The sequence below is a fragment of the Camponotus vicinus genome, unplaced genomic scaffold, assembly GCF_025532165.1.
Source record: "Camponotus vicinus isolate PSW18456_S1 unplaced genomic scaffold, iyCamVici1.0 SCAF_2, whole genome shotgun sequence".
Lineage (NCBI taxonomy): Eukaryota > Metazoa > Arthropoda > Insecta > Hymenoptera > Formicidae > Camponotus > Camponotus vicinus.
In genome coordinates, this window is record NW_028141956.1 from 22,618,697 (window position 1) to 22,743,601 (window position 124,905).

The window sequence follows — 124,905 nt, forward strand, 5'->3', positions numbered from 1 at the left end:
ATACACAGAGAGATATATTAGATATACTTTTATAATCGTAAAATTTTATAAAATTTTGAGCATGTTTTATAACAAAATCACTTAGATTCATCCTCGCGTTTAATTTAATCGATCCCTCTCACCATCCCTACTCCTGAATCGCTAGGTTCCGTCCCAGTAACAAAGAAGTTCCTTTATTAAAAGGGGACCATCGAGCGGACATTACGGACCGAAAATAGTGTAAGATTGACCCTTCTGGTGGTCGATCTATCTTCGGCTTCGGTCCTCTCGCAGGTTCGCTCGACCCGAAACATCTGTCCCTAAGGCACCTGCCTTCAGGAAATAAGTGTTACGTTCTTCCTACGGCCCATCCTTCCTCGGGCGTGGACGTAACAGTTATATTGATCTTATATTGATTCTTATATTCTTTTTATATTATTTTAAATTAAACAATTACTAGTAAAAAAATACCTTTCATTATATATTCTTTATAAGAATTTACAATTATTTTTCAAACTCACAATAAGGTATCATAAATAATATTTTAAAGTTTAATTTAAACAAACATAAAAAAGGCATTATTTGCAGATAGTCTAAAAGTCTTGTAAAAGTCGCAATTAGTTAGAAATTAGTTTGTTGCGAAAGAACTTAATAATATGTGCAATTTTATATAATTATTTGACTGTTTCATAAATGCAGAACTGAGTATTGTATGTCATTGCAATTTCTTGAAAAATATTCAATTAAATAAAAAAAGGAAACGGAGTTGTACAGAGAATCAAAAGACCTTTAAAATGTATATACCACTTGACCTCTATTGCCATTCAAGATTTTTGAAGAGGTAGCAACCCCGACAAAAGAGGTGAAAAAATTTCGTTGCATTTAATCTACTTAAATGCCCTTCTTTAAAACAAAATTGACATCTTTTGGCATTTTTCGCACAAAATAGTTAATTATGAAATAAACGGGTGGAAAGTTTTAAAATTAACACCCTGTATATGTATATATATATATATATATATATGTATATATATATATACAGGGTGATTCTAAATAACTTTATGCTTTTGCAAAAACATAATCTTGACCGAATTCTAAGACAATTTTTCCTTTGGCAAAATTTCGTCCGAAGCTTAGTTTTTGAATTATTAAAGGAAGTAGTTAACGTATGACGGGTCGAATACAAGAGGCAGGCAAGGGTGACGCGATTCACCGTCAGACGCGGGTGCTTACGCGGGGCGCCTGCTGCGATCAGCTGGTCGCTATACACATACAGACACACATGCGAACACATACATTCTCTCTCTGTCTGTCTGTCTGTCTGTCTGTCTCTCTCTCTCTCTCTCTCTCTCTCTCTCTCTCTCTCTCTCTCTCTCTCTCTCTCTCTCTCCCCTCTCTCGCTCATTCGCCCACTCACTGTTATTTTTTTTTTTTTTTTACGAGAGAGGGGAAAATGCATTTTATGCATACCCACCGGTCGATCCAGTGAGTTATGTGGGACTCGAGTACCAAGTCGAATTACCAACTCGGTACTCCCTACCCACTAAAAACCCCTCTCTTTTCACGAATTTCCTTTGACACACTGTCCCTCTGACTTCCCGAGATCTGTTTTCACATAACGTCAAAAAATAGTTATTATTACCTTGTTCGATGACTTTTGATGTATTGCTGTAATTGCTTGAAGGAGAAATGAATTTTCCGATAGATCGTACGTTCTCAAATTTAACGTAGATATCACGTTGCAAAAGACAAGAAATCCACACTAAATTATTAACTAAAAGTTTTTCTCCTTTAATGAACTGTATTCTTTTATAAACATTAACGTAATCACATTTATTTACTCACTCGATGAGACGAGAAATTTACTAATGACTCTCACTAATCACTATTAATCACTGTCGAATAATAACTGTTGGCGATTAAAAATCACTCGATGAAAGAAACACGCGCGGACACGTTACTACACGACGCGACGACGCGACAATGCGACGATAATTACTCGGCGACTGCAAGCAGTTTTTTGTCATGGTAGGGTGCGATAGGTTAAGGTACTACTGGCGCAATCGAACGCGATCATGTGTTCGATTGAAGAATGCGGTAAACATAATAAACATTAAACATATTAATATTATTATTATCATGAATGTGTGTGATATCCATACATCGTATGATATCTATTTAAAAATTAATTAGATTAAATAAGTGTTTTAAAAATATTTATTACTTTTACTATTATCATACAAAATATTAATATTAAATATTTATTTAAGATAATAGTAAAAGTAATAAATATTTTAAAAACACTTATTTAATCTAATTAATTTTTAAATAGATATCATACGATGTATGGATATCACACACATTCATGATAATAATAATATTAATATGTTAATTGTTTATTATGTTTACTGCATTCTTCAATCGAACACATGATCGCGTCCGATTGCGCCAGTAGTACCTTAACCTACCGCAACCTACCATGACAAAAAACTGCTTGCAGTCGCCGAGTAATTATCGTCGCATTGTCGCGTCGTCGCGTCGTGTAGTAACGTGTCCGCGCGTGTTTCTTTCATCGAGTGATTTTTAATCGCCAACAGTTATTATTCGACAGTGATTAATAGTGATTAGTGAGAGTCATTAGTAAATTTCTCGTCTCATCGAGTGAGTAAATAAATGTGATTACGTTAATGTTTATAAAAGAATACAGTTCATGAAAGAAGAAAAACTTTCAGTTAATAATTTAGTGTGGATATCTTGTCTTTTGCAACGTGATATCTACGTTAAATTTGAGAACGTACGATCTATCGGAAAATTCATTTCTCCTTCAAGCAATTACAGCAATACATCAAAAGTCATCGAACAAGGTAATAATAACTATTTTTTGACGTCATGTGAAAACAGATCTCGGGAAGTCAGAGGGACAGTGTGTCAAAGGAAATTCGTGAAAAGAGAGGGGTTTTTAGTGGGTAGGGAGTACCGAGTTGGTAATTCGACTTGGTACTCGAGTCCCACATAACTCACTGGATCGACCGGTGGGTATGCATAAAATGCATTTTCCCCTCTCTCGTAAAAAAAAAAAAAAAAACAGTGAGTGGGCGAATGAGCGAGAGAGGGGGGGGGAGAGAGAGAGAGAGAGAGAGAGAGACAGACAGACAGACAGACAGAGAGAGAATGTATGTGTTCGCATGTGTGTCTGTATGTGTATAGCGACCAGCTGATCGCAGCAGGCGCCCCGCGTAAGCACCCGCGTCTGACGGTGAATCGCGTCACCCTTGCCTGCCTCTTGTATTCGACCCGTCATACGTTAACTACTTCCTTTAATAATTCAAAAACTAAGCTTCGGATGAAATTTTGCCAAAGGAAAAATCGTCTTAGAATTCGGTCAAGATTATGTTTTTGCAAAAGCATAAAGTTATTTAGAATCACCCTGTATATATATATATATATATATATATATATATATGTATATATGTGTTTATATACAGGGTGTCCCATTTTAAAAAACGCACTTCGATAATTCTTCAACGAAGCATTTTCAGCAAAAATGTTTCAGATAAAAGTATGGTTTCAAGGGGGATAAGATGGTGTTATTTATTTGACCTTGAATAGTTACTTGAAGGTCACGTAAAGGTCACCTTCAATTTTTTAAATGGTACTGCCTACTTTTTATTGCATATTCTTGTAGCTCATCTCGAGAGCTTTCCGAAACACTATAATTAAGTTAGTTTTCATTAAGTACTTTCCGAGTTATGAGGCTTGAAATCATTTCTTAATTTTACATAAACCGTAAAACATCTTGTAAAATATTCATTTTTCGATTATCTTATCTTAATTTGCAATTAACAATTACATATTTTTTCTTAAAAATAACTATGTGTTTCCTTTACACCAATTGATTCCTCTCATTATTTTCTACATAAAAGTATTAAGGTACGATAATCGAAAAATGAATATTTTACAATATATTTTACGGTTTATGTAAAATTAAGAAATGATTTTAAGCCTCATAACTCGAAAAGTACTGAATGAAAACTAACTTAATTATAGTGTTTTGGAATGCTTTCGAGATGAGCCGCAAGAATGTGCAATAAAAAGTAGGCAGTTCCGTATAAAAAATTGAAGGTGACCTTCACGTGACCTTCAAACGACTTTTCAAGGTCAAACCAATGACACCATCTTATGGCCCCCTTAAAGCAATACAACTTTTATCTGAAATATTTCTTTCTAAAATGCATAGTTTATGAAATATTCGACCGTTTCCAGGCTTTTGGTACACCCTGTCAAAAGTTGAAAATATCATCATTTGATAGAGCGTACCCGATTTACTTAAAAATTGTTCGCGACTTTTGATGAAAGCCATTTATTTTCATTTTAAAAGGGGTGTACGGGTACCCTGTATATACAGGATGTCCCATTTAAGTTGATAATGCAAAATATCTCAAAAACGAAGCGTTGAAGAAAGAAATGTTTTAAACAAAAGTTAATTGACTTTAAGGGGCCCATAAGATGGTGTCATTGGTTTGACCTTGAAAAGTCGTTTGAAGGTCACGTGAAGATCACCTTCAATTTCTTAAATAGAACCTATTTTTTATTACTTATTCTTGTAGCTTATCTCGAGAGCTTTCCAAAACACTATAATAAAGTATTTCTTCATTGAGTACTTTTTGAATTATAAGGCTTGAAGTCATTTCTTAATTTTACATAAACCGTAAAATATCTTGTAAAATATTCATTTTTCGATTATTTTACCTTAATACTTTTGTGTACAAAATAATGAGAGGAATCAATTGGTGTAAAGAAAACACATAGTTGTTTCGAAGAAAAAATATGTAATTTGCAATTAACAATTGAATATTTTTTCTTAAAAATAACTATGTGTTTTCTTTACACCAATTGATTCCTCTCATTATTTTGTACATAAAAGTATTAAGGTAAGATAATCGAAAAATGAATATTTTACTAGATATTATATGGTTTATGTAAATTAAGAAATTATTTCAAGCCTCATAACTCGAAAAGTACTCAATGAAGAAATACTTTATAGTGTTCTGGAAAGCTCTCGAGATTAGCTACAAGAATAAGTAATAAAAAATAGGGGGTTCTATTTAAAAAATTGAAGGTGACCTTCACATGACCTTCAAACGACTTTTCAAGGTCAAACCAATGACACCATCTTATGGCCTCCTTAAAGTCAATTAACTTTTGTTTAAAACATTTCTTTCTTCAATGCGTTGTTTTTGAGATATTTCGCATTATCGACTTAAATGGGACACCCTGTATATATGTATATATATGTGTGTGTGTGTGTGTGTATATAAATAATTCCTAATATCTAAAAAACTTTTGATTAATTACAAGCACTTTTACTATAGATAGAGATATAATGCAATTAATAGCGACAATTATGGACATAATATCATGTAATAATAATAATAATAATAATAATAATAATAATAATAATAATAATAATAATAATAATAATAACAATAATAATATCTTACGGCAAGAATATTGCCTAATAATAATAATAATAATGCTTAATAACGATTATTATATAGCAACATTAACCATAATAACCACAATGGCATCCATGAAACTATCAAACATGACTAACATATAATGGAATCAATACTTATCGTATGATAAAATGGTATAGTTAAAGCGCTCTAATGACACACATTATAAACTTTTTTCTTTCTTATTTCCATAATATAAAAAAATAATATAAAATAATATAAAATAAGAAATAATATAAATAATATAAAAAAACTTATATTAAATGCGTTGTTAAACTATAAATAAATAAAATATCAATAATATTATATGTAACTATCGAATATCTGAGTTTAAACAACGTAAATTCGCATAAATAAGAACACTATAATATAAATATAGAAAAAACATAATCGAAATATTTTAGATCTAACCTCAATATTTATCACATCGTTTTTAATTATCATTTAACTTACGAAGAATTTAAGAGCAAAATTTGCATGAAATATGCATCATTGTAATCATTGACTTTACAATATAAGTGTAAAATTTTAGTCTGAATCTCTCATATTTAACTTTTATATACTTATATGCTTATATACTTATACAATTATATGTTTATCAATTAACTTTTATATACTTATACGTTTATATACTTATATATTATTATTATATATTATGTTTATCAATGTAAGAAAAAATAGTCAATTATGAAATAAACGAGTGGAAAGTTTTAAATTGAACACTCTGTATACATACATATACGCATATCGATCTATCATCTATTATTGATTTTTTCATGTCAAGTGATATTGATTTTTACTGCATAGCTGATATTATTTTGTTTTTTATATACAAGTTTATTATGTACAGTAGGCGCCAATAATGCCTTAACGTATGAAATTGGTCGCATTCGGGACTAATAATAGAGAGTTTTTGCAATACCGTCTTCAGATACGGTGAACGTTAAAGTCGTGACTTAATAATACCGTATTTTGCCTTTGCGTGCTCTAACCAAAAAGAGTTTTTGCGTAACGGACGCTATATACAACGAAAGGATATTCAAATGAAGGTATAAAAATGGAGGATTTGTTAGACATTACTGTTTTCGATTTTAAACATTTGGGACACTTACTTTTTTAAATTTGCACGGTTTGTTTTTATCCAATTTTTTAAAAGATGCTCGACATGATCTCGGACGGCACGCAAACTGTAATCTTTTTGTGTTGCTATTTTTACACGGTCTGCAACTATTTTCCACTTTTCCTTGTCTTCGTACGGATTTTGAGATATAACCTCTCTTAAGAGTACGAGATCATCCCCACTCGTGAAGCGTAATCGTTCCGGTTTCGTTGTGGTGGCCATAACGTAGACGCTAATCGTGAACTTTATTCGCTCAGAAATAACGTCACACGTTATCTGGATAACGTTACGGTGAACGATACGCATGCGCAGTTTCGTCTTTCGACCCAATAGCGTGACGTTAGCGTTCACCATATTTGAAAGACGGTATTGCAAAAACTCTCTAATAACTAGGCACATCACATCAAGCTATTCATGAATCATGACTGTTAATTTCGAAAAGAAACCGACAACGTTATTTTGGAATTGTGTCCACACACATCTGTTTAACAGTTTTAAATGCAAGTTATAATAGATTGTAGGCATAATTTCAAAACAAATATTATCGGTTCCTTTTCTAACTAACAGTCATGATGCATGAATAGCTTGATGAGATGCGTTTAGTTATTACTAGCCCTAAATGTGACCAATTTCATATGTTAAGGCATTATTGGCGCCTACTGTACATCATAATTATAATGATTAATTAATATTAACAAATTATAAATAATACAGAAAACATTTAATTCTTTTCTAAATAAAAATAATTGTTTAATTGTTACATTTTTATATAAAATTATAAAACCTAATGTTTTTACTTAATTGAAAAATAAGTAATAATACATTTTTAATAAGTAATAATACATTTTGATAAATAAGTAATAATACATTTTTTTTTAATCAAAGAAATATTTGTAAAAATTAATCTATTATTATTATAAAGTAAAATAAAGTCAGCTATGCATTAAAAATCAATATCATGTGATATGAAAAAATCAATAACAAATGGCTATGTATCAGAAATTTCTATGCAGCGCCTCACGGTGTAAAACAAATTATAAGACGTCAAAAGTGACGTTTTGACTGCCTAAATGGTACACTGACAATTTTTGTGTGCTATTTCATTATTATTTATTTTATACTAGTGCTGTGATGTGTAACGTGTTTATGAAACCCATAAAATGTTTCGAAAACTACGTTTAGCAAGAAATATATTGTGTAAAGAAACATTTTCCACTCTCTTCAACAGTTGTCAAACCATGTGTTTTCTCGCTTTCTTTGATACTCATTTTAAGGCTATTTATTAACTATCAAAGGAAAAACTTAATTTTCGGAATATTTTACAAGTGTACTAAAGCGATCTGTAGTATTATTTTTCAAAATATTTTTTTATTTTAAAATGGCATGCAAGAATTCTCAACGTGTTATTTCTCGCTTCTGACGTCACGATTTCAATATGGCTGCGGTGACTACTCAGGAGCCTTAACCGAATTAGCAGATTTCCAGAAAAGAATTTCCAGAAAAAAATTCAAATGCACTTTTTTTATATTCAATTGGAATGTCATCATTTACATATATATCATTTCCTTTACTTTTTTATAATAGGATGTTTCTTTTTCTTCTTTGGCTGTTACTAGTTCCTGGTATATCAAATGAATTCTGAAAATCAAGAGAATCTTCTTCGTCTATTTCAAATTTTTCCTCATACATTGTTGCAGCATATTTTCTATTTTTTCTTTTACTTCTATTTCTTCATTTGTAACAGAAGTTTGTGGCAAATTAAAATAGCGGTAGTAAACAACAGCATTATTATGTTTCTTCTAGATTGAACTACATTTTGTTTTAAAAATTATAAGTAGTAAAATAGGTATATCAAAAATATAATTAGTAATTATGTTTAAGGAATGGTAAACTTTATTTCATGCTTATTGTATTTATATTATATTATTTATGGCACAAATAAATATTTTTTTAAGTAATAAGCATATATTACATTTTTTACTTTTTTTTGAAATTTTCGTTCTTCTAGGAAGCCTTGAATGAAAAAGAATGAAAATTTTACGTAATATATAAATGACGTTTGTGTTTTTTCCACAATAGTTATAAGTAATATCAAAAAATTTTTTCAATTCTAAAAAAATAAAAATTTATGTCATAATTGTGATTATACAAAAGTATAAAGTAAAAGCGTAAGAGGAATATAAACAGGCATTTAAAAGACATATTTTAAATACGAATAAATATTTACAAGAACACACGCACCGATTAATAGTACATCATTAAACGATGTTACGTATGGCAAGCTAACGTTCGCAAAGCAACAACCTTTTATACTGTTGCTACAACAGGTTGCTTCAAATATATGTATATTTGATTTTTATATCTTGATGTATGATATTTAATATACTGCTCAACAAAATTATCACATAGGTAATTTTACGTTAAAATTTCGCATAAATTCAAATAAGCACAACTGCGTCAAAAATTATCGTATTTGAAAAATTCTATTTCACTTTCAAGCTGGAAGTCTGCACTTTAAGAAGCATTTGTGAAATTTTGAATATAATCCTCCCCCCGCTTTTCCAAAAGTAAGGACCTGTTCCGTTTTTAAAAATTTGCATAGTTTGACACGTTCTGCGGGATGCAGTAAATTTCTATCGCAAATCTTATCATAATCACAATAAAATAAGGACTTTTTCCTACAAATAAAAAAAGAGTTCTGTGCGATTTTTTTCGCGGAATTATGGCGTATCAAAGTTACCCTTATTTTTTTTGGAGGCTTGCCACGGCTCTTATTTAGGGTCCATGTGCCACTGTTATTTGGTACAGTGGATATTACAACATATTAAAATATTAGTGTATTGTAAAGCTGTGTTTTTATTCGATCTCTATGCATAATATTAATCAACATATTCAAATATTTGAAATAGCAATAACAGTCTTTAACAGTTAATAACAGTTTTTAACAAAGATAGCCTTTAACAGTTAATAACAGTTTTTAACAAAGAACAGTCTTTAAGGGGATGCTGTACTCGACTGTATTACCGACAAAATTACCATTTTCGTACTTCTGGTCTTTCGTCGCATTAATTTGACAGAATTGAAAATATTTATGTAGGATTGCAGTACATACATAAATAATCCTAGCAAACTTCGATTTTATATGAAAAACGAGAAATAATTATGAAATTACAGTTTTCCTTATCCATTTTTATCTTAATATGGCGTCTCGAATTGTAGACGAACTGTCAACTCGTCATAATATGTACTTCATATAAAAGCTATATAATTTGTATGAACGTAAAAACAAGTTTGCTTGGGTCGAATTATACGAAAAAACATTGTTGAACCTTCGAAATCAAAATTAGAAGTTTAATATAAAAGTATAGTATGTAGAACGATTCGTGTGTATGTATGCGTGAGTGTAGGTAAAGTGGAGTGAAAAATAGCAACAAATTAGTTCCAGGATATTACGATAGAAGATGTTCCATCTCCATCTCCATCTCCATCTCCATCTCCATCTCCATCTCTCTCTCTCTCTCTCTCTCTCTCTCTCTCTCTCTCTCTCTCTCTCTCTCTCTCCTTCCTCATCATCTTCTCTCTCTCTTTCCCTTCCATCCTTCCTTCCTCTCTCTCTCTCTCTCTCTATTTGTATAAGTTATATTGAACAATAAACAACTAGATTATTTGTTCACAACAATCGACATAAATCACATACATAGATCTTGTATATACGTATGCACATATAATTGAACGTAGTTCTAAATTTGAGAAATGAGTATATTTTAATTGCATAAACATGAAAGAATAATTATAATAATAATAATAATTATACAATTTTTATTTTTGTTCGAAATATTTTAATTATTATTAATAATAATTTTGAGTGTTTTTATATTCAGGAGTGTTTTTATATTTAGGAGATATGGAGACAAGGGATAGGGAGAAAAGAATATGTTTTGTCTATCTTTACAATTATTTATACAAAATATATTTATTCATATATTCATGTTTCAATATTTAGTACAAACATATCAGTATTATATTATATAATCATTACTTATATAATAAAATATTTTGCAGTCTTTTAATTTTCTTTAAAAATTATCTTTATTATAAAAAAATAAACATTTTATATATGGCTAGTGTTTAATGTACGGTGTGTTATTCTGTAAAGGTACAGTAAAAATTATATTTAAATCATACAGATAACGAAGAAGTGACAAACATAAAAATTAAAATTAAAAAAAAAATAAAAAATGAAACAAAAATAAAAATTCGCACGTTCTCATCTCTTATGTGCTAATAAGCTTTTGGATATCTTGCATTTCTATAACATAGATATAGAAATGGCGCAGATGGTATGACATTGTGATCTATGCAAATTACAAATCACAAAGCAGCCACAAATAGTAGATATTTAAGATATAAATACACGTAAAGAAATCAGATAAATGTTTTGTTATTCTATTACAAATTCTTTGAATATTGCAATCCAATAGCGAAGACTGACATTTCGATTCTTGTAAAATATAATCACATAGAGATTATATTTTACAAGAATCGAAATGTCAGTCTTCGCTATTGGATTGCAATATTCAAAGAATTTGTAATAGAATAACAAAACATTTATCTGATTTCTTTACGTGTATTTATATCTTAAATATCTACTATTTGTGGCTGCTTTTTGATTTGTAATTTGCATAGATCACAATGTCATACCATCTGCGCCAGTGAACAACTTTTTTCTACGTTTCTTCCTTGCAATTGCCGTCTACAACGCTCCATCCGAACAATATACAATGCTTGTTGCACAGATTGTAGGTTTCTTTCTGATTCTCTTCTCCCTTGAATAACTCAACAAAAAGGTTTTTCGATAATAAATTTAGAAATATGCAAAAAAATGCAGACATGTGAAAGTTCGTAAAAAATCTGTTGAAATAGATTTCGTTTGTCGTTTTCGTTAGTTAATAGAATAGTTGATAGAATTATATATCTCGATATTATGAAACAATCGCGCATTTTAAATATGTGTTTAAAGAACAGCAAAATGTCAGAAAGATTATTTCTAAGAAAATTATACTTTAAAATCGAAGAGGACCTACATTTTTCTATGTGTTTCACCTTGTGCATACTTGAAATTGTTATTGTGATTTATTTCATATTTATATTCGTCAAAACGACCTACGTGCTAAGTAAATTCAAACCAGCCGAAATTGTAAATTTTAGAAGAAAATGCAACTGAAAAATAATTATTTTTTTTATCGAAATATGTTAGCAATAAAAGTTTATCGCTAAAAAAAATAAAATTTTCTTCATTTTATATATCATTGAAAATGCAAACTCGCCGCAAAAAATCAATTTAAAAAATGAGGTCGATACATATGCGCGTAAGGTGAAAATATTACATTCGGAGTTCCGTAAGGCGGTGGTTGTGGGTGAGTCGGTGCTGCGTAAGGCGGTGGTTGTGGGTGAGCCGGTGGTGCGTATGTAAACGGCGCTGCATAAGTCGATGGTGCGTAAGTCGGTACATAAAACGATGTTGGTACTGGCGATGATACAAAAGGTGGCACATAAACAGGTGGTGCAGGTATCGGTGGAATACGTGTCGCGTATTTCATTTTTCGTCTTTGAAATTCTTCTCTTTTTATTTTTTTCCTTTCTTTGGCGACTTCCCGACGCACGACTTGATTAATTCTCTGAAATACATGAAATAAGACAATAAGAAAATACATGAAATAAGACAATAAGAAAATACGTTTTTATAGTCTTAAAACATAAAGTGTCTTATCGTAATATATCAAATTAATAATTAAAAATAAATACGAATTGAAAGAATAAATGAAAAATGTTACGATTATAATAGGTTTTCAGATTACAAGCAATAAGAGATAAATGTTATTATTATAAATATATTCTAATTATATTTTTAAATATTTACAACTGAGAGACCATACCTATCAATATTTTAATAAAATTTTGGACATCTCTAATATAATATACTTTTTTCACAAATTTTAAAAAATCCAAGTATTATTTATATCTGCATTATAGACATATTAACATAGACTGCTCATAAGGTAGCGAAGAGTATCCTCCTGAGAGAAAAGGATAGCATGAATTAACTTGTGTATCTGTCTTTTTCTGACACATGCGTGATGCAATTTTAAGTTATTGACTTTTAACTTGAAATTGCATCACGCGTGTACCAGAAAAAGATAGAAACACAAATAAATTCATGCTATCCTTTTCTCTCAGGAGGACACTCTTCGCTACCTTATGAGCAGTCTATGTTAATATGTCTATGATCTGCATACAGTAAAAAGAAAAGTATGCAATAATTAAATATGCAGTTACTTACTTTTATATTTGTATGCACATTTTCTTTTATATTTTCATACGTCGTCGCCGTCGTCGCCCCTGGTGACATCGGCTCTGTCATGGTAGCTCTTTGCATTGTTGCCGTCGTATTGTCGCCATCGTATTTAGTTGATGGTGTCTTAGACTCCGTTGACTTTTGCGTTGTAGCCCTTTGCATCATCGCCGTTGCTGTACACTTTGTTGGCACCGTCGTGGATGTTGATTTGCGACGATTCACCTCAGATTTCGCTTCCCGCCCTTTTGATAGCAGCGGAGAGAGAACATTTTTCACTCTCTCTATTGATTCACTTCTTCCTTAAATAAATATACATTAATTAATATTTACGTATATGTGTCTATCGAACAGATTTATTTTATAAAATAGTCTTTAATTACTATGTCTTATTACTATTACTGTACCTAACCAACAAATATTATTACAATTTACATGGTTATTTATATAGTTTCTAATAATACTATTGTAATATCACATCTAATAAATTTCTACTAATAAAAAGTACCTACTAATAAAAGTAGTACTACTAATAAAAAGTAATATTTTATGTATATACGAGCGCAGTACTTACGTGTGTTCATCGTGCGACGGATGGAATATTACTGCACTCAGTACACTGCGATTATCTTCAAGACACGTTTCGCACTTGTTGCCAGTGATACCAGAATGGATACGTTGGCAACAACAAATTATTTCACATAGAGTATAGCTCGACGTTCCTCGATGCCTCTCGACCCTCGACTGTTCCACAGGAACGCCGAGCTATACTCTATGCGAAATAATTTGCTGTTGCCAGCGTATCCATTCTGGCATCACTGCTTGTTGCGTGGACACTCGCTTATCGCGTGCACGATCCGACGTTGCCAAGTGTAACATATATGTGTCGTATAACGAAGCCAACGAACAACATTGTATAATTAAACAATTCAGTAATTGTATAATTTTATTCGTAAGTATTGCTAATTTGATTTGTGATATTACGAAATATTATAATTATGTACAGGGCGTTTAATTTTAATCGCCCCAAACATATTTCGAAAAATTTATTATTTTAAATTTATTATTTATTTTATTCTCTTACAGCAATAAATACGAAATGAAAGAAGACTTAAAAAACAAATATCCTTCCCGCCTCCGACTTTCTCGAAAGAAAGGATGGGCAAGAAGGTATGTTTTGCATAATCATATAAGCTTGTAGACAGAATAGTAATGGTTGCAGCACTTTTATTATTAAATTTAGATACAAGTTAGTAATCATATATCGTATATCGATATATGATTACTAACTTGTACCTAAATTTAATAATAAAAGTGCTGCAACCATTACTATTCTGTCTATATATACAGGGTGTTTCATTTTAATCCGACCAGTCGAATATCTCGAAAACCAAGCCCGGGAGAGAAAAATATTTCAGACAAAAGTTATTTGGTTTCGAGGGGGCAACAACAACTATGTGTTTTCTTTACACCAATTGATTCCTCTCATTATTTTGTACGTAAAAGTATTAAGGTAAGATAATCGAAAAATGAATATTTTACTAGATATTTTACGGTTTATGTAGAATTAAGAAATTATTTCAAGCCTCATAACTCAAAAAGTACTTAACGAAAAGGTACTTAATTATAGTGTTTTGGAAAGCTCTCGATGTCAGCTACAAGAATGTGCAAAAATATATAGGGTATTCCATTTAAGAAATTTAAGGTGACCTTTATGTGACCTTCAAATGACTGTTCAAGGTCAAATCATTGTCACCATCTTATGGCCCCCTCGAAACCAAACAACTTTTGTCTGAAATATTTTTCTCTCCCGGGCTTGGTTTTCGAGATATTCGACTGGCGGATTAAAATGAAACACCCTGTATATACAGGGTGAGCCATTTTAATTAACGCACGCAATTATTTCGGAAACAAAGCATTTTAGAGAAAAATGTTTCAGACAAAAGTTTTATGGTTTCGAGGGGGCCATAAGATGGTATCATTGGTTTGACCTTGAAGAGTTATTTGAAGGTCACATGAAGGTCACCTTCAATTTCTTAAATGGAACCTACCATTTGTCATTGCATATTCTTGTAGCTTATCTCGAGAGCTTTCCAAAACACTATAATTAAGTACCTTTTCGTTAAGTACTATTTGAGTTATGAGGCTTGAAATAATTTCTTAATTTTACATAAACCGTAAAATATCTTGCAAAATATTCATTTTTCGATTATCTTACCTTAATACTTTTACGTACAAAATAATGAGAGGAATCAATTGGTGTAAAGAAAACACATAGTTGTTTTGAAGAAAAAATATGGAATTGTTAATTGCAAATTACATATTTTTTCTTCAAAACAACTATGTGTTTTCTTTACACCAATTGATTCCTCTCATTATTTTGTACGTAAAAGTATTAAGGTAAGATAATCGAAAAATGAATATTTTACAAGATATTTTACGGTTTCTGTAAAATTAAGAAATTATTTCAAGCCTCATAACTCAAAAAGTACTTAACGAAAAGGTACTTAATTATAGTGTTTTGGAAAGCTCTCGAGATGAGCTACAAGAATGTGCAATGATAAATAGTAGGTTCCATTTAAGAAATTGAAGCTGACCTACATGTGACCTTCAAATAACTCTTCAAGGTCAAACGAATAATACCATCTTATGGCCCCCTCGAAACCAAACAACTTTTGTCTGAAACATTTTTCTCTCCCGGGCTTGGTTTTCGAGATATTCGACTGGATGCATTAAAATGGGCCACCCTGTATATATATATATATATATATATATATATATATATATATATATATATTTGTGAAATAAATATTTTATTACATTTGATTAATATCTCTTAGACACTTTGTAAACGTCTACTTCATCTTGTACATTATATCATAGATTTGCATTTGCAAAATATGCAATAAATAGGAACTAAATATTCAACAATGTTTAATTTTAGAAATATGTGTATATAACACTATATATCTAATATTATATACTTTTCTAATTTTTATCTGTGTGTAATATAAATGAAAATAAATTGTTTATTATAATGCAATTAGGTAAATATAAAATTGCTTTTTTCTATTTTATACCATAATGAATGAAATTATTAAAATGTATTTTTATAATAGTATTCAATATATACATATAAATACATATATTGATTATTATTGTAAATGTACACGTATTCATAATTTTTTCACACACATTATGGTATAAAATACAAAACAGAGATAATTATATATTCAACATCTAATATGTATTATAAATAATAAACAATTTATTTGCATTTATTAGACACAGATAAAAATAAGAAAAGTATAAGATATTAGATATATAGTGTTATATACACATATTTCTCAGAAACATTGTAACATATTTAGTTCCTATTTATTGCATATTTTGCATATGCAAAACCATGATATAATGAAGCCATGTACAAGATGAAGTAGACGTATGCAAAGTGTCTAAGAGATATCAAATATGATAAAATATTTATTTTACAAATATATATATATATATATATATATATATATATATATATAATATATATATATTACTATACATTTATAATTGAAGAAAAAATTTAACTAAAGAAGAATATGCTTTTCTTAATTTTAGTCGTATATGATAAATACAAAATTAATTATTAAATTAATATAATACGGTTACACAAATTGAATATAGTTATGTTTATTTTACACTTTACATCATAATTACACAAACAATGAATACATGTTCCAACAATATTCAATATATGTATTTATATATGTATATTATAAGTATTATTTTATTCATTATAATATAAAATACAAAATAAAAATAATTATATATTCAATATGTATGTATTTAAATATTACAATTAATTTGTATTTATTATATACAGATAAATATAAGTCAAGTGTATAACATTAGATGTTTATTATATACAAATATTTTTCAAATTTAATTTACACACATTTTATATATGCCTATTCGTTCTCTACATTATATTCAGCCTTGCGGCGAAATTTTGGTCGAGAAAAAAAGTCGTTTTTTTATAACCATTTGAAACGACACATGTACAAAGATCACGCGGTGTGTATTATTATTACCACACAACAAATGTATTTCAGCGAGCGAGCGAAAGAGAATAATAGAAGCGAGCGAGACAGTAATAGGAGCGAGCGAGAGGAGCATAGCAGTTGGAAGAGAAAACTCGAGGATCGAACCTTTCCTTGCACGCTGCTATTCCCTTCTCGCTCGCTCCTATTACTGTCTCGCTCGCTCCTATTACTATCTCGCTCGCTCCTATTACTGTCTCCCTCGCTCCTATTGCTGTCTCGCTCGCTCCTATTGCTATCTCGCTCACTCTCATGCCGACTGCGTCGGTAACATTTTTTTTAATTCTTTCAAGGCGGCGCTCAAAATCGCGCATGAGTTCGCCGATGATTCCAGCATCCCCTTAACAGTTAATAACAGTTTTTAACAAAGATAGACGCACAAGAAAGTATGTAATATACGTGTTACAATGAATATAATTTAACCACTAAAATTATAAACAATCATGTATTATATATAAATAAGTAACTTTTACTAATGTGCAACATATATATATTTTAGCTTATTATTCACTCACATTTCTGACATATAGTATATTATAAATTTTAAGAAATTGTGACAAAAAGTTAAAAATTGAATTAAAATTAAAAATACTTATTTAAATTTTTGCCTTTCTTATATATATAAAACTCAATAAATTAATTTCGTGGTGTCCAATTGTAGCATTTTGGAAAGTCATGTGGTACAGGTGGGAGATCAGATGAAGCACCAACATGTAAGACGACATTCATTCCAGTTGCAGTGTGCCATAAAAAATGACAATGAAGAAGCCACCAGCCTGAAAGATAAATATTATTCCTATTTCAATTATTTATTGAAAATGCAAAAATATAAAATTTAGAATTAAAGATGGTTTAATTTAAATTTAAAGCGATTTTTATACTTATTTTTTATGTATTATTCGTGAAAATTATAATTTCAAAGTTGTAATTTTTTATGTTTTATAATATAATATACCCTCTTCATAAAATCATATAAAATATTAAATAATAAAATATATAATTATTATACTAAATATTAATATAAAATATAATTGTAAAAAAATTATTTTAACCTGGATTATCTGCCTTGAAGCGTAAAATGACAAAACCAGTATTTGGTACAATTACAGTATCTTTAGGAGCACAATTTTTATAATAACCATTTTGTAAACGAGTCATATGAGCATTCATTTCTCTCATTACATCCTTATTTGTTATATCACTCTTATTAAGTGCATTAATAAATTGACCAGCATACATTACACAGAAACTATAACCATGTAAATGAAATGGATGATTCAAATCCTGTAAAGGCCCTGTAATAGATTTTTACAATTAATAAAGATAACAATTCATATACAGGGTGACCCATTTTAACTTAGGCAGCAAAATAACTCGAAAAATAAGCAAGATAGAGAAAAATGTTTTAGACAAAAGTTGTATGGTTTCGAAGGGGCCATAAGATGGTATCATTGGTTTGACCTTGAAGAGTCATTTGAAGGTCACGTGAAGGTCACTTCAATTTTTTTAAATGGAACATCCTATATATTTTTGTACATTCTTGTAGCTCATCTCGAGAGCTTTCCAAAACACTATAATTAAGTACATTTTCGTTAAGTACTTTTTGAGTTATGAGGCTTGAAATAATTTCTTAATTTTACATAAACCGTAAAATATCTTGTAAAATATTCATTTTTCGATTACCTTACCTTAATAGTTTTATGTACAAAATAATGAGAGGAATCAATTGGTGTAAAGAAAACACATAGTTGTTTCGAAGAAAAAATATGTAATTTGCAATTAACAATTCCATATTTTTTCTTAAAAACAACTATGTGTTTTCTTTACACCAATTGATTCCTCTCATTATTTTGTACATAAAAGTATTAAGGTAAGATAATCGAAAAATGAATATTTTACAAGATATTTTACGGTTTATGTAAAATTAAGAAATTATTTCAAGCATCATAACTCAAAAAGTACTTAACGGAAAGGTACTTAATTATAGTGTTTTGGAAAGCTCTCGAGATGAGCTACAAGAATGTACAAAAATATATAGGGTATTCCATTTAAAAAAATTGAAGTGACCTTCACGTGACCTTCAAATGACTCTTCAAGGTCAAACCAATGATACCATCTTATGGCCCCCTCGAAACCATACAACTTTTGTCTAAAACATTTTTCTCTATCTTGCTTATTTTTCGAGTTATTTGGCTGCCTAAGTTAAAATGGGTCACCCTGTATACACTCGTCAACAAAATTATCGCATAGGTAATTTCATGTCAAATTTTCGCATAACTTCAAATAAGTATAACTCCGCCAAAAATGGTCGTATTTGAAAAATTTTTTTTTATTCTCAAGCTTAGAGCCTCTATTTTAAAAATCATTTGTCAGATTTAGAATTTATCCCCTCCCCCTCTCGTCGTCTTTTTAAAAGTAACGACGTGTTTCGTCTCCAAAAAATTGCAGAATTTGACGCATTCCACGGAGTGGAACAAATTTTTTTCGCAAATTGTATGATAATCATCATAAAATATGGACTTTTATGTGTGAATTGAAAAGAAAATGAAGTTTGTACGATTTTTTTTCGCGGAGTTACGACACATCAAAGTTACCTATACATTTTTGTTCATTTACCACCAACACTAGCATTACGAGGAAGTTACTGGTCGGATTTGGCGCATCGTGTGTGTGTTTTGGAAGACGGGAATATGGAAATGTTCACATTTAAAAATGTATATTGCCGCCTCGTCTTCGAATAATCTCTTGCAGACGCTCATGCATATTGTTCAAGGATCTAATTATTGCCTGAGGAATTTCATTCCATGTTTGATTTAGCGCTGTGATCACTTCCACATTCCCGTCTTCCAACACACACACACACACACACACACACAGAGAGAGAGAGAGAGAGATGCATACACACACACGATGCGCCAAATCCGACCAATAACCTCCTCGTGGTGCGCATCAGGTAATGCTAGTGTTGGTGGTAAATGAACAAAAATGTATAGGTAACTTTGATGTATCGTAACTCCGCGAAAAAAATCGTACAAACTTTATTTTTTCTTTCAATTCACATATAAAAGTCCATATTTTACGATGATTATCATAAAATTTGCGAAAAAAATTTATTCCACCCCGTGGAATGCGTCAAATTATGTAATTTTTTGGAGACGAAACACCTTACTTTTAAGGAGACGACAAGAGGGGGAGAGGATAAATTCTAAATCTGACAAATGATTTTTAAAATAGAGGTTTTAAGCTTAAGAATAAAAAAAAATTTGTTCAAATACGACCATTTTGGACGGAGTTATAACTTATTTAAAGTTATGCGAAAATTTGACATGAAATTACCTTTGCGATAATTTTGTTGACGAGTGTATCATATCACATACAGGGTGAGCCATTTTAATTAACGCACGCAATTATTTCGGAAACAAAGCATTTTAGAGAAAAATGTTTCAGACAAAAGTTTTATGGTTTCGAGGGGGCTATAAGATGGAATCATTGGTTTGACACTGAAGAGTCATTTGAAGGTCACGTGAAGGTCACTTCAATTTTTTTAAATGGAACACCCTATATATTTTTGCACACTCTTGTAGCTTATCTCGAGAGCTTTCCAAAACACTATAATTAAGTACCTTTTCGTTAAGTACTTTTTGAGTTATGAGGCTTGAAATAATTTCTTAATTTTACATAAACCGTAAAATATCTTGTAAAATATTCATTTTTCGATTATCTTACCTTAATACTTTTACGTACAAAATAATGAGAGGAATCAATTGGTCTAAAGAAAACACATAGTTGTTTTGAAGAAAAAATATGTAATTTGCAATTAACAATTCCATATTTTTTCTTAAAAACAACTATGTGTTTTCTTTACACCAATTGATTTCTCCCATTATTTTGTACGTAAAAGTATTAAGGTAAGATAATCGAAAAATGAATATTTTACAAGATATTTTACGGTTTATGTAAAATTAAGAAATTATTTCAAGCCTCATAACTCAAAAAGTACTTAACGAAAAGGTACTTAATTATAGTGTTTTGGAAAGCTATCGAGATAAGCTACAAGAGTGTGCAAAAATATATAGGGTGTTCCATTTAAAAAAATTGAAGTGACCTTCACGTGACCTTCAAATGACTCTTCAGTGTCAAACCAATGATACCATCTTATGGCCCCCTCGAAACCATAAAACTTTTGTATGAAACATTTTTCTCTAAAATGCTTTGTTTCCGAAATAATTGCGTGCGTTAATTAAAATGGCTCACCCTGTATATTGTAATATTTTAATAATTAAGGTATTTAATTAATATTAGATAACTTTTTTGAATAATATTAATTAGTGCGTCTTTCATACATATCTTATACAATATAAATATCAGTAACAATACAGACTTACTACATGTTAACAAAAAGAATTTTTTGATATTAATATTCTTTTAAATTTATTTTATAATTACATTTATGAAAAGAAATTTTATTACATATATTTTTCTAAATATTTATTTTCATATATTTTTATAAAGTTAGCATTATATGTGTACAATAAGCTATATTTTTATAAAGCTTTAAACATTAATATTAATACATTTACCAAGTTTTAAATTTGGACTCTTTCTTTAGTAATTATAGCATTTTTTATTTACATATATTCTTTTGAAGTGCCATTTTTGTAAAGAACTGTTATGGTTAAAGAGATTCTACGTTTGTTTGAATTTTAAACATACTGAATTACTTTTATAGTATCAATATTTTTTGAGACCATTAATTTATATTTATTTTAATGCAATTTTGTAAAGAATTGCTTTTTTAATTCTGAACAGGTTTTATTTTTGTAAAGGAATTTAATTTTGATTATAAAGAAAAAGGAATACTTGACGTTTTCCTTTTTATATTTTTGATATCTTTTTACAAACACACTTTTATCGTAGATCATCACATCCACAGTTGCTTGAAGCGGGATGTTATAAACATGAGTGCAAATACATGGTTCTGTGCATGTAGATGGTACGAAAGAATCACCACACATAAATTGATATCCATCATTCTGTGAAATAAGAGGTGCTGGTGGATTTTGATATGAAATATTGTTGTCCAAACTAATTAAATGAGTTCTGGTTGGCGCAACTAAAATGTTAAAAAATTTTTATTATAGGAAATAGAATGAGATTAAATTTAAAAAGTATTAAATATTTCATATTTTAAATATCTTATATTCAATTTAAAATATCCCTAGTAGTACACTTTATTGGAGCAATATTGGCTAACAATATATATCCAATATTTCCAATGTTGGTCCAATATTGCAAAGTAGACGCGATTTCATTTTGAGCCAGTATTGAATTATAATATTGGACGAATATATTATTTTCATCTTTAACCAAGATTGGCTAATTATACATACCCAAATATTTTTACATTGGATCAGTTTCTAATATATGACGGAATTCGCCATAAAAAAAAAATTAACCGTCTGTGGTTAATTTATGGAGCTCTGGAGCTCCTCGCAAAAGCTAGAGGAGGTGCGGCTATAATAGTCCGCACTCTTTGACTGATAAGTCGTGATTCGTGAGACCTGTGCCGCGGCCTTATACTGCTTTAGATGGAGTCCCACTCTCGGGTTGTGTTTTCCTTTTCGCCACCTAGTGACGACACGCGAAGCTCACATATAATGTGTGAACGTGCAATATTGGCACACATTTACATTTACTTCATAACTAATATTGGTATTATAATGGATGCAACCATATTGGCAACACATTTATATTTATTTAGTAGCCAATATTGGTCATCATGAGCACTGCAATATTGGCAGAACACTTGCATTTTGTTAACAACCAATATTAATTTTACATTGGAAATATTGGCCAAGACATTTCCAATATAACCAATATTGAGCCAAGTATACCAATATTTTGCCAATGTTTGTGCTACTAGGGATTAAATATCTCATATTTAATATTTAAAATATTAAATATCTTTACTCCATATAAATAATAGCAGTACTAAAAGCATTCTTATAATTAATAAATGATAGTTTATTGAAGATTTTCATATTAGGCTCTTTTTAGAAAAATATCAATATTTCATAGAAATAATAATAAAAAAAATATTAGTATTGTAAACTTAAAGATTGTAAACTTAATTCAAAAAAACACTATAATCCTTTTTAACAATTCTTACCAAAAAAAGGTTTATATTCTTCATTTTTGGAGTTAAATAATAACCGTTCTCTATTACCTTCACTGTAGTTAAAAAAATCAAAAGACAGTACAAGTATATAATCTGGTTTACGTGTTAATGATATTATATTTTCGTCAGCAGAATAGATTTTGTTTAACTCATATACACAAAGACCATTTCCACATTCTGTAGAATTAGGTGGATTAAACTGAAATGTTTACAAAACTAAGTTAATAATTTTTTATAAACATAATACATGTAATGTGATTATATAAAATAATTAATACATAATTATATACAGGGTATTCATTTTAAAACTTTCCATCCATTTATTTCACGATTGATTATTTTTTGTGAAAAATGCCAAAAGACATCAATTTTGTTTTCAACGGGGACATTTAAGTACATTAAATGCAACAAAATTTTTTCATCCTCTTTGTCATAGCTAACCCTTCAAAAATCTTAAATGGCAATAGGGGTCAAGTGATATAACACTTTAAAGGTCTTTTGATTCTCTATACAACTCTTCTTTTTTTATTTAAGTGGATATTTTTCGAGAAATTACACTTAGAAGTTTTAGATGTCAGAAATGTTTTACATAAAAAGATACAATTTGGAGTAGAATTTATTTATTTGTTATTTATTATAACAAATGTCAAAATGCTACCTCGACAAAGGGGATGAAAAAAATTTAGTTACATTTAATATACATACTTAAATTCGTAGCCCCTTCAAATACAAAATTGACACCTTTTGGCATTTTTCACAAAAAATAGTCAATCATGAAATAAACGGGAGAAGAAAGTTTTAAAATGAACACCCTGTATAAAAAAAGATAATTATATATATATATATATATATATATATATATATATACAGGGTGATTCATATAAAGTGACCGATGTGAATATTAGCTAAAGTTGAAGAGCTATGAAAAAATTTTTAGACCAAAAGATGTTTGACACAGAGGGGGACATCGTATGGCACAAACGATATTTTTATAGATGAAGGCATTAAGGAGATTTCAAGATCAACTTAATTTTTTTAAATGGAATCCCCTATTTTTTATTACATATTCTTGGAGCTCATCTCGAGAGCTTTCCAAAACACTATAATTAAGTTAGTTTCCATTAAGTACTTTCCAAGTTATGAGGCTTGAAATCATTTCTTAATTTTACATAAACCGTAAAATATCTTGTAAAATATTCATTTTTCGATTATTTTACCTTTATACTTTTATGTACAAAATAATGAGAGGAATCAATTGGTCTAAAGAAAACACATAGTTATTTTTAAGAAAAAATAAGTAATTGTTAATTGCAAATTACATTTTTTCTTTGGAACAACTATGTGTTTTCTTTACACCAATTGATTTCTCTCATTATTTTGTACATAAAAGTATTAAGGTAAAATAATCGAAAAATGAATATTTTATTAGATATTTTATGGTTTATATAAAATTAAGAAATGATTTCAAGCCTCATAACTTGGAAAGTACTTAATGGAAACTAACTTAATTATAGTGTTTTGGAAAGCTCTCGAGATGAGCTCCAAGAATATGTAATAAAAAATAGGGGGTTCCATTTAAAAAAATTAAGTTGATCTTGAAATCTCCTTAATGCCTTCATCTATAAAAATATCGTTTGTACCGTACGATGTCCCCCTCTGTGTCAAATATCTTTTGGTATAAAAATTTTTTCATAGCTCTTCAATTTTAGCTAATATTCACATCGGTCACTTTATATAAATCACCCTGTATATATATATATATATATATATACAAGGTGCGCAAAAAATGCTGGACCGGTAAAATATCTTGAAAACGAGACAGAAAAAATGTTTCATAGAAAAGTTTGTTGGGTTTCAACAAATGCATCAAATAACAAAACTTATTTGACCTTGAGCATAACTATGGAGGAGCTCTCAAGAGCTACTTTAAAATTTTTAATGAAAACCTCCAATTTTTATTGAATATTCTTTTAACTTATTTCGAAAGCTTTCTAAAACACTATAATAAAGTATTTTTTCATTGAGTACTTTTTGAGGTAAATATTTACCTTTACATAGCCAGCCCAAATGACTTGACTTTGACATATGTTGTCAAGGTCACTGCCCTGAGTAACATCCAAAAGGTTTCAGATGTCGCTCGTTGTTTATTAAAAAGTTATAAACAAAAAATGTTTCACGAATTTCACGTAATCTTTAAACATATTGTGAACTTAATGGAATTTTTTTTGACATATATGCGGTTATTTAATTATTTATTTTTCATTTTTAATAAGAAATATTTAATAAATTATTTAGAGGTGATATGGAGTGGATCTCATTTTGTGTGGACAGTTGCAAACCTATGTGGAAGCGTACAATAATAGACCTCGCTTCGCACTGACTCAAGGGTGGTGTGGGGTAGATCTCGCTTTACGTGAAAAGTTGCAAACCTATGTAGAACTGTACAACAATAGACCTTGTTTCGCACTGATTCAGCGGTGGTGTGAAGTGGACCTCGCTTCACGTGGAAAGTTGCAAACCTATGTGAAATCAAATCTATGTGGAACTGTACAATAGAGATCTATTATTGTATGATTTCACATAGGTTTGCAACTTTCCACATGAAGCGAGGTCCACCCCACACCACCCCTGAGTCAGTGCGAAACGAGGTCTATTGTTGTACAGTTCTACATAGGTTTGCAACTTTCCACATGAAGCAAGGTCCACCTCACACCACCCTTGAGTCAGTGCGAAGCGAGGTCTATTATTGTACGCTTCCACATAGGTTTGCAACTTTCGACACAATGGCTGCGTTCAGCAGGAAAAGCTGCTTTGCAACTGTGTAAAATTCGTGAATCTGATTGGTGTATGCTCTTAGATTCAGTCAAAAGTAAGAGTATACACCAATCAGGCTCACGAAGTTTACAACAGTTGCAAAGCAGCTTTTCCTGCTGAACACAGCCAATATGAAATCCTTAATTATAATCGATATATATGTAAAGGTCAAAGAAATTGAAATGTTCTTCAATATGTTTATTCCTTTATAACTTTCAATATAAAAGTTTTATTATTGTACATGGTGTCCAAAATTTCTGTAAAATTTATAAAACTTCTTTTGTTTATAACTTTTTAATAAACAACGAGCAACGCCTAAAACCTTTTGGATGTTACTCAGGGCAGTGACCTTGTCAATATATGTCAAGTCATTTGGGGCTGGCTGTGTAAAGGTAAATATTTACCCTTTTTGAGTTATAAGGCTTGAAATAATTTCTTAATTTTACATAAATCATAAAATATCTAGTAAAATATTCATTTTTCGATTATCTTACTTTAATACTTTTATGCACAAAATAATGAGAAAAATCAATTGGTATAAAGAAAACATAATTGTTTCTAAGAAAAAATATATAATTTGTAACCTTTGTTAATTGTAAATTACATATTTTTTCTTAGTAACAATTATTCCACTTCTTCTCCACTCACTGCTTCGCCGCACGCTTAGTATAAGGTTACAGTGGGACGACTCGCGCGCGGTCCTACTCATGCAGATTGACCAATCTTCTTTAATATCTCGAAATTTTATGTGGTGCTTTTCTAAATGGTATGTGACTTTTTAGTTCGATTTAACGAGATCTACTTATGTTTTTTTTTGGCGGCAGATTGCACGCCCTGTATATATACTCAGATAGCCAAATCTGTTAGAATAGATTTTCGTCAAATGCCCATTATAAATTTTAAAGGTAGAAAGATTACAGTTTGTATAAAGGAACTGATATATTCGATTATGTTGTCAGCATGTCAGTAGAAATACAACAAAATCTGTCCACATAATTGGACAAAAGATTGTCAACAGAACCCGAGCAGAACTTGTTGATATAACTGACGGCAGATTGATGGCAGAAATTTAACAGGATCTGTGCGGCGCAATTTGATAGCAAATTGATAACAAAAATTGAGCAAGATCTGCGCACACAATCTCTGATAGCAGATTGACGGCAGAAACGGAACAGAGTTTGCATGATTCGATAGTTCCTTAGCTTACCGCTATGTGAGCTGCACTTTCTCGTAATCTAATTTCTGTCAGAAATATACAGGGTGTCAGGGCTATCTATTGCCAAACAAAAGCTCTTGTAGCTTACCTCGAGAGCTTTTCAAAACACTATAATAAAGTATTTGGTAAAGGTTGATATTAGGGGACTCACCTCCGATGAGCTTCACCTTGACATATGTTATCAAGGTCACTATCCTGAGTAACATGCAAAAGATTTTAGCCATCGCTCGTTGTTTATTAAAAAGTTATAAACAAAAAAAGTTTTACGAACTTCACATAATTTTCGGACACCATGTACACGCACCGGCAGGAATGGTGTCGCGATATGTATGTGGACGGTCGATGTCATACGCACACACGTGAAGCGCGCACGTACGCGAGCCAAGAATTTATTCATTAAATTTTATCTTTTTATATAATTTAATTATTTAATTTAATAGAAATGAATGCCGATCTTTAGTGCACGCGGTTAAGCCGCATTTCTTAAAGAAAGGAAAGAAAAGTACGTATATCGATACTAGAGCGCAAGAGACACGTATAGAAATAGCGCGGTGTCCCGCGCGGTATATAGCTGTCTCGCTCGCACTCTCTCTTTCGAGCGTCGAGCGAGAGAGATGGCTATCGGACACCTCTAACTCGGTATCACGTCTTATAGTGTTTTCTCTCTCGCTCTTATGTCGTGCGCGAAGGACGCAACATCGGAATGCCCCCCACTACTCTACCCCACTTTCTCTCTCGCTGCCCAGCCCGCGTACATGCGCGCTTCGCTTGTGTAAGTGTGACGTCAGTGAGCGTCACACAAGCATACCGGGACACCATTCCTGCCAGTGCGTGTACAATAACAGATCTCTTGTCGTGTTAAAAGTTATAAACTAATAAAGGTTATTGTTGTACGGTTTCACATAGATTTGTAACTTTCTATGCAAAGTGAAATGTATCCCGCATCACAAACACGGGTTGGGTTAGGTTATATCTTCTGAAAGTGGAGCTCCCCGCAGGGGGGCCGAACATACTGTACCTACGCATGTACTTCTTAAGATGAAGCAAAATTTACTCTTAACCCCTTCACAGTCCAGCGAAAAGAAACTTTCCGTGCCAAAAGTGTGTTGAAGAAAAAAGTTTTTAAAATTGCATGAATACGTCAGTATAAATATTATTGAGGTCGCCGAATCCGAATCTGAAACCAGAATTACAAAATTCAAAATGGTGAATCCAATATGGCGGATCAAAATTCAAAATAATTTTGGATTTCAATAAAAATATGTATCATTTTTGAGGTTGCAAAATCCAAACCTAATATCAGATTTCTCAAATTGAAAATAGCAAATCCAATATGGCGGACCAGAGTTCGAACTCACTCAACTTTCAAATAGTTGACATACATAAAGGTTGTATATTTCTCTCTTCAATTATTTTTAAATCCCGCTCTCTGCCGAACCCAGAGTCACGAATCGAGGACGTGGCGGTTATTGACTCCGTTAAATTTGCAATTTTTAATTTGGAAAATCTGATATTAGATTCGAATTCGGCGACCCCAAAAACGATAAGAAACCTATTTTTATTCAAACCCAAAATTATTTTGAATTTTGATCCGCCATTTTGAAGTTCTAAATTCTGATTTCAGATTCGAATTCAGCGACCTCAGAAACCTTAAAATACTCAAGGACAATCAAATCGTGACAGTAATAACATGTTTCTTTCAAAATGCCCCTATAGGGGCCATGAAGCAAAAGTGGCACAAATTTTTTTGGCCCCTATAGGGGTCCCTGACAGTGAAGGGATTAATGGAGGTCAAGATTATGTGAATTTTGCTTCATCTTGGAAAGTACATGCGTGGACAGTATGTTCCGCCCCCCTGCGGGGGCTCCACTTTCAGAAGATATAACCTAACCCAACCCGTGTTTGTGATGCGGGATACACTTCACTTTGCATAGAAAGTTACAAATGTAACATTTTTCGCACACAAATAGTTTAATAACTCATCATATTTTGTTGTTAAAGCGAGAAACTCGTAGAACTTCATATTAACTGTACAACAATCTGTCTTGTACTAACTCACCTTTTCTTAAATATTTTCAGTCATAAGAAACATAGCAGCCTATCATTGTTCTACTATCTGATTTCAATATAAGAAAGTTAAAATATGTAACTTTCAATGTAACAAAAGGTATGTTATTGTACATTTCTATTATAATCAATGTACAAGCACCGGCAGAAAAGGTATCCCGGTATGTATGTGTGGACGGTCGACGTCATACGCACACACGCGAAGCGCGCACGTACGCGAGCCAAGAATTTATTCATTAAATTTGATCTTTATATAATTTAATTATTATTTAATTTAATAGAAATGAATGCCGACCTTTAGTGCACGCGGTTAAACCGCAGTGATTCCTTTCATTATTTTATACATAAAAGTATTAAGGTAAGATAATTGAAAAATGAATATTTTATTAGATATTTTATGATTTATATAAATATTAAGAAATTATTTCAAGCCTCATAACTCGAAAAGCACTTGATGAAAAAATATTTTATTATAGTATTTTGAAAAGCTCTCGAGGTAAGCTACAAGGGCTTTTTTTGGCAACAGATAGCCCTGACACCCTGTATATAAAGTGGCGAATATTAATAAAAGATCAAAAGTATAGCAATTATCATTTTAATTTCTATCACTTTAATTTCTGATACCTGATACAAGCAGATGAAATTCAGAATATTAAACTGATTGGAATCAATATGATAAATGGGAAATTATTCATGTACTGCCTATTTGAGGCATAAAGCAAGAATTTAAGAGTGAGTCCCGATTGCGCACATTTCCGACCGGACACAGACCCGATCGGACACAGTCCCGATCGGACACAGACCCGATCGGACACAGTCCCGATCGGACACAGACCCGATCGGACACAGTCCCGATCGGACACAAACCTATGTGAAATCGTACAATAATAGACCTCGTTTCGCACTGAAAGCACAGGGCGGTGTGAATTGAACTCATTTCGCGTGTAAAGTTGCAAACCCATGTGGAACCGTACAATAATAGACTTTGTTTCGCATTAAAAGCACAGGGCGAAAGCATGTGTACGATCGGATCTGTGTCCGATCGGGACTGTGTCCGATCGGGTCTGTGTCCGATCGGGTTTGTGTCCGATCGGGTCCGTGTCCGATCGAGAAATGTCATCGTGTCCGATCGGGAATGTGCGCAATTGGGACGATCCCGAATTTAATTCTAAATAAATTACATCTCAAGTTTTACAAGTTACATTTACTTTTATCATTTACCTTATTATTATTAAATTAATTAAATTGAATTAGTCCTTTGCTATATGAGATATAACTACGATATAACATATATTACATTAACATATATTACGATATAACATATGACATATGTATATGTCATTTTAGAAAAAAATTGTAATTAACTTGCCGATAATATTCTTATTTAGCACCTGTAATAATCAATTTTGTTGCATTTATATAACATTAATAAAAGTAAACACAAGTCTTGTTCAGTTTCTGCTGTCAATTTGCCATCAGGTTGCATGCGCAGATTCTGCTCTGTTTCTGCTGGTAATCTGACATCAAATTGCATTGCGCAAATTCTGCTCGGTTTCTGCCGACAGTTTGTTGACAGGTTATGTTTTACAGACTTTGTCGCCAAAACGAAAGCTTAATGCAGATATAGATGGCTACGGTTCTGGTGTGGGATTCTGATCGAATTTGCTGCCAATCTGCTGCCAACCTGCTAACATTTTGCTTACTATATATATATATATATATATATATATATATATATATATGTAAAGAGAATATACTCTCTTTAAATTAGCGCGCCTAGTATGCTCTGCACGCGCTTCTATGACACCTGTTAGATGTCTCGTCGAGTATAGAAGTAATCGACAGCGAGGTAGAGAGAAGGATAGGGAGATATAGACAGATAGAAGAATTATAAGAAAGGGCACGTGCTAGGATAAGTTATATGAAGATAATTAATTGTTACAAACAGTATAGTAGATTAAAGCAGGGTTGTGAAAGAGAGACGAATAATTGACCTTAATTGTCGTTTCTCTTATTTACAGGTAACTTGTAAATTTTGTACTTATAGTGTAAATAGTAATATCAGTTATAATATAAATCTCTTATTTACAGAGAAACTAATTTGGTTTATTTATTCCGACGATCATAACTTCTGATATAAAGAAACATTAGATATATATATATACAGGGTGTCCCCGACCACCCCTTTTAAAATGAAAATAAATGGCTTTTATCAAAAATCGCGAGCAATTTTTAAGTAAATCGGGTACGCTCTATCAAATGATGATATTTTCAAGTTGAATTTTTTTAGGGGAACATGGTACTTTTTATTACAGATTCGAATTATACGTAAAAAAATAAGAAACTTTTGTATCAAACGTTTTTTCTAAAAGTGCCTCTGTCAATCTTAAAATTGGCCTTGAAAGAAACTGTGATGAAATAATGAACTTCAAATGTTCCTGTGGCGCAACTAATGACAAGGATGTATGTGTGCTTGAATGTACGGTACCTTATGAACGTTCGCACACACGTTTCTGAGTGAGTGAGGTGTATGTTCAAACAAAATATTCGAAGTGAGCACCGTTCGCTGCGATGCAAGCATCACGGGTGGCGACATTTCGCGAATGACATAAAGTCCTAGCAGGAAAAGCAGTCGATAACTAATAAGTACATTAACATGCTTATCAACTTTCCTAACACTCCTATTACTTGAGTCAATCGAGAAATGGATGTAGCCATTTATCTCCGCTGACTATTCCAATTCCAGTTCGCAATCGACAGAACGCTTCCTTGTTCAGGCCTTTCGTCAAGATGTCTGCCAATTGTTCTTTGGTTTGGACGTAACTGACTGTGACGGTACCATCTTCGATTTTCTCGCGAATAAAATGGAAACGCACTCCGATGTGCTTTGACCTTTTGTGGAATTCGGGGTTTTGAGCTAACTTTATTGCACCCTGATTGTCAACTTTCAGCTCAACACTGTCGGTTTTGTCTCCCATTGCATCCAGGAGTCTCTTTAACCAGATAGCTTCTTTGGCACCTTCAGCTGCTGCCACGTATTCAGCTTCCGTAGTACTCAGAAATACGATCCGTTAACGTTGCGACATTCATGATACAGCTGCGCCTGATTTTATGAATACAAATCCACTCGTGGATTTTCAAGTGTCTATACAACGAGTGAGTCTCTATTGCGCACATTCCCGATCGGACACAGTCCCGATCGGACACAGATCCGATCGGACAGTCTCGATCGGACATACATAGTCCCGATCGGACACAGTCCCGATCGGACACAGTCTCGATCGGACACAGACCCGATCGGACACAGTCTCGATCGGACACAGTCCCAATCGGACACAAACCCATGTGGAGCTGTACAATAATAGACTTTGTTTCGCATTAAAAGCACAGGGCGAAAGCATGTGTCCGATCGGGTCTGTGTCCGATCGGAAAATGTCGTCGTGTCCGATCGGGAATGTGCGCAATTGGGACGATCCCTATACAACCAGCATAGTCCGAATCTGCGTAATCTTGTAGTCGATCACTGCCAGCTCTATATAGTAGACCATGGTTTATTGTTCCTCTAATATATCGTAAGATTTTCTTCACGGCTAGCCAATGTTCCTTATTAGGTTTGTCTAGGAATCGACTTACATTGGCAACTCCGAATGTGATGTCTGGCCGGTTTACTGCTGCGAACATTAGGGATCCTACAGCCTGTCGATACGATACTGTATACACCTCTTCCTCTTCGTCCTTACTGCTTAGTCCTATGCAGCTTCAACTGGAACAGTGTTTTTTTTACAATTGTTCATGCCGAATTTTTCAAAAATCTTCCTGAGATATCCGCATTGATTCACGAAGATTTCCTTAGTATCTCGCTTCCTTGAGATTTCCAGGTCAACGTAGTAATCTGTTTTTCCGATAGTTATCTTGAAATCCTTCTGCAGATTTTCTAAGACAATCTCAACTGCACTCTTAGACTTTACAACTAGCAGCCCATCATCAACATATAATGACAACAGAACCTTTTCACCATTAACTTCTCCTCTATAGATGCATTGATCAGCTTGATTTGGCGTGAAATTATACTTGTACAGAAACTGGTTAAACTTTCTGTTACCTTGTCGAGAAGATTGCTTCAATCCGTACAAAGATTTCAATAGTCTGCAGTATTTGCCTTGTCCTGTATCACAGCCTTCAGGTAATTCCATGAAAATTTCCTCATCCAGTTCCCCGTATAGGAATGCAGTCATTATGTCAAACTGGCCTAGCTCATAATCTTTGGAGGCAGCCAACGCTAGCAATGCCCGAATCGATTCGTATCGTGCAACGGGAGCAAAGGTCTCGCGATAATCGATTCCTTTTTGTTGTAGGAAGCCTTTAGCGACTTTAGCGAACCTAGCCTTGTATTTATTTGGATTTCCGTCTTTGTCTCTCTTAATTTTAAACATCCATTTGGCCTTGCTCGCCTTCCGAGTAGGTGGTAGTTCGCACACTTCCAGGTGTTGTTTTCAGCCAAGGCATTCAGTTCTTCTTTCATGGCGATTTGCCATTTTTTGGCATTCTCTCCAGACATTGACTCTATGTATGTAGCTGGTTCTTCCAGTTCGCAACACAATGCCATGTGTTCTTCAGCCTTCACAGATTGACATTGGTATCTGTTAGGCGGTCACAGAGATGATCGATCTCGTAGATTCGGTGTAGGCTGCGACGAAGGTTCTTTATCCAGGGACTCATCATCTTCAGTCGAGAATCCCTCACTCCCTTCCGAGTTGTCTTCGACGATTAAAGGCCATAGTTGCTTTTTGCCATTACCGATAATATTTGATGCTCCTTCGTTAAACTACACGTTCCTTGAGACAGTGACTTTTTCGGATGCAAAAGTTCGAAGATGATCAAGTTTTGGCTAATTCCTCGACCATTCCTCGAATGGTGTCTTATCTTCTTCTTCCAGAAGTGTCTGGTTGAGTGTATAAACAGCGCAATCCACGACACATGGCCATAATCGTTTCGGGAGTCCTAAAGTATGTAGACTTACCCTCGCCGCTTCCACAATCGTCCGATTGTCACGCTCGCTTCTTCCATTCTGTTCTATAGAATATCTTGCAGTGAGTTAAGCTTTGATCTCGTTTTCCCGCATTTACAGGGTGAGTCTAAACAAATATTTGTCTTTAAAATATCGAATTCTTGAATAAACTCTAAGACGATTTTTCTTTTGCAAAATTTTACCCGAAGCTTAGTTTTTAAACTGTAAAGGAAAAAAGTTAACTAATTACGAAACGAGTACAAGAGGTAGGCAGGGACGACGCGATTCACCGTCCGATATAGGCGATTACGTGGGGCGCTCGCCGCGATCAGCTGATTGCTATACGTGATGAGTGTAGCAATCTGTCTGTGTGTGTGTGTGTGAGAGAGAGAGAGAGAGAATGTGCACGCGTATACACACAGGCACGTTAATTCTCTCTCTCTCTCTCTCTCTCTCTCTCTCTCTCTCCCTCATTCTTACTCACTCACTTATTATTTATTCTTATCTTGTAGAGATTCTTCATACTGCTGATAAATAATTGTTACACGTTAATAACAACGAGATCGCGCGCGTTACAATGTTAACGCGTTTCTTTCTTTAAATTCGTTTTCGTAATTAATTTATATCAAGTGTGGGATTAGTAATTGAGTGCGTTAATTATTTATAAATTCGTTAGTAAATTTTATCGATCGTGAGTGATTAAATGCGTGAGTAAATTCGTAACGATAGAAGAAAAGAAAAAACTTCGCTTTTGTCTAACACGGTGTATCAGGGTGCATGTGTTTGTATTAGGGAAACGTTTCATTGTTACCAACGTGTAACAATTATTTATCAGCAGGATGAAGAATCTCTACAAGGTAAGAATAAATAATAAGTGAGTGAGTGAGAATGAGGGAGAGAGAAAGAGAGAAAAAGAATTAACGTGCATGTGTGTATACGCGTGCATATTCTGTCTCTTTCACACACACACACACACACACACACACACACACAGATTGCTACTCATCGCGTATAGCAATCAGCTGATCGCGGCGAGCGCCCCACGTAATCGCCTATATCGAACGGTGAATCGCGCCGTCCCTGCCTACCTCTCGTACTCGTTCCGTAATTAGTTAACTATTTTCCCTTATAGTTTAAAAACTAAGCTTCGAGAAAAATTTTGCAACAGGAAAAATCGTCTTAGAATTCACTCAAGAATTCGATATTTTAAAGACAAATGTTTGTTTAGAATCACCCTATATATCGAAAACTGCTCGTTGACATATTGCTCTATCAGAACGCAAGTACTTTAACAAGCCTACCAAATTTCGCTTTTACAATAATCACGATCTGTTTGAATTTTTGTAAGACTTCATTTTTTCGATATATAAAATGTACGAATCTGTACCCGGTTGCTTCGTCTTTAAACAGAATGTACCAATTGGCTCCTCCGATAGATTTCTCATGCGGTCCACTGACGTCTGAGTATATGAGTTCACCGAGTAGATAGCTGTCTGTCCTTTAGTCTTTTGAAAGAAGCTCTCATTAGTTTCCCGTACATGCATGTTTTACAGAATAGCTTCGATTCAGCTGGTATTTTCATGAGAGTAGGCCCTTTTCCATTATCCTTTTCATTTTCTTAAGTGAGATGTGATTCAGCCTCTGATGGGCTAACATTAGTTCCTCGCTCGCCTCTTTGCCTTTTGCAGATGTTTCACAAGCATATGCCGAATACTCAGGCTTCACAACCCGTGCATTGAGTTGATACAAGCTTCTCTTCTGTCGGATAGCTTCACCGATGACCTACATCCGTTTCAGCCGAGTGTCATTCAATTTCCTTTCGTGAATGTTTCACAGCTTTGGCTGCAACTCCGCTGCTGAACAGTGATCTAAGCAATTCCGGCACCCACAAGACATTAGTAAGTTGTTTTTCCGTTCTCTTACCTTTGAACAGCAACTCTAGTCGGATCGTGCCGCGTCCTTTGACTGTCGCCAAGCTCCCATTGGCTACTTTAATCTTTGCACTGTACGGTTCCATTGTTTCGAACCAATCTTGACGAGACGTCATGTGATGTGTTGCTCCACAGTCGATAATCCGTAGTACTCGACAGTAAAGCCTCCGCGCCGATTTTCACTGACCAGGCAGATGCTTCAGGTTCGCTTTTTGCTAGCTGATTTTGCTTTTCTTGTGGTTTTGTTTGGCTTGTCCTTTCCCCTTTTTAGCCTTTGGGCAGTCACGTTTGAAGTGTTCTGTACTGCCGCAACTGCATTTTCCTCGGTTTTCACGAACCGGTCGGTCTTTCTTCTTTTAAGCAGGACGCGTCTTGCCCGCCGAAAATGCCTCAATCTTCTCTCGCTGAGTATGAATTACTTCTTCTTCGGTTAATCTAGCTGTCAGATTTACCAATGTCCTGTCAGCTTCCTTTTGCATCTTTCATGCTGACACAAATGCACTGAATCGTTTAGGAAGAGTAGAAATGATTCTGCTAAGCAGCCTCGCTCTGCTTCTCCTTCACTGCTTCCAGTCTCGCCGCAAAATTCTTTCTTTCGCTACATATTGTGGCATACTATCTCCTTCTTGGTAAATATAAGTAAAGGATTCATAAAGTATCCCTGACTTATATGCGCTGGATGTTTGCTCGTTGATTGAATGCAACGTTGCCCACATTTCTGATGGTTTTGTGCAGGTTATTACATGATCTAGTTGATCATCGGCGATTGTACTCGAGAGGATTGCCATGGCTTTGTTTCTTTTTGACGACCATTCAATCCATTCTTTCTTCGTACGATCATCCGGCTCGCTAATATCTCGCCGACATGCTCGAATACATCTTTGGCCTTTAGCAATGCAGTGACTTGGAATTTCCACCGCTGCCAGTTGCTGCCATAGAATTTCGTGATCTGACCATGATCGATATCCATGTCGATTTTTGTTTGTTTGTTTATTTGCGCCTTATTTTTAACCAAGCCGTTAATTCTAAGTAAGTCTCGTATCCGCACTCACAGTTTCACATACCAGCCACCGTACGACTTAACCTTGTCGTTCTCATAGGCTGAATAACGACTGATTTTTTTCTGCTTCTTTCGATTAATTAACTTTCCTCACGCAATAGAAGTGAGCTGGGCCCATAGCCTGTGGCGAGTAACCGCCACCAAAGGACAGCAGACTAAAAAAGTGTGTGAAATTAATACGAAATTTATTAAAGCAGATAATCATGTACAAAAAGAATGCGTGTATTATAAGAGTAAAAGAAACGGGCGGTGACACTTCGCGAATGATGTAAAGTCTTAGCAGGAAAAACAGTCGATAACTAATAAGTACATTAACATACTTATGTCGACTTTCCTAACACAATATATTACTCATATTATTTTAATCAGAAAATCAAATTGGTGTGATTGTTATTACATCGTCACATACGTATATATTTGTATACAGGGTGTTCCTAAAAGGTCTCGTCAAACTTTAACCATAGATGCTACGTATCAAAACAAAGCAAAATGTCCATATAAACATGGGTCCGGAAATGCCCCCCTTCTGAGATAACACAGAGTAAAGACACGTATCTTCATAGTCCTATTTGGCTAAATCACTAAATCCTCTGGACCTTTTATTTGGGGGTACCTCAAGAGTCTTGTTTATGCTACACCAGTTCCTGATCGACAGACTCTGCGCGATCGTATTGTTGATGGGTGTAACACAATTCGGGGTACTCCCGGAATTCTCGAACATGTTCGACAATATCTATGGTGCGATGCTGTGGAGCGTGCATTGCTACTCATGGTGGCCACTTTGAACATCTTATCTGATGCAAATCATTACTACAGTGATTGAGCCAAATAGGCCTATGAAGATACGTGACTTCACCCTGTGTTATCTCAGAAGGGGGGCATTTCTGGACCCATGTTTATATGGACATTTTGCTTTGTTTTGATACGTAGCATCTATGGTTAAAGTTTGACGAGACCTTTTAGGAACACCCTGTATAGTAACATTAATCCTGATGTGACAGTAAAACTTCGATTGCTCGAGAAATTTTTCCAAAATCAAAAAAGAGTATATTATTATATTATTATATTATTATATTATTATATTATTATGTTATATTATTATATCATTATACTAATATATTATTATATTATTTTGAAAATGTCTCGATATCAACTATAAGAATATATAAAAAATATAGATGTCCATATATTTAAAATTTTTATGTTAATTTTTATTTCACTTTAATATAATATTACCTAAGATTAAACTAAAAATACTCACTAAGACATCTTTTAATACCTACAAACAACTTTTATTTAAAACATTTTTATTAATATGTTTTCGAAATATTCACAGATTCCGATATATTTTCCGCACTCTATATATAAATGTACTAGATAAGGATGCGAATCTATATAAATACGCGGTAAAAATAAGATTAATTTTAGCTTTATGTTATTGTATAATTTATCTTTATTTATCTTTATTTTTTATAGTAGTATGAGTGAAAGATCAATAAGTTGAGCAGTATGAATGAAAGATCAATAAGTATGAGCCATTATTTTATACATGACAGATAATTATCACGAAATAGAAAATTTATATTTTTTTCAGATTTTAAAACATTAAAATTTTCTAAACGTTTTTTTGGAATGAAAAAAAGATCAGATATTTTTAAGATTTTTATTTCTTCTCATTTAATTTACGTGAAATATTAGAATTTTAGATTTGTAAAATTCTTTATGTACTCACAATATTTTTAGATACACCAAAAGAATATCCTGGTTGCGATGATAACGACGATTTAGAACTGTCTTTATAAGCAAGGATTGCTAATTGATATATTCTATTTTCTTCACATTCTCCAAGTCCTCGTACGTGTATCCAATATTGAGCCAAAGTTTGGTTCGCATTTAAAATAAAATCAATACGTTCACCTATACATAATTATAAATAATGTTATGTAACACAAATTTGTACTACATATTATATTAAACTTAGATAGATCTTTGGCAGCAATGAAGCATAGTCTGCTATTTTAAATAATTTCTGTTACAGAAATGCGACAGAAAACGAGCAATTTATGCGTCATAGTATGCTATATAAAATGAAAAAATTAAGCAGAAGTTCATTAAATTAATAGAATTTGAAGATCACATGTTGCCACAATATGTCAACAGAAACTAAATTAAAACTAAACATAACATAACATGATGCTACAGCAGCAAAATGCAGCAGAAATCAAGCATATACTGTTTTTTTAAAAAGACACTACTGTTTTTTTTAACAGAAGAAACACAACATGAAATACAGTATGATTTCACTTGTCATGAAACAATGGTAAAAACACAGGGACTTATCTTGTCTTTTCATTTGATTGGCAAGGAGCGAGTGAGTCCCGCTCATACTGCCATAATTAGGTATAGAGTAGAGTATGTTTTAGAGTAGAGTATGTGTGTATTCTTCCGGCAAGGGAAGAATAATCGGGCGACCGTATCAAGACTCGGTCCTGGAATCCGTGGCTTAGTAGGCAAGCGCTTTGCCATTCAAGTCACTTGCCGCCCCAAAAACACAGCGATATAATAAAATATACCGAGTTATAGTTCTTGCATTTACCCTTCTATTTAAGTTTTTGTTACAAATAAATATGGAGAATATAAAATATGCTTAACAGGATTAAAAATTTGCTGTATTTATTTCCATCGGTTTAATTTTCAATATAATTTCAACAAACGATTCAGAATATTAAACTAATTGTGAAAATTTAATTATTTTATTAATTATTTAACTATGGCGCAATTATATTTATATATATATATTATATAAAACATAGCTATACGATATACATAATATATTACATTACGTACTATTTATGGCTGAAAAATTACAAATATTTAGCAGTAACATTTAAGTAACATTTACCTATTTACACATATCCGTGTCAGTGCCGCATTCGTTCAGTTCCGTAATTTTCCGTCAGTATCAGTGATGATAAATATCGTCCCTTTGTTTTTAGATGAACGTGTTTACACATATCCGACGCAGTATCGTATTCGAATCGTTCAGTTTCAGTTCAGTATCCGCATAGTGATATTGTATTTATTGCAAACGATATTTTTACTTTTTCACGGATACATTACGACGGTCAGTAAATTTATTTATAGAGTATTTGACGCCAAGCAGATCACTTGGATCAAATCGTAGATTTAAATGAAAGTGAAATATTATATTGTGTAATTTTACGATAAAATTTTACAGTAAAATTATGCTTAATATAATATTTTATTTGCATCCAAATCCACATCTTGACTTAAAAAAAGTGATTTGCTTGACATGGAAAAATCTTTATAAGCTTATACCTATATTCACATAGACATTTCTAGGCTTGTAAAAATGAATGACGAACTACTCATTGAATTACTGCATCAATATCCCGTGCTATACGATTTATCACATCCTAAATATATGGACACTTCGGTAATTGTGCATAAAAGGAGCCTCCTCTCCGATTTGCTTTATTTTTATATATATGTTATAGGGGAGATCTTCCCGAGTAATTTCGTATATATATATATATATATATATATATATATATATATATATATATATAAGGGTCGGACTCAAATAGTTTTGGAGATATAGGCTGAAAAAAGATAAAAATAATAAATTCAAAAATAATTTTAATAGAATATATGTATTTGTAAACTTTGCTTTGTCTTGCAAAGTACATGTGGGGACACCGCATGTTCCGCCCCCCCTACGGGGGGGCTCCACTTTCGGAAGTTATAACCTAACCCAACCCGTGTCTGAAGTGTGGAATATATCTGGCTTCGCATAGAAAGTTACAAACTTATATAAACCATATGAACCATGTAAAGCGAAATGTCATATATTAAGGTATTTCCTACACTTCAGACACAGATTGGGTTAGGTTATCAGAAAGTGGAGCCCCCCCGTAGGGGGGGCGGAACATGCGGTATCCCCGCATGTACTTTGCAAGAAAAAGCAAAGTTTACAAATACATATAGGGTGTTTCAGACCACCCATACCACTCATTTAAAAACTAGAAAAGTGGTTATTTCAAAAAATTTAAAAACATTTTCTTTATAAATCGAGTGCGCTCTATCAAATGGTGATATTTTCAACTTCTGGTTCGGGCCGGAAATAGGAGATTCAGACCGGAAGTGTATTTTTTTAAATGGAACCCCCTATTTTTTATTACATATTCTTGTAGCTCACCTCGAGAGCTTTCCAAAACACTATAATTAAGTTAGTTTTCATTAAATACTTTCCGAGAAAACACATAGTTATTTTTAAGAAAAAAATATGTAATTGTTAATTGTAAATTACATTTTTTTTTTTCGAAACAACTATATGTTTTCTTTACACCAATTGATTCCTCTCATTATTTTATACGTAAAAGTATTAGATAAGATAATCGAAAAATTAATATTTTACAAGATATTTTACGGTTTATGTAAAATTAAGAAATGATTTCAAGCCTTATAACTCGAAAAGCACTTCATGAAAAAACATTTGATTAAAGTGTTTTGGAAAGCTCTCGAGATGAGCTATAAGAATATGTAATAAAAAATAGGGAGTTCCATTTAAAAAAATGCACTTCCGATATGAATCGCCTATTTCCGGCCGGAACCAGAAGTTGAAAATATCACCATTCAATAGAGCGCACCCGATTTACAAAGAAAATGTTTTTACTTTTTTGAAATAACCATCTCTAGTTTTTAAATGGGTGGTACGGGTGGTCTGAAACACCCTGTATATTCTATTAAATATATTTCCTTAAACATATATGACATGGTAAAATTATAATATCTACATTTATTTGCGACTTTCCACGCGAATTTTTGTATTTATTATTTTTATCCTTTTTCAGCCTATATCTCCAAAACTATTTGAGTCCGACCCTTATATATATATACGAAATTACTCGGGAAGATCTCCCCTATAACATATTTAAAAATAAAGCAAATCGGAGAGGAGGCTCCTTTTATGCACAATTACCATTAATATTTTTTATTTCAGATATATTACTTATCAGAATAAATACAACATACTAGAGTATTATAAATATTTCAAAACATATTTTACTCTTAAACTGTATGTTGCCTAATCATTGCCAATTCATCGTCTGTAAACTGAGCCATCTTGAAAATCACTGAGTTCAAACTGATCAAACTATACGAATATATGTGAATAATCATCACTGATACATTACGGATGTTACTGACATGACACTGATACGGCAGACACATCACGGATATATGTAAATAGACCTTTATGTAATAATATCTATAGCATTTAATTTATATTAATAATAAGTCATACTACACTTATATATTTTTATTGTTACAATGTAATAACACAGCATGCTTAATTTTTATATTCTCGTTGTTCTACGGCAAGGCTTGCTCGATATTTGCTGCAAAATCGTAACAACAGACAATATTAGATTTTGGTGAATATCTAGAAGAACCGCAATACTTCACCAATGACCTTGATCTTGACATATTGTTAAAGTCATCACCCTGAGTAATCTCCAAAAAGTTTTAGTTGGCGATCATTGTTTATTAAAAAGTTATTAACAATTAAATTGTATAGTAAAAACATGCGAACTTGGTTAGAGGAGTGCGAGCGGTGTGCACGTGTGAGTGATTTGGCGAGGCGTTTAGAACTAAATAAGAGAGAGGCGAGTGTTATTGAGGAGCGAGGAGCGGTGAGGTGTAGGAATTGGGAGTAGGGAAGCGATAGAGGTAAAGGTTTTCTAAAAAGATAATTGGAAGTAAAATAGCAGTTAAAGTAAGAATAAAGTGTAAATTTAAGAGGTTAGGAAAGAGAACAGCGGAATACAGCTAGGGAATTTGGTGAGCAGGGGTTGGAGGCGGAGGGACAGGTAGCGACGCGTGACGGGATAGATAAGAGGGAGAAGAAGGGCTGGTATTAGTAGGTAACTAAGGGAAGAAAGTCTCTAGGCAGGAACATGGATAGGGACTGCGAGAATGAGAGTGGTAGCGCTGAGTCATGCGGAATGAAGAAGAAAGGTATAATAGATGAGATGATGGACAGAACAGGAGAGGATATGATAGATATAATAGCGGAGGAAAAAAAGGGATCGGAATCAGCATCCATGGACAAGGAGGGAAAGAAAAGAGGAAGAAAGAAGAGGATAGAGGAAATAAAGAGAAGAGAAAGAGCAAACTCAGCGAGTATTTTAGAATATATGACAGGAAGTTTTGCGGAAAGTGATGTTAACATAAGTAAAAGAAGGAGAGAAGAGTGGGAAAAAGAGATGGAGACAGCATTTAAGAAAACTAACAGACTAGAGAGAACACCACCAAATGAAAAGAGGTTGGTGGAGGAGGAGAAAAAAGAAGAGGGGACGGGCAGAATAGAAGAGGAAGAGAAGAAAAACGAAGGAACAGGCGATTTAATTGCAATATTAAAAGAAATAAAAGTAGAAATGTCAGGGATGAGGAAAGAAATGAAAGAAATGAAAACGAAAATAGATTTCCTTGAAAACAGATGAGAATTGAGAGAAAAAGGATTGGAGGAGAGAATGGATAAAATCGAAAAGAAGGTCAAAGAGATAGGAATGCAGAAAAAAGAAGAAAAAGAAGAAAGTAAAAAAGCCGTGGAAGAGGTGGTAATATGGATGATGGAAACATGGAGGAAGAAAGAAAAAATAGCAGAGCAGCAAGAAAAAAAGACAGCTGAGGAGACGAAAAATGAGGTAAAAAAGCTGAAAAGAATAATAGAAGATAAAGAAAGAAAGGATAGAAAGAACAACATAGTGATCAGAGGATTGAGGAACGAGAAAGAAGAGGAAAAAAAGGTAGGGAAAGAGTTTTTGGAGAAAGAGTTCGGAGCTGGAAGTAAAATCAAATACATCAAAACAGAAGGAAAAGAAAAAAGGGAGGTGATAATTGTAGAAATGGAGGACTGGCAGACAAAAGAAAAGATAATGAAAGAGAAGAGTAAACTAAGAGGTAGAAATATTTACATAGATCACGATATGACGAAGGAGGAAAGAGAGGTGCAGAGAAAACTGAGAGAGAGAGCAGGAAGAGAGAGGGAAGAAGGCAAAAAAGTTAAAGTAGGATACAGGAAGATCATCGTCGAAGGGAAAGTCTATATATGGAATGAAGAAAAAGAAGAGCTAAGAGAGAAAGAAAATTTTGGGAAAGTAGTCAGGATGGAGAGTTAGAGAATGGGAGTAAGGAAACGACTGGAGGAAGGAGTAGGAAAGAAATGGACGCGGAAATTGGAAAGACTGGAAAAGTTGGAAAGAAAATTTTAGTATGAAATATTGCAGGTGCAAGAAGACAAGATATAGGTACATGGAAATTTATAAAAGATTTCGATTTTGTTAGCTTATGCGAGACATGGGTGATGGAGAGCGAATGGAGGAGAATGAAAAATATAATGCCGGTGTCGCATGAGTGGGAATGCATTTTTGCAAAGAAAGAGAAGAGGAAGGGAAGAGCAAAAGGGGGATTTATTTTAGGGAAAAGGAAATAATGGGGGGAGAAAGGGAGTAGGATAGGTCAGATAAAGGAAGAAGGTATAATTGTGTCCAGAATAAAGGAGGGAAGAGATAGAGGGGACGTAGTAATAATATCAATATATAACTCAGGAAATTGGAAAGCGATAGAAAACATAATTAAAGAGATATTTGAAATTAATAGAGAAGACAATATAATAGTAGGAGGAAATTTTAACATAAGGATTGGAGAGGAGGGGGGATGGGACGAACAGACTGGGGAATGCAATAGAAAAAGTAAAGATAAAGTAACAGGATCAAGAGCAGGGAAATTGATTGATCTAATTAGTGAGGTAGGAGGTAGAATACTAAATGGAGCAAGTGAAGGCGATAGGGAAGGAGAATATACGTATGTAGGAGCAAGAGGAAGTTCGGTTATAGATTACATATTTGTAAATGAAGTAGGATATAACATTGTAAACAGTTTTAAAGTAGGTGAAAGAGTAGAGTCGGACCACATGCCACTGATAGCGGAGTTAAGAATAGGAAACCCGAATGGAGAAGAAAGAAGAGGAAAAGATGAATTAATAATGAAAATAAGATGGGATGAGGAGGCGAAACAAAGGTTTAAAGATAAGATAGAGGAAAGTTTAAGGCTGGAGGAAGAGAGACCAGAGGAAAGGACAATTGAAAAAAAATGGGAGAAAATAAGAGAAACGATTAAAGATGCCCTGGTGAAAGAAAAAAGAAGAAAAAGAAGAAGAAAAGTAGGATATAAAGAGTGGTGGGACAGAGGATGCACAAAAGAAAAAAGAAAGTTAGTGAGAACATATAAGAAATGGAGGAGAGGAAAGGCGAGCAGAGAGGAGTATATGGAAGAGAAAAAGAGAGTAAACTTATATATGGAGGAAAAAAGTAAAAAGAAAAAAGAAGAGGAAGAGCAGGAACTGAGAAATTTGAAAGGCGAGACAGAGGTATGGAGGTATATAAATAAGAGAAGAGGAAGGAAAGAAGGAGTGGAAAACAATATAAGTAAAAAAGAATGGAAGAGATATTTTATGAAGCTACTAGAGGGTATGGAGGAAGAGGAATGTGATGAGAAGAAAAAAAAGGAAAGACACGGAAAAGGAGAAGAAAGAAGTAAAGAAAAAGCGGCGGAGGAAAACAGGGCATTAGAGAGAGAGGAAATAGGTAGAGCGGTGAAAAATATGAAAAAGAAGAAAGCAGCGGGAATAGACGAAATACCAATGGAAGCATGGATGTTTGGAGGAGAAGCAGTGTTAAAGAGTTTACTGGATCTAATGAACCAAATGTGGAAGGAGGAAAATATACCAGAGGAGTGGAGAATTAGCGTGGTTGTCCCGATATATAAGAAAGGAGATCAGGAAAAAGCGGAAAACTATAGAGGTATATCTTTGCTATGCACGGGATATAAGATATATGCAGAGATACTGAGAGAAAGGTTAGAGGAGGAAATAGTAAGGAAGAAATTATTACCAGAAAGTCAAGGAGGATTCAGGAAAGGCAGAGGAACAATGGATAACATTTTTATCCTAAACCATGTGGTACAAAGAGAGAAGTGCAAAGGGGGAAAGGTATATGCATTGTTTGTGGATCTGAAGGCGGCTTTCGACAATGTGGATAGAAACAAACTATGGAGGATATTAAAGGACAAAGGAATAGAAGAACAATTAATAAGTAGAATAAGGAGCCTATATAAAGAAACGAGAGTAGCGATAAGAACAAAAGAAGGGACAACAGATAGTTTTATAACGAAAAAAGGCGTAAGACAGGGATGCGTGTTAAGTCCGACTCTATTTAATTTGTACATAGCGGAGGTAGATAAATATTTCGAGAGGAAAGGAATAGGAGGTATAAAATTAGGGAAGGAAAGGATATGGTCGCTGGCGTATGCCGATGATATGGTTTTATTTACGAAAAATAGAGAGGCATTATTAGGTATGATGGAGGCATTTAAAAGTTTTTGTAAAGATAGAGAGCTAATATTAAATACGGAAAAGACAAAACTGTTGATATTTAATAAAAAAGGAAAAGATAGAAAAGAAAAATGGAAGTGGGAAAGAAGGGAGATCGAGGAGGTGAAATGCTTTAAATATCTAGGATTTGTATTTAATAGAAACGGCGACTACGCGGAGCATATATAAGAGAACTAAAGCGAAAAGGTAGGATAGCATTGAGTAGTGTGTGGAGTTTGGGGGAGAGAATTTGTAGAGATGATTTTAGCAGGAGATGGAAATTGTTCAAGTACTTGGTACAGAGCATAATAACATATGGAGTAGAGATATGAGGATGGGAAGAAAAAAAGTAATTGGAAAAGATTTTGATAGATTACATAAGATGGATATTTAATCTGGATTTCTGCACGCCAAGATATATAGTGAGAAGAGAACTAAGTATAGAGAAGCTAAAAATAAGATGGGGAATAAGAGCAAGAAGATATGAAGAAAAAATAAAAGGAATGGAAGAAGAAAGATGGGTAAAGATCTGCTGGGAAGAGAAGAAAAATGGTAACTGGAAGGATAAATACAGTGAAGAAAGAGAGAGATATTACAATAGAAACGGATGGGGGGTGTTGGCAATTGATACACTAACAGAGGAGAATGGAAGTTTTGAGGAAGAATTGATGGATAGAGAACGGAAAGTGGAATGGCAAATGGAAGAAGGAAGAATTAGGGAAGCAAAATACAACAAAAGATACAAGAAGTTGAAAGAAGATGGAGAAATATTTAAGGAAAAAGTTTCTAGAAAGGACCAAGTGCGGAACAGGAGTGAGAGCATTAGCGAGGGTAAGATGCGGAAACATGGAGGAAGATAATAAATATTGGATAGAAGAAAAGGAAAGAGGGTGCCTATTCTGCGGAAAGGGTAGGGACAGAATAGAACATTTTGTAAAGGGTTGTAGAGTAGCAAAAGAATGGTTTAGAAATTTGGGTCAGAGCGAAGAGGAAAGGATAAGGAAACTATGGAGTGATGAATTGGATAATGAGAAAGATGAAATTCTGAGGAAATTTTGGAGAGAGAGAAGGGAGAGACTGAAGGAGAGGAAAGGGGTGGGTTAATAGAAAGCGAACATTGTTAAATTAGGTAGGAGGGAAAAGGCGGGAATCGATTTAGTTAAGGGAGAGAAAAGAGACAGGAGGGGCGGAGGAATGAATGTGGAGAGTGAAAAGTGCGGTTAAGTAATAACTGTAAACCAAGTCCACTTCCTGACTGTAAAAGTTGAAGTTAATAAAATTATATATATATATATGGTATAGTAAAAACATGCATTAAATGCGAAGAATATCGCGTACATACATCAGATACAGGTTAGTCCTTTTGTGCATGGGCTTCGTTTCTTTCTCGCCCACGCATTTACTCAAAGAAAAATGCATCATCTTTTAAATAAACGCGTGGGCGGGGGAGAGGCGAAGAGTAGTATGATAAAGGGTATGTTTCAACACATATTTTTTTTCTATCAAAATCAACTCAAAAAACATAAATATCACCCTAAAAAACCATAAAAATTCAGGTAACACAAATTAAAAAAAAAAAAACAAATCAGCCAATGCAACTTTTTATTTCCCTAACAATTTAAGAAAATCTCATTATTAATGAAAAAATCTTGACAAAGCGTCAGCTAAAGCAGACTTGTCTGCGACTAAAAACATAAACAAAAAAATGTCAACAAAAATCATAAAATAATATTAAAATCACTCAAAAACTTCTTTGGACTTAGCCTTTCAGGCGCCAAAATTAATAATAATCCTTCAAGCAGGTCACTGGCACAGTATTAATTTACTTGTAAACCTGCTTAAAGTTTTTTATCTTTATTTTTATGAAAGTCAATTATCACACACACATTTTTTAAGTTTAGATCAAGCCTCTCTCCTTCAAAAGTAAGTTTTAATTTATCAAATAGACCTATGTTATTTCTAAACTGAAAGTACATTACGTTTGCAGGTTTTATATAAGCAGGTAATTTATTTGTAACAAATCTAAATATTGGTCCTTTCACAAAATTTGAGTATACACACATGTCAAGAACTTGAAGCGCACTGAATACAGTTTCTTTATCTGGCTCTATAACAACATATTGTAGAATACCAAGCACCTTTCGGTTTAGTCTTTCGGACGTAAATATTTTATTACCAGGATGGGTTATTATTAATTTTACAGGACTATACACTCTTGTTTCATTATTATTCTTCTCAAATTTAAATTTGTTTATATCAAAAGCTAGTGGTAAATTCTTTCTTTCTTCTTCTATAAGATTTGTTAAGTCTCGAATAGCAAATACATTCAGGCTTATTTCATTACCTAGAATAATTTTACCCGGTTCTTTTTTAATAAAAGAAAATGTTTCAATTTCAGAGTTTAACACTCCTGATTCTATTGTATCAAATATTTCTTTCAATAATTTATCGTTTTTATCAAACTCAATGTTAATACCGTATGCATCGTCCAATTCCACTTCATCAATTTTATATTTAGGTACCCAGTTGTTTCTTTCTGTTTCTAGAATATTTTTTACTTTATATATGACATTCTTTTGAATATCTTCAGTTGAATTAATTTATTGTATACTTTGATTCAGAGGACACAAATAAAAATATAATTTCAGTTGTGCTTCGTCATCATCTCCAAAAATATACAGGGTGATTCTGAATAACTTTATGTTTTTGCAAAAACATAATCTTGACCGAATTCTAAGACGATTTTTCCTTTGGCAAAATTTCGTCCGAAGCTTAGTTTTTGAATTATTAAAGGAAGTAGTTAACGTATGACGGGTCGAATACAAGAAGCAGGCAAGGGTGACGCGATTCACCGTCAGACGCGGGTGCTTACGCGGGGCGCCTGCTGCGATCAGCTGGTCGCTATACACATACATACACACATGCGAACACATACATTCTCTCTCTGTCTGTCTGTCTGTCTGTCTCTCTCTTTCTCTCTCTCTCTCTCCCCCCCTCTCTCGCTCATTCGCTCACTCACCTGTTTTTTTTTTTTTTTTTTTTTTTTTTACGAGGGGAAAATGCATTTTATGCATACTCACCGGTCGGTCCGGTGAGTTATGTGGGACTCGAGTACCAAGTCGAATTACCAACTCGGTACTCCCTACCCACTAAAAACCCCTCTCTTTTCACGAATTTCCTTTGACACACTGTCCCTCTGACTTCCCGAGATCTGTTTTCACATAACGTCAAAAAATAGTTATTATTACCTTGTTCGATGACTTTTGATGTATTGCTGTAATTGCTTGAAGGAGAAATGAATTTTCCGATAGATCGTACGTTCTCAAATTTAACGTAGATATCACGTTGCAAAAGACAAGATATCCACACTAAATTATTAACTGAAAGTTTTTCTTCTTTCATGAACTGTATTCTTTTATAAACTTTAACGTAATCACATTTATTTACTCACTCGATGAGACGAGAAATTTACTAATGACTCTATCACTAATCACTATTAATCACTGTCGAATAATAACTGTTGGCGATTAAAAATCACTCGATGAAAGAAACACGCGCGGACACGTTACTACACGACGCGACGACGCGACAATGCGACGGTAATTATTCGGCGACTGCAAGCAGTTTTTGTCATGGTAGGTTGCGGTAGGTTAATGTACTACTGGCGCTATCGAACGCGATCATGTGTTCGATTGAAGAATGCGGTAAACATAATAAACATTTAACATATTAATATTATTATTATCATGAATGTGTGTGATATCCATACATCATATGATATCTATTTAAAAATTAATTAGATTAAATAAGTGTTTTTAAAATATTTATTACTTTTACTATTATCTTAAATAAATATTTAATATTAATATTTTATATGATAATAGTAAAAGTAATAAATATTTTAAAAACACTTATTTAATCTAATTAATTTTTAAATAGATATACGATGTATGGATATCACACACATTCATGATAATAATAATATTAATATGTTAAATGTTTATTATGTTTACCGCATTCTTCAATCGAACACATGATTGCGTTCGATTGCGCCAGTAGTACCTTAACCTACCGCAACCTACCATGACAAAAAACTGCTTGCAGTCGCCGAGTAATTATCGTCGCATTGTCGCGTCGTCGCGTCGTGTAGTAACGTGTCTGCGCGTGTTTCTTTCATCGAGTGATTTTTAATCGCCAACAGTTATTATTCGACAGTGATTAATAGTGATTAGTGATAGAGTCATTAGTAAATTTCTCGTCTCATCGAGTGAGTAAATAAATGTGATTACGTTAAAGTTTATAAAAGAATACAGTTCATGAAAGAAGAAAAACTTTCAGTTAATAATTTAGTGTGGATATCTTGTCTTTTGCAACGTGATATCTACGTTAAATTTGAGAACGTACGATCTATCGGAAAATTCATTTCTCCTTCAAGCAATTACAGCAATACATCAAAAGTCATCGAACAAGGTAATAATAACTATTTTTTGACGTTATGTGAAAACAGATCTCGGGAAGTCAGAGGGACAGTGTGTCAAAGGAAATTCGTGAAAAGAGAGGGGTTTTTAGTGGGTAGGGAGTACCGAGTTGGTAATTCGACTTGGTACTCGAGTCCCACATAACTCACTGGATCGACCGGTGGGTATGCATAAAATGCATTTTCCCATCTCGTAAAAAAAAAAAAAAAAAAAAAAAAAACAGGTGAGTGAGCGAATGAGCGAGAGAGGGGGGGAGAGAGAGAGAGAAAGAGAGAGACAGACAGACAGACAGACAGAGAGAGAATGTATGTGTTCGCATGTGTGTATGTATGTGTATAGCGACCAGCTGATCGCAGCAGGCGCCCCGCGTAAGCACCCGCGTCTGACGGTGAATCGCGTCACCCTTGCCTGCTTCTTGTATTCGACCCGTCATACGTTAACTACTTCCTTTAATAATTCAAAAACTAAGCTTCGGACGAAATTTTGCCAAAGGAAAAATCGTCTTAGAATTCGGTCAAGATTATGTTTTTGCAAAAGCATAAAGTTATTTAGAATCACCCTGTATACAGGGTGTTCGATTCATGAGGGACCAAACGAAAAGTGATGATAGATTGGGTCAAACTAAGAAGAAAAGTCCTTTACCATTTTGCAAAATTCGCAATAATTATTAAGTAATAAGCAAAAATGTCACATGAAGGTTTAATTTTTTAAATGGAACCCCCTATTTTTTATTATGTATTCTTATAGCTTATCTCGAGAGCTTTCCAAAACACTATAATAAAATATTTCTTCATTGAGTACTTTTCGAGTTATGAGGCTTGAAATAATTTCTTAATTTTACATAAACCATAAAATATCTAGTAAAATATTCATTTTTCGATTATCTTACCTTAATACTTTTATATGCAAAATAATGAGAGGAATCAATTGGTGTAAAAAAAACATAGTTGTTTTTAAGAAAAAATATGTAATTGTTAATTGCAAATTACATATTTTTTCTTTGAAACAAATATGTGTTTTCTTTACACCAATTGATTCCTCTCATTATTTTGTACATAAAAGTATTAAGGTAAGATAATCGAAAAATGAATATTTTACAAGATATTTTACGGTTTATGTAAAATTAAGAAATGATTTCAAGCCTCATAACTCGGAAAGTACTTAATGAAAACCAACTTAATTATAATGTTTTGGGAAGCTCTCGAGATGAGCTACAAGAGTATGCAAAAGCATATAGGGTGTCCCATTTAAAAAGTTGGAGGTGACCTTCACGTAACCTTCAGGTGACTCTTCAAGGTCAAACTAATGGCACCATCATATGTCCCCCTTGAAACCATACAACTTTTGTGTGAAACATTTTTGTCTTAAACTTATGGATTTTGAGATATTTCAGTGCGTAGATTAAAATAGCCTACCCTGTATACACAGGGTGTCCCATTTTAACTTTCACACTTGAATATTTCGAAACCATGCCGGTTTCGGTGAAAATGTTTTAAACAAAAGTTGTATGGTTTTAAGGGGGCCATAAGACGGTGTCATTGGTTTTACCTTGAAAAATCGTTTGAAGGTCATGTGAAGGTCACTTCAATTTTTTAAACGGAATCCCCTATTTTTTATTACTTATTCTTGTGCCTTATCTCGAGAGCTTTCCAAAACACTATAATAAAGTATTTCTTCATTGAGTACTTTTCGAGTTATGAGGCTTGAAATAATTTCTTAATTTTACATAAACCATAAAATATCTAGTAAAATATTCATTTTTCGATTATCTTACCTTAATACTTTTATGTACAAAATAATGAGAGTAATCAATTGGTGTAAGGAAGACATACAGTTGTTTTTAAGAAAAAATATGGAATTGTTAAAAATTAATTACATATTTTTTCTTAAAAACAAGTATATTTTTTCCTTAGACTAATTGATTCCTTTCATTATTTTGTACATAAAAGTATTAAGGTAAGGTAATCGAAAAATGAATATTTTACTAGATATCAGGTGACGCGGTAGCGTCGTGACGCCATGTACATAAAAAACAGGATCCGAACATTGAGAGTCACTGCTCTCAACGCGGCGCTACCAGGTGCCTTATCCGGAATTTCACGTCATATAAACTTTCGATTAAGATATGTCAGAAACTAAGGTCCATATTCTGAATCCTCTTTTATTGATAAAAGTGCCTTTAAAAGTGGCTTATAAGCCTTCTGATTGGCTGTAAGCCACTTTTAGAGGCACTTTTATCGATAAAAGAGGATTCAGAATATGGACCTAAGACCGTAATCAAAAATCTAACGACACTTTTATTATGTAATGTGAATATAAACTTTCGATTGCGACCAGTTTGAATAAAATCGGTACAGTCAATCCCGAGAAATGATGATCGTATATCAAAATTGTGACATTTTACGTTATCCCGGATTTTCAGTCTCACGTACGTATGCTCCCACGCACCAAGCAAAGCGAGTTTATCCCTCAAGCGGCGTTCACACCGCTGCGTATACGATTATTGCTTCGATATGTACAATGCTTTAAGAGACAAAATCATATGCGTGCATACGTGTGATATGTATATGTATGTGTGTACGTACGTGTGAGAGATTAATTTATCGTACAGTAACAATTTTCAAAACTATCCCTTCGAGGTGGAATTTAATATCTTAGAAACGGAGCCGTAAAAATACGGAACTTCTGTTAAATAAAATTTAAAAAAAAAGTAATTTATTGTACAGTAACAATTTTCAAAAACTATTCCTTATAAAAGCAAATTTCAAAAACCACCCCTTGAGGATGAAAAATAACATCTCGAAAATGATGCGTCGCTGAAATATGGAACTTACGCCGTTAATTAAGGTTTCTTACAAAGACTAATTTACCATATAATAATAATTTTTAAAACCACCCCTTAGGGGTGAAATCTAATATCTCAGAAACGGTGTGCTACAAAAATATAAAACCTATGCTGTTAGATAAGACTTGTAAAAAGACTAATTTACCGTATAATGACAATTTTTAAAAACCACCCCTTGGGGGTGAAATCTAATATTTCAGAAACGGTGCACCATAAAAATATAAAACCTATACTGTTAGTTATGACTTGTAGAAAGACTAATTTACCGGATGATAACAATTTTTAAAAACCACCCTTTGGGGATGAAATTTAATGTTGCAGAAACGATGTACCACAAAAATATAAAACATATGCCGTCAGATAAGACTTATAGAAAGACTAATTTACTATGCAGTAACAATTTTCAAAAATAAAAAAATGTCCCTAAAAATAATATGCAAATATTTTCCCCCAAAAAATAATTTGTAGAAAGGGTATAAAATTTTACAAAAAGGTGTGAAATCCCTCTAAAAAAAACCTTACAAAGGTAAAAAAAATATACCAAAAAAATATACCAAAAAAATATACGCCAAGTACATAAAAAATATTCTACCTTGTATGCATCTTTAATAAAAAAATTCCTTAAAAATAATTTTTTACAGTAATTTTCCCTCAAAAAATCATTTTCCTAAAAAACAAAATCCCTCAACAAATAATTTCCATAAAAAAATATTAAAAAATAAAATATCGAAACTAAATATGAAATCAATAATTACTATTAGCCAAGTACTTAAGAGCAATTTATAAATTTGATATAATATTTGCCGTGAAATATCAATTTTATACAGTAGAAATATTATACATAAGTTCTCCCTAAGAAATTAAAACGCATTTTATATTTATTCAGAGAAAATTGATTTTTAAAATATTTAATGAGAATTAGGATTCTTTTAATTCTCAAAACACTTTTTATATAATGTATATAATTTAGAAAAAAAGTTTTACGCAAGTTTTAAATCGCACAGTCTTTAAATCGAAATAAGTTATGAAAACTTGGCGTGCCCGGATCGTAATCAAATAGAGATTAAATATTTAATTATATAATGTCTAATATTTTACATTTTATTGGAGATATATTTGTTTATAATGTAAACAATCCGGGCACGCCAAGTTTTTATAACTTACTTCGATTTAAAGACTGTACGATTTAAAACTTGCGTAAAACTTTTTTTTTAAATTATATACATTATATAAAAAGTGTTTTAAGAATTAAAAGAATCCTAATTCTCATTAAATATTTTAAAAATCAATTTTCTTTGAATAAATATAAAATACGTTTTAATTTCTTAGGGAGAATTTATGTATAATATTTCTACTGTATAAAATTGATATTTCACGGCAAATATTATATCAAATTTACAAATTGCTCTTAAGTACTTGACTAATAGTAATTATTGATTTCATATTTAGTTTTGATATTTTATTTTTTAATATTTTTTAATGAAAATTATTTGTTGAGGTTTTGTTTTTTAGGAAAATGATTTTTTGAGGGATTTTATGGTTTATGTAAAATTAAGAAATTATTTCAAGCCTCATAACTCGAAAAGTACTCAATGAAGAAATACTTTATTATAGTGTTTTGGAAAGCTCTCGAGATAAGCTACAAGAATAAGTAATAAAAAATAGGGGTTTCATTTAAAAAATTCAAGGTAACCTTCACGTGACCTTCAAACGACTTTTCAAGGTAAAACCAATGACAACATCTTATGGCCCCCTTAAAACCATACAACTTTTGTTTAAAACATTTTTACCGAAATCGCCATGGTTTTGAGATATTCGAGTGTGAAAGTTGAAATGGGACACCCTGTTTATACAGGGTGTCCCATTTTAATCGATCACCCCGAATAACTTTTTTAATTTTGTAGAAAAAAACGTTTCAGACAAAAGTTATATGGTTTCAAGGGGGACATAAGATGGTGACAATTATTTGACCTTGGATGGTCTTTTGAAGGTCACGCGAAAGTTACCTTTAATTTCTCAAATGGCACCCCTTATTTTTCATTACACATTCTTGTAGCTTATCTCGACAGCTTTCCAAAACACTATAATAAAATATTTTTCCCTCAAGTACTTTTTGAGTTATAAGGCTTGAAATCATTTCTTAATTTTACATAAACCGTAAAATATCTTGTAAAATATTCATTTTTCGATTATCTTACCTCAATACTTTTATGTACAAAATAATGAAAGGAATCAATTGGTGTAAAAAAACCAGTTATTTTTAAGAAAAAATATGTAATTGTTAATTGAAAATTACATATTTTTTCTTCGAAACAATTATGTGTTTTCTTTACACCAATTGATTCCTCTCATTATTTTGTACATAAAAGTATTAAGGTAATTGAAAAATGAATATTTTACAAGATATTTTACGGTTTATGTAAAATTAAGAAATGATTACAAGCCTTATAACTCGAAAAGCACTTCATGAAAAAACATTTGATTAAAGTGTTTTGGAAAGCTCTCGAGATAAGCTACAAGAATATGTGATAAAAAATAGAGAGTTCCATTTAAGAAATTGACGGTGACCTTCACGTGACCTTCAAATGACTCTCCAAGGTCAAATCATTGTCACCATCTGATGGCCCCTTTCAAGCCATATAACTTTTGTCTGAAACATTTTTTTCTACAATCAAAATTAAAAAGTTATTCGGGGTGATCGATTAAAATGGGACACCCTGTATATACAGGGTGGACCATTTTAACCTTTAATGGAGATTAACTCGAAAACCAAGCTCGGGAGAGAAAAATGTTTCAGACAAAAGTTGTTTGGTTTCGAGGGGGCCATAAGATGGTATCATTGGTTTGACCTTGAAGAGATATTTGATGGTCACATGAAGGTCACCTTCAATTTCTTAAATGGAACCTACTATTTGTCATTGCATATTCTTGTAGCTTATCTCGAGAGCTATCCAAAACACTTTAATCAAATGTTTTTTCATGAAGTGCTTTTCGAGTTATAAGGCTTGAAATCATTTCTTAATTTTATATAAACCGTAAAATATCTTGTAAAATATTCATTTTTCGATTATCTTACCTTAATACTTTTATGTACAAAATAATGAGAGGAATCAATTGGTGTAAAGAAAATACATAGTTGTTTTTAAGAAAAAATATAGAATTGTTAATTGCAAATTACATATTTTTTCTTCAAAACAACTATGTATTTTCTTTACACCAGTTGATTCCTCTCATTATTTTCTACGTAAAAGTATTAGGTAAGATAATCGAAAAATGAATATTTTACAAGATATTTTACGGTTTATGTAAAATTAAGAAATTATTTCAAGCCTCATAACTCAAAAAGTACTTAACAAAAAGGTACTTAATTATAGTGTTTTGGAAAGCTCTCGAGATAAGCTACAAGAATATGTAATGACGAATAGTAGGTTCCATTTAAGAAATTGAAGGTGACTTTCATGTGACCTTCAAATAACTCTTCAAGGTCAAACCAATGATACCATCTTATGGCACCCTCGAAACCAAACAACTTTTGTCTGAAACATTTTTCTCTCCCGGACTTGGTTTTCGAGTTATTCTCCATTAAAGGTTAAAATGGTCCACCCTGTATATATATATGTGTCCCTGAACACTCTATCACATACTTGTGAGGAGGTAGAGCGCAGTAAATTAAATAAAGAAGTCCTATACTGTTTAATGATTTTTGCAATAATAATAGAAGTATTAATTATTAAAATCGGACGATTGAGAGAAGCGCTCGACCACTCGAGCTATAGCACGGCCCACTGTGTCAGACATTGCCTACCGGCGCGCGACGAAACGTGAAAATGGCAATGGCAGTAACCACGTGTAGCGGCGTGCTGTCCCTCCCCTCGCTGCGCGCCGGCAGACATGTCTGACACGGTGGGTCGTGGCTCGAGCGGTCGAGCGCGTCTCTTATTCGTCTGATTTTAATAATTAATATTTCTATTGTTACTGTGAAAATCGTTAAACGGTATAGGATTTCTTTATTTAATTTACTGCTCTCTATCTCCTCACAAGTGTGTGATAGAGTGTTCAGGGACACCCTATATATAGTTATTCATCCTAGCCATCAAGATTTTGTCGCCCGATATTACGCTCGATGTCAGCTGACGAATCAATCGATAATATCGATCGACCGCCTGCATAGAAAAAAAATGTAATCTCTCGGGAAATAAATAAATAAGAAAGAGTAGTTTCGGATTTGAATTTGAAAAGGCGCATTACGATTTGATTGCATACTTATGTTATATATTATATACTTATGTATTCTTGTTTATTATAATTACTATGCATGTATCGTGCATAAAGTTATTTATGTTTTTAAGAAAGTCTATTTTTTGTGTAAGAGAAAATGATTTGAAAGATTATTGATATCGATATTATGTGTGTGTGTGTGTGTGTGTGTGTGTGTGTGTGGGCGCGCGCGCGCAAAGATGTAACAATATACAGGATGTTTCCAGTATCTCGCAACAAAGTAAAACCATAAGTAGAGCTCATTAAACTAAACTAAAAAGTCTTATATCATTTTGCAAAAACCACGTAAAATTCGAAATATTAATTAAAAAAGATCGGCCAATGCGCGTGGCTAGAAGCACGCGGCGGCGAAGGTAATCTCACTGTAACATAATGGCGGCGCGCGGTGAAGCGGTAGGAAGGGAGCGGTGGACGGACTCTTCGAACATGATGGCGGCGCGCGGTTATGGTTTTATTTTGTTGCAAGATACCGGAAATACTCTGTATATACACATTATATACACATATGTCAAATAAATATTACCTGTAGCCATAGTAATTGCATCTGCATCTCGTGGCTTCACATTTTCACCATCTGTGGCTATTATTTGCATAGGATGATTTTCAATTTTTACTTCAATCAAACAAACTGTACTGCATGCATTAATCATGCGAAATCTATATTTTTTGCCTTTTTCAATCATAAACATCGAAGGTAAGACATTTGTGCTTATTCCAGATGAAAGATCCTACAGAAATTAATTTAAATATATTTTTAAATATATTAAAAGTTGAAGTATATATTAATGATTTAAAAACTTGCAATATTCTTTTATAATCTTTAAAATTTTTTTAATATTTATATTTATATTTATTCAAATATATAAAATATACTATATTTACTACATTTGCATTGTAAATTATCATGAACATTTAAAATATGATCTTAACCTATTTATTTGATGTTACGAAGTATTGTAATAGCAACATCTAAATAATAATGTTGTTTGAAATATTTGGTAGAAATTAAAAAACATTATTTGAAAAATGGAAAAATCAAAAGAATCATAGTTTGATATAACTTTTATGAAATAATAATCAATAATAACGTATAGTTAAAAATAAAACAATAAGTAGTGTAGTATAGTTAATATACTACACACAATATATACAGGGTGATTCAGAACTCATGGAACAAACTTTAAGGGGTGGTAGAGCACACTCTAACAATCATTTTTTGTATAGGAATGTATGGGCGCAAGTGACGCGTTGAGGCACAAACACAGGAAATAGACATGAAAGAAAAGATAAATTGTTTACTTACAGCGTCATTGACAAATGCTTTTTTATAGTAATGTCTACAATAATTGCTCAAAATTGCGTCCACCAACAGTAATACATGCTTGGCAGTTACCATTTGCAGCCCCGTACATTAGATGCATGTCTGCCTTCTCGGCATTCGTAAAGTCTCCCATCACGGACGACAGCACAGTCGAGAATGGCGTGAGAATTTTGAGCAATTATTGTAAACATTGCAATAAAAAAGCACTTGTCAACGACGCTGTAAGTAAACAATTTATCTTTTCTTTCATGTCTATTTCCTGTGTTTGTGCCTCAACGCGTCACTTGCGCCCATACATTCCTATACAAAAAATGATTGTTAGAGTGTGCTCTACCACCCCTTAAAGTTTGTACCATGAGTTCTGAATCACCCTGTATATACAGGGTGTCCCATTTTAGCTTTCACACTCGAATATCTCGAAACCATGGCGATTTCGATGAAAATGTTTGAAACAAAAGTTGTATGATTTTAAGGGAGCCATAAGATGGTGTTATTGGTTTTACCTTGAAAAGTCGTTTGAAGATCACGTGAAGGTCACCTCCAACTTTTTAAACGGGACACCCTATATACACTTTTGCATATTCTTGTAGCTTGCCTCGAGAGCTTTCCAAAACACTATAATTAAACATTTTTTCATTAAGTACTTTTCGAGTTATGAGGCTTGAAATAATTTCTTAATTTTACATAAATCATAAAATATCTAGTAAAATATATATTTTTCGATTATCTTACCTTAATACTTTTATGTACAAAATAATGAGAGTAATCAATGTAATTTGCAATTAACATATTTTTTCTTAAAAACAACTGTATGTTTTCTTTACACCAATTGATTACTCTCATTATTTTGTACATAAAAGTATTAAGGTAAGATAATCGAAAAATGAATATTTTACTAGATATTTTATGGTTTATGTAAAATTAAGAAATTATTTCAAGCCTCATAACTCGAAAAGTACTCAATAAAGAAATACTTTATTATAGTGTTTTGGAAAGCTCTCGAGATAAGCTACAAGAATATGCAAAAGCATATAGGGTGTCCCATTTAAAAAGTTGGAGGTGACCTTCACGTGATCTTCACGTGACCTTCAGATGACTCTTCAAGGTCAAACTAATGGCACCATCTTATGTCTCCCTTGAAACTATACAACTTTTGTCTGAAACATTTTTCTCTAAATTGCTTCGTTTCCGAGATATAAATTTGTAACACTTTACGTGGGCCACCCTGTATATTGTATAAAAATATACAAAATTACATTTTTTAGTAATATATATAACAATAGCAAATCAAATGAAATTAATAACTTTTTTGCTCCATGAAAGAGAAGTGATCACACCACATAATTTATGTATTCTGTAGTAATATACAATATGATACCTTTTACATATATTAAATACGTAGTTGTATGTATGAATTTTTTTCATAATTGTATAAACTTATATAATTACTTAAATTCCGCTGTGAATAAATTTTTAAAATACGAGGTTTAATCAAAAAGCTCCCGGAATTTTTATTTAGTTGAAAAAATATTTATTTATTTATCAATATTTATATAGTCCCCTTCAAAGTGATCCCCATCTGATATAACATACTTATGCGTTTTATCCAATTCTCAAAACATTTCTGAAACGCACTTTTTGATATAGCCTTCAGCTCGTTTAGCGATTTTGTCTTTGTCTCCTCTATGGTCGCAAAACGTTGTCCTTTCATGGTTCTCTTCATCTTTGGGAACAGGAAAAAATCACAGGGGGCCATGTCCAGCAAATATAGTGGCTGAGGCATCACTACAGTGTTGTTTTTTGCCAAAAATTCACGAACAAGTAGTGAAATGTGAGCTGTCACTCGTTTCATGCTCAAAATCTTAGTAAAAGTTGCGCATGACCCGTATGAGACACCAACTTCTTCAGCAACCTCCCTAATAGTGATTCGGCGATTATCAAGAACGATATTCTTAATTTTCTACACGTTTTCATCGGTAGTTAATGTGCCAGGCCATCCAACTTTCTCATCATCTTCAACGTCTTCACGGCCCTCTTCAAAACGTTTGTACCACTCATAAACACTTGTTTTTTTCATAGCAGACTCGCCAAAAGGCTTCTCCAATATTTTCACCATGTCACTGCACTTTATTTTATTTTTAATGGAAAATCTTTGTTCTGTAATTTTCAAAATCGCCGAGACCATTCGTCTTACTTATTTGCCCGTCAAAAACAAACTACGCATTCAATATGAGTGAAACTTGATACATGTATTACGAACACATACACTAACACCAGAAAAAAAGATGAGTGCAAATAGTTATAGCGCACAAAATTCAAAAAATCAAACCTCGTACACTGTTCAACAAAATTATTGCACAAGTACCCACACAGCACGAATGGCTATTTGTCGACTGATAGTCACATTCTTTAGTCAACTTGAAGTCGTCTTTTTAAGTCGACGTTTAGTTAACTATTTCTAGTACGGTTTATTGTCGACTTTAACTATCAACTGTCACGGTCGTATTTTCGGACGTTTTCTTTGCAGCGCAGATAGATCGCCGGTGCAAGGTTCGTTGGAAAGAAAATACGCGATGTGTTTTAAACGAACGTATTTATTCGAATAGATAAGTGTACAGAGTATGTGTATGCGAATGTGTGTGTGTGTGTGTGTGGGTGTGTGTGTGTGTGTGTGCGTGGTGAATAATTACGCTGGCTGATTAATAACGCGACAAATGCAGTTTCGTCTTTAATTCCGGTCTTTGATCGCGTACACCTGTTTGTGTTTACGGCGCGTGAGACAGCGCGTATTTTTGCGGCGCTTTTTCCGCGAGGAATCCCCGCGGTTCTTAGAATCCTCGGGTTCTCGGAATCGACGGTTGCTTTCGCGAGAATTATTATTTCCTCGACGATCCGATTTAAAGTTCGCGTTCGGTCTACTGTAATCGGTGCGCTTTAATCACAGCGGCGGATGCCGTGATAATTGTATGCGCGTGTTGCGCTTTGACGGCGGCGGCGGAGGCCGCGATATTCGGATGCGCTTAGGCGTTCGGTAATAAAATACGCGGCGGCGGAGGCCGCGATAAACGGATGCGCTTATGTGTTTGGTACAAAATACGCGGCGGCGGAGGCCGCGATAAACGGATGCGCTTATGCGTTCGGTACAAACTACGCGGCGGCGGAGGCCGCGATAAACGGATGCGCTTATGCGTTCGGTAATAACATACGCGGCGGCGGAGGCCGCGCTAAACGGTTGCGCTTCTGCGCTCGGTGCGGTTGATACGTGCGGCGGCGGGGGCCGCGATGATCAAATGCGCGTATGCGTTCAATGTTAAAGTGCGCGAGATAGGATCGCGTCGCGAAGGATGGTGATCGCGTTGCAGCTGGGTCGAGAACACTCGACTCGGGGCGGCTCTGAGCTCCACCTTCCGTGATGGCCCAGCTGCGGATTAGGCGGTTTGCACTTGTACTTCGGAATCGAGATCACTCGGCTAAGACGGAGCGCGCTCCACCTTTCGTCCTCTGTAATTAGTGCCTGGTAGGATTTCTGGATTGCTGCTGAAGCGTACTGCTTAGAGCGGATCAGGAATATGGAGATTAGACGCCGAGATGGACCCTTTTTATACCGACTAATTGCCCGCGTCGGCACGCGGCGGTATAACCCCTTCCGAACGGTTTTTCGGAAACGGTACGGTCGGGTCCGTTCGGAGGGGTTCGGGTTGAGCGCCGAACGCGGGTTTTCGCCGGTCGGCGGTTCGGGCCACCTCGGCTCTGATCGGCGGTGTTCGGCCGTTTCGAGCCCTTAACGGCTCTGGGCCGTAATGAGAACGATTAAAAGATGGGCGCACCGCGCCCCTGCCTCTGCCCGGCGGGTGTTCTGCCGGGCGGCAGCTTCCGGCTGGTGTTCTGCCGGGAATTAGGAACGATGCATCGGGATGCATCGTTACATCACCCCTCAATACAAATAATGCCCGAATTGGGGGCATTCGGTCGGTCGGTCGGTCGGTCGGGCATATTGCGCTGGTCTTCGGCGGCTATTTGCGAGTTACTGCTTATTGCAGTCGACGGCAGTAACGGACCTTTCCGTTACGGGTGAATCGTATGATCCACCGTCCGGTTGCTGTCCGCGGCTTGTATCTTCGCGATACGTATACCGCAAAGTGTGGAACCTCCACGATGACCCCGGGCTCCACTTCGATGGGGATCGGCGGTGGCTGCTGCGGTCCCATCGGCCGCAGTAACGCAGGCCGCTCGGTGGTGGCGGCTGCTTGGCTTATTGGCCGGGGTGGCCTCTCGTACGGGCGTTGGGCCCTCGCCTTCGGTGGTGGTAGCGGAGGCGCCAGGAAAGCTTCCTGCTTGCGCCGATTGGTGTGGTCGGACCGCTGTATGACGGTCCCGACCTTCGGTGGCCGCGCTGGTGCTGGCGTAGCGGTGACCTGCGGTACCGGCTCCACGATCCGGACCGCGTCCGTCGTGCCTGCTTCGTATTCGCGAAGCAGGGCTTCGATGTCCTCCAAAATTTTCGAGTTCGGTTGCTCCATTTCGCTCAACGGTTTACTCGAAAGTGTCGCCTGTATTTTCGCTACCTCAGGCTCGAGGTCGCTGTCATCCTCGGGGGGGATAAAGTCATTGCTGTTTTTGTTTATATGAGCGGCCTTCAGATACTGTACGTGTACGTGCTTTATCCATTTCCCCCGCTTGCTTCTGAGATCTACTATAACGGGTGATACGATTCGTTTGATCTCGTATGGCCCGCTGAATTTGGGCGCCAGTTTGGCGTTGTACGCTTCGCTTTTCTTTGAAAGAGGGTGGTCGCGCTTCCACACCCATTCTCCAATGCTCGGTTTCCAGGGTCGGCGGCGAAGATCATAATGATGTTTCTGGCGTTGAAACGCCTGAGCGAGCTGTATCCTCACGAGCTCGTATGCCTCCGTGAGTTTTCTGCGGAGGTTATCCGGAGCGTCGTGCTCCGCGATCAGCTGGTCGGTGTCCTCCGGTCCTCGTAGCTCGCGCCCGTAATTTAAAAAGGCGGGCGTATATCCGGTGGCGTCGTGGATGGCCGTGTTGAAAGCAAATTGGAACGCCGGAATGTGCTCGTCCCAGGCTCGGTGATCCTTCTCCACGTACTGCGTGACCATGGTTTTAATGGTCCGGTTGGTCCTCTCCACCGGGTTGCAGTGTGGAGAGTAAGCTGGAGCGGTAACGTGGCGGATATTCCATGCCCGCAGGCGTTCTTCCATTTTGCCGGACTTTAGCTGGGTGCCGTTGTCCGACAGTACGGAGTCTGGTCGTCCGTGGCGCAAAATTATGCGCTCGGTCAGCGCTTTGGTGACGGCGCTTGCTGTTGCTTGGCGTAGAGGCACGAGCTCCACCCACTTCGTGAAGCGATCTTGCATCACGAACAGCCACGTATGCCCTTGGTGGGAGCGTGGCAGCGGTCCGACCAGGTCGAGAGTGACCTGTTCCCACGGTCGGCTGACGTACGTGGCGTGGAGTGTGCCGGCCGGTCGCTGCTGTGCGACCTTGTGCGTTTGGCAATTTTTGCAGGTCCGCACATAGTTCGCGATGTCGCGAAACATCCCCGGCCAGTAATAAGATTCGGCAATCCGGGCGATTGTTTTTGCGATGCCCATGTGCCCGGCGGTGGGGGCGTCGTGGTATCGGCGTAGGATGTCGTTCCTGGCCTCCTTCGGTATGCAGAGTTTCCACTGCTCCTCTGCTGCGGTTTCCTTAAAGTTGAGGCTGTGATAGAGGAGGCGGTACAATTTTCCGTCCTCTATCCGGTAGTCGGTGTGCGCGGTAGGGTCCTGCTGCACCCCTTCGAATTTCCGGCGGTACCAGGTGCACCCCTGGCGTTTCGCGGCGCAGGTCGCCGGGTGACGCGATAGAGCGTCCGCGACGCGATTAAGTACCCCGCGACGGTACTTCACGTCAAAATCGTATTGTTGGAGCTCGAATACCCAGCGTCCGAGGCGTCCGGTCGGAGATTCTATTTTCTGTAGCCATCGCAGGGCCTGGTGGTCTGTCACGACGGTGAAGGCGTAACCCTCTAGGTAGCTCTTCATCCACCGGATGCCCCATACGATGGCTAGGCATTCGAGCTCCGTGGCGCTATAGTTGCGCTCGGCCGCATTCAACGTACGGCTCGCATAGGCGATTACGCGCTCGCCCTCCTCAAAGTTTTGCGTCAAAACCGCGCCAAGTCCGGTCGTGCTAGCGTCGGTCTGGAGAAAGAAACGGCGTGTGAAGTCTGGACATGCCAGAACCGGCGCGGAACTTAGAGCATGTTTAAGCTGCGCGAACGCGGTGGCTTCCCCCTCGCCCCATTTCCATCGGGCGTTTTTCTTTGTTAATTGCGTGAGTGGGGCCGCGATCGTGGAAAAGTTCGGGATGAAACGACGATACCACGACGCCATCCCTACGAACTGACGTATGTGCTTGACGGATTGCGGTTCCGGCCAGTTGGCCACCGCTTGAATTTTCCCGGGGTCGGTCCGAATTCCCTCCCGGTCGATTACGTGTCCCAGGTACGTCAAACGGTCAACGCAGAAACGGCATTTCTCCGGGTTCAGGCGGAGGCGGGCGTCACGAAGGCGGCGAAACGTCTCCCTAAGCAGCTCGAGATGTTTGTCGAACGTTCGACTGATGATGATGATATCGTCGAGGTAGACGAACACGTGCGGTTCTAATTCGGGTCCGAGAACCGTGTCCAGTAATCGCTGAAACGTGGCCGGGGCGGAGTGCAACCCGAACGGCATGACTTTAAATTGATAAAGCCCCTTTCCCGGGATCGTGAACGCGGTGATCGGCCGGCTGTCTGGAGCCAAGGGCACCTGCCAGTAACCGTTTTTTAGGTCTAGGGTAGACAAATACCGGGCCCCTCTCAATTTGTCTAACGTCGCGGTGATCTGCGGTAGCGGATACGCGTCTTTATGTGTCACGTCGTTGACTCGGCGGAAATCAATACAGAAACGCTGCCGACCGTCCTTTTTCTTGACGATCACGATGGGTGAGCTCCAGGGACTGTACGAAGGTTCAATGACCCCCTGGGCGAGCATCTCGTCCACCTCGGTATCGATAACCGCCTGCATCGCCGGGTTGCGGGGGCGATACCTTTGCTTGATGGGCGTGTCGTCTATGAGACGAATGGCGTGCTGAGCACGATCGGTGGGCCCCTTCACGGGCTCGAATTTCGCGAGCTCGTCTCGCAGACATTCTTGGAGCCGTCTGTCTTCCTCGGCGGTCCTACCGGCCAGGCCTCCGATGGTGCAGCACTGCTGGTGCCATCGGATCACATGTAACGGCGGAGCCGGCGTATTGATCCGCAGTTTCGCCTGCAAATCCACCCCCATTAATATTTCGCTCGAGAGACCCGGTAATACCCCGAACGTATGCGTCGCGATGCGGCCGGCCGCTTCCATCGGCAGGGTCATTCCCCCCGCGAGGTCTGCGTTGCGATCGTCTGCCAATTGTATCTGGCTTCCCCCCGTGGTCCACGCGAAACCCGTTCGTGTTAATCGTTCGGCAGTTTTCTCACTTATCAGGGACACTTCGGACCCCCCATCTACCAAGGCGTCGAAAGTGTGTCCCCCGATGCTGATCACGGTGTGCGGTCGCGGTTTGAAAGTTATTCGGGGCTTGGAGTTGCGACGGCGGCCTTCTCTCCAGCCCCGTCGGCTTTTCCCGCCGGCGGGTGGCACTGCGCGGTGAGCACCCCGTCTCGCCCGCACTGCGAGCAAAACTTCTTCGCGGGGCGTCTGCATTGACGACGCGTGTGCCCACGCTGTTTGCATCGCCAACAGCACTCGGCTTTATTGTATACAGCCGCCACGACGGGTTTCGTTTCGGCTTTTTCCCTCTTGAGCGCTTCCTGCCGTTCGCTCACCAGGTCCTCGTGTTCGCGGGCGCGGGCCTGTAATTCGGAGATATCGCCGATATCGCGCCGTCGAATATAGAATTTGTACTCCGGATGCATATGGTCGTACAAATACTCAAGCTGCATAACGGGTGAGAATCCGCCGGCCCGGCGCATGAGCGTCATCATCACCGTGGAGTACTGCGCGAATGTCTCGTTGGCCTTTTGATGTCGGTTTTCGATTTCGCGGCGGAGGGAGGCATCGTACCGATGGGGCAGGAACTGCAGCCGGAATGCCGCCTCGAACCCCTGCCAAGAGGCCCAGCTGGTCCGGTGATTCCGGTACCACAAAAGGGCGTCCCCCCTTAATAATTCCGATAATCCACGCAGGAGTTGTTCCTCGGCGATGTGATAGTTTTCGCGGAATTCGGCAAGACGTTCCAGGAACGCTGCGGGGTCGCGCCCATCAAAATGATATCCACTCTTCCGGATCTGGTTGATTGCGCGATGGTCGGGCACTGCGGGGTTCGCGAAATCCATGGGCGCATCGCGGCCCATGGGCGAGGCCCCTGTGACGACCACGTGTGGTAACGTGCCGGAAGGCCCTGCTTGCTCGCGCGGATCGGACGCGAATTCGTCCGCATGGGTGTCTGCGTATTCCCGCATGCGTCGGCGGATGTCATCGAGAGTGCCGGTGCTCTCTAATCCATACCCTTCCGCTAGCGCGGCCAGTTGCTCTTTCGGGAGTGCGTATAACCACGATCTCATAATGCACACCCACACCTCACACTAAGCGGAGAGAGAGAGAAGAAAAAAAAACGTCCCTGTTCGGGCGCCAATGTCACGGTCGTATTTTCGGACGTTTTCTTTGCAGCGCGGATAGATCGCCGGTGCAAGGTTCGTTGGAAAGAAAATACGCGATGTGTTTTAAACGAACGTATTTATTCGAATAGATAAGTGTACAGAGTATGTGTATGCGAATGTGTGTGTGTGTGTGTGTGTGTGTGGGTGTGTGTGTGTGTGTGTGTGTGCGTGGTGAATAATTACGCTGGCTGATTAATAACGCGACAAATGCAGTTTCGTCTTTAATTCCGGTCTTTGATCGCGTACACCTGTTTGTGTTTACGGCGCGTGAGACAGCGCGTATTTTTGCGGCGCTTTTTCCGCGAGGAATCCCCGCGGTTCTTAGAATCCTCGAGTTCTCGGAATCGACGGTTGCTTTCGCGAGAATTATTATTTCCTCGACGATCCGATTTAAAGTTCGCGTTCGGTCTACTGTAATCGGTGCGCTTTAATCACAGCGGCGGATGCCGTGATAATTGTATGCGCGTGTTGCGCTTTGACGGCGGCGGCGGAGGCCGCGATATTCGGATGCGCTTAGGCGTTCGGTAATAAAATACGCGGCGGCGGAGGCCGCGATAAACGGATGCGCTTATGTGTTTGGTACAAAATACGCGGCGGCGGAGGCCGCGATAAACGGATGCGCTTATGCGTTCGGTACAAACTACGCGGCGGCGGAGGCCGCGATAAACGGATGCGCTTATGCGTTCGGTAATAACATACGCGGCGGCGGAGGCCGCGCTAAACGGTTGCGCTTCTGCGCTCGGTGCGGTTGATACGTGCGGCGGCGGAGGCCGCGATGATCAAATGCGCGTATGCGTTCAATGTTAAAGTGCGCGAGATAGGATCGCGTCGCGAAGGATGGTGATCGCGTTGCAGCTGGGTCGAGAACACTCGACTCGGGGCGGCTCTGAGCTCCACCTTCCGTGATGGCCCAGCTGCGGATTAGGCGGTTTGCACTTGTACTTCGGAATCGAGATCACTCGGCTAAGACGGAGCGCGCTCCACCTTTCGTCCTCTGTAATTAGTGCCTGGTAGGATTTCTGGATTGCTGCTGAAGCGTACTGCTTAGAGCGGATCAGGAATATGGAGATTAGACGCCGAGATGGACCCTTTTTATACCGACTAATTGCCCGCGTCGGCACGCGGCGGTATAACCCCTTCCGAACGGTTTTTCGGAAACGGTACGGTCGGGTCCGTTCGGAGGGGTTCGGGTTGAGCGCCGAACGCGGGTTTTCGCCGGTCGGCGGTTCGGGCCACCTCGGCTCTGATCGGCGGTGTTCGGCCGTTTCGAGCCCTTAACGGCTCTGGGCCGTAATGAGAACGATTAAAAGATGGGCGCACCGCGCCCCTGCCTCTGCCCGGCGGGTGTTCTGCCGGGCGGCAGCTTCCGGCTGGTGTTCTGCCGGGAATTAGGAACGATGCATCGGGATGCATCGTTACACAACTATGAGTCGACTTAAAGTCGATCATTTTCAGAAAATTAAAAGGCCTTTCAGCAAAGCGAAAGGTCGATTAAATTAGGCATTTTCAAGGACTTGGTTGAGTTAATTCGTTATTAAATTGTATTATATGTAACAATGTTATATAATTAAAGTGTAATAAAACCTACACGGAAAAATTTATCCAATAGATGTCTAATAAATGTCTAAATGTCTGTATGAGGTCCATATTTTCTATAGATAACTAGTATATATATCATTCATATATCTACATTCACACACAAAAAATACGAACTACTAAATTTTAGCACAATTTTTTAATATCTTTCAATAACATTAAATCAGCGAAAAATCATCGTATTAAGATGAAATAAAACTCAAATTAAAACTTGAACATTTCTTTTAAAAAGCAAAAACGCAAATTTGAGTTACAAAAAATATTTTAAAACGACAGACGTTGAAGATAGACTTTGAGAAATGAGAAACAAATTTTTTTTAATTGGTATTATTAATTAGTAATTTTACAAAAATTTTTGTTTCCTGGTACAAAAATGTATGGGTTTTTAGAAAAGTTCATTTATTTCCTAATAAATTCATATTTTAATCAATTTTCTACGGTCTTTTTTAATAAAATTATATCGTTTTGAGGAAAGATTTAAATCTGACCGTTTATCGCTATGTGAAGCATCGAGTTACATTTTAATTTCTTTTTTGAAAAAATTTTCCATGATAATTTTTTTCTGAATTGCAGATTTTACAAGGAAAGTTTCATTTTATAACATTTTCTTCAAAACGGTATAACTTTATGAAAAGAGGTCGTAGAAAATTTATTAAAATATGGATTTGTTAAGAAATAAATAAACTTAAAAACATTTTTGCACTGGGAATCGATTTTCCTGAGCAATGCAGCAGTTTAAAAAAAAATTTGTTTTCTATTTCTCAAAGTCTATCTTCAGCATTCGTCATTTTGTAAAACATTTTTTGTAACTTAAATTTGGTTTTTTTAGTTTTTAAGAGGACTGTTTAATTTAAACTTTATTTCATATCAATACGGTGATTTATTGCTAATTTGTTGCCATTTAAAGATATTAAAATATTTTGCTAAAATTTAGTAGCCCGTTTTTTTTAGTGTAAGTGTATATTCATCAAGTAGCAGTTGCCCGGAAAGCGAAAGACTCGGGTTCGATTCCCGATCCAGCTACTTCCGCCTCACATATTTTTCTAGTCTGCGAATATTGTTTTCTAGCAATTATTCGTTAGGCTGAAAAGTGTGTGAATGCTCTCTCCACAGGATATGCGTCAATGCCGTTGCCGTTGGATGGATTCTGTCGCTCGTTGATCAAATGGGCGTAAAGACACGTCCGACATCCTCCCACATACATCCCTATCTTTCTCTAGCTATCAAAGATATCTAAAGGATAAATAGAAATATTCATATACTTTCACAAACTTTACGCCTCGCCCCTAAGTGGCGGAAAGGAAAACGCCTAACCCGAAAGTGGAATTTATCTAAGACAGTAATATATAAGGCTGCAGCACAGGTCCCACGAATCACGACTTATCGGTCAAAGAAATCGGACTATTATAGCCGCATCTCCTCTAGCTTTTGAAAGAAGCTCCAGAGCTCTATATAATTAACCGCAGGTTAATTTTTCTTTAATTCCATCATATACAGGGTAGGGCAAAATTCCAAAACGGTTAAATATCTCAAAAAATATTAATTTTTTGAAAAAATAGTTTTAACAGAAATAAATGGCTTAAAAAAATCTATTAGCTGATGGTATTTATTTAACCTTGGAATGACCTTGAAAAGCGCGGTCAAGGTCACCATAAAAATCTTAAGTGGCAACCCCTATTTTTTATTACACATTCTTATAGTTGAGGTCGAGAGCTTTCCAAAACACTATAATTAAGTTAGTTTTCATTAAGTATTTTCCGAGTTATGAGGCTTGAAATAATTTCTCAATTTTACATAAACCATAAAATATCTAGTACAATATTTATTTTTCGATTATCTTACCTTAATACTTTTATGCACAAACTAATGAGAGGAATCAATTGGTGTAAAGAAAACACATAATTGTTTCGAAGAAAAAATATGTAAATTGCAATTAACAATTACATATTTTTTTTTCAGAAACAACTATGTTTTTTCTTTACATGTTGATTCCACTCATTATTTTGTGCATAAAAGTATTAAGGTAAGATAATCGAAAAATGAATATTTTACTAGATATTTTATGGTTTATCTAAAATTGAGAAATTACTTCAAGCCTCATAATTCGGAAAGTACCTGATGAAAAAATATTTAATTATGTGTTTTGGATAGCTCTCGACCTCAGCTATAAGAGTATGTAATAAAAAATAGGGGTTGCCATTTAAGATTTTTATGATGACCTTGACCGCGCTTTTCAAGGTCATCCCAAGGTCAAATAAATACCATCAGCTAATACATTTTTTTAAGCCATTTTTTTCTTTCTAAACCATTTTTTCAAAAAATTAATATTTTCTAAGATATTTAGCCGTTCCGGAACTTTTGCCCTACCCTGTATATATTAGGTGAGCAAACAAGTTCTGAGCTTTTTTTTGCAAAATTCAATCTTTATTAAAAAACAAACAACAAAATATTAATCAGCGAAATATTCCCGGTTTGCATCGATGACCTTTTGCCATCTTTCGGGTAGCTTGCGAATTCCTTGATGATAAAAGCTCACCGGCTTCGAAGCGATAAAGTCATCAATGCATTTTTGTATCTCTTCATGTCTCACGAAATGTGTATCAGCCAAGTGATGCTACAGCGACCGAAATAGATAGTAATCGGAAGGCGCCATGTCTGGGCTATACGCCGCGTGCGGGAGAAGTTCCCAGCCTGACGCAAAGATATAGTCCTGAGTCGCTTTCGCAACATGTGGTCGGGCATTGTCATGAAGTAGGATTACTTGACGACTTCCATGGCCAGTAAATGGCCTCTTTTTCTCTAATGCATCGCTCAAATTGGTCAATTGTTGTTGATGCGGTCTGCCGTGATTGTTTCAGTGGCTTCAGCAGCATTTTTTTTCAGATGAAACGCGAAGTGGATGGAAAATCGAATATGCTCTTTTGTTATTGCCATCGTAAACATTACTGATTTTTGAGGTTATGTGTATCAAACGCCAAACTGCACGACATTTTAAAAAGCCAAATGTCAACGCTTTAAAACCGCAAAAGGGGGGGAAGATAAATAAAATTTAAATTGTTGTTTTGGTTGTATGAGATCTAAAGCTCAGAACTTTTTTGCTCACCTCATATATATCTATATACAGAACATTAAATGAATATCCATCCAAAAATAAATATCAATATATATGTAATAAAAAATGTATTTATATATAATAAATATCCACTAAATGTTGTACAGATATTTACAAGATATTGGTTTACATATCCTGTAGATATTTATAAAACGTCGAATTGCGAACATTTGGATATCTATAGCATCTATAATAGCTATTTTTCATATATTCGTGGATATCGCTTAAGCTTATAAAGAATATATAGTGGATACCTAATACCAATTATTTTCCGTTGGGAATTAAATCGATCAAGTTTTTGAAAAATGACATTAAAATAAAAATTTAATAGTTAATGGACATGACATTAAATTGAAATTTAAACTGATAATCGATTTATAGTCGCCATAAAGTTGACTTTTAAGTCGACTTATTAGTTGACTGACAGTCGACTATAGTCGAGTCATTTGTCGGCTGTTAGTCGACTTTAAGTTGACATTCAGTTTGACTTTGAAGTCAACTTTAGACTTTTTCTGCGAACTGTTAGTTGACTGTCAGTCGGCAGAAACAGTCTGAAATCGACTTCAAAGTCAAACTGAATATCAACTTAAAGTCGACTAACAGCCGACTGTCAGTCAGCTAATAAGTCGACTTAAAAGTCAACTTTATAGCGATTATAAGTCAATTTAATGACATGTCCACTAACTACTAAATTTTTATTATAATGTCATTTCTCATAAACTTGATCGATTTAATGTTCTGTAGATACATATAGATGGAATTAAAAAAAATTAACCGTCTGCGATTAATTACATGAAGCTCTGGAGCTCCTTGTAAAAGTTAGAGGAGATGCAGCTATAATAGCGCTCTTTGACCGATAAGCCGTGATTTGTGGGACCTGCATCGCAGCCTTATATTACTGTCTTAGATAAATCCCACTTTTAGATTAGGCGTTTTCCTTTCGCCACCTAGCGGCGAGGCGTGGAAACTATATGAAGTTCGTGGAACTATATGAATATTTCTATTCCATTGGATATCTTTGATAGCTACTTAATGAACATACAACGGCCACTAAATTTTAGCAAAATTTTTTAACATCTTTCAATAGCAACAAATCAGCAAAAACTCACCGTATTAATATGAAATAAATCTCAAATTAAACAATCCTCTTAAAAACTAAAAAAACCAAATTTGAGTTACAAAAAATGTTTTACAAAATGACGAATGTTGAAGATAGACTTTGAGGAATAGAAAACAAATTTTTTTTAAACTGCTGCATTGCTCAGGAAAATCGATTCCCAGTGCAAAAATGTTTTTAAGTTTATTTATTTCTTAACAAATCCATATTTTAATAAATTTTCTACGACCTCTTTTCAAAAAGTTATACTCTTTTGAAGAAAATGTTATAAAATGAAACTTTCCTTGTAAAATCTGCAATTCAGAAAAAAATTATCATGAAAAATTTTTTTAAAAAAGAAATTAAAATGTAACTCGATGCTTCACATAGCGATAAACGGTCAGATTTAAATCTTCCCTCAAAACGATATAATTTTATCAAAAAAGACCGTAGAAAATTGATTAAAATATGAATTTATTAGGAAATAAATGAACTTTTCTAAAAACTCATACATTTTTGTACCAGGAAACAAAAATTTTTGTAAAATTACTAATTAATAATACCAGTTAAAAAAATTTGTTTCTCATTTCTCAAAGTCTATCTTCAACGTCCGTCGTTTTAAAATATTTTTTGTAACTCAAATTTGTGTTTTTGCTTTTTAAAAGAAATGTTCAAGTTTTAATTTGAGTTTTATTTCATCTTAATAGGATGATTTTTCGCTGATTTAATGTTATTAAAAGATATTAAAAAATTGTGCTAAAATTTAGTGGTCCATATTTTTTGTGTGTAAATGTAGATATGTGGATATATACATCTACTAGTTATCTATAGAGGATATGAACCTCATATAGACATTTAGACATTTATTAGATATCTATTGGATAAATTTTTTCCGTGTAGGTTTTATTATACTTTAATTATACAGGGTTTGTCAAAAGTGTGGAAACCCCTAAATATCTCACAAACGGTGCATTTTAGAAAAAAATGTTTCAGGCAAAAGTTGTTTGGTTGCAAAGGGGCCATAAGACGGTATCATTGGTTTGACCTTGAAGAGTCATTTGAAGGTCACGTGAAGGTCACCTTATTTTTTTTTAATGGAACACCCTATATATTTTTGCACCCTCTTGTAGCTTATCTCGAGAGCTTTCCAAAACACTATAATTAAGCATACCTTTTCGTTAAGTACTTTTTGAGTTATGAGGCTTGAAATAATTTCTTAATTTTACATAAACCGTAAAATATCTTGTAAAATATTTATTTTTCGATTATCTTACCTTAATACTTTTACGTACAAAATAATGAGAGGAATTAATTGGTATAAAGAAAACACATAGTTGTTTTGAAGAAAAAATATGTAATTTGCAATTAACAATTCCATATTTTTTCTTAAAAACAACTATGTGTTTTCTTTACACCAATTGATTCCTCTCATTATTTTCTACATAAAAGTATTAAGGTAAGATAATCGAAAAATGAATATTTTACAAGATATTTTACGGTTTATGTAAAGTTAAGAAATTATTTCAAGCCTCATAACTCAAAAAGTACTTAACGAAAAGGTACTTAATTATAGTGTTTTGGAAAGCTCTCGAGATAAGCTACAAGAGTGTGCAAAAATATATAGGGTATTCCATTTAAAAAAATTGAAGTGACCTTCACGTGACCTTCAAATGACTCTTCAAGGTCAAACCAATGGTACCATCTTATGGCCCCTTTGAAACCAAACAACTTTTGCCTGAAACATTTTTTTCTAAAATGCACCGTTTGTGAGATATTTAGGGGTTTCTACACTTTTGACAAACCCTGTATAACATTGTTACATATAATACAATTAAAGAATAACGAATTAACTCAACCAAGTCCTTGAAAATGCCTAATTTCATCGACTTTTCGCTTTGCTGAAAGGCGACTTTTAATTTTCTGAAAATGGTCGACCTTAAGTCGACTCATAGTTGATAATTAAAGTCGACAATAAACCGTACCAGAAATAGTTGACTGAACGTCGACTTAAAAAGACGACTTCAAGTTGACTAAAAAATGTTGACTATCAGTCGGCAAATAGCCCTTCGTGCTGTGTGGAACTCTACGGGATGGAATTAATTTATCTCATAAATTTCTTGATAACTATCGTAAAATACGAATTTTTCTTCATAAAAATTAAAAAAAAATGAAGTACGATTTTCTTTCGCGGAATAATGATGTATTAAAGTATCCATATATTTTTATTCAACAACCGACAACATTAACATTACACGATGCCCACCACAAGAAGGTTGCTTATCGGATTTGGCGTATGTGTGTATGTGGGCGTGCGTGTGTGTGAGTGCGTGCATGCGCGTGTACGTGCGTGCGTGCGTGCGTGCGTGTGTGTGTGTGTGTGTGTGTGTGTGTGTGTGTGTATACACACGCATACACACATGCATAAACGCACGCAGACGCACACATGACAGAGAGACCTAGTTAGTCAAATCTGCTCTAATACAGATTTTACTAAGTGCCTGCTACAAATTATTGTCAGCAGAAAGACTGCAGATTGAATGCAAAATCTATTATCAGATAATAAAATTAGCAGAAATGTAACAAAATCTGCTGACATAATTTTATAATAGGACACTAGCAGAAACCGAGCAGGATTGGCACAGAATTATCATAGCAAATTGGCAGCAGAAATCAAGCAAAATCTGCGCGATGCAATTTGTCAGATTGCTGATAGAAATCGAGCAGAATTTCGCACACAATATCTGATAGTAGATTGAAGAAGCAGAACTTCGCTTACTGCTATGTGATGTACTTTCTTGTAATCTAATTTCTGTTAGAAATATATATAAAGTCACGATTATTAATAAAAGATCAAAAATATAGTAATTATCACTTTAATTTCTGATATCTGATACAAGCAGATAAGATTCAGAATATTAAACTGATTGGAGTCAATATGATAAATGGAAAATTATTCATTTACTGTCTATTTGAAGCATAAAGCAAGAATTTAATTCTAAATAAATTATATCTCAAGTTTTATAAGTTAAATTTAATTACTTTTACCATTTACTTTATTATTAATTTAATTAAATTAAACTAGTCCTTCGCTATGTAAGATTTAACTTATGATATAGTTACGATATAACATATATGTTACATTATATGTCATATTATTAGGAGTATAACTAAGTTCCCGCCGCTAATAATTAGATGGCTCTAGCTGCAAATGTAGTGAAGTTAGGCATTTATTAGATAAAATTGAGTGTGCAAAGATTCATTTTTTGTGAAAGAGATATTTTTTGAATTGATTTAAAATGAAACGAGATAAGTTGTTTTTTCGACATGTACTTCTTCACTACTTTGATTTAAATAAAACTGTAGCTGAAACTCATTAATTGATTTCTGAAACAGTCACGGCTGACCGCTACCAACAACAATTATACTGATTGAATGATGAATTGATGTGAAAAAGGCCAGTGATCGACATAAAGTGATTCTTTTGCAAGTGATTCTTTGACAACGCGCGATCTGATGTTGCAAGAATCGTAAAAGAAACACTATTGGAGCTTGAATGCGAAGTTCTCCCGCACCAGCCTATTCTCCAGATTTGGCCCCATCGGATTATTACCTTTTCCGATCAATGCAACACGCGCTCGCCGATACACACTTCTCCAATTACGAAGAAGTCCAAAAATGCGTCGAACAATGGATTGCTCCAAAAAACAAGTCATTCTATCGTCGCGTAATCCAACTTTTGCAAAAAAGATGGGAAAAAGTCATAAAAACAATGGATTATATTTTGATTAATATATTAATTTATTTTCTTATTGAAATAAATGCATTTTTCAAATAAGAAAACGGCGAGAACTTAGTTATACACCTAAAAGAAGAAAATTGTAATTAACCGATAACTCGCCGATACTCTTATTTGCAACACCTGTAATAATCAATTTTATTGCATTTATATAACTTTAATCTAAGTAAGCGCAAATTTTGTTCAATTTCTGCTATAAATTTGCCATCAGATTGCGTGCGCAGATTCTGCTCGGTTTCTGCCAACAATTTGTTGTCAAGTTATGTTTTACAGACTCTGTCGCCAGAACACAAGCTCAATGCGAATACAGATGGCTATGGCTCTGCTGTGGGATTCTGATCGAATCTGCTGCCAATCTGGTGACACTTTGCTGAGGAGTTTGGAATCACTAAATATTCCGGGAGTGCTTTCCCCAATAGCCAAGTCTGCTAAAGCAGATCTTATCAGGTAATCTGTTACAAATTTTTGTCGACAGAAAGATTACAGAATTGATGCAGGTTCTGATATATCATGTGATGTCGGCAGAATGTCAACAGAAATATAACAAAATCTGTTCACATAACTGAACAACAGATTATCAACAGAAACCGAGCAGAACTTGTTGATATAATTAACGGCACATTGATGGCAGAAACTGAACAGGATCTGTGCGGCGCAATTTTGACAGCAGATTGGTATCAAAAATCGAGCAGGATCTGCGCAATGAAATTTGATATCAAATTGTCAGCAGAACCCGAGTAGAGCCTGCTGATGTAACTGACGGCAGATTGATGGCAGAAACGGAACAGGATCTGTGCGGCGAAATTTGATGTCAGATTGCCTGTAGAAACCGAGCAGGATTTGCGCACACAATATCTGATAGCAGATTGACGGCAGAAGCAGAACAGGGTTTGCATGATTCGATAGTTCCTTCGTTTACCGCTATGTGATATACTTTCTCGCAATCAAATCTCTGTCAAAAATATATATAAAGTCGCGATTATTAATAAAAGATCAAAAATATAGTAACTATTTCTATCACTTTAATTTCTGACATCTGATACAAACAGATGAGATTCAGAATATTAAACTGATTGGAATCAATAGGATAAATGGTAAATTATTCATTTACTGCCTATTTGAAGCATAAAGCAAGAATTTAATTCTAAATAAATTACATCTCCAGTTTTACAAGTTACATTTACTTTTATCATTTACTTTATTATTAATTTAATTAAATTGAACTAGTCCTTCGTTATGTGAGAATAATTACGATATAACATATATTATTATACATTATGTCATATCAGAAAAAATTGTAATTAATCGATAACTCACCGATAATACTCTTATTTAGCACTTGTAATAATCAATTTTATTGCATTTATACAACATTAATATAAGTAAGCCCAAATCTTGTTCGGTTTCTGCTGTCAATTTGCCATCAGATTGCGTGCGCAGATCCTGCTCGATTTCTGCCGACAATCTGTTGTCAGATTATGTTTACAGATTCTGCTCGGTTTTTGCCGCCAATCGAGCGTCAAGTCATGTTAACAGATCCTGCTGGATTTCTGCTACCAATCTGCTGTCAGATTCTGTGAGCAGGCTCTGTCAGCAGAATATAAGCTGAATGAGGACGCAGTTGATGTCAGTCTGCTGATATACTTTGATTAAATCTGTTACCAGTCTGCCGACATACTGCTAACATTTTGCTTACGGGGTTATTTCTACCGTGACATACACGCACGCGCACACACGCACACGCATGCACATACACATATACGCCAAATCCGATTAGCAACTTCCTCGGTGAGCACCGGGTAATGCAAATGTTGTCGATTGTTGAACAAAAATATACATTTTAAAATGTAAATGGACATTTTAACGCTACTACTTCGCGAAGAAAAGTCGTACTAACTTCATTTCTTTTAATTAATAAAGAAAAGTTCATATTTTACGATAATTATCAAAAAATGTACGAGAATAATTGATTCCATCCCGAAGAATGCATAAAACTATGTAATTTTTTGGATACAAAACACATCTTTACTTTTGAAAAGATGGTGAAAGGGGGAAAGATAAATTAAAAATCTAGCCAACTTTTTAAAGTAGAGGCTTTATTCTAGAAAAAAAAGTTAATTATCGTATTGAAATACGATAATTTTTGGCACAGCTTTGCGTATTAGGACCTGTGCGAAATTTTGATATGAAGTTACCTATGCGATGATTTTGTTGAGCAGTATATTATAATTCTCTCAAATTTTCAAACTGTTATCTTACCATGTTTCCAACGAACTGAAATTTTTCTTACCGTCCAATTTCCCCTGCCATTGATTAAAAAATTGTCCGGAATTTGGTTACGATTTTTTCTATAACGACCAGGATAGCGTTCTAACGATAATTCATGCATCCAGTCGCTAATAAAAATCACATGTTCCAGACGATCCTCATCGTACGATTCGTAATGAGGATTTAATTGTGGCCGATCACGTACGATAAGAGATCCGTACTGTCCATCTATCATATGCACCGATATATGTGAATGATAGAAATGTGTACCTGAATTTTTTACCATAAATTGATACCTAGAAAAAAATTTCAAAAATAATACTGAAGAATATTTTTAAAAAAGCCTAAGAAAGGAGATGAAATTTTGTAATTTTAATTTACAATTTAAAATTTTGTTCAGAATTAACACTGCAGGATGTTTCCGGTAATGTGTAACAAAGAAAAACCATAAATAGATTTCGATAAACTGAACTAAAAAATCTTATATTATTTTGCAAAAAAATCACGAGATTTTAAAATTTCGAGATATTAATTAAAAAAGATCGACCAATGCGCGTAACTAGAAGCGCACGGCGAAAAAGACCGTCCCACTGTAACTTGATACTAGGCGCGCGGGGAAGCGGCGGGTGGAGCGCTTTCTAAAACATGATAGCGGCGCGCAGCACTCCAGCGTTACGTTGATGAGTAAGCTCCGCCCACCGCTTTGGCCGTTCTCCTGATTATTATTATTTAAAGGTAATTATTTACTTATACGGACCACCTCCCGATTTCAATAATTCTCACATATGTTATCAAAATCATCACTCTGAGTAATGTTGTGAAGGTTTTAGTCGGCGGTCATTGTTTATTAAAAAGATATAAACAGAAGAAGTTTCATAAGTTCATTAATACATTTATCGAAAGAAAAGTCAATTGTTGCATAATTTCACATAGATTTGTAACTTTCTATGCAAAGTGAAGTGTATTCCGCATCACAAACACAGGTTGGGTTAGGTTATATCTTCTGAAAGTGAAGCCCCCGCAGGAAGGCGGAATATACTGTACCTATGCATGTACTTCCTAAGATGAAGCAAAATTTACTCTTAACCCCTTGCCCTACGATTTAAGTTCCGACGGCGCGTGCCACAATCAACAGCAAGGTCGGTCACGCGTCGAGCCATTTAACGGTTCGGCCGAGCGCTCGAAGTTGTGCCAATCGCACACATTTCTTCCAATATTTTTAAGAAAATATATTTAAACGTGCGAATATTGCCAAGAATAACACGTAACTGAGACAGAAAGACATTAGCGACAATTAACCAATAGCCTGACCCGTATTGTTTACGTTTGGCCCGATCTACAAACCACGAGCCTGACACGTGTTGTTTACGTTTGGCTCGATCAACGTACCACGACCCTCACCCGTGGTTCTTATGTTTGGCCCGATTTTCTTACCACGAGTCTTACACGATATTGTAGGCGAAGGGGTTAATAGAGCCCGTGTAGAAAATTATTAGGGCTAGTACATGAAACTATTGGCCCTGATAAGGATAATGTAAGGATGCCATAGAAAAGGACATCCTATCATCATCAATATGAGGCCTTATTAAATATTACTAAGGACATATAATTAAAAAAACTAATAGTTATCCGATGTTTAATTTACAGTTTAATTTAAGGTTTTATTAAATTATTTTATTAATTAATTTTGAAACTCAGGCTTTAATAAAAATAACTAAGAAGGATCTTGTAAGGATTTTTTAACTGTGCCGCATTTTTAAAATGAAGAATTCATGTAGTACCAATTTATAAAAAACTCAAAAGAAGTTAATAATATTGCACTAATAATAACACTAATAAACAAAGAATTTCTATTAAAAATATCTTATTTATTTCATACTTTTCATTATACAAAATAAAAAAATTTTTAGATACATAGATATACATATACATTATCGCCGTTAGGTGGCGAAAGGCCTAACGCGAAAGTAGAATCCATCTAAGAGAGTATATAAAGCCGCGGCACAGGTCTCGCGAGTCACGGTTTATCGGTCAAAAAGCGCATTAGCTCGAAGACTGTTATAGCCGCATCTCTTCTATTTTTTGCGAGAGAAGCCCTAGAGCTCCGAAAATTAACCGCAGACGGTTAATTTTTCTTTATGATGAATTCTCATGTATCGTAGAAGACAGAATAAATATCCATGCAGAAATGAATATCAATTGCGGACAATATAAAATTTTCTTATGAGGTTCTGATAGTGTTTCCATATAGGGTCCTGATAATATTTCCCTATCAGGCCCTAAAGCGCCATTTGTTACAAGCCATGTAGGGTCCAAGCGTTCTATACCTAGTAGGGCCCAGTTAATTTTAAAGCATATTAATCAGGTCCTTTTTAAAACCTTATTACTTTTTCTACACGGGAGGTCAAGATTAAGTGAATTTTGTTTCATCTTGGAAAGTACATGCGTGGACAGTGTGTTCCGCCTCCTTGGGGGAGGCTCGACTTTCAGAAGATATAACCTAACCCAACCCGTGTTTGGAGTGGGACCCGTTTGACCACGTTAAAATTGACCACGTTGATATTGACCACGGTGCGATTGACCACAGTCCCGATTGACCACAGTCCCGATTGACCACGGTGATATTGACCACCGCGATATTGACCACCGTGATATTGACCACCGTGATATTGACCACGGTGATATTGACCACACACACACACGCGGGGGGTGCAAGGGGGGCCTTCTGCCCCCCTCCCGCAACCACCTCGCCGGTAGGTAAGGTGGACAATCGCAACGTGGTCGATATCATCGTGGTCAATATCACGATGGTCAATATCACGGTGGTCAATCGGGACTGTGGTCAATCGGGACTGTGGTCAATCGGGACTGTGGTCAATCGGGACTGTGGTCAATCGGGACTGTGGTCAATATCAACATGGTCAATATCAACGTGGTCAATATCATCGTGGTCAATATCATCGTGGTCAATATTAACGTGGTCAAATAAGGCGCTCCCCGTGTTTGTGATGCGGGATACACTTCACTTTGCATAGAAAGTTACAAATGTAACATTTTTCGCGCATAAATAATTTAATAACTCATCACATTTTGTTGTTAAAGCGAGAAACTCGTAAAACTTCATGTTAACTGTACAACAATCTGTCTTGTACTAACTCACCTTTTCTTAAATATTTTCAAAGAAATCATAAGAAATATCAAAAACATAGAAGTTCCATCATTGTTCCACTATCTGATTTCAATTTGAGAAAGGTAAACAATGTCAAACGACAACATAGTTTATATACGGTGTCATAAAATTACATATTATTCATTAGACATTTTTTGTTTATAACTTTTTAATAAACAATGACCGCCGACTAAAACCTTCACAACATTACTCAGAGTGATGATCTTGATAACATATGTGAGAATTATTGAAATCGGGAAGTGGTCCGTATAAGTAAATAATTACCCAATTTTTTATATCTCAACATTTTCGCTACAATAAAAACTTATGAAAGAAAATTCTAAGATCTCGGGTAACTTTCTTGTGAGCATGGCACAAATATTTTATGTGTATTTTAGACTGATTTACTATCAGACGATAAGCATTTTGGGAATCTATTATTAAAAAAAATAAACATACATACATGTATACGCACCGGCAGGAATGGTGTCCCAGTATGTATGTGTAGACGATCGATGTCATACAAACACACGCGAAGCGCGCACGTACGCGAGCCAAGAATTTATTCATTAAATTTTATCTTTTTATATAATTTAATTATTATTTAATTTAATAGAAATGAATGCCGACCTTTAGTGCACGCGGTTAAGCCGCATTTCTTGCAGAAAGAAAAGAAAAGTACGCATATCGATACTAGAGCGTAAGAGACACGTATAGAAATAGCGCGATGTCCCGCGGTATATAGCTGTCTCGCTCGCCCTCTCTCGTTCAAGCGTCGAGCGAGAGAGACGGCTATCGGATACCTCTAACTCGGTATCACGTCTTATAGTGTTTTCTCTCTCGCTCTTGTGCCGTGAGCGAAGGACGCAACATTGGAATGCCCCCCACTACTCTACCCCCACTTTCTCTCTTGCTGCCCGGTCCGCGTACATGCGCGCTTTGCTTGTGTGAGTGTGACGTCAGTGAGCGTCACACAAGCATACCGTGTACACGCACCGGCAGGAATGGTGTCCTGGTATGTATGTGTGGACGGCCGACGTCATACGCGAAGCGCGCACGTAGCCAAAAATTTATTACTTCATTAAATTTTATCTTTTTATATAATTTAATTATTATTTAATTTAATAGCATGAATGCCGATCTTTAGTGCACGCGATTAAGCGGCATTTCTTAAAGAAAGAAAAGAAAAGTACGCATATCGATACTAGAGCGCAAGAGACACGTATAGAAATAGCGCGGTGTCCTGCGCGGTATATAGCTGTCTCGCTCGCACTCTCTCGTTCGAACATCGAGCGAGAGAGACGGCTATCGGACACCTCTAACTCGGTATCACATCTTATAATGCTTTCTGTTTCGCTCTTGTGCCATGCGCGAAGGACGCAACATCGGAATGCCCCCCACTACTCTACCCCCACTTTTTCTCTCGCGGCCCGCGTACATGCGCGCTTCGCTTGTGTGAGTGTGACGTCAATGAGCGTCACACAAGCATATTGGGACACCATTCCTGTCAGTGCGTGTACATATACTTATAGCAGAGAAAGTTTAAAGACATTAATTATATCATAGGAATGTCAAAGGGACAGAATCCTTTTGTCTCTATTGTACAGATAACTTTCACACACACGCGCGCGCGCGCGCGCGCGCACGCACACAAAGTCATAAATTATCCTAAGTTTGCATATTCATGTATGGTACATTACACAATGTTTTTGAAATTATGGTTTTTAAATTACAATTACGGTTTTACAATTAGTTATGATTTATCATGAATATTATGAATAATAGCAACATATAAATTTTATGAGATGTTAACGTTAAAATCATATACATATCAAATTGTCCAAACTGTCACATGAAATGCATTGTATACAAGTAACATATAGTAAAAATATACAAAACAACTTGACAGTAAAAAATAATACATAATAAAATATAACAGCATCAAAAAATAAATAATAAATAAATAAACAATTTAATAATGAAATAATTCATAATTTATATTGATTTGTACATCTTAATGTACGAAAAAATGTTATTTGTACATGACATAACTTTTATAACAATTTCATATAATTTTGACAATTTGAGGCGCATCACATGTGTTCGAGATAAATATCTCATAAAATTTATTATTATTATTTATTATTATTATTATTATTTATTATTTATTATTTATTATTATTATTATTATTATTATCATTATCATTATTATTATTATTATTATTACTACTTTTACTATTTTATTATTATTATTATTATTTATAATTCGAAGGATTAATTATAATTGTAAGCCAAAGCTTAAGTATCAAAATACTAATAACATTCTATACAATATTTTTTCAATATTGATAAAAGAACTAATACCTGAAAATATTTTTGTACTATACTTGTATGGTACATTGTTTTTGAATACGCGGACTTTGAACAATTTGATGATTGACCAGATTTTAATTAATTTTAAACATTTATCACTTATTATTATAGCCTTAACCTCAATATTTTATATTTTTATTATAATTTTCGTTTCGAAATGACCTTAGAGAAGTCTATAAACGAATATCATGTGATTAATCTCTTAAATTATATAAAATAAAAAGAAGAATATTTAAAATTAATATTACAAAATTAATATTGAATTATATTTATTATATACCTGAAGGTATTAGATGACAAAATTGGACATTGCGTTACAAATGGTACACCATCAAAATATTGATACCCATTTTGAAATATTCCATGCCAATGTATACTCGCTTCAAGACCTTCAGCATCGTTTTGTACGTTTTGTACGATGAGTGTGTAGGCGCGCGGCGAAGGCTCTTCCCCTCCCCAATCACCGCTTCGCCGCGCGCCGCCATTATGTCACAGTGAGACCGCCTTCACCGCCACGCACTTCTAGCCACGCGCATTGGCCGATCTTCTTTAATTAATTTTTCGTTAATTATTGCAAATATCGCAAAACAGTAGAAGACCTTCCTTCTTAATTTGAGCCAATTTACCTTCACACTTCGGGACTGCGAAAAATTTCCTGACACTTTGTATATACATTCATATATTTTAATATTTCTCTAATTTCTTAATATATCATAGTGATTATTGAAAAAGTATATAATTTAATATGGGATTTGAAAACATAAATGTTTTCTTAATAATCTAATTCTTAATAATCTAATAATAAAATATTAATAATAAAATTTTAATTATGAATACAATGTATAAATATACAAAATATGTTTAATGAGAATCTCATGTTTGGAATACATAAAATGATATGAGAGAAATAATTTTGTGATCGAATGCGGAATGATCTCGATCTCAAAAACGTTCAAGAAACGTTAATAATAACACAAGTTGACAAATGTGCTACTTTCTCATATAATATTAATAAAAATACAATAATGTACATGTACAATATAATATTAAAAGGATACCAAAAAGATATCCAAGATAAAATTGTCTGGATTTAACTATATTAAAATTTTTATTTTAATTCTTTATAGGAATTCAATTAATTGTTAAATAAAGAATAAAGTATTGCTATATGATTGTATATAATAATATTTGTGCAATGTTACATTATCAATTATTTTTTTCAATGAGTATTTCTTATTGTATAGAACTTTTTAATCTTATTTTAAATTATTAAGATCAGTGTTGTAATAATAAACAACTTTAGAATATATGAAAATCTGTCTTTTTATATAAAAAAAGAGTTAAAGATTATTATTGATAAATTATTAATATGCAATTACTAATCATTTGTTATTAAATATTATTATTAAGTATTATAATTAAATATTAATATGCAATTTTCTTCTTATAAATTCACTTAACAACGAATTTTATATAAACAATTTTGGGGATCAAAATAAAAATATCAGATGTGTTTTTAATATTTATCATGATATTTATCATGACATTTAAAAGTTATTGAACAAAATACTTTAAAACTTTTAACTTTTTAATCTTTTTAACATTTATTTATATAACTCTTTAACTAGATGTATTGTAATTGTTCGTCATAAGTCAATATTATCGCAACAAGTGTGATTGGTTAAATTAGGTACATCATGTTTAAAAAAAAGAAAATATTTTGAAAAAAGTATTTAAGGAATATTAGATCAACAAAAAATAAATATCTAATTAAGATGTTTAAGTTAGCACTACATCATTCTTATTCGATTTTAACATTAAAAATATTAAATTATAATAAAGGTACTTTTGAAAAATATTGTTATATATATATATATATATATATATATATATATATATATATATATATATATATATATATAAGAGATATTTAAATACAAAACATATCTAAGATATGATGATTAATATTATTAAAGTTTTTATAAAAATGTTATGTTATACATACAATGTATATATTATATATTATGTAAATACTACGTTTAAATTTGTTGAATACCTGGATACTTGGACTTGGAATCATACGATTAATGGAAAATATTGTTTTTTCAAATCCATCACCTTTAACACACTCGCATGATGAAGTAATTCCTGAATTATTTAGTGGTTGTTCACAAAAGTCACATGCACTGAAATAAATTTAAAAAATAAACATTTTTATAATCTTACTTACTGTTAATTATATAATTTTTAAATATTATTTTAAAGCTAAGAAATATATATGCAGGATGTCTCATTTTAACTTAGGCATAATAATTCATAAACAAAAAAATGTTTCAAATAAAAGTTGTATGATTTGGAGGCGGAAAAAAAATAAGGATATTAGTTTAATCTTGAATATAGGTACTAAAGTTAACCTAAGTTTTATAAATAAATAACTACCTTAATTTATCTATATAATCGATTCTTCACAATATTCCGCGTAAAAAGTTATAAAGATAAGATAATAAAAAATTAAATACGAGATATTTTATGAGATACTTTATATTTTAAAGTATCTCATAAAATATCTTTTATTTAATTTTTTCCTTCAATCTCCGGGCGTTTTAAACATATCGTTAAGGATTTGGATGTTCGACTCTCATATTACAGTATCAATAAAATGAAAAACTTCATCAGGGCTCATAAGGATCCTCTTCCTACCTCCAATTCTTTGAACGTCATATACAAATTGAACTGCATGGATTGCGATGCGTCCTACGTTGGACAAACTTGCAGACAACTGCATACCAGAATCAACGAACATCGCAGCCACATTAGACATAACACTAATTCTCAATCAGTCATCACGAATCACAGGGTTGGTTTTGATCATACTTTTGATTGGGATGGCGTTCAGGTTTTGGATCGAGAACCATATTTGAGTAAAAGATTGATCTCCGAAATGCTATATATCAAGAGACAAAAAAATGGTCTCAATTTGCAAACGGATATTGAACGTTTACCAGAGATTTATTTAAATATTGTCAACAACTTGCCAAAAATTTAACACAGTTTCTATCATAACAAATAGGTCTGCGACTTTGCGTATGTGTACATTTATACATTATTTGACTCTCTTTACCGTTTATATATAAGTCACATTTATCCGTTAAAGACGAGTCGATCTTTGTCTTCGCAGATGTTAAGTTGTCTCTATTCGTCTCCTCGGCGCGTCATTATCTTCGATGCCTGGAAGTAAGTCTTATTTCCGTAGTTTTAACTTCTTATCTTTTTAACCTTTTAATTTTTATTTCTTGACTATATGTTCAGTTTATTTAGATCATTTTTAATAAATTGACATTAAAATAATTTCAATCTCGTAATTTTCATGTTTAATTCTTAGTACTTTTTTCTTTCTATGTTCATATTAGTCATATTATTTATTTAACTTATTTATAACTTATTTATTTTATTTCTTTGACTTTATGTTCAGTTTATATTTAGATCATTTTTAATAAATTAACATTTCAATCTCGTAATTTCATGTTTAATTTAGTACTTTTTCTTTCTTTGTTCATATTAATTACATTATTTATTTAACTTATTTTACTTTTGTCCTTTGTTTTTACGTAGGCATCGTCAAGATAATGAGATACCGAGACATTTATTATCGCTTTAGACAGCACCCTTTGTAACAGACTCCGATATAATACACTTTGTTATTATATTTTTTCATTATATTATCTTTTATTATATACTTTCGCGCTGAAGATGACCCAAAAATAGGGTCGAAACGTTCGCTATCCTCTCTTTGTATGCTTTAATATCAATATTTATTTAATTGTATTATAAATAAATGTGTTATAACATCGACACTCGACTCGTATTGCCATTATAACTGTTTTGTTTAATTTTATATTTCGAGTCTTATATTTATTAATTTTTGTAATTTAAACGCTGGCTGTAATAATGCGTTCCTACTCGTTCTTCAATAGTATTAAATTTACATTTGGTGATGAAGCGGTCTTGTCCTTTAGAAATGGATTAAATATCAGAAATTAATTATTAACTGTAAGGTCAAGATTGAGTTTTTGCGTAATTGTATTATGTATAATGTCACTCCGCCACACATAGATAACTGCTTTAAGACGTTTAAAAATTTCACACATCCTAGATCTGTTAATAAATTTAAACTCTTCAAACATGCGTTTACAAAAAAACTATTGCGTATTGAAATTAATGACTTTTTTTCTTTATCTGGATTCGCGCGCACTCAGATTTATAAAATCTCTAAGGCTATGTATTCTCGCGTTCCTGTGTCCGTTTGCAATTTTTTCTTTTCTAAACAAGCGGGATCATTGTTTTCCTTTTTTTGTAACCAACGAGAGAGACTCAACAAGAAATTTGCCTCTCTACGATCTAGGCGTAATGCCTTTCTCCAAAAGTTAGATTCCATACATTATTTTTGTAGTTTTTCTTCTACGTCTGGGAATTTTGGAAACCTAAATAATATGAAGTTCTCCTTTAAACCTCCGGAACCGCCCCTTTATTCCGATGACATTATTGAGATCAAAGTTGATTCTGGGTCGTTTATCAACAACCACTATTCCCTTTGTGACATTAACAAAAAATGGTTTGTTAATTTATCGTCCATTACCATCCCGAAGAATATACAATCCTTGCTACAGCTGGGCGAGAATTTCAGTCTTCCTACACAGAACAATGACATGCTAACAATGGAGTTCATCAAGAGTTTTGAAAATAACATAAGAAAACTTCCTGCGGTCAGTCAATCAGCTATTCGGAATCGATCGTTGAACACTATCAACAATTTACCTTCTTACTCAGTTAACAGAGACGAACTTGATGAGACTCTGAATAGACTTACATTAGCTACGAAAAAGTTTCTTAACAGCAACAAAAACCTAATTTTGACTCGTGCAGACAAAGGTAATGTCACAGTTGCTTTAGACAAAGACAAATATGTTAGAGAAGTCGAAAATCTTTTGATGGACACTGACACGTACATGGTGGTTGGAAGAAGCCCTGTCAAGAAGTTAACAAATAGTTTACGTGAAATTTTAACGAGATAGAGGAAGTCGAATTTCATCTCAGCTTCCATTTACAAGTCACTTTATGTACAGTGATGGTATTTTACCGAGAGCTTACGGTTTACCCAAAATCCACAAACCGAACTGTCCATTTAGAGTAATTGTTTCATCCATAAACAGTCCTTTGTACTTTTTAGCCACATATTTACATAAGATCATGATTAAGAGTTTTCCGGTTTCTCACAGCCATGTCTCCAACAGTTGTGATGTGGTTAAAAAACTGTCTAATACATACCTCGACAACAAATTCAGATTAGTTTCGCTGGATGTAATTTCTCTTTTTACCAACGTGCCAACAGATCTGATTATTGACAGCGTTTCTTCCAGATGGAGTAATATCTCGTCAAACTGTGACATACCATGCAATGAATTCCTTTTAGCAGTTAAGTTTGTGTTAGATTCATCCTTTTTCACCTTTAACGACATCACTTACAAGCAATCCTTTGGCACGCCGATGGGCTCCCCCTTGTCTCCTATTGTAGCTGACATAGTGTTGCAGGATTTGGAAAACAAAGCACTTCTTTCCTTAAAATTTACTCCCCCCTTTTATTTAAGGTATGTTGATGATGTTCTGTTAGCCATTCCTCCTTCTTTTTTTAAAGATACTCTGGACACTTTCAATTCTTTCCATCCTCGTCTACAATTCACAATGGAAATTGCTGTAGACAATAAAATTAACTTTTTAGATGTGACTTTAATTTCCGACAATAATTTTATAATTTTTGACTGGTACCGTAAAGATACCTTTTCCGGTAGATACCTACACTTCTTATCTCAACATCCTCTCTACCAAAAAAGAGGCACAGTAATTGGTTTAATAGACAAGGTTTTCCGCTTGTCTCACCCTGTTTTCCATTATAAGAATATTAAATTGGCTATCAACATCCTTTTAAGCAATGGATACCCTTTAAATTTTATTTTCCACACATGTGTTGACCGCCTTAAGAAACACCTTTTCAAACCATATTCCTTAGTAAATAATACCCAGGTCATAAACACAAATGATCACATTACTTATTTCACGATACCATACGTTCCTTCAATCTCCGGGCGTTTTAAACATATCGTTAAGGATTTGGATGTTCGACTCTCATATTACAGTATCAATAAAATGAAAAACTTCATCAGGGCTCATAAGGATCCTCTTCCTACCTCCAATTCTTTGAACGTCATATACAAATTGAACTGCATGGATTGCGATGCGTCCTACGTTGGACAAACTTGCAGACAACTGCATACCAGAATCAACGAACATCGCAGCCACATTAGACATAACACTAATTCTCAATCAGTCATCACGAATCACAGGATTGGTTTTGATCATACTTTTGATTGGGATGGCGTTCGGGTTTTGGATCAAGAACCATATTTGAGTAAAAGATTAATCTCCGAAATGCTATATATCAAGAAGCAAAAAAATGGTCTCAATTTGCAAACGGATACTGAACGTTTACCAGAGATTTATTTAAATATTGTCAACAACTTGCCAAAAATTTAACACAGTTTCTATCATAACAAATAGGTCTGCGACTTTGCGTATGTGTACATTTATACATTATTTGACTCTCTTTACCGTTTATATATAAGTCACATTTATCCGTTAAAGACGAGTCGATCTTTGTCTTCGCAGATGTTAAGTTGTCTCTATTCGTCTCCTCGGCGCGTCATTATCTTCGATGCCTGGAAGTAAGTCTTATTTCCGTAGTTTTAACTTCTTATCTTTTTAACCTTTTAATTTTTATTTCTTGACTATATGTTCAGTTTATTTAGATCATTTTTAATAAATTGACATTAAAATAATTTCAATCTCGTAATTTTCATGTTTAATTCTTAGTACTTTTTTCTTTCTATGTTCATATTAGTCATATTATTTATTTAACTTATTTATAACTTATTTATTTTATTTCTTTGACTTTATGTTCAGTTTATATTTAGATCATTTTTAATAAATTAACATTTCAATCTCGTAATTTCATGTTTAATTTAGTACTTTTTCTTTCTTTGTTCATATTAATTACATTATTTATTTAACTTATTTTACTTTTGTCCTTTGTTTTTACGTAGGCATCGTCAAGATAAGGAGATACCGAGACATTTATTATCGCTTTAGACAGCACCCTTTGTAACAGACTCCGATATAATACACTTTGTTATTATATTTTTTCATTATATTATCTTTTATTATATACTTTCGCGCTGAAGATGACCCAAAAATAGGGTCGAAACGTTCGCTATCCTCTCTTTGTATGCTTTAATATCAATATTTATTTGATTGTATTATAAATAAATGTGTTATAACATCGACACTCGACTCGTATTGCCATTATAACTGTTTTGTTTAATTTTATATTTCGAGTCTTATATTTATTAATTTTTATATTTTAAGTTGACATATAATTTTACATAAATTAAAAAATGTAAAATATTTATTTTTCGATTATCTTACCTTAATATTTTTATACATAGAATAATGAGAGAAATCAATTTGTGTTAAAGAAAACAAAACACATGATCTTAAGAAAAAATATGTATCTGCTCATTGCAAATTCATATTTTTTTAGCCTTCTACAAGGCTAAACTAATATCCTTATCTTTTTCCTCCTCCAAGTTCTACAAATTTTATTTGAAACATTTTTTTAAATGCATTGTTTTCGAGATATTACGGTATGTAAGTAAGTTAAAATTGGACAGTCTGTATAATTATAGCATATACAGTATGTTTGATAAAGATTGAACCAACGTTCGTGAGGAGCGCAGTACATAAGAACAGAAAAGTCCTTTATCATTTTACTAGTTTTACAATAATTATTGAAATATTAATTAAAAAATTGGCACGCGTTGGCATGCCTAAATTATGGAATGTGTTTTCTTGTGACGAGTGTCACATGGCAACGAAAAGTTTGTTCGTGCATTCTACGACTCTTATCTTTTCGTAACTTGTGCAATATACGCTGTTGACACGCTTAAAGCACATCCCGTAGTCATAGCAAGAAATGTGCGCTCATTTGCTGATCACTTTTATTTAATATTTCAATAATTATTACAAAAATTGCATAATGGTAAAGGATTTTTTGTTCAATTTACTGCGCTTACTCACTCACAATCGTTGGTTCATTATTAAACACCTTGTATAACAATAAATATATTTTATTTATCGTTTTCTACATTCATAAGCAAGGCTTCGAAAATTATTCTTTTTTTCATTAGTTTTACCCAGACATTAACTAACAGATAGAAAATAGCAATATCTGTTTCCTATTTATATAATTTTTTGTGTCGATAAAATAAATATTGTATTATACTTTTTAAATATAGAATATAAATATAATTGATAAAAAAATAATTATATAATTGGTTAAAAAGAGTTTGGTCTCTGTGTGTTAATTGCAAATTACATTTATTTTTCGAAACAATTTTGTGTTTTCTTTACACCAATTGATTCCTCTCATTATTTTGTACATAAAAGTATTAAGGTAAGATAATCGAAAAATGAATATTTTACTAGATATTTTATGGTTTATGTAAAATTGAGAAATTATTTCAAGCCTCATAACTCGGAAAGTACTCAATGAAAAAATACTTTATTATAGTGTTTTGGAGAGCTCTTGAAATAAGTTATAAGAATATGCAATAAAAAATGAGGTTCCACTTTAAAAAAATCAACGACCTTCATATGACCTTAAGTACTTCATCCAAGGTCAAATTCTTATCATCATTAGGTACATTTTATTTAGTCCTACAACTTTGTTCCTTGCATATTTTTCATTATAGTTGATCGTTTTCGAGATATTTTAGCGTTCCGGGACTTTTTGAAGACCCTGTATATGTATAATGTATATATGATTTACTAAATCAATTGACATTATAAAAGAAAAACAGAAAATGTCGTTAGGCTTTTTATTAAGGCTTTAGTTTTTAAGATATCTTAACCCAATATATATATAAGTATATATATATATGTACACAATATACATATAATACAGGGTGTCCGTCGTATCACCTGCCCAAAAAAAACCCCAAAAAATGAGTAGATCTCGGTAAACCAAACTAAAAAGTCATATACCATTGCAATTTTGAAATGCACCATGTAAAATTCGAGATATTAATTAAAAAAGATCGGCCAATGCGCGTGACTAGAAGCGCGCAGCGGCGAATGCGGTCTCACTGTAACATAATATATACAGGGTGTCATGAAAGAGATCATTATTTTAAAAAATTAAAGTAGATTGGCTCAAATTAAGAAGGAAGGACTTCTACTGTTTTGTGATATTCGCAATAATTAACGAAAAATTAAATAAAGAATATCGGCCAATCTGCGTGAGTAGAAACGCGCGGCGACGAGAGTCGTCCCACTGTAATCTTATGCTAGGCGCGCGGCGAAGCGGTGGGCCGATCGCTCTCCGAGACATGATGGTGGCGTGCGATATATCGCAATACCGCGCCGAAAAATGACCCGTCCTTTTAGTGGCGAGAAAATGATGCGCTATCATTTCCACACCACCTTGCGGTAGATAGCATGATGCGCTTTTTTTATAGTGGTTTCCCCCATAGGCCTATTCCACTCTCAATTTAATGTGAAAATTGTTCAAAATGCCGTTACTGTACGCTGAATGTATCGTAAATGTAAAAAAATTGATGATGACAGTACCTCCACAAAAATTGATCCGTGGTTGAAAATCCCTCGATAAAATGTGTTGCACACGTTGGTAATGATACGGGCATAATCCATTACACCCCTGGCGAAAATAAAATGTAAACCGAGCGTTAACAAAGCATGAATTGGAGAGTAAATCTAATGTAACGGAAAAGTGACGGAAGCGTAAACGAAGCTATTAAAAAGCGTAAATTGAAACATCGGAACGCGCGCGTAAAGAAAGCGGCTATTAAGTGTTAGAAAAGCGTTAACGGAGCGTCATCAAACTCTCCGACAAACGTGAACGAAATATCTTTCAAATGTAAACGGAGTGTCATCAAACTCCTTAAGGAACGTAAACGAAACATTATCGAACTCTCCGACAAACATGAATAACCCTGGCGAAAATAAATATCGGAGCGTAAGTCGAATGTAAGGAAAGAGTAACAGAAGTGTAAACGAAACTTCTAGGAGGCGTAAATTGAAACAACGAAACGTAAACGAAGTGTTAACGCTTCATTTACGTTTCGTTGTTTCAATTTACGCCTCCTAGAAGCTTCGTTTACACTTCTGTTACTCTTTCCTTACATTCGACTTACGCTCCGATATTTATTTTCGCCAGGGTTATTCATGTTTGTCGGAGAGTTCGATAATGTTTCGTTTACGTTCCTTAAGGAGTTTGATGACGCTCCGTTTACATTTGAAAGATATTTCGTTCACGTTTGTCGGAGAGTTTGATGACGCTCCGTTAACGCTTTTCTAACACTTAATAGCCGCTTTCTTTACGCGCGCGTTCCGATGTTTCAATTTACGCTTTTTAATAGCTTCGTTTACGCTTCCGTCACTTTTCCGTTACATTAGATTTACTCTCCAATTCATGCTTTGTTAACGCTCGGTTTACATTTTATTTTCGCCAGGGGTGTAATGGATTATGCCCGTATCATTACCAACGTGTGCAACACATTTTATCGAAGGATTTTCAACCACGGATCAATTTTTGTGAAGGTGCTGTCATCATCAATTTTTTACATTTACGATACATTCAGCGTACAGTAACGGCATTTTGAACAATTTTCACATTAAATTGAGAGTGGAATAGGCTTATGGGGGAAACCACTATAAAAAAAGCGCACCATGCTATCTACCGCAAGGTAATGTGGAAATGATAGCGCATCATTTTCTCGCCACTAAAAGGACGAGTCATTTTTTACGGCGCGGTATTGCGATATATCGCACGCCACTATCATGTCTCGGAGAGCGATCCGCCCACCGCTTCGCCGTGCGCCTAGTATAAGATTACAGTGGGACGACTCTCGTCGCCACGCGCTTTTACTCACGCAGATTGGCTGATCTTCTTTATTTAATTTTTCGTTAATTATTGCGAATATCACAAAACAGTAGAGGTCCTTCCTTCTTAATTTGAGCCAATCTACCTCCTTACTTCCTAACCGCGAAAATTTCCCTGACACCCTGTATATTGATTATGATATATATATATATATATATATATATATATATATATATATATATATATCAAGGATGGGAAAGTTACTTTATAAAAGTAACTCGTTACCGTTATTAGTTACTTATTTTTAAAAGTAACTAGTTACCGTTACTTCAAAAGTAACGATTTATTACTTTTTCCGTTACTTTTAATGTTAAAACAAGATAGAATTAAATAAAAAATTTATTTTGGTAATATTTTTTATTAAAATATTAATAAATGCAACAAATTTTTTATTTTAAATTTACAAAACCGTAAAAAATTTAAAGAGATATAGATTTTAAAGCACTTAACATGTAACTTCACAGGTAAATAAAAAAATTTTAATTTCCATTAAATTTATAAATACAACTAAATTTACATTCTTTTTGTGCTCTCGTCCGATATTACGTCAAACTTAAAAGCTAGTCAATCACATTCATTCCTCAGAAGAATGGAATAGCTGTGATTGATCAATGATCATTAATCGCTCTCAGGGGTGTCTGTGAAGCTAGCACGACAATCTACGAATTTCAAAAAAATACTAAGAGTTATGATAGCGCTTTTCATAGTTTTACAGTTCCTGATAAAAATTAAAAAGTGTTCCGCATTCCTTATATTAAAAAATCGAAATCGAAAAAATGTCGTGCTAACTTTGCGAATCTAGCACGACATTCTTCCCTCTAAAGTACTAAAACGCGTTGAATATTATTATTTTTAGCAAGAGTTCCCGATAGTTCTGCTATAGTTCAGCCTATATATGCAATTTTAGATGGATATTCCAAAAATTAATAATTTTTTATGAATTTTTAATGTTCTTGACCAGCACGACACTTAGTGAAAATGTATCGTGCTGATGATTTTCTCTAGTTCTAACGGCAATTCTGGACAGTTCTATAAAAGTTCTATCCTTTAGAAACATTTTTACGCAGAGTTCCATCCGTTTACTATTTTATAAATAATTATTTAAAAAATAGTAATCGGTCGGAACTTTGCGTAAAAACGTTTCTAAAGGATAGAACTTTTATAGAACTGTCCAGAACTGTCGTTAAAACTACGGAAAATCATTAGCACGATGCATTTTCACTAAGTGTCGTGCTGATCGAGGACATTAAAAATTGTTTAAAAATTATTAATTTTTGGAATATCGATCTGAAATTGCATATATAGGCTGAACTATAGCAGAACTATCGAGAACTGTTGTCAAAAATAGTAATTTTCATCGCATTTTAGTACTTTAGAGGGAAAGTGTCGTGCTGGGTAATTGTAAAAAATTGTATAAAAAATAGTAAATGGTCGGAACTCTGCGTAAAAAATGTTTCTAAAGAACTTTTATAGAACTGTCCAGAACTGCCGTTAAAACTACGGAAAATCATCAGCACGACATATTTTTACTAATAAGTATCGTGCTGGTCGAGGACATTAAAAATTCGTAAAAAATTATTAATTATTGAAATATCGGTCTGAAATTGCATATATAGGCTGAACTATAGCAGAGCTATCGGGAATTCTTGCTCAAAATAATAATATTCAACGCGTTTTAGTACTTTAGAAGAAAGAGTGTCGTGCTAAATTCGCGAAGTTAGCACGACATTTTTTCGATTTCGATTTTTTAATATGAAAAATGCGGAACTCTTTTTAATTTTTATCAGGAGCTGTAGAACTATGAAAAGTGCTATCAGAACTCTTAGTATTTTTTTGAAATTCGTAGATTGTCGTGCCAGCTTCACAGACATCTCTCAGAGCAATAAATTTCATCCGAAGTATTATCGAATTTTATATGAATGTCGGTCGATGACTAAAAATTGAATATGACAGAAATACGATGTCATCAGTATTTTCAAAATATGAAAAGTAAAAGTAACTGTTAAATTCGTTATCGTTACTAAAAAAATGTAACTACGTTATCGTTACAGTTACAGAAAAAGAAATGTAACGCCGTTACCAGTCCGTTATCAAAAAAAGGTAACTATAACGGTAACGGCGTTACAAGTAACGCGTTACTTCCCAACCCTGATATATATATATATGTCATATATATCTACATAAGTATTCTGTATGTTATATGGATATCCAGTAGATATTGGTTTACATGCACCGAAAAAATTGTATTCTTAACTTAAGAATATACTACTTATCTTTAGAATATATACCACTAAAATAGGCGCCAAGAGGATCCTCTTAAGTTAAGAGGAAAATCTTCTAAAGAGATATTCTTAATACACAGAGAAAAATATTTCTTTGGATTTAATAAATTTTGTTGAAGTCAAATAAATTTAATTATTGGTCTAAAAGTTTCTTTCCGCCTAATTTCAAATAATCTGTTTAATATTCTGAATCCCAACAAGGAATCCAGATTATTAAATAAATTATTTTAAATTCAGCTTGAAATTAAACTGATAAACAGTGATGTCAGAAAGAGGATGCGGCTCACATGCACACAGAGAACCTGTATGTGAGCAGCGTTCTCTCTTTCGCACCACTGCTAAGGGAAAGAAATATACTTTAGATCTTACGTTAATACAAGTCCTTTATATACATTTCATGATAAATATTGAATACGAGAAAAATTAAGAGTAGTGTCGCCGCGTAGCGGCAAATGAAGAAACATGTCGCGCACACGAAAATCGAGTTGCGGCGTAGAAGTCGCAAATTAAGAATATATTCTTATTCATTAAGAATATATTCTTATTTATTAAGAATATTTATTAAGAGGACTTATAAAGTATACATTTCAAGAATACAATTTTTTCGGTGTGGATATTTATGAGACCCGGACTTAGCGGACATTTGGATATTTATAACATCTCTAATAATTGTTTTTTATACATTCGTGGATATCCTTAATGACTAATGAAGAATATCCAATGGATATCTAATACTAATTATTTTCTGTATGGGAAGTAATGCGTTACTTTCCAAGTCTGGCTTTTTATTTATGTGTTTAATGTTTTTTTATTAATATGGATTTAATATAAAGAGCCATATGACTCTTCAGCTCATTATAATTGTTCTTTACTATTCTGATAATAAGAAGAGAGATTTATTAGAAGTATCCCTCTAAAAAAACCTTAAAAAGGTAAATAAATACGTCAAGTACATAAAAAATATTCTACTTTGTATGCAACAAAATCTAATAAAAAAGTCCTTAAAAGTAATTTACAGTCATTTTTACTAAAAAATCATTTTCCTAAAAAAATAGTCTCAAAAAAAGTAATTTTCCTAAAAATATACTAAAAAATAAAATATCAAAACTAAATATAAAATCAATAATTACAGTTAGCCAAGTACTTGAAAGCAATTCGTGAGCAATTTGTAAATTTGTAATAATATTTGCCATGAAATCAATCTTACATTGTAGAAATATTATACACAAATTCTCTCTAAGAAATTAAAACGCATTTTATTTTATTCAGAGAAACTTTATTTTTAAATTATTTAGAATCAACACTCTAAATGAGAATTAGAAATCCTTTAATTCTTGACACATTATTTATATAATGTACAATACATAATTTAAAAAAAAACATTTTACGCAAATTTTAGATCGCACAGTCTTCAAATCGAAGTAAGTTAAGAAAGCTTGACGTATCCGACTTATAATCAAACACAGACTAAATTTAATTACATAGTATTTAAGATTTTACATTTTATTGAGGATATATTTATTTGTAAAAAAAACGATCCGGACACGCCAAATTTTCATAACTTACTTCGATTTGATGTAATTAAAGATAAATATATATATATATATATATATATATATATATATATATATATATACAGGGTGAGCCATTTTAAGTTACCCACCCCAATAACTTTTTTATTTTTGAATGTACAACAAAATGTTTCCAATAAAAGTTGCTTGACTTCGAGGGGAACAGAAGATGGTGGCAAAAATTTGACCTTGGATAGTCATTTGAAAAAAAAAATGTAATTGTTAATTGCAAATTACATTTTTTCTTTCGAAACAATTATGTGTTTTCTTTACACCAATTGATTCCTCTCATAATTTTGTACGTAAAAGTATTAAAGTAAGATAATCGAAAAATGAATATTTTACAAGATATTTTACGGTTTATGTAAAATTAAGAAATTATTTCAAGCCTCATAACTCAAAAAGTACTTAACGAAAAGGTACTTAATTATAGTGTTTTGGAAAGCTCTCGAGATAAGCTACAAGAATGTGCAATGAAAAATAGTAGGTTCCATTTAAGAAATTGAAGGTGACCTTTATGTGACCTTCAAATGACTATCCAAGATCAAATTTTTGCCACCATCTTCTGCCCCCTCGAAGTCAAGCAACTTTTATTGGAAACATTTTGTTGTACATTCAAAAATAAAAAAGTTATTAGGGTGGGTAACTTAAAATGGCTCACCCTGTACAGGGTGTCCTAGACCACCCGTACACCCCTTTTCTTTTGAAAACTAAGCATTTTAGAGAAAAACGTTTTCGACAAAAATTGTATGGTTTTGAGGGGAACATAAGATGGTGTCATTGGTTTGACCTTGGATGGCATCGTTAAGGTGAGGTCAAGGACACCTTTAATTTCTTAAATGGAACCACCTATTTTTTATTGCATATTCTTATAGCTCATGTCGAGAGTTTTCCAAAACACTATAATAAAGTATTTTTTCATCAAGTACTTTTCGAGTTATAAGGCTTGAAATAATTTCTTAATTTTACATAAACCATAAAATATCTAGTAAAATATTCATTTTTCGATTATCTTACCTTAATACTTTTATATACAAAATAATGAGAGGAATCGATTGGTGTAAAGAAAACACATAATTGTTTCGAAAAAAAAAATGTAATTGTTAATTGCAAATTACATTTTTTTTTTCGAAACAATTTTGTGTTTTCTTTACACCAATTGATTCCTCTCATTATTTTGTACATAAAAGTATTAAGGTAAGATAATCGAAAAATGAATATTTTACTAGATATTTTATGGTTTATGTAAAATTAAGAAATTATTTCAAGCCTTATAACTCAAAAAGTACTTGATGAAAAAATACTTTATTATAGTGTTTTGGAAAGCTCTCGACATAAGCTATAAGAATATGCAATAAACAAATAGGTGGTTCCATTTAAGAAATTAAAGGTGTCCTTGACCTCACTTTAACGATGCCATCCAAGGTCAAACCAATGACACCATCTTATGTTCCCCTCAAAACCATACAATTTTTGTCGAAAACGTTTTTCTCTAAAATGCTTAGTTTTTGAAAGAAAAGGGATGTACGGGTGGTCTAGGACACCCTGTATATATACATATATATATATATATATATATATATATATATATATAGGGTGTTGAAAAAAAAGGGTCACATATTTTGATAGCAGGTAGTATTGATCAAAACAAGAAGAAAAGGTCTAATTAACATGGGTCCTAAGACTAATATCTTCAAAGATACAAGCTATTTTGTTATTTGAGCTCTTTGTCATTTTCTTATTAGTCGTGTCATCTTTACAATGTAATGAACAAAGGAGTAGGGGAGAGTGGGGTACAATGGGGATATCTTTTTTCTAGGTGCCTTAAAAAATAAAAAATAAACAAAGAGAGATAAAGAAACAATTTTTATTTTAATATGAAATGTAATCATTTATCTTCCATAAAAAAACTGAAGTAAAGAAACTGAATGTATGATAACAAAATAAAAACTCTTTTTTTACAAAAAACAAAAAATTTTAATGCTGACTCAGCATTTGAGGAGGTGCTCTATGTGATTGCCATTCACTCTCACGCATCTTTCAGCTCTACGTCTTAGAGAATCACGCACTTGTTCATTACATTCTAAAGATGACACGACTAATAAGAAAATAACAAAGAGCTCAAATAACAAAATAGCTTGTATCTTTGAAGATATTAGTCTTAGGATCCATGTTAATTAGACCTTTTCTTCTTGTTTTGATCAATACTACCTGCTATCAAAATATGTGACCCTTTTTTTTCAACACCCTGTATATACAGGGTGGGCCATTTTAATCTATGCACCCAAATTTCTTTGTACCTAAGACAGATACGGAAAAATGATTCAGACAAAAGTTTTATGGTTTCGAGGGGGCCATAAGATGGTATCATTGGTTTTACCTTGAAGAGTTATTTGAAGGTCACATGAAGGTCACCTTTAATTTCTTAAATGGAACCTACTATTTGTCATTGCATATTCTTGTAGCTTATCTCGAGAGCTTTCCAAAACACTATAATTAAGTACTTTTTTGTTAAGTACTTTTTGAGTTATGAGGCTTGAAATAATTTCTTAATTTTACATAAACCGTAAAATATCTTGTAAAATATTCATTTTTCGAGTATCTTACCTTAATACTTTTATGTACAAAATAATGAGAGGAATCAATTGGTGTAAAGAAAACACATAGTTGTTTTTAAGAAAAAATATGTAATTGTTAATTGCAAATTACATATTTTTTCTTAAAAACAACTATGTGTTTTCTTTACACCAATTGATTCCTCTCATTATTTTGTACATAAAAGTATTAAGGTAAGATAATCGAAAAATGAATATTTTACAAGATATTTTACGGTTTATGTAAAATTAAGAAATTATTTCAAGCCTCATAACTCAAAAAGTACTTAACAAAAAAGTACTTAATTATAGTGTTTTGGAAAGCTCTCGAGATAAGCTACAAGAATGTGCAATGACAAATAGTAGGTTCCATTTAAGAAATTAAAGGTGACCTTCATGTGACCTTCAAATAACTCTTCAAGGTCAAACCAATGATACCATCTTATGGCCCCCTCGAAACCATAAAACTTTTGTCTGAATCATTTTTCCGTATCTGTCTTAGGTACAAAGAAATTTGGGTGCATAGATTAAAATGGCCCACCCTGTATATACAGGGTGATCCAGAACAAACGTTTGTCTTTAAAAAAATAAATTGTCGAGTCTATTCTAAGACGATTTTCCCTTTACCAAAATTGTCTACGAGGCTTAGTTTTTAAATTATTAAATAAAATAGTTTGCGAATTACGGAACGAGTACAAGAGGTAGACAGGGACGGCGCAACTCACCGTCCGATACAGGCGATCATGTGGGGCGCTCGACGCGATCAGCTGATTGCTGCACACGATGAGTGTAACAATCAGTGTGTGTGTGTGTGTGTGGTGTATTTATGCACGCGTATCCACACATGCACCGTACTCTCTCTCTTTCTCTCTCTCTCTCCCTCTTTCTCTCTCACTCTCTCACTCACTCACTCACTCACTTATTCTTACCTTAATAATGAGATTCTTCATACTGCTGATAAATAGCAGTGCCCAGTGTGTTGCACGATAATAATCGTCGTCGACGAGACGTCGTTTCTTTAACACGCAGTCTGATACATCGTCAAATAAGCGAAGTTTTTTCTTTCATCACTTTCGACACTTTTACAAATTTACTCGCGCACTTAATCACTCACGATTGATAAAAGGAAGAATTTACCAACGGTTACGGTACGAATTTAATAAACGGTTAACGCATTTAATTATTAATTACACACTCGATTAAAGAAACGCGTTAACAGAACGCGATACTCGATGCAAAGCGCGCGACGCGACGACCGACAACAAGCAGGTCAGGTTAGTACTAGCGCTGCCAAACATAAATGTGTAGCATTACGCGCTGCCAAACATAAACGTGTAGCATTACGCGCTAGTACTAACCTGACCTGCTTGTCGTTGGTCATCGCGTCGCGCGCTTTGCATCGAGTATCGCGTTCTGTTAACGCGTTTCTTTAATCGAGTGTGTAATTAATAATTAAATGCGTTAACCGTTTATTAAATTCGTACCGTAACCATTGGTAAATTCCTCCTTTTATCAATCGTGAGTGATTAAGTGCGCGAGTAAATTTGTAAAAGTGTCGAAAGTGATGAAAGAAAAAACTTCGCTTATTTGACGATGTGTCAGACTGCGTGTTGAAGAAACGACGTCTCGTCGACGACGATTATTATCGTGCAACACACTGGGCACTGCTATTTATCAGCAGTATGAAGAATCTCATTATTAAGGTAAGAATAAGTGAGTGAGTGAGTGAGTGAGAGAGTGAGAGAGAAAGAGGGAGAGAGAGAGAGAAAGAGAGAGAGTACGGTGCATGTGTGGATACGCGTGCATAAATACACCACACACACACACACACACACACTGATTGTTACACTCATCGTGTACAGCAATCAGCTGATCGCGTCGAGCGCCCCACATGATCGCCTGTATCGGACGGTGAGTTGCGCCGTCCCTGTCTACCTCTTGTACTCGTTCCGTAATTCGCAAACTATTTTATTTAATAATTTAAAAACTAAGCCTCGTAGACAATTTTGGTAAAGGGAAAATCGTCTTAGAATAGACTCGACAATTTATTTTTTTAAAGACAAACGTTTGTTCTGGATCACCCTGTATATATATATATTAGATTCATTTAAATCTTATATTTAAGTTAAGATTATGCAAAAAATGATTACTTATGTGTATAATCATATGTACTTGGCGTCGCGACGTTACCGTGTCGCTTAATTTATTTTTAACTTCATTAAATATAATTAGTTTATTACAAAAATTACTTAATTTTATGTATTTTTAAATTATTTTTAAATTACTTAAGATATTATATAATAAAATAATAAAATGTATATAAATAAATTAAAAATCAAATTAAATTGTATTTAATTTGTACATTTCTTTTTTTTTTTTGAAGATTTATTAAATATAACATTAAATTTTTCTTCTCTTAATTATTTATTTGTATACAAAATTAAATTATATATATAAATACATACACATATACACACATACGTACCGATTATTTGAAGAATAATATTCAAGAACAAAATGATAATAACAAGTTTTTGATGGCTCTTCATCTTTACATTCACGTGCACATTCCTCTGGAGTTGATATTTGCATGGATTTTTGTGTTGAAGTAGTTGGCGTATTCCAGAAAAGGAATGCTATTTAATATCGAATTATTAATTGATTTTTATTATGCCACAAAAAAGTTGTTAATATAAATTAATTACAAAATAAGTAACTTTTTTTACATTTTTCCTTATTTTTATATATAGAATAATGAAAGAGAGATTATAATTTATGTGAAAAAGTGATATAATTCTAGTTCAAAGAAATACATTAATTTAACATGAAAAACTTTATAAATTTCGAATAACATTATATTAATGTGAAGTATAATTTTGTACTTATTCTTTATTAGAAAAAGCGAGAAGAATTTATTTTTTGTAAATGTAATTTTAAAAATAAAGTTTAAATCTTAAACCTTACCTTCACAAAACTGAATATTAATGTTTATCAAAAATATCAATACAATTGCTGATGTAGATAGTGACATAATAGAATAAAACCAAAAGAATCGCATGTTTATGTCGCAATACCAATGTTTTCTAAACAGAGTTTCAATGTGCACTTCTTTTTTAACTTTACTCTCAATCTTCACACTCAAAACAATTTTGTTTCTCAAAACGTATTTGCATTGCTTATACTCCGCAGAAAATTTTTTATATATATTCAGACAAAATTGAATATAATTATACAAAACTATATATAATTATACACAAATATGTATAATTTATGTACAATTATATGTATAATTATAATTGACAAAGTATAGGGCATTATATGCATACAGGGTGTTCCTAAATTCGCGGTAAATATTTTAATGATAAAGTCTTTGTAACATTTTAAGACGAAAATTCTAATACGAAAATGTCAAGGCTATAATAATTTTCAAATGGGAAAAGTTTAAAGATCACGAATGGGCTAGAGTTTCGCGCGCTAAGAAGTGGTAAAATGGCTAGTGGTAAAGGTACTTCCATGAATCGAATGTTTTTGACATTGATGAAATTATTGTAAAAATATTTAAGAATTTCGTTAAAAATCGATTTCTATTTATCCATAATGAATTATAACAATAGTTTAAAATGTTTTTATTTAATAATTTAATATTTTATATCTATATTGATATGTGTCAGCTGTTATATGTTGACCAACTTCAGTGGAAGCAATTAAATATGACAACTGACACATATCAATATCGATATATTAAATGTCTTAAAATGTTACAAAGAATTAAAATATTTATCGCGAATTTAAAAACATCCTGTATATAAGTGCAATAATTACTACATATAATTATATAAAAGTGCGCTTTACATACTTATATATAATTATGTGTAGTAATTATTGCACTTGTATACAGGGTACAGACAAAAAGTCGGAACCCCTGAATAGTTCCGAAAATATGCAAGATATAAGAAAACAATATTAAAATGCAAATGTTGTCGAGTTTTATGTGACGCATTATATAATAATACCAATATGATCTTGAACAGCGTCGTCAAGATTACGTAAAAGTATTCTGAATATTTTAAATAGAAAAAAATCTCATTTAAAATATTTATTATATATTCTTGTAGCTTACCTTTTTTCAAAACACTAAGTAAGTATAATAAAAATTTTCAAAACAGTATACAAAAAGTATTTTCTATTGAATGCTTTTCAAGTTATGAGGCTTGAAATAATTTCTTAATTTTATATAAACTATCAAGCGACGCGGTAGCGTCAGTACATAAAAAAAATAAATAAAAATCTCGACGCGGCGCTACCAAGTAGCTTATCCGGAATTTTGAGTCTAATAAACTTTCGACTAAGATATTTAATAAACTAAAGCTGTAATAAAAAATCTAACGGCACTTTTATTATATAATTTGAATATAAGCTTTCGATTGCGACCAGTTTGAATAAAATCGGTGCAGTCAATCCTGAGAAGTGATGATCGAATATCAGAATTGTGATATTTTTCGTTCTTCTCTAGGTTCAGACTCACATACATATGCTCGCACGTATACACGCAAAGCGATTTTGTCCCTCAAGCGGCGTTCACACCATATACGATTATTGCTTTGATGTGCAAAATGTTTTAAGAGACAAAATCATATATGTGCATGTGCGTGAATACATGTGATATGTATATGTATATATATATGTGTGTACGTACGTGTGAGAGATTAATATAATAATATCCAACTTTGATATTTTCTGCGCCTCTCATTCACTTGCGCACAAGTTTCATATTCATTTTGTATTTGATTCTTGTGACTGAAATAAACTTATTTCAATTGAATATAAAAAAAGTGCTATTGAGTTTTTTTTGAAAATCTGCTAATTCAGTTAAGGCTCCTGAGTAGTCACCGCAGCCATATTGAAATCGTGACGTTAGAAGCGAGAAATAACACGTTGAGAATTCTTGCATGCCATTTTTAAATAAAAAAATATTTTAAAAAGTAATACTACAGATCGCTTTAGTACACTTGTAAAATATTCCGAAAATTAAATTTTTCCCTTGATAGTTAATAAATAGCTTTAAAATGAGTATCAAAGTAAGCAAGAAAACACATGGTTTGACAACTGTTGAAAAGAGTGGAAAATGTTTCTTTACACAATATATTTCTTGCTAAACGTAGTTTTTGAAACATTCTATGGATTTCATAAACACGTTACACATCACAGCACTAGTATAAAATAAATAATAATGAAATAGCACACAAAAATTGTCATTGTGCCATTTAGGCTGTCAAAACGTCACTTTTGACGTCTTATAATTTGTTTTACAGCGTGAGGCGCTGCATGGAAATTTCTGATACATGGCCATTTGTTATTGATTTTTTCATATCACATGATATTGATTTTTAATACATAGCTGACTTTATTTTACTTCATAATAATAATAGGTTAATTTTTACAAATATTTCTTTGATTAAAAAAAAATGTATTATTACTTATTTTTCAAAATGTATTATTACTTATTAAAAATGTATTATTACTTATTTTTCAATTAAGTAAAATCATTAGGTTTTATAATTTTATATAAAAATGTAACAATTAAGCAATTATTTGAATTTTTATTTAAAAAAGAATTAAATGTTTTCTGTATTATTTATAATTTGTTAATATTAATTAATCATTATAATTATGATGTACAGTAGGCGCCAATAATGCCTTAACATATGAAATTGGTCACATTTAGGACTAGTAATAACTAAACGCATCTCATCAAGCTATTCATGCATCATGACTGTTAGTTAGAAAAGGAACCGATAATATTTGTTTTGAAATTATGCCTACAATCTATTATAACTTGCATTTAAAACTGTTAAACAGATGTGTGTGGACACAATTCCAAAATAACGTTGTCGGTTCCTTTTCGAAATTAACAGTCATGATTCATGAATAGCTTGATGTGATGTGCCTAGTTATTATTAGTCCCGAATGCGACCAATTTCATACGTTAAGGCATTATTGGCGCCTACTATACATAATAAACTTGTATATAAAAAACAAAATAATATCAGCTATGCAGTAAAAATCAATATCACTTGACATGAAAAAATCAATAATAGATGATAGATCGATATGCGTATATGTATGTATACAGAGTGTTCAATTTAAAACTTTCCACTCGTTTATTTCATAATTGACTATTTTTTCTTACATTGATAAACATAATAATTTAATTTAATTTATAATAATAATATATAACTATATAAACATATAAGTATATAAAAGTTAATTGATAAACATATAATTGTATAAGTATATAAGCATATAAGTACATAAAAGTTAAATATGAGAGATTCAGACTAAAATTTTACATTTATATTGTAAAGTCAATGATTACAATCATGCATATTTCATGCAAATTTTGCTCTTAAATTCTTCGTAAGTTAAATGATAATTAGAAACGATGTGATAAATATTGAGGTTAGGTCTAAAATATTTCAATTATGTTTTTTCTATATTTATATTATAGTGTTTTTATTTATGCGAATTTACGTTGTTTAAACTCAGATATTTGGTAGTTACATATAATATTATTTATATTTTATTTATTTATGTATTATTTATAGTTTAACAACGCATTTAATATAAGTTTTTTTATATTATTTATATTATTTCTTATTTTATATTATTTTATATTATTTTTTTATATTATGGAAATAAGAAAGAAAAAAGTTTATAATATGTGTCATTAGAGTGCTTTAACTTTTTCGAGGTTACTCAGGATCATAACCTTGACCACATATGTCAAGGTCAAAGTCATCGGTGAGGTTGCCGTTCTTTTAGATAATTACCCATGAAACTATCAAACATGACTAACATATAATGGGACCAATACTTATCGTATGATAAAATGGTATAGTTAAAGCGCTCTAATGACACACATTATAAACTTTTTTCTTTCTTATTTCCATAAGGTAATTATCTAGAAGAACGGCAACCTCACCGATGACTTTGACCTTGACATATGTGGTCAAGGTCATGATCCTGAGTAACCTCGAAAAAGTTTTATTTGGCGGTCTTTGTTTGTTAAAAAGTTGTGAGCAATTGAAGTTCACGCAAAGCAAGGTCCATTTCCAAGCAAAATTTAGTTTTAAATTAGAAATAGCTTTGGGTTAGGTTATATCTTCCGCAAGTGAAGGCCCCCGCAGGGGAGACCTACTCTGTTGCATGTATTTTACCATGTTTTTTTCATGCAATATACATCGTTCCCACTTCTCCTGCTTTCAGTGAAGCAAAATGTGCTATTGTATGTATTCGATTCCGAAAATATTTGAATTGCTATTATAACAATGTAAGTAAGACTTCTGCTGTGTAATTGTTTTGATTGTACTGTTCCGGAATTTATAAGAAGAAGGATGAAGGAGTAGATACTTAGTGTGATTTCGACCATTGAAGGAAATAGTCTTCAACATGAAATTATATCAATTTCTCCGAGTCATCGATAATTATGATGCTCTATTGCATTTTTTAATTTTCCATCGTGTTATACGTGATACAATTATTTGTTCAAAATGTGGATCAAAATTAAAGTTAAATCGCGAAACATTATTTTTTCGATGTTCCAGCCCAGACAGCACAGGACATCCTATGGACTTTTCATTTTATGTCCATTTTATGTCCGCACGTCCATAGACATGAAATGAACATCCATCGTACATCCGATTTGAGACATCCGTTAACGGCCAATATTTGGACATCCACAAGATGTCCGGTCTTGGACGTCAAAGTTTAGCGCGAGCACGTAAGGATGCGTTAGTTCGTTCGTTTACCGCTATGCCACGTGCGATGCACTAACTTTCTCGTATTTAAGTTTTAGTTATGAGAATTATATAAAGTTTGCAAAAGGTAACAGATAAGATTAAAAATATACTGTTCAATTTAATTTCTGATCTAAATGCACGAATTTCAGATATTAAATTGATTTTATGTTGATTTTATATTGATATGGTATACCGTGAACGTCCAACTACAAGAGATAATGTGATTCATAGGATAACTGAAGCAATTTGATCCTTAGGCGATGATGAGATTCTTCGAGCAACCAATTCTTTCCAAAATAGAATAGATGCTTGCATCGCAGCGAACGGTGCTCACTTTGAATATTTTGTTTGAATATACATCTCACTCACTCAGAAACGTGTGCGAACGCGTTCATAAGGTACCATACATTCAAGCACACACACATCCTTGTTATTAGTTGCGCCACAGGAACATTTCAAGTTCATTATTTCATCACAGTTACCTTCAAGGTCAATTTTAAGATTGACAGAGGCACTTTTAGAAATAACGTTTGATACAATAGTTTCTTATTTTTTCACGTACAATTCGAAAATGTAATAAAAAGTACCATGTTCCCATAAAAAAATTCAACTTTCGATCCGGATGGCGTATTTCCGGTCGGAATCAAAAGTTGAAAATATCACCATTTGATAGAGCGTACCCGATTTACTTAAAAATTGTTCGCGATTTTTGATAAAAACCATTTATTTTCATTTTAAAAGGGGTATACGGGTGGTCTCGGACACCCTGTATATACAGGGTGTCCCATTTTAAAAAACGCACTTCGATAATTCTTCAACGAAGCATTTTCAGCAAAAATGTTTCAGATAAAAGTTATATGGTTTCAAGGGGGATATAAGATGGTGTCATTAATTTGACCTTGAATAGTTACTTGAAGGTCACGTGAAGGTCACCTTCAATTTTTTAAATGGAACCGCCTACTTTTATTGCATATTCTTGCAGCTCATCTCGAAAGCTTTCCAAAACACTATAATTAAGTTAGTTTTCATTAAGTACTTTCTGAGTTATGAAGCTTGAAATCATTTCTTAATTTTACATAAATCGTAAAATATTTTGTAAAATATTCATTTTTCGATTATCTTACCTTAATACTTTTATGTACAAAATAATGAGAGGAATCAATTGATGTAAAGGAAACACATAGTTATTTTTAAGAAAAAATATGTAATTGTTAATTGCAAATTAAGATAAGATAATCGAAAAATAAATATTTTACAAGATGTTTTACGATTTATGTAAAATTAAGAAATGATTTCAAGCCTCATAACTCGGAAAGTAATGAAAACTAACTTAATTATAGTGTTTCGGAAAGCTCTCGAGATGAGCTGCAAGAATATGCAATAAAAAGTAGGCAGTACCATTTAAAAAATTGAAAGTGACCTTTACGTGACCTTCAAGTAACTATTCAAGGTCAAATAAATGACACCATCTTATCCCCCTTGAAACCATACTTTTATCTGAAACATTTTTGCTGAAAATGCTTCGTTGAAGAATTATCGAAGTGCGTTTTTTAAAATGGGACAGCCTGTATATAAACACATATATACATATATACATATATATAAATATATATATATATATATATGTACATATACAGGGTGTTAATTTTAAAACTTTCCACCCGTTTATTTCATAATTAACTATTTTGTGCGAAAAATGCCAATAGATGTCAATTTTGTTTTAAAGAAGGGCATTTAAGTAGATTAAATGCAACGAAATTTTTTCACCTCTTTTGTCGGGGTTGCTACCTCTTCAAAAATCTTGAATGGCAATAGAGATCAAGTGGTATATACATTTTAAAGGTCTTTTGATTCTCTGTACAACTCCGTTTCCTTTTTTTATTTAAGTGAATATTTTTCAACAAATTGCAATGACATACAATACTCAGTCCTGCATTTATGAAACAGTCAAATAATTATATAAAATTGCACATATTATTAAGTTCTTTCGCAACAAACTAATTTCTAACTAATTGCGACTTTTACAAGACTTTTAGACTATCTGCAAATAATGCCTTTTTTATGTTTGTTTAAATTAAACTTTAAAATATTATTTATGATACCTTATTGTGAGTTTGAAAAATAATTGTAAATTCTTATAAAGAATATATAAAGAAAGGTATTTTTTTACTAGTAATTGTTTAATTTAAAATAATATAAAAAGAATATAAGAATCAATATAAGATCAATATAACTGTTACATCCACGCCCAAGGAAGGATGGGCCGAAGGAAGAACGTAACACTTATTTCCTGAAGGTAGGTGCCTTAGGGATAGATGTTTCGGGTCGAGCGAACCTGCGAGAGGACCGAAGCCGAAGATAGATCGACCACCAGAAGGATCAATCTTACACTATTTTCGGTCCGTAATGTCCGCTCGACGGTCCTCTTTTTATAAAGGAACTTAATCTTTGTTACCCTGGGACGGAACCTAGTGCGATTCAGGAGTAGGGATGGTGAGAGGGATCGAATTAAACGCAAGGATGAATCTAAGTGATTTTGTTATAAATCATGCTCAAAATTTGAAAAAACTCAGTATCGGAAGTGACAATAATTTATGTCTTTCTAAGTGTGGGATGCGTCTGCTAAAGACAAGGGGTGACTTTCACTACCCTTGAAACTAAGATAAGTGTCGCGTTGGACAGTCGTTGTGATATCGGTCACTCGCGTTTTCATGCATGGCATTCTTTTATATTTTATAGTTTTTTAAGATTTTATGAGGTTTTAAGTGATAGTTAAATATCAGTTTTCGACTGGCTGGCGCTTAATGTACATTAACTTGACTGTGACCGGACTGTGCTGCTTTTATAGCCGGATCTTAATTTTATAGCCCGCTAATGGCTGGCGTTTTTGGAGCACGTACTGAGAATCCTATTCCAATTTTACTAACATTAATGACTTTTTAAAAATCTTACACGTGTGCGCAAATAACGGAAAGAAAAGAATCGTGAAGTCCCTTGGACGTAACATAACTATTACATAATTTAATATACAAAATGAAAAAGAATTATGATATACATACACATATACAACACACACACACATACACATATACAACACACACACACATACACACGTGTATATATATACTAGCTTTCCAAAACACTATAATTAAACATTTTTTCATTAAGTACTTTTCGAGTTATGAGGCTTGAAATAATTTCTTAATTTTACATAAACCATAAAATATCTAGTAAAATATTCATTTCTCGATTATCTTACCTTAATACTTTTATGTACAAAATAATGAGAGGAATCAATTTGTGTAAAGAAAAAACAGTTGTTTTTAAAAAAAAAATATGTAATTTGCAATTAACAATTCCATATTTTTTCTTAAAACTGTCACGGACGAACTCCGCGCTCGCCGGCGGATAATCCCAGCCGGGATCAGGATTCGGTTTTCTGTTAGGCAAGCTCAAAGATTACTCACGGGTTTTAAGTCAGAAAATAAAAGCGATAATTTATTCACGTTAAGTGTGTACAAAAGCGAAATGTATAAACGTTCGGCGTGTGTGTGTGTGCGGTGTGACGGTACGGTGCAGATGTGCATAAACGCAGCGAGATGCACAAGTAGCCTACGCTTCGATGTATCTCGTGGGTTCGCACGTTGGAATGCGCATATACCGCGCGTGTGTTTACAACCGGGCGCGGTCAATGACCGTTTGACGTAGCGTGTCTCACGTTTTTGTCGCTCGTCTGGGCTTTCGGTCTAGCCCCATTTTTACGCGGATAGTAAGCGTGTTGTTCTCGGAAATGCGCGAGTATTTCCTAGCTTGAGATAGGAAGTTTCCGGGAACGCCGTGCCGACGAGAACGTCTCGTCCGAGGCAGCTCTCCTCCCTGCCTCGAGGTTTATGCACCGGCGTTAGGCGGTCCATAATGTTTGGACCGATATCGAGATCACTCGATCGAACCGGAGTGCACTCTGATTCGGTATTTTCGGTCGGAGAATGCTCAGATGGAAGGAGCCGTATCAAGAATCGAGAGTGCTCGATGGAGGCAGAGTTCTCTCTATCTCCGGATCTTGAATATTGGTTATTTCTTTAGGAGCGGTCTAGGTTTCGGATCGTTTCACTTGCGTGAGCGGATTTGGAAAAATAGGAGATTAGTTCGCCGAATGCGGCCTTTTTATACCGGCTAATTGCCCGCGTCGGCGCGCGGCGGTATTACCCCTTCCGAACGGGTTTCGGGAACGGTGCGGTCGGGCCCGCTCGGAGGGGTTCGGGAGGTGCGCCAAACGCGGGTTTTCGCCGGTCGGCGGTTTGGGCCGCATCGGTAACGCTCGGCCGTGTTCGGCTAATTTAGCCTAACGGCTTAAAGCCGTATATGCGGTACGTGTGATCGTTTAAAAAATGTGGGCGCACCGCGCCCCTGCCTATGCCCGGCGGGTGTTCTGCCGGGCGGCAGCTTCCGGCGGATCGCATGCCGGGAAATGTAACGTGCAGGGGGTGCATCGTTACAAAACTAAAAACTATTTTTCTTAAAACAACTGTATGTTTTCTTTACACCAATTGATTACTCTTATTATTTTGTACATAAAAGTATTAAGGTAAGATAATCGAAAAATGAATATTTTACTAGATATTTTATGGTTTATATAAAATAAAGAAATTATTTCAAGCCTCATAACTCGAAAAGTACTGAATGAAGAAATACTTTATTATAGTGTTTTGGAAAGCTCTCGAGATAAGCTGCAAGAATAAGTAATAAAAAATAGGGATTCCCATTTAAAAAACGGAAGTTGACCTTCAAATGACCTTGAAAATGAATGTCGAATCCAAGGTCACTATTAGATAGCCCCCTTTGTTCCCTACAACTTTTATCGGAGTCGTTTTCCTTCAAACGTTGATTCTGAAAAATTATGAGGGTGGAACTTTTAAAATGGGACACCCTGTATATATATATATATATGTATATATATATATATATATATATATATATATATATATATATATGTCGCTTCCGATATTGAGAATCCTAAGCCCTCCGTTTGGAAGGCGCTTTCCTATTCGCGAACGAATGTAATAAAATTCTGATTTGTTACATTTGTTCTAAACACCCATAAGAAAGGGCAAAGAAGAGACGATGGAAATCTAACGAGAACGTCTTGTTAGCTTCATCAGGAGGTTTACGGAAGACGTAGCCCAAAAATAGGAAGCGTGAATTATCGACGAGAAGTCAGTTCTGTCAGTCAGTACAATCATTTGTATAACTATCTGTATAATCATCAGTTACGCGTTTTCCTGATGCGAGCATACACTTTCGATCATCAACTAATTGCCACAAATATCCTGTCATCCTCGACGCCAAAAATCAGGAGCCTAATGAGAGTCGCAACCCACAATCACTATTAACGTTTTTTCTTTATGGAAAATTGTAAGTTAGTCTCATCTTTAATTTATTCTTTGCTTCTTTTTGTTTACAATTTTTTATATTTTAAATCTTGCGTTGACTCTTAATGGAAATTGCATCCCCTCTTTCCGCCTTCATACTCATCCCACAGTAAATACACATTCCAATTTATTTTTATTTTACTACTTATTTTATTACTCTAAAATTAATGTAACTGCCTGCCGAGTATAAAAATAATGTTAGATTCAGCCCCGCTCTGTCTCGACCGATGACCCCCGCACTCATGTAACACCCGCGAGATAAAATACATGAACTCGCCGCCCCCCTCCCCCTTACAAACACATACACAGAGAGATATATTAGATATACTTTTATAATCGTAAAATTTTATAAAATTTTGAGCATGTTTTATAACAAAATCACTTAGATTCATCCTCGCGTTTAATTTAATCGATCCCTCTCACCATCCCTACTCCTGAATCGCTAGGTTCCGTCCCAGGGTAACAAAGAAGTTCCTTTATTAAAAGGGGACCGTCGAGCGGACATTATGGACCGAAAATAGTGTAAGATTGACCCTTCTGGTAGTCGATCTATCTTCGGCTTCGGTCCTCTCGCAGGTTCGCTCGACCCGAAACATCTGTCCCTAAGGCACCTGCCTTCAGGAAATAAGTGTTACGTTCTTCCTTCGGCCCATCCTTCCTTGGGCGTGGATGTAACAGTTATATTGATCTTATATTGATTCTTATATTCTTTTTATATTATTTTAAATTGAACAATTACTAGTAAAAAAAATACCTTTCTTTATATATTCTTTATAAGAATTTACAATTATTTTTCAAACTCACAATAAGGTATCATAAATAATATTTTAAAGTTTAATTTAAACAAACATAAAAAAGGCATTATTTGCAGATAGTCTAAAAGTCTTGTAAAAGTCGCAATTAGTTAGAAATTAGTTTGTTGCGAAAGAATTTAATAATATGTGCAATTTTATATAATTATTTGACTGTTTCATAAATGCAGGACTGAGTATTGTATGTCATTGCAATTTCTTGAAAAATATTCACTTAAATAAAAAAAGGAAACGGAGTTGTACAGAGAATCAAAAGATCTTTAAAATCTATATACCACTTGACCTCTATTTGCCATTCAAGATTTTTGAAGAGGTAGCAACCTCGACAAAAGAGGTGAAAAAATTTCGTTGCATTTAATCTACTTAAATGCCTTTTTTTAAAACAAAATTGACATCTTTTGGCATTTTTCGCACAAAATAGTTAATTATAAAATAAACGGGTGGAAAGTTTTAAAATTAACACCCTGTATATGTACATATGTGTGCGTGCGTGCGTGTGTGTGGGTTTATATACAGGGTGTCCAATTTTAAAAAACGCACTTCGATAATTCTTCAACGAAGCATTTTCAGCAAAAATATTTCAGATAAAAGTATGGTTTCAATGGTCTCATGGGGAATAAGATGGTGTCATTTATTTGACCTTGAATAGTTACTTGAAGGTCACGTAAAGGTCACCTTCAATTTTTTAAATGGTACTGCCTACTTTTTATTGCATATTCTTGCAGCTCATCTCGAGAGCTTTCCGAAACACTATAATTAAGTTAGTTTTCATTAAGTACTTTCCGAGTTATGAGGCTTGAAATCATTTCTTAATTTTACATAAATCGTAAAACATCTTGTAAAATATTCATTTTTCGATTATCTTATCTTAATTTGCAATTAATAATTACATATTTTTTCTTAAAAATAACTATGTGTTTCCTTTACACCAATTGATTCCTCTCATTATTTTGTACACAAAAGTATTAAGGTAAGATAATCGAAAAATGAATATTTTACAAAATATTTTACGGTTTATGTAAAATTAAGAAATGATTTTAAGCCTCATAACTCGAAAAGTACTGAATGAAAACTAACTTAATTATAGTGTTTTGGGAAGCTTTCGAGATGAGCCGCAAGAATGTGCCATAAAAAGTAGGCAGTTCCGTTTAAAAAATTGAAGGTGACCTTCACGTGACCTTCAAACGACTTTTCAAGGTCAAACCAATGACACCATCTTATGGCCTCCTTAAAGCAATACAACTTTTATCTGAAACATTTCTTTCTAAAATGCATAATTTATGAAATATTCGACCGTTTCCAGGCTTTTGGTACACCCTGTCAAAAGTTGAAAATATCATCATTTGATAGAGCGTACCCGATTTACTTAAAAATTGTTCGCGACTTTTGATAAAAGCCATTTATTTTCATTTTAAAAGGGTGTACGGGTGGTCTGGGACACCTTGTATATACAGGATGTCCCATTTAAGTTGATAATGCAAAATATCTCAAAAACGAAGCGTTGAAGAAAGAAATGTTTTAAACAAAAGTTAATTGACTTTAAGGGGCCCATAAGATGGTGTCATTGGTTTGACCTTGAAAAGTCGTTTGAAGGTCACGTGAAGGTCACCTTCAATTTTTTAAATAGAACCTATTTTTTATTACTTATTCTTGTAGCTTATCTCGAGAGCTTTCCAAAACACTATAATAAAGTATTTCTTCATTGAGTACTTTTTGAATTATAAGGCTTGAAGTCATTTCTTAATTTTACATAAACCGTAAAATATCTTGTAAAATATTCATTTTTCGATTATTTTACCTTAATACTTTTGTGTACAAAATAATGAGAGGAATCAATTGGTGTAAAGAAAACACATAGTTGTTTCGAAGAAAAAATATGTAATTTGCAATTAACAATTGCATATTTTTTCTTAAAAATAATTATGTGTTTTCTTTACACCAATTGATTTCTCTCATTATTTTGTACATAAAAGTATTAAGATAAGATAATCGAAAAATGAATATTTTACTAGATATTATATGGTTTATATAAATTAAGAAATTATTTCAAGCGTCATAACTCGAAAAGTACTCAATGAAGAAATACTTTATTATAGTGTTTGGAAAGCTCTCGAGATAAGCTACAAGAATAAGTAATAAATAATAGGGGGTTCTATTTAAAAAAAATTGAAGGTGACCTTCACGTGACCTTCAAACGACTTTTCAAGGTCAAACCAATGACACCATCTTATGGCCCCCTTAAAGTCAATTAACTTTTGTTTAAAACATTTCTTTCTTCAACGCGTTGTTTTTGAGATATTTCGCATTATCAACTTAAATGGGACACCCTGTATATATGTATATATGTATATATGTGTGGGGGGAGATCGGCGAACGAGTAGAGAAGTGACAGGTGTGGAGGTGTGGGCCGATAGGAGAAGGAAAAGAGGACGGTTGGAAGAGGAGATGAGAGTTGGGAACGGAGGAGGAGGCGGAGGTAGACCGGGGGAGTGGATGGAAGTGGAGGCAGAGTTGGAGAGAGAAAGGTTAGAGAGTTTTTTGGAAGAGAAAAGCTGATGGAAAAAGTGCTGAGTTGGGAAATGGCAGATGGAGGGAAAGGCGGGAAGAGTGACGGAGATGGAGAGTGAAGATGGCGCGGGAAGCAGAAGGAAGGAGAGAGTGAAACGACAGAGATGGAGAGTGGAGATGGCGCCAGAGGCTGGAGTAAGGAAGCGAACGACAGATGGATGGCGCCAGGGGCTGGAAGAAGGAAGTGGGGGATAGAGAGATCGATGCGTAGATCGATTGAGGTGATGAAGAGTACGAGAGTGTTAGTTAATAAACAAAAAGACGGACAGCAGGATGGAAGGTGGAGAGCTAGTGGAGAAGTTCAGGGAGCTGAGGAAGGTGATGGTGGAGATGGTATTGGTACTGAGGTGGTTGGTAAGCGGGATGGAGAAGAGAGGGGAGGTCGATAGGGAGAGCGAGGGAGCTGAGGTTAGGACGGAGAGGGAAGGCGCAGGAGAGGAGGGCAAAGAAGAAGATGAAAGGAGAGAAAAGGAGGATGGGGGAGGAAGAGAGGAAGGTAGGAAGGTGGAGGAGTTAAAGTTAGGGAAGGGGAATACAATAGCGGGGAGGAAGGAGACAAGAGAGAAGAAAGCGGAAGGAAAAAGGGCGGAGGACGGAGAGAGGAAGAGCAAGTGGAGTGAGGGGGAGGATGGCAGAAGAGGAGTAGATGAAGAGAAAGAAAAGGAGAAGGCAGGGGATGGAGACGGGAAGGAAAGGAAGCGGGGGGAGAGGAAGCGGATGGAAGAGGTAGGCGGGAAAAAGAAGGGACGGGGGAAGACAGGAAGGTGGAGGAGTTAAGGATAGGGAAGGGGAAAACAACAGAGGGGAGGAAGGAGACAAGAGAGAAGAAGGAGGAAGGAAGGAGGGCGGTAGATGGTGAGAGAAGGAACAAGTGGAGTGAGAGGGGGGATGACAGAGGAGGAGTAGATGAGGTGGAAGAAAAGAAGAGGGGAAAGAAAGGAACCGAGGGGAGGGAAAGCGGAGGATAGAGGTAGGTAGGGAAAAGGAGGGACGGGGGGTAGAAAGAGAAAGGGAGAGTGGAGGAGAAGAGAGTATAGAAGATGAGGAGAAGGAGGAAGAGTGGTGGAGGATGGTGGAAGAGGAACAGGAGGAAAGAAGGAAGAAGAGGAAGGCTGGGATGGGAGAAGGAGAGAAGAAAGGAGATGATTTAGAAGAGGAGGGCAAGAGGACAACTGGAGAGGAAGTGTGGAGGAAGTTTGAAGAGAGGAGGGAGAGAGTGAGGAAGGAGAGAGAGAGAAGGGAGTTAGAGAGGAAGGAAAGAGAGAGAGGGGAAGAGGCGGAGAAGAGGAGGGAAAGAAGGAGGAATGTGGTGTGGAAAGGTGTAGAGGGGGGCAGTGCGGAGGAAAGGAAGAGGTTGATAGAGGGGATCATGAGGGAGGAATTGGGGAGAAGGGTGGAAATTAGGGAGGTTCGGGAGAGGAGGGGGAGCGTGGGAATGGTGTTAATTGTGAAGATGGGGGAGGTGGAAGATAAGAAGGAGTTGTTGGAGAGAGGATGGGAGATAAGGAGGAATTGGAGGGTGAGGGTAGACGAGGATCTGACGATGGAGGAGAGAAGGGTGAGATGGAAGTTGGTGGAGAGGGCTAGGACGGAGAGGGCGAGGGGGAGGGTTGTTGTAACTACAAACAGAAGGATCTGGATAGACGGAAGGGCTTGGGGATGGGATTTGGAGAGAGATAGGTGGTATGAGGAGACGGAGGAAACAGAGGAGGAAAGCGATGAATAGAAAGAAAAGGTGAGAGGGGAAAGAGTGTGAGGAAGGTAGGAAATGGAGAGAGAGAAGGGGGAGGAGGAGGAAGGGGGGATGAGTAGGGACAAGGGGGAAGAGATCAGGGGTAGAAGAAGAAAGGTAGGGAAGGATAGGAGAGGAGGCTGAAGGGAAATGGTGGAAATGGAGGGCGTAGAGAGGAGGAGTCGATAGCCGCTGTTTGGAATAATTTTGTTCTGTCTAGGCTTTACAGTCATGTACGGTGCAGGAAGGAAAAGGGAAAGGAGAGGATGAGAGCGGAAGGAATAAATACGAGGAAGGAAGAGAGACAGGACGGAGGAAACAAGGGACAGGAGAAAAGAGAGAAGAGGGAGAGGTGGAGAGGAAGCGGTCAACCACGAAAAGGAAACATAGGCGGGAGAAGGAGGGTCAGGAGCCAGGCGGGAGACAAAGGGGACGAGGGAGGGAGGGCAAGGAGGGGGAGGATGCGTAGGGAGGGTGAGGGTAATCTAGTATGTAATGGTCGCACAAGGGCCAGGTCGGGTCGGGGGGGAGAAGTTGTTCCTTTTAGTTTGTGAGAGGTTCGGGTACGCTCCTCAAAAAAGCGCCTTCAAACCCCAAGGGGATGAATAAAGATATTGAAGTATTGAAGTATGTATATATACAGGGTGACCCATTTTAACTTAGGCAGCCAAATAACTCGAAAAATAAGCAAGATAGAGAAAAATGTTTTAGACAAAAGTTGTATGGTTTCGAGGGGGCCATAAGATGGTATCATTGGTTTGACCTTGAAGAGTCATTTGAAGGTCACGTGAAGGTCACTTCAATTTTTTTAAATGGAATACCCTATATATTTTTGTACATTCTTGTAGCTTATTTCGAGAGCTTTCCAAAACACTATAATTAAGTACCTTTCCGTTAAGTACTTTTTGCGTTATGATGCTTGAAATAATTTCTTAATTTTACATAAACCGTAAAATATCTTGTAAAATATTCATTTTTCGATTATCTTACCTTAATACTTTTATGTACAAAATAATGAGAGGAATCAATTGGTGTAAAGAAAACACATAGTTGTTTTTAAGAAAAAATATGGAATTGTTAATTGCAAATTACATATTTTTTCTTCGAAACAACTATGTGTTTTCTTTACACCAATTGATTCCTCTCATTATTTTGTACATAAAACTATTAAGGTAAGGTAATCGAAAAATGAATATTTTACAAGATATTTTACGGTTTATGTAAAATTAAGAAATTATTTCAAGCCTCATAACTCAAAAAGTACTTAACGAAAATGTACTTAATTATAGTGTTTTGGAAAGCTCTCGAGATGAGCTACAAGAATGTACAAAAATATATAGGATGTTCCATTTAAAAAAATTGAAGTGACCTTCACGTGACCTTCAAATGACTCTTCAAGGTCAAACCAATGATACCATCTTATGGCCCCCTCGAAACCATACAACTTTTGTCTAAAACATTTTTCTCTATCTTGCTTATTTTTCGAGTTATTTGGCTGCCTAAGTTAAAATGGGTCACCCTGTATATATGTGTGTGTGTGTGTGGTATGTGTATAAATAATTCTTAATATCTAAAGAACTTTTAATTAATTACAAGCACTTTTACTATAGATAGAGATATAATGCAATTAATAGCGACAATTATGGACATAATATCATGTAATAATAATAATAATAATAATAATAATAATAATAATAATAATAATAATATCTTACGGCAAGAATATTGCCTAATAATAATAATAATAATTCTTAATAACGATTATTATATAGCAACATTAACCATAATAACCACAATGGCATCCATGAAACTATCAAACATGACTAACATATAATGGAACCAATACTTATCGTATGATAAAATGGTATAGTTAAAGCGCTCTAATGACACACATTATAAACTTTTTTCTTTCTTATTTCCATAATATAAAAAAATAATATAAAATAATATAAAATAAGAAATAATATAAATAATATAAAAAAACTTATATTAAATGCGTTGTTAAACTATAAATAATACATAAATAAATAAAATATAAATAATATTATATGTAACTACCGAATATCTGAGTTTAAACAACGTAAATTCGCATAAATAAGAACACTATAATATAAATATAGAAAAAACATAATCGAAATATTTTAGACCTAACCTCAATATTTATCACATTGTTTTTAATTATCATTTAACTTACGAAGAATTTAAGAGCAAAATTTGCATGAAATATGCATGATTGTAATCATTGACTTTACAATATAAGTATAAAATTTTAGTCTGAATCTCTCATATTTAACTTTTATGTACTTATATGCTTATATACTTATACAATTATATGTTTATCAATTAACTTTTATATACTTATACGTTTATATACTTATATATTATTATTATATATTATGTTTATCAATGTAAAAAAAAATAGTCAATTATGAAATAAACGAGTAGAAAGTTTTAAATTGAACACTCTGTATACATACATATACGCATATCGATCCATCATTTATTATTGATTTTTTTATGTCAAATGATATATTGATTTTTACTGCATAGCTGATATTATTTTGTTTTTTATATACAAGTTTATTATGTACATCATAATTATAGTGATTAATTAATATTAACAAATTATAAATAATACAGAAAACATTTAATTCTTTTTTAAATAAAAATTCAAATAATTGCTTAATTGTTACATTTTTATATAAAATTATAAAACCTAATGTTTTCACTTAATTGAAAAATAAGTAATAATACATTTTTAATAAATAATAATACATTTTTAATAAGTAATAATACATTTTGAAAAATAAGTAATAATACATTTTTTATTAATCAAAGAAATATTTGTAAAAATTAATCTATTATTATTATAAAGTAAAATAAAGTCAGCTATGCATTAAAAATCAATATCATGTGATATGAAAAAATCAATAACAAATGGCCATGTATCAGAAATTTCTATGCAGCGCCTCACGCTGTAAAACAAATTATAAGACGTCAAAAGTAACGTTTTGACAGCCTAAATGGTACACTGACAATTTTTGTGTGCTATTTCATTATTATTTATTTTATACTAGTGCTGTGATGTGTAACGTGTTTATGAAACCCATAAAATGTTTCGAAAACTACGTTTAGCAAGAAATATATTGTGTACAGAAACATTTTCCACTCTTTTCAACAGTTGTCAAACCATGTGTTTTCTCGCTTACTTTGATACTCATTTTAAGGCTA

General features: G+C 34.2%; 2 protein-coding genes across 3 annotated transcripts; both read right to left on the minus strand.

The window, feature by feature from the left end:
* Window positions 1-11,951: 11,951 nt before the first annotated feature.
* Window positions 11,952-13,729, minus strand: LOC145966453 (uncharacterized). The gene is made up of 3 exons (XM_083090508.1): window positions 13,542-13,729; window positions 12,956-13,269; window positions 11,952-12,293 (listed from the first exon to the last, which is right to left on the minus strand). The coding sequence occupies exons 1-3, from the start codon at window positions 13,549-13,551 to the stop codon at window positions 11,952-11,954; spliced, it is 666 nt and encodes a 221-aa protein (XP_082946634.1). The 5' UTR covers window positions 13,552-13,729.
* A 3,187-nt stretch (window positions 13,730-16,916) lies between these two features.
* On the minus strand, window positions 16,917-106,491 carry LOC145966046 (multicopper oxidase 3-like). Of its 2 annotated transcripts, XM_083089762.1 has the most exons (9): window positions 106,299-106,491; window positions 105,820-105,970; window positions 80,297-80,570; window positions 58,911-59,115; window positions 39,065-39,249; window positions 23,228-23,435; window positions 21,965-22,171; window positions 18,111-18,353; window positions 16,917-17,834 (listed from the first exon to the last, which is right to left on the minus strand). In XM_083089762.1, the coding sequence occupies exons 1-9, from the start codon at window positions 106,390-106,392 to the stop codon at window positions 17,695-17,697; spliced, it is 1,707 nt and encodes a 568-aa protein (XP_082945888.1). In that variant the 5' UTR covers window positions 106,393-106,491; the 3' UTR covers window positions 16,917-17,694. The 2 variants fall into 2 exon arrangements, with proteins under 2 accessions (XP_082945888.1, XP_082945889.1); XM_083089763.1 differs by lacking the exons at window positions 105,820-105,970; window positions 106,299-106,491 and adding an exon at window positions 86,097-86,293.
* Window positions 106,492-124,905: the final 18,414 nt, after the last annotated feature.

Excerpts from the sequence above, each read along its gene's own strand:
- LOC145966046 (XM_083089762.1), bottom strand. The coding sequence starts at position 106,392 with ATGCGATTCTTTTGGTTTTATTCTATTATGTCACTATCTACATCAGCA. Across the intron at positions 80,571-105,819 it reads TATTATTCTTCAAATAATCG|GTATCAATTTATGGTAAAAA; the intron begins GTACGTATGTGT and ends ATTTTTTTCTAG. Across the intron at positions 22,172-23,227 it reads AGAATATAAACCTTTTTTTG|TTGCGCCAACCAGAACTCAT; the intron begins GTAAGAATTGTT and ends TTAACATTTTAG.
- LOC145966453 (XM_083090508.1), bottom strand. Across the intron at positions 12,294-12,955 it reads ATGTGCATACAAATATAAAA|AGAATTAATCAAGTCGTGCG; the intron begins GTAAGTAACTGC and ends CATGTATTTCAG.